The sequence below is a fragment of the Chiloscyllium plagiosum genome, unplaced genomic scaffold (assembly GCF_037043375.1).
Source record: "Chiloscyllium plagiosum isolate Xiang-an unplaced genomic scaffold, Cpla_swu_hap1 HiC_scaffold_11, whole genome shotgun sequence".
Classification (NCBI taxonomy): Eukaryota; Metazoa; Chordata; class Chondrichthyes; order Orectolobiformes; family Hemiscylliidae; genus Chiloscyllium; species Chiloscyllium plagiosum.
This window is the reverse complement of record NW_028270149.1, coordinates 81,806,137-81,950,315: the sequence shown is the minus strand read 5'-3', so window position 1 is coordinate 81,950,315 and position 144,179 is coordinate 81,806,137. Positions and strand designations below refer to the sequence as shown.

Here is a 144,179-nt window from a genome sequence, read left to right as displayed (position 1 = left end):
GTGGGATAGGTTGCAGGTTTGGTGGCGGGGGGAGGGGGGGGGCAACAACCCCACAGCCCTGTGGCCGACCAGTTCAACTCCTCCTCCCACTCTGCCAAGGACATGCAAGTCCTGGTCCTCCTCCACTGCCAAATCCTAGCCACCTGACACCTGGAGGGGGTGTCATCTTCCACCTTGAGACCCTGCAACCCCATGGCATCAACGTCGATTTCACCAGTTTCCTCATCTTCCCTTGCCCCACTTACCTTTACTCCCTCTTGATCAGTCTCATTGGTCCTCCTTTGCTGAATTCTAAAGTGTTCCCGGACCTCAGACTTGCAATGTTTTCAACTAACATTATATGAGTTCCCAATTTGTTTTGTTTTTGTAAATCATGGTTGGGCCAATTTTCCAACCATATTTCTCTTGACTGAAATGAATGTTGTTGCAAGTTATACATTCTTGCATTTGTCCCTTAAATATTAACCATTGCTGATCCATGGTCATGGTTTTTTAATTAAGTTACCCAGTTGGTCATGACCAACACGCCCCCTGATGCCTTCACAGTTGCCTTTGCTCAGATTTGGACCCTAGTTTTCCACATGGACAAAATTGTGAGACTGACCAGAATGAAACACAAGGAGGTGAAGAAAGAAATAAGGCTAAAGGCCAATTCAACAAAGGCGAAGAAAGGGAAGAAGCAAAAGGCATAGAACAAGATAGGCGACAATGGTTATTATCTGAAATTGTTGAGCTCAATATTTCGCCCAAATGACTTTGGAGAAGATTTGTAGCTCAGGTTGTAAATTTGCTCACTGAGCTGTTAGATTTGATGTCAGACATTTCATCACCATACAGGTAACATCATCAGTGAGACTCCGGTGAAGCGTTGGTGTTAGATCCAGCTTGCTAGTTATCTCTCTTGAGTTGATGTTGTAGGTGATATCACTTCTATTTCTGAGAGGTTGGTAAATGGGGTCCACATCTATATGTTTGTTGATGGTGTTCCGGTTTGAATACCAGGCCTCTAGGAATTTCCGCGCGTGTCTTTGTTTAGCCTGTCCCAGCACAGATGTATTGTCCCAGTCGAAGGTGTCCCTCTTCGTCTGTGTGTATGGATACCAGTGATAGTTGGTCATGTCTTTTGGTGGCTACTTGGTGCTCATGTATCCTGGTGGCTAGCTTTCAGTCTGCCTGTCCAATGTAATGTTTGTTGCAGTCCTTGCAGGGAGTTTTGTATATGATATTTGTTCTTCTGGTTGTTGGTATGGGGTCCTTTATATTCATCAAGAGCTGTTTCAGTGTGGTGGTAGGTTTGTGGGCTACCATGATGCCTAGGGGTGGGAGTAGTCTGGTCATCATCACTGAGATGTATGGCAGGGTAGCTAGAGTATTTAGGCGTGTTGTGCCTTCTTGCTTATGTCTGTTGTGCTGGAATTGGTGAACTGAGCTTATCGAGTACCCGTGGTTCCTGAATATGTTATAAAAATGTTTTTCCTCGGCTTCTCATAGTTCATGTGTGCTGCAGTGTGTTGTGGCTCATTTACACAATGTCCTGATGCAGCTCTGTTTGTGGGTGTTGGGATGATTGCTCCTGTAGTTGAGGATCTGATCAGTGTATGTGGCTTTCCTGCAGACGCTGGTCTGCAGCTCTCCATTGGCTTTTTGTTCCACTGTGACATCTAAGAAGGGGAGTCTGTTGTTGTTCTCCTCATCTTTTGTGAACTTCATACCAATAAGGATGTTGTTTATGTGTTTGTGGATTTCTTCTAATTTGTTGCGTTTCATGATGACAAAGGTGTCATCCACATAGTGGGCCCAAAGTTTGGGCTGAATCGTGGGGAGGGCTGTTCGTTTTAACCTCTGCATAACTGCTTCTGCTAAGAGTCCTGATATTGGTGATCCCATAGGTTTCCCGTTGATTTGTTTGTAGATTGGTCGTTGAAGGTGAAGTGGGTTGTGAGGCACAGGTCTACCAGTTTGAGGATGCTGTCCTTGCTGAAGGGGTTGGTGCTGTCAGGTGTTTGTGTCCTTGGTTCGTCTAGCAGTGAGGCCAATGTTTCTTTGGTTAGGGTGATGCTAATTGATGTGAATAAGGCCATCATGTCGAAGGAAACCATCCTGAACAAAACATAATACTGTACATTGAAAAAGCAAACACACTACTCACAAATACCGATACCTACCAACAGGTGGCGATGGACCTGACTCCACAGCTAGAAAACCGCATTACGACATACCCTGAGGAAACTACACAAGACAGTTGAAATTAACAAGACAGCCCTCCAAAGAATGAAACCTGAAGGATCCAACACACCCCGTTTCTATGGATTGCCAAAGGTATATATACAAGGGGACCCTCTCAGACCCATAGTCTCAGATACACCGACACACAGAGTAGCAAAGGAATGGCAACGCAAACTGAAACCCTAGTAGAAGACTCAACCCACTCCATCCACTCCACCCAGAAATTCCTTAACATCATCAAAGACACCAAGATAGAGGATGACGAGGTTATAGTTTCCTTTGACGTGAGTATAGACTGGAACAAACATTACATTGGACAAACAGGCAGGAAACTAGCCATCAAGATACATGAGCACCAACTAGCCACTAAAAGTCATGACCAAATTTCACTGGTATCCATACACACAGACGAGAGGGACACTAGTTCGACTGAGACAATACATCCATCCTGGGATAAACAAAGATACAGGAATTCCTATAGGCCTGGCATTCAAATCAGAACTCCACGAACAAACATATAGATATGAAACCCATTTACCAACCTCTCAGAAACAGAAACGGAAATAATATCACCTACAATAACAAACGGAGACAGATAACTAGCAAGCAGGGCTGAACACCAACATTTCACCAGAGTCTAACTGATGATGTTACCTAGCATGGTGATGAGATGTCTGAGAACAAATCTACCACCTCAGCGAGCAAATCTACAATCTGATTGTGCCCAAAAGTCTGTGAGTGCCAAGTCAAGACGAGGTATTGTTCTCTGAGCTTATTTTGAGCTTACTTTGATAGGTCATGGATAGAAAGGGCTGCATTAGAAGAAAAATTCAAATGGAAACCAATTGGGGCCATGCTTATGAATGGTATAAGGGTGTTCCCAATGTGGGTATCCAGTCAACATTCATCACACACAGTGAATACAGATACCATTTTTTGTCTGCATTCAGGGGACGTGGGCATTGCTGGCTAGGCCAGTATTTATTGCCCATCCCTCATTCAGACTGAGAGTCATCACATTGCTTTTGGTCTGGAATCACATATAGGCCAGACCATATAAGGGCAGCAGATTCCTTCCCTAAAGGACATTAATGAACTAGGTGGGTTTTTCCAACAATCGGCAATGGATTCATGATTATCATTAGACCCAGAATTCCATATTTTTAATTGAATTTAAATTCCATCATTTGCCATGGTGGGATTCAAGCCCTGGTCCCCAGAACATTAGCTGGGTCTCTGGATTAACAATCCAGCGATAACACTACTAGGGCATCACCTCCCCTTAAATTGAAAGAAGTATACACAAGTTACTGGAAGCTGAAGACAAACATTTTTATTTCAAATTGCTAATTTGAGTTTTGAACTACAGTGATTATTATTCACAGTACAATAGTTTCACTTGATGTTACCTGTGTGAATAGATTTGCAGTTTGAGCTGTGGGACAGGTATATTTAGTAGTTAATGTTAAGTGTTAATAGAATTTCCAAATATGGCCAGTCATACATCAATACATGTTCGCAATTTTAGAAAACTGGGACTTGACATTTTCTGAAGGAAAATCAATTTTCTAATTAACACAACTGTTACACACAAAATAAATCTCCTTGACAAAATTTGCACATTTGTTATTCCTCTCACGATAATCAGCATTTCGTGAAGGGAGGTTGTCCCAATAAATCAAAACCCAAAATATTATTTTTGAATTGAATTGATCTGCATGTGCAAGACAAATCTTAAAGTAATGAATTAATATTTCTCTCTGTGCCATAATTAATGCATCTTCACTATCATGTGGTTTGTACTTAAAACTCTTATTTGTGGAAAGGTTTGAATCACCTGCCTGTGTCTTACAAGGTTACAATGTTCAATTACATGCTTTATTTTGTGATAAATCATTGTATCTTCTCCCTCAAAGTACAGTGTTGCTACACCATTCATTTTTGGTACAGGCTTTCCATAACTAATGGCTTGAGATGTCCATAACAATTTTAATTTAGATGCAAACGTCTGTGACATGAAATATGAGTCAGTAAGGATGGCTTGTCATTATACAAAGCAGAACATATTAGATTTTCACGCAAAGTTTGGGCCCTTACAGATGACTTTGAGACAAACGTATATGAACACATGAATGAACATGAGTTTGGAGAAAGAGTAGGCCACTTAGCTTCTTGAGCTTGCTCTGGTATTTGGTACAATCATTGCTGAACAGGTAATTACTCCACATTCCCAATAACCTTTCACCCTTTTACTCATTGAGAATCTGTTAAACTATTGAAATAATCTGCTGCTATTGTCTTTTGTAGAGGAAGGTTCCAAACACTCAAGAACCTCCATGAGTGAAGATTATTCTTTCCCTCTGCCGTAAACAGGCAGCCTCTGATTTAGAAACTATGACTCCTAATTCTAGATTCTCTCACAAGAGAAAGCATCCTTTCCACATGAATCTTGTCAAGCCCCCTTAGAATCTTATATGTTTCAGTCGATTCACCTCTTTTAAATTCCAAGAGACACAAGCCCAGTCGGTTCAACCTTTCCTTATTACACACCCTGCCCATTGTAAGCATTAGTTGAGTAAATCTTCTCAGAACTGCTTCCAAAGCATTTACAGAGGAACCTTGATTATCCGAACGCCTTGGGCAGGGAGTATTTCATTCGGATTATCAAATGTTCAATTAATCAAATGCCGGATAACACAGTTTAGCCAAGCATCAGGACCTTACGATCTTGTCTGGAAATTCCGAAATTTGGATAATCGAATGCCGGATAATCAAGGTTCCTCTGTATACCCTTCCATAAACAAGGTGATCAGTACTGTACATCATACTGCTGATTTGGTCTCATTATGTCCTTTATGACTGAAGCATAAATCCCCTAGTTTTGTATTCAGTTCTCCTTACGATACACAATAACATTCTATCATCTTTCCTAATTACTCCCAGTAACATCTCTGATTCATTGACTATGACACTCAGATCTCTCTGCACCTCAGAGTTCTGCAATCTCTCACCATTTACATAATATGCGTATTTATTATTATTCCTCCTGCTGAAATGGACAATTGCACTTTTTCTCACATTGTACTTAATTTGCCAGCTCTTATATATACATATAGCTAATCTATGCTCATTTGTAGCTTCCCTATGTCCATTTGTCAATTTACTTTCATACCCATCTTTGTGTCATCAGCAAATTCAATGACCACACATTCATCTATGTCATTTCCATAAATTGTAGAAAGGTGAGGCCTCATCCAAGATCCCTGTGCCACATCACTCATGACACCTTGCCAACCAGAAATGGACTTATTTAGTCCTACTCAGCAAACAAAAGGAAGATGAGGGCTGTTGTGGTGCAATGGTAGTGCCCTGCCCCCTGGGCCAGAAGATCTGTATTCAAATCCCACTTATCCTAAACCTGTTTGAAATGTTGGGTTAAAAACATTCCGTGATAATATTCAGAATGATGCTCAAAATGTCCTCCTTCCAAGTATTAGGGCTAACACAATAATTATGTTCAAGTCTTGCAGCTTTTTTGAATTGTCTGGGAGCTGGGTGAACCTATAGTTTCCTGTTTCTTGTTGTTTTCTTATAGCAGCATCTCATCTACTCAGAGTCGATTTGTAATTGAGTTGGAACCCTGTCATGTAAATTGATGTGATTGCTTGACGTGTGGCATTATGGCATTGGCCCTCATGAGTGAGTGCAAGACAACAAGCTTCAGCCAGTTATGGCTACTTAAAGTAACTCACTTATGATAGCCTACATCCCAGATACTGAGAAAGGTTAGTGAAGACACAGTGAAATTTCCTCCCAAGAAAAGGAGAAAGAATGTCAGATTTTTAAAAAAAAATCCCTTTAACCTCTTATCATTGTTTCTATCCATGTATGTACAAAGAAGTTTGATCTTAAACAGTCCAGTTGCTGACTTGCATGAGGAATATTAGGAAGGATGAAAAATCTGATCATCCTTTCTTGTTGAATAATGATATTCAGATGTATAAATGTCAAAAGTGATTGAAATAAAAGCCAGCACTTTCTCCATATTTGTATCAAAGGATTGCAACCAGCTCCGAAGATAATATTGAGATAATATTGACAGGTGGACTTGTTCTTTTTCATATCATTGTTTTGCATTCATTTTGCAAAAGGAAGATTTGCAGTGTGCAATTACTGACCTCGGACTGTTCCAGGTCACTTTATAACGAATGAAGTCTTATATGAAGTATAGTCACAGGTTTAAGAAATGATAGTAATCATTTCCACTTTATCTTCATGCCTTAAGATTGTTCAGTTGTCTGCTGCATTGTCTTTCCCTTGGCCATTGTCAGTACCCCAGATCAAAATCAGCTCAGAGGATTTCTTCTGGAGAATTGTGTACACTTTTGGTCCCCTTATCTAGGAAGGATATATTTGCATGAGAGCACGTGCAGTAGAGGATCACCAAATTGATCTCTGAAATGGTGGCTACTATCAGTTCTGAAGAGTCACTGGATCCAAAACATTAACTCTGATTTCTCTCCACAGATGCTGCCAGACCTGCTGAGTTTTTCCAGCAATTTCTGTTTGTGTTTCTGGAATGGTGGGACTGTCCAGTGAGGAGACAATGGGGAAACTGGGCCAATATTCTCTAGAGATTAGAAGAATGAGATATGATCTCATTTCAGACTGAGATGAGGAGGAATTTCTTTACTCGTGAATCTTCAGAGTTCTCTATCCCAGAGAGAGCTGTAGATGTTCAGTATTTGAATACATTCGTCACAGCTGATTAACAGATTGCCAGCTATTAAATGATAGCGAGGGATGTGGGGATGGATAATTCGAGGAAGTGGCACTTTGGTAGATGATCTGCCATGATCTAAAATGGTGAAGGTGACTCGAGGAGCTGATTGAGCTACTTCTGCTCCAAATTTGTATTTTCTACTTCTGCAAGAGATTCCCAACCAATATAATTTGTGCTCAATTCTCTATGAAGTACTTATTAAACATTTATAGCACTGTAGCTACGTAAGTATGTTTTGTGTGATATCAGTGTACAGAGCCTCTTGAAAATGTTTTAACTCTAGAAGAGAGACATTTGTCACTAACATTCTGTCTCTGACATCAACCTCAATTTAATGCAACACTTCTCTGCAGCAGTCGCCACTTCCTGTCATGTGACATTATCACAGACCCAAAAATAACTGTCCCAAAGGCAGATAGTATCAATTCGATAATTTTTTCTGGTAAAATTATCACAAAGGGCATTGCAAAAGGGAACTGAAACTGCATTTAAAAGTAAGCCATATTAAAGGAGAGGTTTTATTGTAGAATGTTTAAACAATGTCTATGACTGGATTTTGAATTCAGAATTTTCTTGATTTGCTGGATCCTCTAGCTCTCATAACCCTCATCCACCTCTCAAGTACTTCCTTCAGCCCCTCATACCCTTCTTCCATGTCAGCTCAAGGCCAAACTTTCTACCTATCTACTTCTACAGCTCTTGATACTCTTCATACCAACACAATGCCAAATCCCATGCTCCCACTCCACATGGCACCTCTGACCCTCCATTCCATTCAGAACATAGAACACAGAACATACAACAGTACAAAACAGTACAGGCCCTTCGGCCCTCGATGTTGTGCTAACTTTTTATCCTACCTGAAGATCAAACTAACCTACATACCCTTCATTTTGCTATCATCCACATGCCTATCTAAGAATCATTTAAATGTCCCGAATGCATCTGACTCTACAACCACCGCTGGCAGTGCATTCCATGCATCACCACTCTCTGTGTAAAGAACATTCCTCTGACACCTCCGCTAAACTTTCCTCCAATCACCTTAAAATTTTGCCCCCTCATGATAGTCATTCCAGTCCTGGGATAAAGTCTCTGGCTAACCATTCTATCTATGCCTTTCATCATCTTGTACACTTTATCAAGTCAACTCTAATCCTTCTTCACTCTAATGAGAAAGGCCTAGCTCTCTCAACCTTTCTTCATAAGGCATACCCTCCAGTCCAAGCAGCATCCTGGTAAATCTCCTCTGTAACCTCCCTAAAGCTCCCATATTCTTCCTACAATGGGGTGACCAGAACTGAACACCACATTCCAACTGTGGCCTAACTAGGGCTTTATAGAGCTGCAACATAACCTTGCAGCTCTTAAACTCAATCCCCCTGCTGATGAAAGTCAACCCCCAATCCGCCTACTTAACAACACTATTGACTTGGTGGAAACTTTGAGGGATCTATGGACGTGGACCCCAAGATCCCTTTGTTCCTCCACATTGCCAAGAACCCTGCCTTTAACCCTGTATTCTGCATTCAAATTTGACCTTCCAAAATGAATCACTTCACACTTTTCCAGGTTGAATTGCACCTGCCGCTGATCAGCCCAGTTCTGCATCCTGTCAATGTCTCATTTCAACCTACACAATGTGTTTTGTCACATCCTCAAAGAATTCAGTAAGGCTTGTGAGGCATGACCTCCCCCTTGCAAATCCATGCTGACTATCTCTAATCAAGCTGTGCTTTTCCAATAGTCATAAATCCTGTCTCTCAGAATCCTCTCCAATACTTTGCCCACCACCGATGATCAATCTGTAATTCCCATGGTTATCTCTATTCCCTTTCTTGAACAAGAGAATAACATTTGCCACCCTCCAATCATCTGGTACCATGCCAGTGGACAGTGAGCATACAAAGATCATCGCCAAAGGTGCAGAAATCTCTTCCCTTGTTTCCTATAGCAATCCTGTCTGGTCCAGGTGTCTTATCTATCCTCATGTTTTTCAAGATTTCTAGCACATCCTCCTTCTTAACACCAATCTGTTCGAGCATATCAGCCTGTTTCATGCTGTCCTCACAAAACAACAAGGTCCATCTCACTAGTGAATACTGAAGCAAAGTATTCACTAAGGACCTCCCCTACCTCTTCCGACTCCAGGCACAAGTTCCCTCCAGTATCCCTGATCAGCCCTACCCTCACTCTGGTCATCCGCTTGTTCCTCACATAAGTGTAGAAAGCCTTGGAGTTTTCCTTAATCTTACCCACCAAGGCCCTTTCATCCCTTCTTCTAGTTCTCCTAAGTCCATTGTTCAGTTCCTTCCTGGCTACCTTGTAACCCTCTAGAGCCCTGTCTGATCCTTGCGTCTTCAACCTTAAGTAAGCTTCCTTCTTCCTCTTGACTAGATGTTCCACATGTTCTGGATTAGTGGTGCTGGAAGAGCACAGCAGTTCAGGCAGCATCCAAGGAGCTTCGAAATCAACGTTTCGGGCAAAAGCCCTTCATCAGGAATAAAGGTAGTGAGCCTGGAGCGTGGAGAGAAAAGCTAGAGGAGGGTGGGGGTGGGGAGAAAGTAGCATAGAGTACAATGGGTGAGTGGGGGAGGGGATGAAGGTGATAGGTCAGGGAGGAGAGGGTGGAGTGGATAGGTGGAAAAGGAGATAGGCAGGTAGGACAAGTCCGGACAAGTCATGGGGACAGTGCTGAGCTGCAAGTTTAGAACTAGGGTGAAGTGGGGGAAGGGGAAATGAGGAAACTGTTGAAGTCCACAATGATGCCCTGGGGTTGAAGTGTTCCGAGATGGAAGATGAGGCGTTCTTCCTCCAGGAGTCTGGTGGTGAGGGAGTGACGGTGAAGGAGGCCCAGGACCTTCATGTCCTCGGCAGAGTGGGAGGGGGAGTTGAAATGTTGGGCCACGGGGCAGTGTGGTTGATTGGTGCGGGCGTCTCGGAGATGTTCCCTAAAGCGCTCTGCTAGGAGGCGCCCCGGGTTCCTTCACCCTACTATTCCTTCCTTCCCTCAGTGGGACAAATGTATCCAGCACTCGCAGCAAGTGCTGCCAAAACAACCTCCACATTTTTATCGTGCATTTCCCTGTGAAAATCTGCTCACAATTTATGCTCTACAGTTCCTGCCTAATGGCATTGTAATTTCCCTTCCCCCAATTAAATACTTTCCCATACTGTCTACTCCTATCCCTCTCCATGACTACAGTAAAGGTCAGGGAGTTGTGATTGCTATCACCGAAATGCTCTCCAATTGAGATCTCTGACACCTGACCTGGTTCATTGCCAAGCACTAAATTCAATATGGCCTCCTCATTCAATGGCAACTTAGAACCTTCCCATGACTCCTTATATCCAGTTACACAATTGTTCGACAGGGTTTAGATTAGATTACATTACATTACAGTGTAGAAACAGGCCCTTCGGCCCAACATGTCCACACCAACCCGCCGAAGCGCAACCCACCCGTACCCCTACATTTACCCCTTACCTAACACTACGGGCAATTTAGCATGGCCAATTCACCTACATCTTTGGACTGTGGGAGGAAACCGGAGCACCCGGAGGAAACCCACGCAGACACGGGGAGAACGTGCAAACTCCACACACGGAATTGAACCCGGGTCTCTGGCGCTGTGAGGCAGCAGTGCCACCGTGCCACCTTTAAGACAACAGACAATATCATAACGTGTGATGCCCCAGTAGAAAAGATCACCCTCTTATTATCAAAAACCGAAAGAAGTGCAGATGCTGTAAATCAGAAACAAAACAGAAGTTGCTGGAAAAACTCACTAGGTCTGGCAGCATCCGTGAAGAGAAATCAAAGTTAACGTTTTGGGCCAGTGAACCTTCCTCAGAACTGATGGTAGTGAGGAAAATGTTGGTTTATATGGAGGAGATAGTTTTTGGAGGGGGGGGGTGGAATGGTGGTAAGCAGTAAATGATAGTTGGGATAGAGTCAAAAGAGAGAGAAGAACAGTTGGACAGACAAAGGAGTAGACAAAGGAGGCTGGAGGGGTAAGTAGCTGTTAATGGAGACTGTAAGTGGATAACAATAGGTCGTGTATAATGGCAGACCATGTGGTAACAAGGCCTGGTGTGTGTGGTAGGGGGCGAGGACATGGAGGAATTCAGGCCCCAAAATGATTGAACTTGATATTGAGTTCACAGATCTGGAATTGGAAAGGTTCATCAATTTCGCTTCCAATTTCCATTTCACACTTACTTTCACCTGGTCTGTCTCTGACCCCTCCATCTCTGTTTCCATTTCTGGGGATAGACTGGTGCCTAGTATTCACTATAAACCAATTGACTCCCACAGCTACCTCAACTAAACATCCTCACACCCTGTAAAGTCTCCATTCCATTCTCCCAGCTTCTCCATCACCATTATATATATTCCAATGAGGCCAACTTCGACAATGGAGCCTCAGAAATGTTCACCTTCTTCCTCAGCTGAGGATTCCCCAGCATTATTGTTGACAGGGCCCTCAATCGGATCTGACTAATCTCCTGCACTTTCACCCTCATACCTTCTTTTCCATCCTGAAACTGTGATAGGTTTCTTTTGTCCTTACCTACCATGCCACAAGCATCCACATCCAGAAGATCATCAGCCGCCATTTCCGCCACCTCCAGCGAGATGCCACCACCCGACACATATTCTCCTCACCTCCCTTGTCTGCCACCCAGGGACTGTTCCCTCTGGGACACCCTGGTCCACTTCTCCTTCACTCCCAACACCTTGCAGGAAAGGTGTAACAACTGCCCATCTACCTCCTCCCACCTCAGTGTCCAAGGGCCCAAACATAACTTCCAGGTGAAGCAGCACTTTACCCATATCTCTCACAATCTAGTTTACTGCATTCGCTGCTCACAATGTGGTCTCCTCTACACTGGGGAAATCAAGCATAGACTGGGTGACCGCTTCACAGAATATCTATGTTCTGCCCACAGAAATCACCCTGAGCTTTCAGTTGCCTGCCACTTTAACACACCAAACTCTTCCCTGACGAACATCTCTGTCTCAGCCTTGCTGCAGTGCTCCAGTGAAGCTCAGTGCAAGCTGGAAGAACAACACCTCATTTTCTGTTTGGGGATCCTTCAGTCCTCCAGGCGCAATATCGAATTCCATAACTTTAGGCCTGAACTCCCCTATATCCTAGCCCTTACCACACACACCAGGCCTTGTAACCACATAGTCTACCATTACACACTATGTCTTGTTCCACTAACAGTCTCTATTAACAGCTATTCACTCTCCCAGCGCAAATCATTATCAACTTCTTTGTCTGTCCAACTGTTCTTGTCTCTCTTTGGGCTCTATCCTCACCTATTGTTTACCCCTAACCACCTCCCCGTCCTCTATCTTCAGCTTATAAACCAGCATTTTCCTCGCTACCATTAGTTCGGAGGAAGAGTCACCAGACCTGAAACGTTAACTCTGATTTCTCTCCACATTTGCTGCCAGACCTGCTGAGCTTTTCCAGCAACTTCTGTTTTTGACTCTCTTATTATCTGTTCAGTTCGTAACCTGTTTGGCAGGCAGATACTTTAATAATCACTTTGTCAGTTTATGTATATAATTGAACACTAACCAAGTAACATATAATCTAGATGGTACGTTTCAGTCTGAGATATCATAGGTGTGCATATCTGGCTCAATAGGAATCCAGCCCTCAGTGTTACATGGGTTACAAGATAGAAAATCATGAAGGTCATTTGTGTTTGCTGTAGCAGCAGTAATTAGGTACTCGAAGACAGTGATAGTAAGTGTGTAATAGAAACTGGTACTAAAAGGTGATACGGTGATAGCAGTTGTGCGACATTCCTTTTCAGTCACCAGTATCCAAGTTCAGAGCTGAGGTTCACATTAATATCACAAAATTAACAACAGAAGCAGGAAACAGCAGTGAGGACCCTCTCAGTGTCTCTCTTTAAACTAAAACAGAAGGCCACAGCTAATCTGATTTAGTACACAAGTTTTCATCTTACTCTGTGAGGGTCCTCTGGTACAGTGGTGGTGTCATTAGCTCTGGGCAGGAGGGTTCAAGATCTGCTTGTCCCAGTGGTGTATTATGTCTGAGCAGTTTGATGAGAAAGATAAACCACACTACTGTGTGTTTAATGGGATGGATAAACAATTTGCTATCCAGTCTTTTTATCAGCTAGTCAACAATGTGTCATCTCTGAGTTTAGCTATGATGTCTTCATACTGCTCGCCCAAAGCATTGATGTAAATTCCAAACTTCTATCTAATCCAGGAGAAAGCAGATCCATTTATACCTACATTTGCAACCAGCCAGCCAATCTTCCATCCAGGCTAACATTTTCTTCCCTCTACTGTGAGGTGGAGGTCCCTTTTTTTGGCTGCTTTACCTCACCTTCTTCCAGAAAAGTTGTCATAATGTGAGGAGCTAAAGGATTTAGCCATCTCCAGAGAAATAGAACTGTTCCTCTCATTCTGGTCCACACCTCCTGCTGTCAACTCCAAAGTATTCATCAGCCTTTTCCCCCACAGTCTTCAGACTCAACTGCCATATAGTACTCATTTGATTTGCTTCCAACCTCTGACCATGCAGTTATCCATCCTCATTCCCATACTTCCCAACACTCCCTTTCCATCAAGACACCCTTGGCTCCCCAAAAAGGTCCTTATGAATTGCCACCTCATGGCCAAGCTTTCTCTAATATTCTAACATCAGGTGAACAAAAATGTCTCTTTTTTTCTCTTTCTCTAGTCTCCCTCATGCAGGATGTCATGATACAGTCAGCCTACTCATCATTGAGTTATAGAGTCCTACAGCATGGAGATGGGCCCTTTGGCCCAAACTGGTCCATGCCAATCAAATGTCCATCAATACTAACCCCATTTCCCTGAACTGGGCCCAGAAACTTCTTAACCTTTCCTCTCCATTTATTTTCCAAAGTGCCTTGTAAATGCCGTTATTGTACCGGCCTCAACCATTTCTGCTGGCAGCTCATTCCATATGCGTACCACCCCCTCTGTAAAAACGTTGCCCCTCAGCTTCCCTTTTATTCTTTCCCCTCTCACCTTAAACTGATGCCCTTTAGTCCTCAATTCCCCAACCCTGGGAAAAAGACTGAGTGCATTCACCCTATCCTCTCATGATCTTATACACTTCTGTAAGATTCCCCCCTCAGTCTCCTACACTCTAAAGAAAAAGGTCCTAGCTTGTCCAACCTCACTCTATAGCTCAGACCATTGAGTCCTGGCAACATCCTTGTAAATTTCTTCTGCACTCTGTCCAGTTTAATAATGTCCTTCCTGTAGCAAGATGACCAAAACTGAACACAATAATCCAAGTGCGACCTCACCAATGTCCTGTACAACTGCAACATAACTTCCCAACTTCTATACTCAACGATGAAGGCCAGTGTGCCAAAAGCCTTCTTCACTGCCCTGTCTACCTGTGCTCCACTGTCAGAGAATCGTGAAACTGAACTTCAAGATCCTTCTGTTCCACAGCACTTCTTAAGGCCCTACCATTCACCATGAAACTCCTACCTTGATTTGACTTTCCAAAATGTAAGACCTCACACTTATCTATATTAAACTCCATTTGCCATTTCTCCGCCCACTTCTCCAGCTGATCATGATCCTGTTGCAATTTCTGATAACCTTCCTCACTTTCCACAATACCTCCTGTTTTTGTGTCATCTGCAAACTTACCAATCATTGTATATTCTCATCCAAATCATTGATAGAGATAACAAACAGCAAAGGACCCAGCACTGACCCCTGAGGCACTCTACTAGTCACAGGTCTCCAGTCCAACAAGCATCCTTCAACTAATACCCTCTGCTTCCTACTATCAAGCCAATTTTGTGTCCAATTTGCCAACTCACCCTGGATTCCATGTGACCTAATCTTCCAGAGCAGCCTACCATGACGAAGCTTATCAAAGATCTTATCATGTTGCCTCATATTTGATTATACATGAAATTAAAAATGTCTGACAGATGAAATTGTTTGTTTAAATGTTGTCGTATGCTGCTCAGCAGATTGGAAGAAGAACTTGTTGAGTGTGATTTCAGATTAGTGCATTAGCACACAGAAAATTACTTTTACTGATGCCTAATTGACTCCTTCTTGAAGTTCAAAAAATAAATGACATTATAACCCATAAAACCTCTTGTGGTCTCTGCTGCTTTAAGTCCTGTTACCAGAACTATATACCAGGTTCCAATAGAGTCAGACTAAATAGTCTCAGATAACTTATCCCCCAGAGGTTCCAAAGGGTAAATTGAATAGACTCTGAAACCAGGCATCAAAATTATGATTAACCCAAATCCAATTCTGGCAATGCAGACAGCTTGCAAACATTATGATGTGTGCTGTTTAAATGATTTCAGCATGCAACCAATATGAACCATTCTGTTAACTGGCTAGATACCTGAGCAAAAGCCCAATATCACAAAACAGTTTGCACAAGTTAAAACTAGCCCGCACCACTTAAAAAAGGAGATACATTGTTTATATAGCAGTCCTGTGTGAATAGAATCTGTTCGGAGAAAGACTGGAGATTACCACAATATGGGAGGCCATGCACTCCCAAGTTTTCAGATGCTGCACTCTGGTGGAGGAGGTAGTGAAAAGGAGTGATGTGCTGGGAACATAGGACAAAGGTTCAGACAAAGGCCATTTAGCCTCTCAAGTCTGTTTCCCAATCAATGAGACCATGGCTAATTTTCAACCTATCTCCATAAGTCCACTTTTTCCCAATATCTTCTCATAACTTTGGTTCACACAAATTGGTCATTTCAAGTTTAAAATTAACAACGGATTCAGCATAAATTAACATTTGCAAAAGTGTTCCAAACTGTTATTACCATTTGCACTAAGAAGTGTTTCCTAATGGCCTGAAAGATATATTTTTTTAAAAAATGGCCCCTAACCTACATCACTGCCACAGTTACCAACCTCCCCACAACCCCACTCCAAATCCCTTTGGATCTCTATTGTTTCCAGTATTTACCCATTTATAAAACACCCTGTTCTATTCTTTTCATGTTCAAGGTTGATGACTTCACATTTTCCTTCAATGGATTGATTTTTCACAATTTTACACATTCACCTTTTGTATTATTATCTCTTTCTAATTTTCAGACCATTGACATTGTTTTTAATATCCTTGTTAATGTCAAAAGCAAATCTGAGAATGTGGCTTTCTATCCCAGCATCTGAGACATTAATAAATACAGGGAATAGTTAGGGACATAGGTACAGGAGTAGGCCATTCAGCCCATTCTTCCATACTTTGCCCAATCACTAAGCTAATCCGAATACTTCTGAAAATATTTTACATACTCATACGAAACCTCCTCAGAACACACATTCCTGCTTTGCTTTGTATCATTTGCAAATTTGGAAATATTACATTTACTCCCAAATTATTGATAGATATTGTGAAACATTTGCACCCTCCAAGTACTAATCCTTGTGGCACCCACAAATCACAGCCTGCCAACCCGAGAACAGCTTTGTGTTTTCTTATCATTAGCAAATCCATGCCACTTCATTGCATCCTATCGCATATGCTTTAATTTTGCTAACCAATCTCACCTTTTTCGAAAGCCTTCTGAAAACCCAAATTTACTGCATCTATTAACTCTCCTTTATTAATTTTGCTAGTGACATAGAGTCATAGAGTCACAGAGATGTACAGCATGGAAACAGACCCCTCCTTCGGTCCAACCTGTCCATACCGACCAGATATCCCAACCCAATCTAGTCCCACCAGCCAGCACCCGGCCCATATCCCTCCAAACCCTTCCTATTCATATACCCATCCAAATGCCTCTTAAATGTTTCCATTGTACTAGCCTCCACCACATCCTTTGGCAGCTCACTCCATACACGTACCACCCTCTGCGTGAAAAGCTTGCCCCTTAGGTCTCTTTTATATCTTTACCCTCTCAACCTAAACCTATGCCCTCTAGTTCTGGACTCTCCGACCCCAGGGAAAAGACTTTGTCTATTTATCCTATCCATGCCCCTCATAATTTTGTACACCTCTATAAGGACACCCCCCAGCCTCCAACCCTCCAGGGAAAACAGCTCCAGCCTGTTCAGCCTCTCCCTGTAGCTCAAATCCTCCAACCCAGGCAACATCCTTGTAAACCTTTTCTGAACCATTTCAAGTTTTACAACATCCTTCCAATAGAAAGGAGATCAGAATTGCGCGCAATATTCCAACAGTGGCCAAACCAATGTCCTGTACAGCCGCAACATGACCTCCCAACTCCTGTACTCTACACTCTGACCAATAAAGGAAAGCATACCAAATGCCTTCTTCACCTCTCCAATGTATGCCATTTCCCATTTTTTCCCCCTACAGTGCTGGAAACATTTTTCTTCAGGTATAAGTCTAATTTGTAGAGAAGCTTTGAGGAAATTTGCCTTCATGTTTGCTTTGGATGCTAAAACACACAACAGAGTAAATACTGTGAACAATTGAATGAATGGTGAGATGAAGCCAGCTTTGTCTGGATCTTGAACTGGAACAAAATGAGAAAATTCTTTTCCAGCTCTGAATTATTTGCATTCCACTTAGAGATGGAATTTTTTTTATGATGGCAGCTGCTGATCTGCCATCTGATACTGAATACAGAGCAAGCTGTGATGGCTTAGGTACATCATTAATTCTCTCTCTCCCCTGTTTATCATGACAGTGTAAATTCAACATGCCATGGTTGATGTGGGTGACGTAGAGTTCACTGAGAAGCAAAGCACTCATGATACTGCGCAAATTGAATGAAATCAAACCTAAAGGGTTGGCGGTCTGACATGTTAAAGACATGCAACACTTGGACACTGAAATTGTGTCAGTGTTGTGACTAAATACCTTGATATTTAAGAAATATCATCATGCCCTCCAAGATGAGGAACACATACATGAAGCAGATTAGATTAGATTAGATTACATTACAGTGTGGAAACAGGCCCTTTGGCCCAACAAGTCCACACCGACCCGCCGAAGCGCAACCCACCCATACCCCTATATTTACCCATTGCCTAACACTACGGGCAATTTAACATGGTCAATTCACCTGACCTGCACATCTTTGGATTGTGGGAGGAAACCGGAGCACCCGGAGGAAGAAATCTGTCAAAGATAAATCTGTCAGGAACAAATGAATTTCTTTCACTAATGTAAGGTTTGATGTGTATTTATGAAAGTATGTTAGATTGTCAAATTAAGAGCCTGATCATATGATGTGATGAAAATGTCATTAGCCATCTTGGAAGGAAACAATTCAGTCTAACTTGCAGACTTGGAATGTGAAGATTAGATTAGATTACAGTGTGGAAACAGGCCCTTCGGCCTAACAAGCCCACACCGACCCGCCGAAGCGCAACCCCTGCATTTACCCCTTACCTAACACTACGGCAATTTAGCATGGCCAATTCACCTGAAATGCACATCTTTGGACAGTGGGAGGAAACCGGAGTACCCGGAGGAAACCCACGCAGACACAGGGAGAACGTGCAAACTCCACACAGTCAGTCGCCTGAGGCGGGAACTGAACCCGGGTCTCAGACACTGTGAGGCAGCAGTGCTAACCACTGTGTCACCGTGCCACCCACAAAGGTTCTCCTTAATGAAGTTCTCCTTAATGAAAACTCTTGTTGTTTTAAACATTGCATCCCCTATTCCTCCTTGAAATGTAACACGGATCATGTCAGAAATGTTACTGCAAGGACAAGTCGGATCCCAGAATATAATCCTGCCTGATAGATTTGTTTTTCTCCTTTAATGTGATGGTTGCTGAATCATTAGTACACCAGGCTGTAGATTGGGTTAAACAATAAAAGAGTTTATTATAAAAACAAACCATTATAACATATAACCCAGTTTATTTTAAAACACACAGCAAACTAAAATTCTATCAATTGCCCCACATCATCACTTTCTAGTTACTCAAAAATCCAGGGAAACTGCTCTCCATTTTAATTTTTTTTCCAGTTCTGGACCTGTGAGCTAAGTGGCCTTTTCTGTTGACCACTCACACAACTAAGAGGTTAGACTTTCTCAGTCTCCTAATAATCTGTGGAGATCCAACTAAATACTCCTGCTCTGAAATTAAAATATTTTTTCTCTCTCCACAAGTATTATCAGATGTTCTGAGTTTCTCTTGCATTTTCTATTATTATTTCAGAGTTTTAAAGACCGCAGTATCTTGATTAAGTAGGGAGGTCTTGCTGCAACTGTTCAAGGCCTGAGTGAGGTTGCACCATGTGTACTGTGTATATTTTGGCTTTCTTGGTGAAGGAGAGATATACTTGCATAGGAGCCAGTTCAGAGAAGATTGTCCAGATTGATTCCTGAAATGAAGTGGTTACCTTCTAAGGATAAATCGAGCCTCTACATATTGCTGTTCAGAGGAATGAGAGGCGATTTTATTGAAATATTTAAGATTCGAATGGGGAAGCTGCTGAGAAGATGTTTCCTCTTATGGGGGCATCGGGCATGAGAAAACACGTTTTACTGTTAATAGATTGGCCACTTGAGGGTCTCAGCTTGTCCATTGTTAATTGGGCGGCTCCCTTCACGACTTGTAAAGCACAGCGTGTGTAGCTGGTGAGCACTGCACTACTGCCATTTTAACCTCCACCCCCAACATCATACTGTACCCAGGGGCTGGAGTGAGATATAAAATTCCAGCCATTGATTCTGCAGACTATCCATGGGCAGAATTCCTGACATGTCTTCATCACCTGATCCCGTAATTCTTGCCAGATTTTCAATTTGCTTTCTCTGGCTGCTTTGCTGAAACCATGACCTGAGAGTCAACTGTGAAACTCAACAGTTATCTATTTGAACAATTAGTGTGTTTTTAAAGTGGCTATGCAAGCTGGTTAGCATTTTTCCAGGATTTCACACTCATTACCCCTCCACAGCCAAACCCGTACACTCACCGATGTCAAAACTTCACACCAACCCCCTGCACTACCACTATTGGCTGCCCCATGGTAGCTCCTCCTAGGTGAATTATGCACTCATTAAACTTGTTCAATTACAGGCATGATGTAAGTTTGCACTGAGGAAAACTGCTTCTAGGACAGCAATTTAAATTAATCCGTGTTAATAAAACTCTCCTGAGGCAGAAAGCGCTAAGTATTTACAAAAAAATGATGTTTGAGCACAAGACATAAAAGTTATCTGCCCTTTAATTTATACCAGTAACAAAGTCACTGAATGAATTGCCTTCTATTGCATTTCATTATGTTAATACTGCTCCACATATTTTTCTATCAACTTGCTCTGTATTTATGAGATAGCTTCAGTATTCTGTACTTTGGCACAATTTGCAGTGCAGCATTTTTGCAGTCAGCTCTCACATCCAATATATAAAGAGCTGCAGAAAACACAGTCCTTTCACAGAGTAGATGACCAGACTGAAGTCCACTGATGAACTTGTGCCATTTCACTGCAGAATGTGTCACAATCAAAAGCACTAGGGTCCTGGGGCAAGAGGCAGACCCTTTTTCAGTCAAAAATTTGAAAGAATGAGAAACGAATCAGAACTCAGGATTAGTGACATAGAATATGCAAAAATTGTCAATGGCATCAACCGAGGTTTCGTTAAGAAGAGACTGGGTCAGGAACAATTTTAAACAGAGTTCTCACCCCTATCCCACCTAATTATCTCACTACTTGTCACTTAGATACCAGCTGTGGTTTATTGGTAGACATCTCGTCCATAAAAATTGTAATTTTAAGCCCCATTTGAGGACTTCAGCATGAAGTCCAATTCATTCTCCAAAATCAGCTTTGACATGCAGCTATGTTGTTGGCTGTGTTGTCTTTCAGAACAAATATTAAGCTTGTCCCCTCTGTACATTGTGGTGGATGTAAAATAACTCATTGTGGGTGACCAAGGAGGACTCTCACATTCTTCAAATAGGCCTGGGGATCTCGAACATCCTCCTGAGATTATACATGAAGCATCAGTTCAATGTCCCATCCAAAAGAGAACAACTCCACTAGTGCAACACTATAGGAATGAAGTATTGGCCTGGATTGTATGCTCAAGTGATGAGAGTACTAGCACTGCGCTATGTACGCTGTACAGACCCTACTCTGCATACCGCTGAAAAATGAATTAGGATTAACGTAGAGAATCATAGATGCATTGAGTCATATAGCATGGAAACAGACCCTTCGGACCAACTCATCCATGCCAACCAGGTCTCCTAAACTAGTCCCATTTGAGGAGCTAATCAGAGACCCAATATTTATTGGTTTTTTTTCTTTAACAGGAGAAATGACCCCAATGACTCACCTATTGGCATTTTTCCTGAAGTTCTTTAAAGGACACCTGTATTTCAGCTGCACTGCTCGAAATACTTCATGACTACCATAGCCGCTGGACTCTGCTAGCCTGGTCTGAGATTGTTATCCAGATCAGTGCCACCTCTCTCCTTTGTTTAATGCCTAGCAAAGCACAAAGATGTTCAATGACCTTTTTCATTCTGCTAAGGTAAGTAGCACCACTTTCTGCTACCTCATACACATCCCACCAAGGTTTGTGCTCTATAAGGCTCTCAGTGTTGTCTGCCACATCTTTCCTCACCTTTTCGTACTTACACAATTCCCCTCAAACCACAAACTCTGCATGTTTTCTGTGCGGCCTACTCACTCATTCAGACCACCTTTCCCTCACCTGAATCAGCACGAACAGCTGTGCCAGCTCCATTCATCTCACACAATCCCTCCCTTTCTCTCATTCCAGGAGGAAAAAAAAACAGAGGAGCACAGCAAAAGCCAAGACGGGAGGTAGGTGCCTGACATTCGCCTCCTCCCCTACAATGAGATGATCCTGACAATGATAGCCCTGAATAGCTGACTTACCAAGCCCAAGCCCCTGGACACATATCGGAGGCTGCCTTTAACTGGCTGTGCTGGGACTCCCTGACTGACGAATGGATCCCTTGACCTGACTTTGAGATACAGCCACTTCTCTCTCAAAAGTTCAAGAGAGTCAAGGGAACAGAGATGAGTATGGTGGCCATCACCAAGGTGAATGTGCTAGAAAAACTGAAAGGTCTGAAAGTGGATAAGTCACCCTGAACCAGATGGACTACACCCTAGAGTTCTGAAGGAGATTGCTGAAGAGACAGTGGAGGTTTTAGGAGGGATCTTTCAGGTATCACTGGAGTCAGGGAGGGTCTCAGAGGACTGAAGAATTGCAAATGTAACCTCGCTAATGTTTAAACAGGGAGTAAGGCAAAAGACAGGAAATTATAGGCTGATTAGCCTGACCTCAGTCATTGGTAAGATTTTGCTGTCCATTTTGAAGGATTAGATTTCTGAATATTTGGAAGTGCATGGCAAAATAAGACAAAGCATGGTTTCATCAAGGTGAGGGCATGCCTGACAAATCTGTTAGAATTCTTTGAGTCATTAATAAGCAGTTTAGACCAAGGAGAGCCTAAAAAAATACATGAATTCAAACAGCAAAGGCAGAAACTGTGCAGGTTCTCTCTCTCTCTCCTGCACTGACCTCACCATGTGCTTCCTTTGTCTGCTCTTCTCCCTTTTAGTACTGCTGTTGTTTTGACTTTTTTTCCCCAAAGTTCCAAAACAATGCAACAGCATAAAGAACAGCAATTGTTGTTCCTGGAATTCGAGGGATATCACCTCCAGCACCTAAAATACCTCAAAAAAGGAACAGGTGTTACAGCCAGAAATTTTTCCCGTCCTCCATCTTGGATTACCCAGAATCCTTATAGAGGTTTACAAAATCATGAGGGACATGGATAGGGTAAATAGGCAAAGTATTTTCCCTGGGGTCGGGGAGTCCAGAACTAGAGAGCATAGGTTTAGGATGAGAGAGGAAAGATATAAAAGAGACCTATGGGGCAACTTTTTCACGCAGAGAATGGTACGTGTATGGAATGAGCTGCCAGAGGAAATGGTGGAGGCTGGTACAATTGCAACATTTAAGAGGCATTTCGATGGGTATATGAATAGGAAGCGTTTGGAGGGATATGGGCCGGGTGCTGACAGGTGGGACTAATTGGGTTGGGATATCTGGTCGGCATGGATGGGTTAGACTGAAGGGTCTGTTTCCATGCTGTACATCTCTATGATTCTATGAGAGCCAATGGATGTTATCTATCTGGACTTTCGGAACACTTTTGACAAAGTGCCACACAGGAGGCTGAGGGATAGGATTTATGACTATTTGGAGAAGCATAGCATGATTAAAGGCAGTTAGCATGGCTTTGTGAGGGGCAGGTCATGCCTAACCAATGTTATTGAGTTCTTTGAGGACGTGACAAGACAAGTCGACGAAGGTCGAGCAGTGGATGTGGTGTATATAGATTTCAGCAAGGCATTTGATAATGTTCCCTATGGTAGGCTCATTCATAAAGTCAGGAGGTATGGGATACAGGGAGATTTGGCTATCTGGATTCAGAATTTGTTGGCTGACAGAAGGCAGAGAGTGGTTATAGATGGAAAGTATTCTGCTTGGAGGTCAATGTTTAGTGGGGTCCCCCAGGGCTCTGTTCTTGGGTCTCTGCTCTTTGCAGTTTTTATAAATGACTCGGATGAGGAGGTTGAGGGGTGAGTTAGTAAATTTGAAGATAACACAAAGTTTGGTGGTGCCGTGGATAGTATTGAGGGTTATTGCAGGCTGCAGTGCGACATAGAAAGGATGCAGAACTGGGCTGAGAAATGGCAGATGGAATTCAATCTGGATGCATTTTGGAAGATCAAACTTGAATGCTGAATATAGGATTAAAGACAGGATTCTTGGCAGTGTGGAGGAACAGAGGGATCTTGGTGTGCAAGTTCATAGATCCCTCAAAGTTGCCACCCAAGTGGATAGGGTTGTTAAGAAAGTATATGGTGTTTTGGCTTTCATTAACAGGGGATCAAGTTTAAGAGCCGTGAGGTTTTGCTGCAGCTCTACAAGTCCCTGGTTGAGACCACACTTGGAATATTGTGTCCAGTTCTGGTCACCCTACTATAGGAAAGATACAGAGGCTTTGGAGAGGGTGCAAAGAAGGTTTACCAGAATGCTGCCTGGACTGGAGCGTTTGTCTTATGAAGAGAGGTTGACTAAGCTCGGACTTTTCTCTCTGGAGAGAGATGATCTGATCAAGGTATACAAGGTAATGAGAAGCATGGATAGAGTCAATAGCCAGAGACTTTTCCCCAGGGCAGGATTGACTGGCATGAGGGGTCATATTTTAAGATATTAGAAAGAAGGTATCGAGGAAACGTCAGAAGTAGGTTCTTTACACAGAGAGTTGTCAATGTATGGAATGCATTGCCAGAGGTGATGGTGGAAGCAGAGTCATTGGGGATACTTAAGTGACTGCTGGACATGCACAGGGACAGCAGTGAATTGAGGGGTGCGCAGGTTAGGTTATTTTACTTTACATTAGGATTAATCCCAGCACAACATCGTGGGCCGAAGGGCCGAGTCTGTGCTGTACTTTTCTATGTTCTATGTTCTATGAATCTACTACTGTTGCAGGCAGGCCATTCCATGCCTCTACTATTCTCTGAGTGAAAAAACTACGCCAAATATCTGTCCTAAATCTATCACCCCTCAATTTAAAGCTATGTCCCCTCATGTTGACCTTCACCATCCGAGAAAAAAGGTTCTCACTGTCCGCCCTATCTAACCCTCTGATTATCTTATATTAATCTTATCTCGATTAAGTCACCTCTTAACCATCTTCTCTCCAATGAAAACAGCCTCAGTTCCCTCAGCCTTTCCTCATAAGACCTTTCTTCTATACCAGGCAACATCCTCGTAAATCTCCTCTGAACCCTTTCCAAAGCTTCCACATCCTTTCTGTAATGGGGTGACCAGAACTGTATGCAATACTCCAGGTGCTGCCACACCAGTGTCTTGTACAGCTGAAGCATGATCCTTACCATTAAATGCCAACACACCATATGCCTTCTTAATAACACTATCAACTTGGGTGGCAACATTCAGGGATTTATGCACCAGGACACCGAGATCTCTCTGTTCATCTACACTGTCAAGAATTTTACCATTAGCCATGTACTCTGCATTCGTGTTACTTCTAAAGTGAACTACCTCACACTTTTCCACATTAAAGTACATTTGCCACTTCTCATCCCAGCTCTGCCTCTTATCTATGTCCCTCTGTAACCCACAACATCCTTCAGCACTATCCACAACTCTGCCTACCTTAGTGTCATCCACAAATTTACTAACTCATCCTTCTATACCCACATTTATAAAAATGACAAACAGCAGTGGCCCAAAACAGATCCTTGTGGCACACCACTGGTAACTGAGCCCCAGAATGAACATTTCCAAACAACCACCACCCTCTATCTTCTTTCAGCTGGCCAATTTCTGATCGAAACTGCTAAATCACCTTCAATCCCAAACTCCGTAGTTTGTGTAATAACCTAACATGTGAAACCTTATCAAACGCCTTACTGAAGTCCATATGCACCACATCAACTACTTTACCTTCATCCACCTGTTTGGTCACCTTCTCAAAGAAGGGGCGGCATGGCAGCACAGTGGTTAGCACTGCTGCCTCACAGCGCCAGAGACCCGGGTTCAATTCCAGCCTCGGACAACTGTCTGTGTGGAGTTTGCACGTTCTCCCTGTGTCTGCGTGGGTTTCCTCCGTGTGCTCCGGTTTCCTCCCACAGTCCAAAGATGTGCAGGTCAGGTGAATTGGCTAAGCTAAATTGCCCGTAGTGTTAGGTGAAGGGGTAAATGTAGGGGAATGGATCTGGGTGGGTTGCTCTTCAGAGGGTCGGTGTAGACTTGTTGGGCCGAAGGGCCTGTTTCCACACTGTAAGTAATCTAATCTGAACTCAATAAGGTTTGTGAGGCATGACCTACCCTTCACAAAATCATGTTAACTATCCCTAACCAAATGATTCCTTTCCAGATGATTATAAATCCTATTTCTTATAACCTTTTCCAACACCTTACCTGTAACCGAAGTAAGGCTCACTGCCCTATAATTACCAGGAAGTCCCCACTCCCCTTCTTAAACAAGGGAACATCATTTGCAATCCTCCTGCCTTCTGGCACTCCTTCTGTTGACAATGATGAGATAAAGATTGAAACCAAAGTCTCTGTAATCTCCTCCCTGACTTCCCAGAGAATCGAGGATAAATCCCATCCGGCCCAGGGGTCTTATTTATTTTCAGATCTTCAAAAATTGCTAAAACCTCCTCATTGTCAACATCAATCCCATCCAATCTTGGAGCTTGTATCTCCGTGTTCTCATTAGCATTGCCCTTTTCCAATGTGAATACTGATGAAAAGTATTCATTAAGCACTTCCCCTATTTCCCCAGATTCCACACACAACTTTCCACTACTATCTTTGATTGGCCCTAATCTTACTCTTAGTCATCCTTTTATTCCTGACATACCTATAGAAGGCCTTAGGGTTTTCCTTGATCCTATCCACCACCAACTTCTCATGTCCCCTCCTGGCTCTTCTTAGCCCTCTCTTTAAATCTTTTCTGGCTAATGTATAACTCTCAAGCCCCCTAACTGAGCCTTCATGCCTCATCCTGACATAAGCCTTCTTCTTCCTCTTGAAAAGACCTTCAACTTCTTTAGTAAACCATGCCTCCCTATCTCGACAGCTACCTCCCTGCCTGACAGGTACATACCTATCAAGGACACGCAGTAGCTGTTCCTTGAATAAGCTGCACATTTCAAGTGTGTCCATCCCCTGCAGTTTCCTTCCCCATCCTATGCATCCTAAAACTTGCCTAATCACATCATAATTGCCATTCCCCAATAATGCCTCTTTCCCTTCGGTATATACCTATCCCTGCCCATTGCTACTGTAAACGTAACTGAATTATGGTCACTATCGCTAAAGTGCTCACCCCCCTCCAAATCTAACACCTGGCCGGGTTCATTTCCCAGTACCAAATCCAATATAGCCCCACCCCTTTTTGGCCTGTCTACCTACTGTCAGAAAACCCTTCTGCACACATTGAACAAAAACTGACCCATCTAAACTACTTGACCTATAGTATTCCGAGTCAATATTGGGGAAGTTAAAATCCCTCATAATAACTACCCTGTTACTCTCGCTCCTTTCGAGAATCATCTTTGCTATTCTTTCCTCTACATCTCTGGAACTATTCAGAGGCCTATAGAAAACTTCCAACAGGGTGACCTCTCCTTTCCTTTTTCTAACCTCAGCCCAAACTACCTCAGTGGATGAATCCTCACACGTTATGTGATCTGCTGTAATATTACCTTTGAGTAACAATGCCCCCCCCCCACCTTTTAACCATCTTCTCTGTTCTTTCTGAAACATGTAAATCCTGGAACCTGCAACAACCATTCCTGTCCCACCTCTAGCCATGTCTCTGGAATGGCCACAACATTGAAATCCCAGGTACTAACCCATGCTGCAAGTTCACCCACCCTATTCTGGATGCTCCTGGCACTGAAGTACACACATTTCAAACCATCTTCCTGATTGCCGGTGCCCTCTTGTGACCTTGTAAACCTATCCCTGACCTCATTACCCTCAACCTCCTGTACACTGGAACTACAATTCAGGTTCCCAGCCACCTGCTGCATTAGTTTAAGCCACCCAGCCAAAGAGCATTAGCAAATTTCCCCTCCAGGATATTGGTACCCCTCTGGTTCAGGTGAAGACCATCCTATTTGTAGAGGTCCCACCTTCCCCAGAAAAAACTCCAATTATCCAAGAATCTAAAACCCTCCTGTCTGCACCATCCTTGCAGCCACGTGTTCAGCTCCACTCTCTCCCTGTTCCTTGCTTCACTAGCATGTGACACAGGTAACAAACCAGAGATAACAACTCTGTTTGTTCTAACTCTAAGCTTCCACCCTAGCTTTCCCGCCTTTCTTCCTACCAATGTCGTTGGTGCCTATGTGGACTATGACTTGGGGATGCTCTCCCTCCCCCTCAATTTTCTGAAAACATGATCAGAGACATCATGAACCCTGGCACCTGGTAGGCGACACACCAACCGTAAGTCTCTCTCTCGTTCCCACAGAGCCTCCTTCCTGTGCCCAATGACTAAAGCTTTGCTTCTCATCCCCTTTCCCTTCTGAGCAACAGGGACAGATTCTGCACCACAGACCTGTGCCCCATTGCTTACCCCTGTTAAGTTGTCCCCCCTAACAGTATTCAGAATGGTATACTTGTTGTTGAGGGAACCACCACAGGAGATCCCTGCATTGCCTGCCAGTTCCCTTTTCTACCCTGACAGTAGTTGAAAAGTGTGGTGCTGGAAAAGCGCAGCAGGCCAGGCAGCATCCGAGAAACATCGATTCTCCTGCTCTTCGGATGCTGCCTGGCCTGCTGCGCTTTTCCAGCACCACACTTTTCAACTCTGATCTCCAGCATCTGCAGTCCTCACTTTCTACCCTGACAGTAACCTATCTAACATCTTCACAGAGCTGTGGATTAACCACATCCCTGTAACTCCTCTCAATAACCTCCTCCACTTCCCGAATGATCCAAAGTTCATCCAGCTCCAGCTCCACTTCCCTAACACAGTTCTTGAGGAGCTGGAGTTGGGTGCACTTCCCACAAATTAAGTCAGCAGGGACACTAGAGGTGACCCTTACCTCCCACATACTGCAGGAGGGACATTCAACTGCCCTAACGTCCATTCCCACTATTCTAAATTCCAAAATAGACTGCTAGAAAAAAAATGAAACATGAAAAAATACTCCTGTCACCTTACTAACCGACGCACAGAACTTGTATTTGGTCAGAGGAGTAGGATGGGTGGAAACACTACCTGAGCAGTGTTTTTGGTAAAGCAACCACCCAAATATGTAACCTCGTGACCTCTCCGACAGCCTCCTGCTCGACACTCCTGCACATCCTGCTGCTGGAACAACAACAACGGGCCAGTGTTGTTCCCTGGAGCTCATGATCCAGGAATGTTATGAATTTAATTTGCATTCTGGGAATCTAAGATGATTTTAAAAGAAAAAGGCATTTTGTAGGACGAATGGTACTGGACATGTTAGCTGAGTGAGTTTACCTCATGACCTTTTCCACATAATTTACACTAGTCTCTCATTATGATGTACTAGCCAAAACAATTGACCATTTGGGCCTGGCTTGATCAAGGTTTCCCATGTTGATGTGCATGTAGCTTAATTAGTCAAGGCATACACAGACCTGTCAATGAGTTTCTTGATCATTTTATTGCTGCTTATCCGATTAAGGACGTGTGGTATTTTTGTAATTTTAATACCAAATTCTGTATAAAGACAGCTTGTTTGTAGCAATAAGGGTCTTAGAGCTCTTCGGGGTAAGAGCTGGCATTGCTACTCTGCCAGTGGTTTTAGAATCTTAGCTAAAACCTGGCTTGTAGATATCTAATCTTATCATGTAACATTGATGCTATTGGTAAATAAAGGTAATAATTTAAACTAAACTGTCTGTAAGAGTTTTATATTCCAGACTACCACAGAGTACAATCTCCGAGATGAACCAAGAGAGACTTACAGGTCGAGTCCCTGAGCCATCTCGAACAGGTACTTTAACAGTTATATTTACACCAGCATTACCACAACTGAATCATCCATCAACATCCAGTTAGATATCATTGACAGAAAATAGATTAAACATAGACATACTGGCTACAGGATCAAGTCAGACACTTGGAGTTCTGCAGTGCTAACTAACCCTGTAACTCCCCAAGGCACAATTCGGGGTATAATAGAATATTCCCCAATTGCAATTGCAACCCATAACCAAACACTCTAACTTTGAACAGTCACTCTCTTCACCACCAGCTCACAGTGGGACCAGTCTGAATTGTTTTCCAGAGGCATTGTAGCAGCTTCCCAAAATTCCTTTGACAGTGCCTTCCAAATCCTGGATCTCTACTACCTAGAAGAACACCACCACATGCAAGTTCCTTTCCAATCTACGCACAGAATATTGACTTCATAATGCTTCCTGCCTTCACTGTTGTTGGTTCAAAAGCCTGTAACTCCCAAACAGCACCGTGATGATTCCTGCACCACGAGAACAGTAGCAGCATGAGAGGATCCCTCAAAATTACTTCCTCAAGAAAAATTAGGAATGTGTAGCAAGTGCCAGTGACTTCACATTCCATGAATGAGAATTAAAAAATAACAGCCACTTTTGAATTAATTATTTTATGTCTGACCATGAGACTTTAATGATATTTGTATCTGGACCCCCAAGTCTCTTTTTAACTTCATAGTTTCTAAGTTTTCACTGTTTCGAAAGGTTCCTCCTTAGGTTAAAATGGATGACCTCACATTTGCCTCTAACAAAATTCATTTGCCCCAGCTTTCTCATTCACCCAATTCATTAAAGTTACTTTGTAATTTCAAGCTTCTAACTACACTGTGGGTTCCTTCAACCCCAAAATGATTGAGTGAGGATCAGGATATCTGGTCTAATGAGACATGGCTCATGGTGTAAACAGTATGAGGCCTATTGCATGAGTACAGTTATTTAGAGACTACCTGCAACAGCGTATTGAATCCAACAGACTCTATTTCAACTAAATATTTTGTACAAACATTGAATTCATGGTTACATAGGTAGCGAAGCTGACATTAAGCTATTAAGTTGCACATCATTCCAGTACCATGCCTCAAGTAATCCAAGGTCGGATGGAGTATGAAATCTTTATAGCCTTAAGTCACATACTATGACATGTGGGCATGTCTCTTAAAAGCACACTAAAAAAACTGATTGTGTGACATAACAAAACAAATATGACTTACATTTCTACAGAAAATGTTAGGAGCTCATTATCCCTAGAACTGCCTTTCAACAAAATTCTTCTTTATTCTGACTGGGTGATGCTTACTGAATTTAATCAAGTGTTAACCCTTTCACATCCATATCCAATAACATGAATATGTGGCTTTCTATCCTGTCATCTAAATCATTAGTGAATATAATGATTTGTTGAGATCCTAATATAATACCTTGTGAGGTATCACTAGGGTCATACTGCCACTTACAGTCCCTGACCATTATCTCTACTTTTTAACCTCCTTCTGTTCCCAGCAAGTAAATAACTGACCTTCAACTCCACAAGTGTAAACTAGAGCCAACAGTCACTCATAGGATTTTATGATAGCCTTCCTGGAAGTCTATATAGAGAATATTCACAATGAAGGAAGTTATGGATAGAATTAAATTAAAAGAATAGCTATATAAGATTGTCATGAAGAGTAATAACCCTGAGCATTGGCAAATTTTGAGGTGACAGCAATAATGACCAATAAATTGAGGTAAAAAGTGGATGAGAATAAATTAGAGAAACATGAAAACAGGTTCCAAAAGTTGTTGCAAGTATACAAAAGGAGTTGTGAAAATAAGCTTGGTTCCTTAGAGGCTGAGGCATTCAAATTTATAATGAAAAAGCAGGAAATGGGAGAGAATTGAAGAAATATTTTGCATCTGTCTTCACAGCGGGTAACACAAGACGCATACCAGAAATAGGAACAAACCAACAAGGTCATGAGAATGAGGAACCTAAAGTAACTGATGTTAGTAAAGAAAAGGTGATGGAGAAATGAATGAGCCTGGATGCCAGCAAAGCTCTCGGACCTGATAGCTGTCACTCTTAGGTTTTAAAGAACCAGCTACATACAGAATGCTGTGGATTTAAAGGCAGCAAACGTAATGCTGCCATTTCAGAAAGGAAGGAGAGAAAAAAAACTAAGAACTACACACTAGTTAGTGTGACAACAGTTGTAGGAAAACAGAATCCAATTTAGTAAGTGATAATAGAGCATTTTTGAATGTCACTACCATTATACAGAAGCTGTATCATTTTCAACTTTTGTTTGATTCTTTTGAGCATGAAATCAGTCATGCAGAAAAAGAGGAACTAGATAATATGGTAAACTGTTTTTTTAAAAGTCACTCAATGGTGCTTTACAGGAAATGTTGTGATTCAAGATAAGGGTTCATGGTTGAAGGGTAATACATTTAACGTTGATCGAAAACAGACCAGGAAAAAGCAAGCTATTTTCAGATTGGCAGCATGTTAGTATTGGGGTGTTGTGAGGATCAATGCCTTGACCTCAAAATTAATAACTTAGATGAAATCACCAGCTCACCAAGTTTGATAATGATACAAATGGATTTAGGAAAGTTGTAGTGAGAACATAAAGATGTTGTAACGGGATGTGGATAGTTTAAGAGATTGGACAAGAAAACAAAAGAGTTTAATTTGGGGAAATTGGCAGTTGTACACTTCAGCAGAAAAGGGAAATAGAATTTTTTTTAAATGGTGAGAAATATTGGTGTTCTTAAGCAAGAAACACAAAGTTAACATGCAGGTATGGCAATACTGCAATACACCAATGTACAGAGTAGGGAAGCCTTGTTGCAATTATACAGAGCTTCAGGAGACTGCATTTAGAGTGTTGTGCATCATTTTGCTCTTCAACAAGCAGAAGAAATTGCAAGGTAACAAGGTAAAGCAAAAGTGCACTTCAACAAGTGAACAGATACAGGGAAATCACAATCTGAAGTTGGAAATTTGGGGTCTCATTCAATGGCCAAACCATGGCCACAAGCTTGCTTATCTCTACCAGGACCAAAGCTGATCAAATGGTTGCTCCAACATAATACGAAGTGAAATAGGAGTCACTTGCTATTGAGCATACCAGCATATTTCAGGAATAGTGATTGAGGATGCATTTTATGTTTTGCTTAGTAACTGATGTTGATCATCTTCCTCATCAATGTGATCATGTGGAATAACAACCTCAAGTTCATAGATTATTGCACCATCAACAATACCTCAAAGATTATTTCTGTGCTTTGAAAGATGGACATTCTGAACTCTAAGAAATAATGATTTGGAGATGCCGGTGCTGGACTGGGGTGTACGAAGTTAAAAATCACACAACACCAGGGTTTGAGTCCAACAGATTTATTTGGAAGCATGAACTTTTGGAGCGCTGCTCCTTCATCACGTAATGATGAACCTGATGAAGGAGCGGCACTCCAAAAGCTAGTGCTCCCAAATAAACCGTTTGGACCATAAACTGGTGTTGTGTGATTTTTTATCTAAGAAATAACTCAGTGTACATTTGTGGTTGAGGTTGGCACAGTGGCTACCTCACAGTGCCAGGGACCCGGGTTTGATTCCAGCCTCGGGCAAGTGTCTGCGTGGAGTTTGAATAAGAAGGGTTTAGATAGACATGGGCAAAATGCTGGTAAATAGGACTAGATTAATTGAGGATATCTGGTCAGCATGGACAAGTTGAACCAAAGCGTCGATCATCTCTATGACTCTAAGTCTGTTTGTAGGGATTTAAGTGTATAGTTTTAATCGCAAAGTAATAAACTTAATAATTCCATTTTTGCCATTTGATAAAGAATGGATTTCACAGAAAATTAACTCTGTTTATGGTAATGATGAAACCTGGAATGAATTACTATTGTAGGGAAAGGACCAAAACGCCCTCAACACCACTCGACCCGAAACGTTAACTCAGATTCCTCTCCACAGATGCTGCCAAACCTGCTGAGCTTTTTCAGCTATTTCCGTTTCTGTTTATGAATTACTGTTGTTTTCAACAACAGTTAGTCAGGCAAATTGATCATCCTGGTGGTTTAATTGGGTATTTACCAATTTATTTGAGGTAGCGTGTGGAGTAGTGAGGCTCATTTACTGATGGACTCTTCCCAATTGAGTTGTAACACCTTCCATTGACTTTATCAGCACGTTAAAATCAAACAATGCCTAAAAACAAATCACACTCAAAAACATTCCATTCCCACCTGTTGAGTTAGGTTACATGTAGGCACTCTCCATTCTGCACAATTGCATTGCTGAGACTATCTATCCTTCTTTCGGGTTTACCTCATTTTTCTCTCTATACTCCCTGTGCTTTCGCTAGTCCTGATGACACATTTCTGTCCGACAGGAGATGGGAAACTAACCAAACAATTTCTCTTCAATTATATTTTTGCTAAGCACATCTGACAATATAATTCAACATGAAATCATAAACTGGGTTCACATTCCCAACATCAAACTTCAATTCTTTTTCTGTTATCTACAATATAAATATTCTGAAATATTGGAAAACAAGATGCCTTGCACAGAGCTTTTTCAAGATAGACAGAAGCATAAGATGGTTATTGTCTAACAGTGGTCTGCATGGACATAATTCATTTGGAAAAACTGATTAAAAGATGAGTCAACGGATATGACCACAGCCCAACAGCTTAATTATGAATTAACTATTGTCTGCTGTATTTGAAATGGAATGAGTTATTTATTGTTCTGTCTGACTAGTAACTGGTGCTGAAAGAGCACGAGCACACTGCCTGGCAGAATTTTTACACCAGCAGGTCTCCCATCATGCTGCTCTGAGTATATCAAGATTCTGTTTTCTAACAATAGCTGTATTATCATCAAGGTGTGACAGAATGTATGACAGGAAATTACCATCACACAGAAAATGTGTACTAAGAAAAGCCTTTAATATATTACCAATCAATCTCTTGTCGCCTCTAAGACAAAGCACAAAACCATTGTCACCTAACTGGGATTTCATTGTGGCACACCAGGGTCTGGACTAAATGCCCTCTTTCGGACAGTTGTGATTAAACGGCAGGGGGATAATTGGACCAAGTACCCAGACTAATCCAGTTCATGTCTTAAACCCATATTTTATGCCCTATTGTTATATCTCCATTGTTAAATCTGATCTCTACATTCATAATTTATAAAATACTACCTATTAACCTGCCGTACTGCAAATTACTTTCTTCTCGTGTATTCATGCCTCCACTGGAAGGAGAATGTAATTGCAGTGTGACAAGTTTCCAGGCTCTTTGGAGGAAGTTGATATGAAATGCACACAGTGTCAGAGTATTCATACATTATGAAAGCATTGCAATGATGTAATGTGAGATAATGGACAGCATGTCTTGGCAGCATGAATGGTAGAGATTGGAAGAGAAAAGACAAAACTATGCTTCTGTGTTTGCATAACTAGTATGTTAGGCTATGGTTAACATTATTACTTAATTTTTCTTTGTATTTTCCCCTCAATGTAACAATTTTTTTCACAGCAACTGCTTCAGCCAAGATGATTTTCATTTTGTCGTGGAGGTTAAAAATAAGGAAGTCTTATGATAACTGCATAGTGTGTGGTAAGGCTGCATCTAGAGAACTGAGCACAGTTTTAGTCCCCGTATTTCAAAAAAAAGGTCATATTGGCTTGGGAAACTGCTCAAAAGAGATTGACCAGACTGATTCCTGAGGTAATCAAAATGGCTTAACTGCTTAGGCCTTTATTCATTAGGGTTTACAAGAATGTGAGGTAACCTGATTGAAACATGCAAGATTCTGAGGGCGCTTGACAAGGTTGATGTTGAAAAGTTGTTTCTACTCGTGGGCAAGTCTTGAAGTAGACACACAGGACAAGGGCACACTAATTTAAAACTGATGTGAAGGAATTTCTTCTCCCAGAGTGTAGTGAATATCTGGTCTGTCTCAAAGCAATGTGGAGCTCAATTGCTGAAGTTATTGTAGAGGAAGGAGATAAATGTTTGGAATATTGCTATGAAGAGTTGATATAGAAGAGGAGTTAACACCTGAGGCAGATCAGCTGTGATCTTACAGAATGGTGCAGGAAGCTTTAGGGTCTGAATGTTGTTCAGTTATCCGCAGTTTTCTTTGGCCTTTTGACTTTCCCTTTCCAAGAAATCACATGAAAAACCTTCTTCATCCCAGAATATCCAATGTGGTTTCATATTCTATTGACAGAAATTGAAGATGTGGAGCATACAAGTCATAGAAAATGGCAATATCTAACTACTCAAGCTCCTACCAAGAAAGAAGTGTTTTCCTTTAGCAGAGACAAGGTCCTTCATGAAAGATATATAATAGACAAAAGAGCCTCTGGTTTAGAAGAGAGCCTCGGACCATTAGTAAGACAGTACAAGATAACTACCTTCTATCCAATAAACCAACATTTTACCAAGTTCAAAGAAAACATATTCAGGTATAATAGTGAAAGCAGAAACAAAAACAGAAATTGCTGAAAAAGCTCAGCAGGTCTGGTAGCATCTGTGGAGAGAAATCAGTATTAATGTTTCGGAACTGAGGGAGGGTCACAGAGGAATGGTCTGAGAAATGGTCACTGGACCCGCAACATTAACTGTGATGTCTTTCTACTGATGCTGCCAGACCTGCTGAGTGTTTCTAACAACGTCTGATTTTGTTTCTGATTTCCAGCATCTGCAGTTCTTACGGTTTTTATAAAGTGAAAGCTCTGGATTATCTGAATTTATAAAATCAAAGGCTTGGTGGAGGTGGCAAATGTAACATGAACGTATGTGTAACAGTGATAGTTATCAGAAGAAAAAAAGTTTGGGAAAGACGAATATGGGTCTGTGAGAGTTCATATTTGATTGAGCGCAAGAACTTATGCCTCCCCACCATCATTGTGATAAGGTCAAGAAGACGGTGGGAGAGTGAAGGATCTTGTGGGAGACAGACCTAAGGCTAGATCCTCTCAACAGTCTTTGCAGGAATATAGAGCTTAGTCTGATGACCTGTGAATAGTTGCAGAGAAGGAATCAGCTCTACCTTATTTACTCTATTAAAATGCTTCTCGCTATATCAGAAGCTGGCTAGCCTCACACACACTGGACCACATAAGCTTCCAAACAACCCACACATTTAGAAAATTAAAAAAATGATAGCAAACACAAGAAGATCTGCGACGATTTGGCATCCATGTTTAAGGTATAAAGCAAATTACTAACTGGCTGGCATGTTCCTGGGAGTTAACGATCCAAGCCTAACACCACAGCAGCATCTTGAAAAAAGTGAATCTGAAATCTCTTTCTAATCTAAAAAAAATCACATTTCAAGACAATAAGTTTTCACCATGTGGGCAGTAAAAAAGGGACACATTCTTTGGGTACTATGCAGCTTATTTCTCCCGTCAGAAACCTTGTGGGTGCAGGGGAAGAGAGCAGGATACTTTCCTCATGCTTATCATTTTAAGCTTTGAAATACCCTTCAAATGACACTTCTATCTCCAGTAAAGCTTTGATATCTTTTTTTCTGCAACATACATTCATTGTGACTCCTAATTAGGGCCATTATTCTTTTTGAAACATAATTCTCAGGGAAGTGATCGATCAATATGGCTCACGTGGCAAGTTTGCGTTCAAAGTTCTTTTCCCAAGACTTTGCTGAGCTGCTTTATTGATATTCTCGGTATCTAACACCCTGTATAAATCCAAACCATCTTGTTCAGGCTCTCTAAACCATCTAACTGTACATGTCTGAAGGTCAGAACTCATCACGGATTGATTTTTCTCTGACTCTCTGCAGCTGTTATATATAACTAGGAGAAGCATTATGTTTGAAATAAATACTGACTGGATCATGTTGCAATTTTACAAGCGAATCAATATTCTTAGGAGCCAGATAATGGGACGTTGAAAAAATTGTAGTGGGTAATCTGCAAGCATTCAGCGGGGCTAGGTAGACAACAGGAGAAACCCTTTTGTTAGACATTCTTCATCAGTATCCCACTACTCACAATCAGCACTATGATAATGTTCTCATTATATTTTTGCTGTTTTAGGACCTTGCTATTGTTATGGACCAGACAAGATCCACTTCCTCTCCCCACCATTAAGAAGGCGTAAACCCTAACTTTTTTCTTATTTTAAAGCAAATGTTACAGATGGAACTTAACTGGTCAAATTACTCAACATGAAGCAAAACACTATTTATTCAAAAGATGTCGTTAAAATACAACAAAAGAAAGAAGAACTTAGAATAATGTAACTTTATAAGAAAACTAAACAGAAAAATTGATACAGTAGCTATTGGTAATTAACTGTTCCAATACAGTAACACCCCATAAACACGTTCCTTGATAGAAAGAAAATTGAGAAATCAGATTTTGTCACATGCAACACCCGCAGGAGGAAAAGAAGCCCCAGGTTCTAGCTGTCATTGATAGAGGGGAAAAAGTAGCTTCTACTTCTTCAAACTCCAGCAGCTTCTGCTTAATCTAAAAGCTAAAAGAAAAACTGAAACTCTGGTCTGTGAGAGCTGGCCACACATATCCAGGCTGCTTCTACTGTTCCAACATTAAAAAACAGACCCAAGGCCTCACAAGTTCTTTACATTAACACAAACCACTCTACACCTCTTATTCAATTTCCCTATTAAAAGAAACCAGGACAAAATACACCTCTTAAAGCCACAGCATTGTCACACTATGCATAATTTGGTTGCTGCATTTCCTACTTTACCACATGCTTGGATGATGTTACAAGGAGGAATTAAACCTTGGGCTATGTGTGTGTGTTAGGTGGAACGGTAACTTCAGGGGTAAAGGGATGTGGGTGGGAACAGCATCTGGAGATTCCATGGTTAATACAGGAATTGAGGGCTGGAGCCCCAATCAGAGTGAGATTTTAAAAATGGATGGCAGATCAACTGTGTCAAGGGCGGAGGTAGTTCCTGAAGGTTGACAGATTTCAGGTGGACAAGCAGATTTGTGAAATAGGTAGGTTCGTGGCAACTGAAACTTAATTGTGCAGTGATACATTTTGGTAGGAAGGATGAAGTAAGGCAATATATATTGAATTGTACAGAGTTTCAGGAGTGTATCTTAACACATCTTTGAATATGAAATGGCAATGTGTGAAAGTTCTTAAAAATCATTCTAGATTTTTGATTTTAATGAATTGAGCCATTGAGTACAACATCAAAGAAATTGTGTTCTTTTTCTCCAGGTAGCAACCTTGATTATTAAAAAGTTGTCAAGTCACGGTTTATGCCATAATTTTACTATGGCACAGGGCAAAGTGCTTGCTCCAAAATCTAACTCAGTTAGAACATGGATTGGCATTATTCTGAACTATACATTAGCTCTCTCGCTGAATGAATTAACTTGAATCTAAAGCCACGTTCAGCCTTACTGGTTTACTTAACCAGTACCAGTTAGGTCTCTGTTTAGCATATTGTGGCCAATTCTAGGCTTCATAAATTAGGAAGAAAATAAAGGTTTCGAAAAGGATGCAAATGAAGTTTACTAGATTGGTATCCAGAAATAGTCAAAACGTTAGGCACTGGAAAAGCACCGCCGGCCAGGCAGCATCCGAGGAGCTGGAGAGTTAACGTTTCAAGCATAAGCTCTTCATCAGGACAGTGTGCTTACACTCGAAATGTTGATTCTCCTGCTTCTCGGATGCTGCTTGACTGGCTGTGCTTTTCCAATGACACACTTTTTGACTCTGATCTCCAGCATCTGCAGTCCTCACTATCTCCTGGTATCCAGAAGTAATTGTTTTGTTATTCACAACTGAATGACAATAGAGTAAAAGCAGTAAGTTAATTTCATGGAGACAATGAAATAATTGAAGATTTGTACATAGGTAGTTACCTCATATTATTGGGGATTCACTTGTATCCTTATAAAAGAGGGACAGACTGAAAATACATGTGCTGTATATGTGTTGGATGAGGTACATTGAAATGTGAATCTCTGTAAATAAATACTTAAAAGAGTAAGGATTGGCTTCAATTATATCCATCAGCATCTGGCTTTCTGGACTGACGTGTGAGCAGAATAGTTCGTAAAAATAATGGTTAGAAACGTAAAAAATATCCAAAAAGGAAACTAAATCCTAGTGGCTATTGCGTAAAGAAAAAGTATCAAAATCAAATGTAAATTGATAAGACATCATCACAATCCAATGTATTTAGAACCTGTGGAAGAATGAATTAGTTCCTATGTCCCCACCAAAGCAAAAACAAGTTATATTCTTAGTGTTATCACTCTGTACAAGGAGTAGAATCAGAAATACAGGTATTTTATGAGATTGATTTCTTGTAAATAGATTTGATGGATGTTTTTGATTTCTGTTAGAGCTCATGGATGAAATCCACAAGGATGATAATCAATTAAATACACATGAGGCTTGATCAACCATCACGTCACAGAGTTTTTATAGCATGGAAAGAGGCCCTTCAGCTCATGTCTGCACCGACCAACAAGCCTCCATCTATTCTAATCCCATTTGCCAGCACTTGGCTTTTAGGGGAAAGTGAGGACTGCAGATGCTGAAGATCAGAGTCAAGAGTGTGGTGTTGGAAAAACACATCAAGGTTATGAAGGACTTATGCCCGAAACATTGATCCTCCTGCTCCTCGGATATTGCCTGACCTGCTGTGCTTTTCCAGCACCAAACTCTTGAGCACTTGGCCTGTAGCCTTGTAGATTAGAGTGGTGCTGGAAAAGCACAGCAGTTCAGGCAGCATCCGAGGAGCAGGAAAATCGATGTTTCGGGCAAAAGCCCATTCCTGATGAAGCCCATTCTAGAATCTGGTTTCCAGCATCTGCAGCCCTTGTTTTTACCTATAGCCTTGTACACTATGGCATTTCAGGTATTAATCTAAATAGTTCTTAAATGTCTTGAGGGTTCCTGCCTCTACCACTCTTTTAGGAAATGAGTTCCAGATACCTACACCCCTCAGGGAAGAAAAATATTTTCCTCAAATCCCCTTGAACCCTCCTGCTCCCTATCTTAAAACTGTTTCCTGGTTATCGACCCCTCTACTAAGGGGAAAAGTTTCTTCTTGTGTATCATGTTGATGCCCCTCAGAATTTCACACACTCAGTCAAATTCCTCCTTTGTCTTCGCTGTTCTAAGGAAAACAACTCCAGCTATAGATGAATCGCTCTAGCCCAGGTGACATCCTGGTAAATCTCTTTTGCACTTTCTCCAGTGCAATCATGGCCTTTCTATTGTGAAGTGACCAAAACTGTACGCAGCCCTCCAGCTTAACAAACATTATATACGGCTCCACCATAGCTTCCTTGTTCTTGTATTCAATGTCTTGGCTAATAAAAAGTATTCCAAATACCTTCTTAATCACCTATCTACCTGCCATGCTGCCTTCAAGGATCTATGGACATATCCAACAATGTCCCTCTGATCCTTTATATTTCTTAGGGTCCTACGATAAAGTACTCTCTTGCCTTGTTAGCCGTTAAAAATCACATCACCTCATATTTTTCAGGATTAAATTTAAGTTGCTGTTGTTCAGCCCATTAGGCAGGCTCATTTGGATTCTTGCCTCTTTGTTATTTAGAACACCAATTTTCATGTCATCTGCGTAATTACTGATCTTACCTGATACATTCATGTCTAGATCATTAACATACACAACAAGCATCAAGGGATCTGGCAGCAAACCCTGTGGTATGCCAGTAGATGCAGGCTTCGGAATGCAGTTACAAAAGTACTCTGTCACCAACACTTTCCACTTGCTGCATCCAAACCAATTTGGATTCAATTTGCCAATTTGCTCTGGATCCCATAGATTCTTAGCTTCTTAACAGTTTGCCATATAAAGAAAGTACCATTGCGCTGTTGTCTTATTAAAGAATGACTGATGGTGAGTTTAACCTAAAGGTCACCAAACGTCCAGGCAAGATAAAGATTAAGAAGGTGGGATCTTCATGGTAACATAATTTTTCTGCCATGGAAGACCTTGTGAAAAGCCTTACTGAAGTCTATGTATACTTCATCAACTGCATACTTAATCACCTCCTCAAAAAATTTCAATTAAATTTGTTAGACATGATCTTCCCTTTACAAAGCCATGATGACTATCCTTGATTAATCCTTCCCTCTCCAAGTGGAGATTAAGTTTGTCCATCTGAATTTTCGCAATACTTTCCCTGTCACTAATGTTAGACTCACCTACCATTCTTCTTGAATAATGATACCATGTCTTCTGTCACTTGTCCTGTGGCCTGACAGGAATGAAATTAAGATCAGTAACCCTGCAAGCTCTTTCTTTACCTTTCACAACAGCTTGGGATACATCTCGCCTGGGCCTGCAAAAACCACTACCACGTCTTCCCTCTCAGTACAAGTGTATCACAGTCTCCTCCCTGATTTCTACACTTTCATTATCCTTCTTTACAATAAATGCAGACACAAAGTACACATTTAAAACCAAAGCTATGTCTTCCTTCTCCACATGCAGATTTCCAATTTGATCTCAAATGTGCCCTAACTTTTCCCAGGTCATTCTTTTGTCTCTAGCATACTTACAAAATACTTGTCAATTTTCCTTAATTTTACCTGTTTCTTCTCTTAATTTATTTTTCAGACAAACTTCCTGTACTTTCAATGATCCTTAAAGGCATCCACTGTTTTGAGTCATATTTACCATAAGCTTCCTTTGCTTTCCTTATCTAATCCTGTACCACCCTTGACATCCAGATTTCTCTGGACATGTTGGTCCCACCCTTTACCTTTACACAAACATGTTGGCCCTGTACTTCATTATTGCCCTTTGAGACCATAAGACCAAAAAACATAGGAGCAAAAATTAGGCCATTTGACCCATCAGGTCTGCTCTGTCATTTAACCATGGCAGATATGTTTCTCAACTCCATTGTCCCACTTTCTTCCCATAACTCTTGATCCCCTTGACAATCAAGAACCTATTTATCTCTGTCTTAAATATACTCAATGATCTGGCCTCCACAGCCTTCTCTAGCAATTAATTCCATAGGTTCACCACTCTCTGGCTGAAGAGTTTTCTCCTTGTCCCCATTCTAAAGGGTTTTCCCTTTACTCGAAGGCTGTGCCATTGGGTCCAAGTCTGTCTGACTAATCAAAGCAGCTTCCACTCTGTTGAGGCCTTTCAGTGTTCTGTAAGTTTCAATTAGTTCCCTACTCATCCTTCTAAACTCCATCGAGTATAGTCCCCGAGTCCACAAACATTTCTCATATGTTAAACCTTTTATTCCTGGGATCATTTTCATGAACCTCCTCTGGACCCAGTCTAGGGCCAGTACATCCTTCCTGAGATATGGGGACCAAAATTGCACACAATACTCCAAATGTGGTCTGACCAAAGCTTTATAAAGTGTCAGAACTACAACCCACTTTTATATTCTAATCCTATCGAAATAAATGCCAACATTGTAGTTGCCTTCCTAACTATGGATTCAACCTGCAAGTTTACTTTCAGAGAATCCTGGACTAGAACTCTCTGCACTTCAGATTTCAGAATTTTCTCCCCATTTAGAAAATAGTCCATGCCTCTACTCTTCCTACCAAAGTGCATAACTTCACACTTTCCCATGTTATACTCCATCTGCCACTTCCTTGCCCACTCTCCTAACCTGTCCAAATCCTTCTGCAGCCTCCCTGCCTCCACAGTGCTACCTATCCCTCTACCTATCTTTGTATCATCTGCAAACTTATCCAGAAAGCCCTCAGTTCCTTCATCTAGATCATTAATGCATACAATGAAAAACTGTGGTCCCAACATTTACCCTTGGGGAACACCACTAGTCACTGGCTGCCACCCTGAGAAGGACCCTTTTATCCCCACTCTCTGCTTCCTGCCAGACAGCTAATCTTCTATCTATGCTAACATCTTGCCTCTAACACCATGGGCCCTTATCTTACTCAGCAGCCTCCTGTGCGGAAGCTTGTTAAAGGCCTTCTGGATGTCCAAGTAGATAACATCCTTTGGCTCTCCTTGGTCTAACCTGCTTGTTACTTCCACAAAGAATTCTACCTGATTTGTCAGGCATAACCTCCCCTTGATGGAACCATGCATTTCCAAGCATTCAGAAATCTCATCCTTCATAATGGACTCCAAAATCTTAGCAACGATGGAGGTCAGGCCATTCAGCCTGTAATTCTCCATCTTTTACCTTACTCCCTTACTAAACAGGTGGATACATTAGCAATTTCTAGTCTTCTGGGACCCTCCTAACTCCAGTGATTACTGAAAGATCACCACTAACCCCTTCACTATCTCTTCAGTTATCTCCTTCAGAACTCTGGGGTGCAGTCCATTTGGTCCAGGTGATTTATCCACCTTCCCGATCTTTCAGTTTTTCTAGCACCTTCTCCTTGGTGATGGCCACCAGCTCTGCCCCCTCACTCTCTTGAATTTTTGGGATATTACTCAAGTCTTTCACTGTGAAGACTGATGCAAAGAATGTTTCACACTGCACTGATTTGGATTTTCTTAAGTAGCTACTCTAAGTCCTGCCTTATCTTTTTTTTTAAATCAGCCTTGGCCAAATCAGAATCTTTATTCCTGGTCCATTTATGTTCTTATCCATAATTTCATTCAATCTTACTGAATTATAGTCATATCACTGAAATGCTTCCCTGCTGCCACATCAACCAGTTGCCTGATGTTGTTCCCTAAAATTAGGTGCAGTGCCATCCCTTTCTTAAAGGATTTTCTACACACCAACTTAAAAAGTGCTCCAGCACAAATTTTAAGAATTCTGCACCTCCCACCCACTAAACCTTTCACTTTGTCTATCCCAGTTCATTTGGGAAAGTTGAAATCCCCTATCATTATACTATTGTCTTTACACTTCTCTGAGATTTGCTGACATATTAACATTTTATCACCTCCTGACTGTATGGAGATGTATAGCATACCTGAATTGTCACACAATACCAGTTGGCTTATTTTTTCATTTTCCAATGATAACTATACCATCCTCCGGCATTGTTCCTCTGGAGAGAGAAGCATCCTTGCTGTCAGTTTCTAAGGAAACCAGTTGCTAAAACTACTTGTGAAGGATTTGTCATTGTGGCTTCCTTACAGATTGAGCATAACATTATGTTAATTTCCAGTTTGGGAAGTATACTTTCATTAAAATGAGATTTCTTTTTAACTGATCCTTTGACTTAGCACAAATCAGTTATATCCAAACCAGGGTTGTGAGGAAGAGCCATACCAGACTTGAAACATTTACTCTCTCCATAGATGCTGCCAGATCTGCTGAGTTTCTCCAGCATTATCTGTTCAGTTCAGATTTCCAGCATCCTTAGAATTTTGCTATATTCAATTTCTCATGATTTCAGTTCTAACTTTCCTTCCACAATCTATAACTTGATCTGACAACAAAGTCACTGTCTGGTTCATTTTTGATTTATGTATACTTAATTTATTCATTACAAGACTGATCATCAAACATTACTTCTGGCTCACTGAAGTAAACAATTGAATTGCTAGAGTGTGCTCAACATATGTTCAACAAGCCACGAAAAGTACAATGCCTGTGGGCAACAAGTAATAACCTACACAGTTTCAAAGTTACAAATAGTTATCATCAGCTGGTTCAATTGAACCTTTTTTATGTTGTAATTTGAAAGATATTATTTGTTTCCCACAGTGCAGTTTTAGTCCTTTATGAAATTCAGAGCTTTTGTTCATTCTTACGACTAAATTCAAACTTAGCCAGAGCTCACAAATAGGGATTGATATTGATAATCTAAGTGTGTGGGTAGGTCCAGATGTAAATTTTAAAAATGTATTGTTCCTTTCAAATAGATACTGGCAAGATCAAAGCCATTCCCTTCGATTCCCACCGCAAACTTAATTCGTCAACCAATAGCTCCATCTTCCATTTGGCCACAGACTGGAACAAAGTGTCTTGCACTCTCCACAAAATGACACTCATCCAAAACTCTGCTGTTTGGTTCCTATTGTAGTAATTTTAATGAGGTCAGCCAGGTTATCAGCCCCAATCAGGAAGTTCTGGCTGACAGAACCAGGACTGTCACAGGTTCTGTTCACTCCAGGAACCAGCCCTGAGCTAGTTGGCTCTAGCTTACCTCTCCACGCTTCAGTCTCTCTGCCTTTATTCCTGATGAAGGGCTTTTGCCCGAAACATCGATTTTGCTGCTCCTCGGATGCTGCCTGAACTGCTGTGCTCTTCCAGCACCACTAATCCAAAAAATAGTTGGGTCAGTGTCACATGCTACTAACATTAAAGAAAGGGTGACTTGGTGATGGGATACTGGCCTTCGTGGAGTTATTTCATCTATCTCTCCAAGCCTACTCACCTATCAGTTCGGTACTAAGTGATCTACACTCTTGATTTTAAAAGTCTCAACCTTGCTTTCAAACTATCTAGACATTCATCCTTCCCCTTTCTGTAATATCCACCAGGCCTGGGGAATCTCTGCTCTCCTCCAACTTTAACCTCTTAAGCATCTCCAATTTTAATCGATTCATCACTGGTAAACTTGCTTTCAGCTTCACAACTCTAGAATTCCCTCCTTAAACCTCTCGGGCTCTTTACCATGCTGTCCTCCTTCATCGTTATAATAATTATAGGATTTTATTCAAGGAACGTTTTCACAGCCCGAAGGCTAAACAGCAGTGTGAATTACATCAAAAACTCACATTTAGTCTAAATAATCAGATTTAGAAGTATGCAAACCTATAGAAACATACAAAAAAAAATCTTCCAGCTAACACAGAATTGGTGGATGGGATGTGTAAGAAATTAATTTTGACTGAAATTTACATTAGAATTACAAATTGTTATTTAATTTCTATGCTACAGGCATTGACATGCCCAAAAAATCCCCAATAATTTAAGTATGTTATTGAGAATGCAAACCATTAAAACAATGGAGCTACTTCAGAACATTTTCCCCCTGTATCTTATTAGGCTGAATTTAGGCCAACTGCTGAATTGCCCTAATTGTTCGGTTCATTGTCTGTTCTGAAATTATATAAACTGCAAAAAGATCTTGTTGAACTTAGTACTAGTCCTAATAAAAACCTTTGTCTTGTTCTCTGTCCTAATATCTGTTATGTGGCTGAGAGGTTTTAACCTTTGTTTGATAATGCTTCCGTGCCTTCGGCTGTTTCGCTTTATTAAAGACACTATATAAATATTTTTGTTGCTGACGAGGGGCTGTTCACTTCATCAGTACAAAGTGTCAATTTTATTTATTACTTCAGCAGGTCTGTTCTAACCAACTGCAAAGACAACTTGTTTTCCTATCATGGGATCCAACTATGTGTAAATAATTCCAAGGTACTCATCTCTATTATCCTTCCCTGAAAGCAATCTCATACACACTCACTCCAAGTCAGCACCTCACAGGATCTGGAACACACTGCCAGAGATTGTGGTAGAAGCAGATTCATTTGTTGCTTTCACAAGGGAGTTGGAATGTTATCTGAAGATTCTACACAGCTGCAGGAGAAAGGCATGTGTGTGGCATTAACGGAATTGCTCTTGCCGAGAGACAGTAGAGTGGTGATGGGCTAACTGGTCTTCTATGATATTTTATGACATCAATCCCAAATTTATCTTCCGGTCTGAACCCATGTCTTCTTTTTTGCCTTCAGAGTTTAATTGAAGCAGTATTCTTGACCTATCATGTGCAATTTTGACTTTACGGTGGTCTAAAACTGGAAATAATCAATGGTATAATAAAACAAAAAACTGTAGATGCTGGAAATTGGAAAGAAAAACAAGAATTGTTGGAGAAACGCAGCAGGTCTGGCAGCATCTGTACAGAGAAAAAACAGTTTTGAGTCCGGTATGACCTTTCTTCATGAGTATGAGTAGCTTTTTATTTGTCATTTCTACAATATACAACTGATACAGTAAAAATGAGACAGCGTTCCTCCAGGACTGAGGGTGCTATATGGACAGCACAAACTATACAATCGTACATAGGGCAGCAGAAAGTGCATAAGAAGTGCAAAACAGGCAAGTTACAGTGAAGTAGAAGAATGATAAATAATAGACATTTTTCTAGCGGCAATTCGAAGTTGTGCAAAGAATTTCAGATGGGAAAGAATCCAATCATACTGTGTTAAGGAGCCTGGTGGCTTGGGGGAGGAAACTGTTGCATAGTCTGACCGTGAGAGACCGAATGCTTTGGTATCTTCTGCCAGATAGCAGGAGGGAGGAAAGTTTGATTGAGGGTTGTGTGGGGTCTTCCATAATGCTTTTAGCTTTCAGATGCAGTGCGTGGTGTAAATGTCTGTAATAAAGGGGAGACCCTGAGGATCTTCTCAGGTGTCCTCACTATCTGGTGTAGGATCTTACGATCCAAGACAGTGCAATTCCCGAGCCAGGCAGTGATGCACCAGCTCAGAGTACTCTCAATGACCCCTTTGTAGAATGTGGTGAGGATGGGAGATGGTCTTTCCTCAGCCTGCGCAGAAAGCAAAGGCACTATTGGGCTTTTTTGGCTATGCAGCTGGTGTTAAAGGTCCAGGTGAGATTGTCCGCCAGGTGTATGCCAAGAAATTTGGTGGTCTTTATGAGCTCCATGGTGGAGCCGTCGATGTCCAGCAGAGTGTGGTTACTTCATGCCCTCCTGAAGTCAACAACCATCTCTTTCATCTTGTCAATGTTCAGAAACAGGTTGTTGGCTCTGCACCAGTCCATTAGCCTCTGCACCTCCTCTCTGTATGCTGACTCATTGTTCGTGCTGATGAAACCCACTACAGTCGTACCATCAGTGAACTTGATGACGTGATTCAACCTGTGCATCACTGCATAGTCGTGCATCAACAGGGGGAGCAGCGGTGGAATGAGTTCACAGCCCTGAGGGCCCCCGTGCTCAGTGTGATGGTGTTGGAGATGCTGTTCCCAATCCGGACTGACTGGAGTCTGCCAGTCAGGAAGTCCAGGATCCAGTTACAGAGGGAGATATTTAGGCCCAGCAGACTCAGTTTTCCAATCAGGTGCTCAGGAATGATAGTGTTAAATGCAGAGCTGAAGTCTATGAACAGTAGAGTGGCGTGGGTGTCCTTCTTCTCTAGGTGGGTGAGGGCCAGACGGAGGGTGGTAGAAATGGCATCATCTGTTGAGACTTCTTCAGCTCGGGGACAATGGTCGCAGCCTTGAAGCACATTGAAACTATTTGTAGCTCAGAGAGATGTTAAAGATGTTCGTGAGAACATCTGCCAGTATGTCAGAGTATCCTCTGAGCATTCTGCCAGGGATGTTATCTGGTCCAGCAGCCTTACGTGGATTGACTCTGCATAGGGGTTTCCCAGTCATTTTGGGAAGGGGGGGAGGAGTGGACTTCCTCACTGCTACGTCATTTCATGCCTCAAACCGTGCATAGAAGTTGTTCAACACATCCGTGAGGGAGGCATTACCAGCACAAGCAGGCAATCCTGTTCTATTAGATTAGATTACATTAGATTAGATTAGATTAGATTACATTACAGTGTGGAAACAGGCCCTTCGGCCCAACAAGTCCACACCGACCCGCCGAAGCGAAACCCACCCATACCCCTACATTTACCCCTTACCTAACACTACGGGCAATTTAGTATGGCCAATTCACCTGACCCTGCACATCTTTTGGACTGTGGGAGGAAACCGGAGCACCCGGAGGAAACCCACGCAGACACGGGGAGAACGTGCAAACTCCACACAGTCAGTCGCCTGAGGCGGGAATTGAACCCGGGTCTCAGGCGCTGTGAGGCAGCAGTGCTAACCACTGTGCCACCGTGCCGCCCACCAACTTCTGTGGTTGGTGATGGCCTGAATGCCCTTCCACATGCTCTGCGTATCGCCGCTGTCCTGAAAGTGGCTGTGTATTCCCTGATGTATGCACGCTTTGCCACCAAACACATTGAGAAACTTTATTGGCAATTTCCAGTGTTAAAGTTGAGGGATTAGAGGGAATTGCACAATCCCCTAAACAATTCATGTGGCCAACCCCACACAGGTGCTCAGATGTGCACCTTGCAACAGGTGCCTTATACTCTGGAGAATTGTCATCACTGATATCCCTCGCAAGATCCCCCAAGCAACAAAGACAGTGTCCTCTCACAAGCTAACTCGCCCAACACTGAAACAAGATCACACAAAACCAGTTCTACTGGATAGATAGTTTGTTTGTATTTCTAATAGTCAACTCCTGAAGCAGGTGCTCTACTAAGAACTCAATGACAGCAAGATAGTCCCAGCTGGAGAAATATTTACTGAATTAAATCACAGGTGATCCTGACTTGTAAGTGACCAAAATGGAGATGGTACATTCAGGAAGGCACCAAACACATTGAGAAACTTTATTGGGAATTTGCAGTGTTAAAGTTGAGGGATTAGAGGGAATCAAACAAACCCTTAAACAATGCATGTGCCCAACCCCACACAGAATACCTGCCTCGCATGTGGGAGAGCCAGCAAATTGCTCACTGGACTTATCAGTCACCTCATCATCTATTAAACCAGACGGGAAGCAAGCCATTCTATTATCTGAAGGACCACCTAAGAGAAAGATGGCTGCCCATTTTATATCTTCCTCCATTTTCATTTACAGCATCATCAAAATAGAAGATACTTCCAAACTGATGGAGCACAAATTTCAGCTCAATGTCATTTAAGGCAGAGGCATTAGAACACAGTGGGGAGGGGGGAATTGCTGTTAAGAAAGAGGAGGAAGATCCTGGAATAATTTAGAAACAGTCAGAAATGGAGATGGGGAGACAGTAGCTTTTGAAAGCAATCTGTATAGATAGCCTCAGATGGTTCAGGCAAAGCCATGAAGAATGTTTACATTTTGTATAGATTAACAGCTTCTCATTTTAAGTACCAAAGTCGTATTGTTATGGTTTATGTATTCAAATTTTCCCCATCTTCTTTGAAATGATATGCTCCCTTACATATCCCTGCGAGTTCCCTTCTCATCCACACCATTTTGATGATCAGTAAGCTACATTTCAATAGTCCTTTTCTGACTATACAATCCTCTTTCACCAGGGACCTCCTCCTTCACTCTTCTCTGAAAAATCACACAATTAATATTTCATTCCCTGATACTCAAGTACATTAAAGGCTGGCCTGGTCAAAGTCCTTTTTTGACTTATATTCTCTTTCCAGGCTGTAAAGATCCAGTATTTTGATTTACTGATTGTGTATCCATACACTCAAAGGGAAACAATAATGTCAAATAAAAGACCTGCAAATTCCCATGAGACAGAAGGTTGTCTCAATTGCCTTAACATGGGAGAAATAAAGTTTGTACGTGAGTTCAGTCCACATTTCTATGTCCACATCACACTTGAATCTAATAATGGAGGTAAAGGTTACCACCTGTCTCTCAAAACAGATTTGGACTAGTTCCCATTTGATTTCAATAAACAGAATGAATGTCGAGTGCTAGATTCAAGCCAAGTGTTATTTAGTTGACAAACCTTAGCTGAGAAATGAAATAAATTACAACACCATCACCATCCTCCTCCACCCTGCGTACTGAAGATTTCAAGATTCTTTTTTGTTCTCTTAATCTCTTCTATCAAAGATGTTTTTGAATGTCATGTTGATAACATCGAGTGCCTGTTAGAACAAAAACCTGCACATTTTTATAGAAGTTTAAATATCGACACCATCAGTCAACATGTTTTGCCAAGAAATTGTGACATCATGCAAAATATGTGTGTATTTCATTTTTTTTAAATTCTGAAGGGTTTTGACAGGGAAGTACAATTTTGTTTGATCTAGCCAGTGATGAGGGTCCATCATTTTATAGCTGTAGATAAGAGCAAGGAATTTCTTTTATCAAATGGTTTATTGGAATATGGCACGTTTGGGGACTGGCTGAGGTACTGATCATTTCACCTGTCAGGAAGGAGTTGACTAAGTATTTAATACTACGGAAAATACAGGGCTATAAGTCAAACACAAGGCAAGAGAATTACTATGAACGTTTGCTTGCACGAAGTTGGCAGAGATGAGATGGGCTGTGTAGTAAACCTTTATAGTTCTGTATATAAATTTTCTGTACTTAATAGACTCCTTTTTTTTTAAACATGCCAGGCAATAACAATTTTAAAAACACAACAGGCTGTAAGTTATGACCAGAGATGTTATTTTATGAATGCTTAATGTGTTTGTATCAAATTCCTTTGCTCAATATGCTAGGAGAAGTGCTAATCCATTAATTTTAAATAGATTGATGACTGAATTAAAAATGGAAGGCGGCATTTGTTACAGACATATTATGCCGTCATGCTGCAGTGCTCACAGTAATTTTCATGCTAATGTTTCAAACTCATTAGTAGAATTTCTAATGAGCCTTAGCTCCTCTTTTGAAAGACTGTTCTACTTCGGTTTTCAAATACATTGCTGTTCTCTTTAAATAGCTTATTTATTTAACAAGAAAAAACCCAAGGGTGCATTTCCAAATCTGTGTTATACTTTTATGTAAATGTTTATTGAATTAACTTCTGCCTAGATTACCTTTATAAGGGATTAACCAATTTAATATGAATAGCATATAGAAATTAAATTTGGAAAGAAACCACTTCTAATAGAGCAAACAACACCGAGGTGCTTCACAGAGGCATTATTAGAAACAAAATAGGCACTGAGTAAAAGGAAAAAATGAGGATGAGTGATCAGAAACTTGGTCAAGGAGTTAGGTATTTGAAGATACATTGCAACATCAGGCTGAGAATAAGTTTATAACAGCTGGAAATAAGATAAAGCCATCTGAATTAAAAATGCAGGAGAAACATGAGCAACATTTGGCACTGCAGGTAGAAACAGGGCTCAATTAATAATGAAATATAGGGTCAGAATGCTTTGACAGAGAGTGGAACAGCTGAATGCAGTGCTGACTCAATCAAGCTACGAGCAAGGATACTGGAACACAATTTAACATTTTAAGTGACGAAGAATGCACTATTGCTAGAAAGAAATGAGACAAAGCTCAACTCAATAAGTAGATAAAAAGCAAAAAGAAATGCTATAAAAATTGGAAATGTATTAAAACATTCTTGGCTGAATATTAAAAGTTGTGTTAAACTGAAAGCATAAAAAAAAGGTAATATTAGTGGTTAGCATTGTTGCTTCACAGCCAAGGACCCAGATTCGATTCCAGCCTTGAGGCAATATGTGGAGTTTGCATGTTCTGCCCGTGTATGAGTGGGTTTCCTGCGGGTGCTCTGGTGTCCTCCCACAGTTCATAAATGTGCAGATTAAGTGGATTGGCCATGGGAAATGCAGGGTTACAGAGGTATGGGAGTGAGTTTTGGTGGAATGCTCTTCAGAGGTTTAGTGTGGACTAAATGGGCTGAATGGCCTGCTTCCACACTGTCGGGATTCCATGAATCCAGCATCTCCTGGAAAAGAACAACAGAGAATTCCATCATAAAAACTGAAAGATAAAGGAGTTTAAACAGGATGAGATACATTCTAATGTAATGAACGATAATTCAAATGTTCAACTGGTTCAGACTTTCTTCATAGATATAAGCATGAGAACCTGCAAACCTGGAAGAAAATGGAGGAGTTAAAAACTGAACAGAGTGCTTTAGAAATAAAAACAAAGCATTGCAGAAACTTGGCAGGTCTAGTTGCATCTGTACAGACAGAAATAAAGATAACATTTTGAGTCTGATATAATTTCTTCAGAGCTGAAGGGACTGGAAAGGGGAGGGTCATAAAGGTACTATAGAGTGAAAGGAAGGAGTGTGCTAATAGTAGTAAAAAGGAACTACAATAGGTGTTAGTAGTAGAAACTAGGTCAATTCCACTGACAGAAACCCTTGTTGCCTCTGCCTCGAAGAATAATTCCCAATGCCTCTTCCACATCCAACATGGCACTTCTGCATGTAATCACAGAAGGTGTAACATTTGTGCCATTATCTCCTTCCTCCTTACTTTTCAAGAGTCCAAGCAGACCTTCCAAGTGAAACTGTAATATACTTCTACTTGTACTTATTTCAAAGTGGTCTGCTGTATTCGTTGCTCACAATGTGGTCTCCTTTACACTGACGGGACCAAACACAGACTGTGGCAACTTTCTAGAACACAAGAGTGTGGTGGCAAAGCACAGCAGGTCAGGCAGCATCAGAGGAGCAGGAGAATCGATGTTTCGGGCAAAAGCCCTTCATCATAAATCCTGATGAAAGGCTTTTGCCCGAAACATTAATTCTTCTGCTCCTCGGATGCTGCCTGACCTGCAGTGCTTTTCCAGCACCACACTCTGGACTCTAATCTCCAGCATCTGCAGTCGTCACTTTCGCCTACTTTCTGGAGCACCTTCATTCTGTATGTAAGGATCACTTTAACTTTGCAGTTGCTTGCCATTTCAATACACTAGCTTGTTTTCATATCAAACTTTCTATTCAAACCTGCTGCAAGTATTCCTGTGTTGTGCAAGCTGAAGGAATAGAACCTTATATTTTAGCTTAGGTACTTTACAGCCTTCAGGATTCAAAATTGAGGTCAACAATTTCAAATTACGGGCTTTGTTCTCCATTTTGATTACCTCTCATTCCCAACCCTGTATCAACCCCACCCCCAACATGTCTCATTTGTATGGGTTTGCTCTCAGAAGAGCTGACCTATTTTCTGAAAACCATTGATACTAATTGTTTTCCATATCACTTCTTTATAACCAAGACCACTACCTTTGTGCTTTTTTGCTGTGAGGCATCTTCACTATCAATTCCACTTGCTTCCCCTTCCCCTCTTTACTTCAGCAGAAAACTCTTCAATTTTCCAGTCCCTTTCAGTTTCAAAGAAGTGGTAGAGTGTTTCAAAGTTGGTTTTCTAAAGTGAAAAGCTGATGACAATTTACTGTCTGGCTTTTGAGGAGGACAAAGAAAATTGTTGAACCCACAGAGTGAGAAATGATATGTAATGATATTCCTCTCTTGATGCCAATTCTCAATACCAGAAGCCACATGATTTGGCAGCAATCAACAGTAATGTTCCTGACAAAGATAATTACACCAAGCAAATTATGAAATCTTTGGAAACAAAAACAAAAATTGCTGGAAAAGCTGAGCAGGTCTGGCAGCATCTGTGGAGAGAAAACAGAGTTAATGTTTCAGGTCCAGTGACCCGTCTGCACAACAATGAAATCTTTGGGCCCATCAAGGATATTGTCTCAGGCCCCAGCCTGTGTGAAATCCACAAAGAGTTTTTGAAAGGGATGCGATGGCACAGTGCAATGTTTTAGCCAAGGACATGGAAGATCCATGCAACAAAACAAAGGAAATCTTTTCCCATGATTGAAAGAGTACGAATCGGCCAGTTGCAAAAGAAACACCAATCTGCAAGACAGTTGGGAGTTTTTAAATGAAAGGACCATTACTACTACAATGCTTTTTTATATATTTTGATATTATAACTGATTTATAAAGTCTACCATTTATGTTTAAAATGACTCTTTCCAACTTAAGATGAATCAGAACAATCTGGACAGGGGGACATGAGATTACACTGACACTTAGGGACAGAGCAAAATGATCTGGTTGCTATGAAGAAAGCAACTCAAATAAAAACTTCTTGAAATATTGAATGGCAGTCTTCATACTTGTGAGTTTAGATTAGATTCCCTACAGTGTGGAAACAGGTCCTTTGGCCTAACAAGTCCACGCCGACCCTCATTCCCCAACATTTACCCATGACTAATCCACCTAACACTATGGACAATTTAGTATGGCCAATGCACCTGACCTGCACATCTTTGGACTGTGGGATGAAACCGGAGCACCCGGAGGAAACTCACGCAGACAAGGGGAGAATGTGCAAACTCCACACAGACAGTTGCCCGAGCTGGGAATCGAACCTGGGTCCCTAGCGTTGTGAGGCAGCAGTGCTAACCACTGAGCCATTTCTGCTATTTTAGATTGTCAGAGAAACATGAAGGAGCGGGAGAAGCTTAGCAGATACTGTGTCCATGGGAGGTGAGGACAGTTTTATGTTCACCTAGCAGGATCTTTGTGAAGATTGGGTGAGCTGTTTGAAATGATGGAACTGACCAGAGAACTGGAAATTGAGGGAACAATAAGTTGTCAAGGTGGGCCTTGCTAGTGAAAGTCAGTTCTGGAAGATTCAGGTGAGTGGAATTGTCTATTGAAGTGAGGCAGGGAAGAGTGAATCTGCTGGAGAGCCAAGAGTTAAGTCGCTCAACCCTCAGAGAAAATACAATAAGGCTCTCACCTGCACCCTTCACCAGCTCAGAGACATGTAGCTGAATAGCTGCTCTGTCCAGATTAGCCTCAGGAGCTTAACATAGAACAGTACAGCACAGTACAGGCTCTTTGGCCCTCAATGTTGTACTGACCTTTTATCCTACTCTAAGATCAAACTAACTTATATATCCTACATTTTACTCATGATTTGGAGGTGCTGGTGTTGGACTGGGGTGTACAAAGTTAAAAATCACACAACACCACGTTACAGTTCAACAGGTGTATTTGGAAACACAAGCTTTTGGAGTGCTGCTCCTTCATCAGGTGGTTGTGAAGTACATTTTACTATCATCCATGTGCCTGTTCAAGAGTCACTTAAATATCCCTAATGTATCTGACTATACTACCACTGCTTACAGTGCATTCCACACACCCACCACACACTGTGTAAAAACACCAACCTCTGACATCTCTCCGAAACCATCTTCACATCACCCTAAAATTATGTCCCCTTGTGACAGCCATTTCTGCGTTGGGAAAATGTCTCTGACTATTCACTCTCTCTATGCCTCTCATCATTTTGTACATCTCTACCAAGTCAACTCTCGTCCTTCTTTGGCAAAAGTGAGGACTGCAGATACTGGAAATTCGAGTCTAGATTAGAGTGGTGCTGGAAAAGCACAGCAGGTCAGGCAGCATCCGAGGAGAAGGAAAATCGACGTTTTGGGCAAAAACCGGCTTTTGCCCGAAATATTGATTTTCCTACTCCTCGGATGCTACCTAACCTGCTGTGCTTTTCCAGCACCACTCTAATTTAGACTCTCATCCTTCTTTGCTCTAATGAGAAAAGTCCTAGCTCCCTCAATCTTTCTTCATAAACCATGTCCTCTAGTCCAGGCAACATTCTAGTAAATCTCCTCTGCACCCCCTTTAAAGCTTCCACATCCTTCCTATATTGAGGCGGATATAAGTGAACACAATATTCCAAACGTGGGCTCTCTAGAGCATAACCTCCCGGCTCTTAAACTCAGTCCCCCTGAGAATGAAAGCCAAAACACCATACGCCATCTTAACAACCCCATCAACTTGGGTGGCAACTTTGAGGAATCTATGTACGTGGACCCCAAGATCCCTCTGTTCCTCCACTCTGTCAAGAATCCTGCCTTTAACCCGATATTCTGTATTCAAATTCGACCTTCCAAACTGAATCACTTCACACTTTTCCAGGTTGAAGTCCATCTGCCACTGATCAGCCCAGTTCTGCATCCTGTCAATGTCCCGTTGCAACCTACAACAGCCCTCCACACTCTCCATCACCCCACCAACCTTTGTGTCATCGGCACACTTACTAACCCACTTGCTAACTTTGCATCCAGGCAGTCAAATGTCCCCGTATACCAGGCCTCCTTACTTTCTGAATGAGGCTACCACGGGGAAACTTATCAAACACCTTGCTAAAATCCATGCACATCACATCCCCTGCTTTACCTTCAATACGATTTGTCACATCTTCAAAGAATTCAATAAGGCTTGTGTCACATGGCCTGCCCTCACAAAGCCATGCTGACTATCTCTAATCATACTATGATTTTCCAAATAATTATGAATCCTGTCTCTCAGAATCCTCTCCAATAATTTGCTCACCTGACTGGTCTGTAATTCCTAAGATTATACCTTTCTTGAACAAGGGAATAACATTTTCCACCCTCCAACCATCTGGCACTATTCCAGTGGACAGTAAAGATGCAAAGGAGCAGCAATCTCTTCCCTCGCTTCCTAAGTAACATTGGATATATCCCGTCTGGCCCAGGGGACTTGTCTATCCTTTCGTTTTTTTCAAAATTTTCAGCATCAACCTGTTTGAATATATCAGCCTGATTCATGCTGTTCTCACAAATGTCAAGGTCCCTTTCAGTAGTGGTGAGCATATCACAGACATGTTTCTGCAGCTGATCAAACAAGCAACAGCCCAGCTCTCTGACACAGAAAAGACTGCGGAAGGCCAGGAATCTACTCAGCCCCAGCCAGAATATGGTCACATGGACTTGGATATTAGTGACTTTATCAAACATAGAAAACATGAGCAGGAGTAGACCATTTCACTCTGAGTCTGCTCCATCTGATCATGGCTGATTATTTAAGTCAATTCCCTGTTCCACCTTTCTCTCTATATTCTTTGATCTCTTTGGTCCTAAGAATTATATCTATGTTTTTTCTTGAAAGTTTTCAATGTTTTGGCCTGAACAGTTTCTTCCGGTGGGGAAGCACTGCAACAACTTGCAGATTTGCCAGTTGCAGTCAATAAATTGGATCATAAGATGGTACTTAGAGGGAACATTAATTGGGTCTCTCTCGCCTTGGCAGATATGTAGATTAGGTGCATTAGTCAGAGGTAGATGTAGAGTGATAGGGGAACAGGTCTGCATGGGATACTCTTCCGACGGTTGGTGTGGACTTGCTGGACTGAAGGGCCTGTTTCCACACAGTAGGGATTCTATGATAACACTGCTGGTGACAGTGATGGAGTGTACATCCAAGTATTTACCCAGCAGACACAGAGTGCTGCACCTTGGTGTCTATGGTGGTAGCCAACTTGCTCATGGAAGCAGCCAGATACATTAACGCCAGAGCCATCACTGTACTTATAATATTGGTGAACTCCTCATTCCAGTTTACTGACTGCAACTGACAAACCTACAAGATTAGTTTTTGAATTTAAGTATAATCCAAAACTACACCTCAGAAAATATAGAACTATTTGTTGTGTGATATAAATACAAAAACTAAGTATTATAATTTTGTCCTCCATTCACCAAGTGTCAGTGTGACACCCATGACTGCACATTATATGCCAGTGCCTTGAAGTCTGAAACAAAAACAGAAATTACTGGAAAATCTCAGCAAGTCTGGCAGCATCTGTGGACAGAAAGCAGAGTTAACATTTCCAGTCCAGTGATCCTTCTTCAGAACTGATGGCAGTTAAGAAAAGGTTGGTAGTTATTCAGAAGATGAGGTGGGGGGAGTTTAGCTTCTAATTACCTGCCACTTCAACACACTACAGTATTACCATGCGACCATCTCTATCTTGGGTTTACTGCAATGTTCCAATGAAGGTCAATGCAATCTGGAAGAATAGCACCTCATATTCCAATCGGGTACTCTGCAGCCTTCTGGATTCAATATTTTGTTCAACAATTTTAGGGCTTGAGCAATTTCTCCCATGTCCTTACCCCAACCTCCACATACCAGAACTTGGCATTATATTGGCTGCTTTTGCCCGAAACATTGATTTTCCTACTCCTCGGATGCTACCTGACCTGCTGTGCTTTTCCAGCACCACTCTAATTTAGACTGATTTCCAGCATCTGCTGTCCTCACTTTTGCCTATTATATAGGCTGCTACCACACTCAACTCATTGTCAGCTAGTAATAGCCTCTATTAGCAAATATTCATTTTCCTAGTTTAACCTTTACCTACTACTTTGCCTGTCCAACTGTGTTTATCTCTCTGAGTCCCACCTCCACCTAACCTTTACTCCTCTCCCTTTTCCCACCACATATGACATAAATACCAACTTTTTCCTAGCTACCATCAGATACTGCCAGACCTGCTGAGATTTTCTAGCAATTTCCAGCAACAATTACTTTAGTTTCTGATTTTCAGCATCCACAGTTCTTTCAGTTCCTTGAACTCTGAGTTGGAAGACTGCTACTCTTTTATAGTCTGCTAAGTGGGGATCTGTGAGATGGATGTGAGACAAACTTGATTACCTTAATTAAGGAGAATGCTGTCTCACAGAGGTATATGGAGCCAAAGTAAGTTTTCACTTTAAAAAAATGATAAAGTGTGCTCTTTCTTTACTCTCCATTTACAAGTCCCCAAAAGCCAATGTCTCTTGATTTGACTTTTAGCTCAATATCATTTACTATAGTTGTTACCTCCACTTCAACTCAACCACTTTGTAAACCAACACTTGATGGAATTTTATTTCTTACCCATTCACTTGTCCTTGATGGAATGGATTTGAAAGACACATGATGATTTCTTCCATCACATCTAATTCCTGAAATCACTGGCTGAATTCCACTGCTAACTTCCTCAGACATTAGCGAGGAGGAACCAGTTTTTACCCAAAGACACCTGGCTAAGTTCAAAGTAATTGGGCAAAGTCAAGATATTTTTGTCAAAGGGAAGTCATGTTTAATTAATCTAGTGGAGTTCTTTGAAGAAGCAATTTGTGCTGTAGATAAAAGGGAACCAGTAGATGTATTGTGCGTTGATTTATGGATAAGTTGCCACATTAAAAGCTATTGCAGAAAATAAAACCTTGTGGTTTTTAGGGGTAAACAGTTTGGCAGGGACTAAAGATTAGCATGCTAATAGGAAGCAAAGAATAGAAAAGCATGGGTCATTTTTAGATAGGATATGGCAAAGCCTGAACTCTTTGCAATTTACATAAATGACTTGGATGAAAGGAACAAAGATATGACAGCTAAAGATATGCAGCTAAATTTGTTGATGACACAAAGGTAGGTGGAAAAGTTTGTTGTGAGAAGGACATAAGGAGATTACAAAGGGATATAGATGGGTTATGTGAGTGGGCAGAAATCTGGAAGAATACAGTGGGGAAAGTTTGAAATTGTCCAATTTGGCAGGAAAAAAAAGCATACTGTGCTCTGAGATGCACAGAGATATAGGTGTCCCTATGCACGAACACCAGAAGGTTAGTGCGCAGGTACAGCAAGTAATCAGGAAAGCTAACAGTTTGTTATGAGGGGAACTGAATGCAAGAGTAGGGAGTTGTTATAAAGGGCATTCACGAGACATCTGGAATACTGTACAGTACAGGTCAACATATAGACAAGTTAATTGGACTCAGTTCAGAGAAAGTTTACTAGGCTAATAGAAAAAAATGAATGGATTGCCTTATGAGGAAAGGTTAGAGTTTAGAAGAATCATAGGTGCTTTAATTGAAAGAGATAAATTCTGAGGGGATTTGACCAGGTGGATTGTGAAAGGATGTTTCCTCTTACAGGACAAGTGGAAGTCATTTCAAATAAGGGGTCACCTTTTTAAAACAGTAATGAGGAAACTTTTGTTTCTCTCAAAGAGTTATGGAGTTTTTGAATTTCCCTTCCTCAAACGGCAGAAGATGCAGAATCTATAAATATTTTAAGTCAGAGTAAGATAGATTCTTGATTACCAAGGGAATGAAAGATTACTAGGGATGTGTAGGAATGTAGAGTTAAGGGTAAAATCATTTCAGTTACAATCTTATTGAATGGCAGAGCAGGTTCGAAGGGCTGAGTGGTCTATCCTTGTTCCTTGTTTCTATGCTATACTGTTCCTCCCATAGTTTGCTATAACTTGCTGTTTCTTAGCTCCACTCTGATTCCACACTGTTTTAAAATTCCTTTAAGGCAATGTGGGTGTGGGTGCGATTGGCGAGGCCAATATTTATTGCCCATTCCTAATTGCCATGGAGATGGTGGCGATGGCGGCGAGCTGCCTTCTTGAACTTGTAGGAACACCTACACTGCTGTCAGGAGGGGTGTACCAGGTGCCTGGTGACCTTTCTCGTTTCATTCTTTTGTTTAGACTGAGTAGCAATTTTGTGCAATTTCTGATTTAAGATTCTTGTTAATTTAAAGGGATTAGTTTAAGGCATTCTCTCTCATTAATGTTCTGATTCCATCTCTTATTAACAGCATCACCCCACCTCCTTTTCCTTTTTGCTTGTCCCTCCTAAATGTCAAATATGTTTTGAGTATTCAGTTCCCAGTTTGGTCACTGTTCAGCCAGGTCTCTGGATTGGCAACTGGATCACACCTACCTTCTGCCTGAGGAAAGAGCGGGTGCTCTGAAAGCTTGCAGTTTCAAATATACCTATATCGGTGGCACCAATTCATCTACCTTGTTGCAGATTTTGTGTGGCACTCAAAGAATGTCTGTTATTTGTGTATGCTGTGGTAAAGAAATGCAATTACACTACACAATGCCTCAATTGATAATCTGGCAGAGATTTCTAGCCCATTCTGTCTGGAATCATGGGTACAAGTTCTTGTGCTGTCATACTTTTGTGAAGGACTAGATTATTTAGCTTCTTGTTACCCGCTCAATTAACAGGCACATTTTTACATTACATAACTGTACACAAATGCTTCTGAATACAGAGGAAATCAACAGCAGCCAACAATTTTATTTAGTGGTCAACATTGTGTCTTGACCCTTCATTACGAAAATGCCACAAATCCTGTGTCACTTTATAGTTGCTAGCTTTGCACCACAAAATAGCTCTGTGTCTAGTTATTGTCATATATTTCCCCCTGTGCAGAAAGCATTCTTCATGTGATGAAATTTAGTTTTGAAAGAGGCATTATTTTTCAGACAAAGTGTATTGTTTGGAGTAGCCATAACAAAGTACTCTACTCAAATGCCAGAGTATACTCACTGCAATATTGAATAGTAAATAGTGACGTAAATCACTGTATGTTTAATTGCACTCTTATGGTCCTGATACATGTTGAAATTTTATTCCAGAATTAACACCATTATTAGGTGATGAAACAGCTTTTATGAGTTAAGACCAATATATGGCCTAATAGAACTTACAAAGTCCAAATAAGTTACAGAAAATCATTAACATCACAATGATCTCATTGTTAACATAATACAGTGCCTGAAAAGATAATGAAGGAGGATTCAATCATGGTTTACAAAAGGAATTGGATATCTACTTGTAAAGGAAACATTTGCAGTGCTTTCAGGCAAAAGGAGGGGAGAGATATTACTTGGTTTGTGCTTTCAAAAAGCCAGCACAGGCATGATGATCAGAATGCTTATCTATGCTATCTGGCTCAGTGAATTCACATAGGGGAAAAAAAAACTTGTTAAGTGTTAGATACATAAAAGAAAATCAGAAAGTACTCAGCTAGCTCTGTGCAAAATGTTAACATTTTGGATCAATCCCCTTTTCAGAATGCACAAGTAAAATTAATAACAGTTTTCTAAAAGTTTCGAAACAAATGCAATTGAGAAAATCATAAGAGTTTGCAGATAACACCAAGGTAAACAATTAAAGTCACAATGTTCAGAGACAGGCTTTCAGGCAAATTCAAAGTATGCCTTAGAAATAACTAATTAATTTAAATATTGGCAAACACAAAATAACGAGCTTGGGAAAGAAGCAAAAGACAGACGTAAAATTACAGGGAATACAGTAGTAAGTTTGTGCAATCTCTCCTCGTTACTGAACTCTTGGAATTCAGGCATCATTTTAGTAAATTGTCACTGCGCAACCTGAAAAGTTAGTAAGGGGTCGTGCCCAGAATAGCTCCCAACGACTCCAAGGGTGGGCCAACCAGCACTTTGTACAGTTGAAACCCAATTTTAATTCTTGTACCTTCTAGTTCACAAGTAATCCATTTGCCTTTTAGATTATTTTCATATTCATTCATAACATATTAATGACCAATTTAAGATGGACCCTCAAATCATTAGGGACAACCACGATGTCTTGTTTTTCACTGTTTTGAAAGTAGCTCTGTTTATCCTTTATTGGTCCAAAAATGGACGATGTCATATTTGTCTATATTGAAATCCATCTGTCACAATTTTGCCCATTAACATAAGCTATCTTTTTTTTGTATGTTTCTATCTAGAATGCTTACAATGCCACTTACCTTAGTTTCATTGAGAAATTTTGATTTTTTTTAATCCAATCATCTAAGTAACAAATGTGGTGAACATTTGCAGTTCCAGTGGAGATCCTCACACATCATCATTAGTCATATTCTGCCAGTTAAAATACTCCTCTGGTGTCTCTCTCCCCACTATCACCCTTCTCTGCCAACCTGTTTCCTTCTGCTCAGCCATGGTAATTCTGGAAAAATAGGAACCTGAAGTACACCAAAAATCCACAGGTGCTGATTTTTAAAAAAATAAGATAAAGAACACAAATTTTAAAGTTGAATGTCACTGAAGAAAACCAGAGAAAATAATTACCTCAATTTTAAGAGTGACAATAAATGAGGTAAAATCCGTAAGACCATAAGACATGAGTAGAAGTAAGGCCATTCGGCCCATCGAGTTCACTCCGCCATTTAATCTTGGCTGATGGACATTTCAACTCCACTTACTCACACTCTCCCCGGAGCCCTTAATTCCTTGCAAAATTAAGAATTTATCAATCACTGCCTTGAAGACATTTAATGTTGCACCTCCACTGCCCTCCGTGGCAATGAATTCCACAGGCTCACCAATCTCTGGCTGAAGAAATGTCTCCTCATTTCCATTCTAAATTGACCCCCTCCAAATTCCCAGCATCTGCCCTTTGTAAGCCATGCATTATCTTGTAAGTTTCTTTTGGATCTCTCCTCAACCTTCTAAACTCTAATGAATACAATCCCAGGATCTTCAGCCGTTCATTGTATGTTAGGTCTACCATGCCAGGGATCATCCATGCGAATCTCTGCTGGACATGCTCCAGTGCCAGTATGTCCTTCCAGAGGTGTGGAGCCCAAAATTGGACACTGTATTCTAAATGGGGCCTAACCAGAACTTTATAAAGTCTCAGAAGCACATCTCTGCTTTTATATTCCAACCCTCCTGAGATAAATGACAACATTACATTTGTTTCCTTAATCACATACTCAAACTGTAAGTCAACCTTTAGAGAATCCAGGACGAGCACTCCCAGATCCCTTTGTACTTTGGCTTCATGAATTTTCTCACTGTTTAGAAAATAGTCCATGCCTGTATTCTTTTTTCCAAAATGAAAGACCTTGCATTTGCTCACGTTGAATTTCATCAGCCATTTCCTGGACTACTCTGCTAAACTGATCCCAGCTGATGTTAATTCTGGATATGTTAATACTATCTCGCAACATACTAATTCAAAGGATCATTAGCTACCACTTCTGTCACCTTCAATGGTATGCTACCACCAGACAACTTTCCCCTTCCCTCCTCTGTCAGCCTTCAACTGGGATTGTGCACACTCGAATGGTAATCTTTCCTTCCAATTGCAGAAGGTGTAACACCAGCCAATTTATTTCCTCTCTCCTTGCTATCCAAGGCCCGAGACACACTTTCCAGGTGAAGCAGTGGTTTACCTGCACCTCACTCCATCTACTCTATTCTTGGGATGTCATACTGCAGTTGTACAGGACTTTGGTAAGGTCACTTTTGGAATACTGTGTACAGTTCTGGTTGCCCTGCTCTATGAAGGATATTATTAAATTGGAGAGTGTGCAATGAGATGTACAAGGATGTCACCAGTACTAGACGTTTTGAGTTATAAGGTGAGGCTGGATAGTGTGGGGCATAATAGGTAGAGGGGTTACCTTGTAGAGGTTTATAAAATCATGAGGGGCATAGATAAGTTGTATAGCAAAAGTCTTATCCCTAGGGTAGGAGAATTCAAAACTAGAGAGCATAATTTTAAGGTGAGAAGAGAAAGTGGCCACTTTCTCACAAAGTATGTGGAATGAACTGCCAGAGGAAGTGATAGATACGGATACAGTTACAACATTTAAAAAACATTTGGACAGGTACACGAATAGGAAAGTTTTGGAGGAATGAGCCAAATGTAAGCAAATGGGACTAGTTTAATTTGGTCAACATGGATGAAAGGTCTGTTTCCGGATATAAGATGTATGACTGCATATCAGATCCCCAAAATCAAACCGTCAACTTACTATAGCTGAAAGGGTTAACTAACATCACAAGATAAACTCCACCCAACATGATATAAAGGAGTGCTACTGGGAGGACCTAACACATTCTGAGTGTCCAGTTCCACAGTAGCTAACAGCAATGTGTACTTACTGTTATGAAACACACATACAGTGTAAATAGCTATTACGTACCAGGTAATAAAATCACTCTACTCAATAAGACCAATTCTCTCTCCTGCCAAAGATATGGGCATTCTTCCTGAAGCTCATACGGATCAGTTAACTTTCCACTCTGGATTGCCCTTTGATTAACAGTAAGCAATTGGAAACCAACTGTATGAGTGTTATTTTGGAAAAAGAGCTCTACTCACACAACCCAGTCTGGACAAGAGTACACCATTCCCACAGCCTTACCTGATCAACAGCATCCACCACCCACTCCCACAGCCCAGCCTAATCAACTGCAACCTCCATCAGCTCCCACAGCCCAGCATGGTCAACATCATCCTCCACCGGCTCCCACAGCCCAACATGGTCAACAGCACCCTCCACCAGCTCCCACAGCCCGGCCTAGTCAACTGCACCCTCCACCAGCTCCCACAGCCCAACATGGTCAACAGCACCCTCCACCAGCTCCCACAGCCCAGCATGGTCAACTGCACCTTCCACCAGCTCCCACAGCCCAGCATGGTCAACTGCACCCTCCACCAGCTCCCACAGCCCAAAATGGTCAACAGCACCCTCCACCAGCTTCCACAGCACAGCCTAATCAACTGCACCCTCCACCAGCTCCAACAGGCCAGCATGGTCAACATCACCCTCCACCAGCTCCCACAGCCCAGCATGGTCAACAGCACCCTCCACCAGCTCCCACAGCTCAGCATGGTCAACATCACCCTCCACCAGCTCCCACAGCCCAACATGGTCAACAGCACCCTCCACCAGCTCCCACAGCCCAGCATGGTCAACATCACCCTCCACCATCTCCAACAGCTCAGCATGGTCAACATCACCCTCAACCAGCTCCCACAGCCCAACATGGTCAACAGCACCCTCCACCAGCTCCCACAGCCCAGCATGGTCAACAACGTCCCCCACCCGGTCTTTCAGCCCAGCATGGTCACAACCTCCAAAATCCCAACAAGCTAAGCGCATGCCCACCCTCGGGAGCAAGTTCTGCGCATGCTCCCTCCCCGCCACGGCCGCGAGTCCTGCGTATGCTGGGGGCTGGCAGCAGTGGTGGGTAGTGCGCATGCTCCGGGCCTCGCCTGTCTCCGACTCGGGTCTCGCTCCGTCCTGTTGTCCCGAGCCAGCGGCTCGAGCACCGGGCCGGTTGGACAAAACTGCTCTGTCTCATGTAAATGGCGTCCGATACCAGTGACGCTGAAGAGTTTTACGATGCGGCGGAAGACGTCCAGTCGGTGCCATCTCCGGCCGCGTAAGTAGCAAGTGTTAGAGCCTGAGGGAGGGGAGGCCCAGCCCCAGCCCCAGCCCCAGCCCCAGCCCCAGCCCCAGCCCGACCCGGGACAGCTCCCGGTCCCACAGGGCGTCTCACCCCAGCCTGAGGAACCGCCTCTACCGACTCGCTGTCATCTCTGATACTCACCAGCCATAAACGTCGTCTCCTGTCCCACTGTCCGCAAACACAACCTCCCCCTCACCCCCACAAACACACCCCAACCCCATACACCACACCCCCCACCCCTGCACCCCCCACCCCACCTTCACATCCCCACCCCTACACCCCCCCACTCCTACACCCCCCCACTCCTACACCCCCCCACCCCTACACCCCCCTCCCCACCCCTACACCCCCCCACTCCTACACCCCCCACCCCTACACCCCCCTCCCCACCCCTACACCCCCCCACCCCTACACCCCCCTCCCCACCCCTACACCCCCCCACCCACCCCTACACCCCCCCACCCCTACACCCCCCCACCCCTACAACCCCTCCCCACCCCTACACCCCCCTCCCCGCCCCTACACCCCCTCCCCGCCCTACACCCCCCCTCCCCGCCCCTACACCCCCCTCCCCGCCCCTACACCCCCCTCCCCGCCCCTACACCCCCCCCCGCCCCTACACCCCCACCCCCACACACCCCACCCCCACACACCCCACCCCCACACACCCCACCCCCACACACCCCACCCCCACACACCCCACCCCCACACACCCCACCCCCACACACCCCACCCCCACCACCCCACCCCCACACACCCCACCCCCCCCACACCCCACCCCCCCCCACACCCCACCCCCCCCACACCCCACCCCACCCCCCACCCCACCCCCCACCCCACCCCCCCCACCCCACCCCCACACCCCCCACCCCCACACCCCCCACCCCCACACCCCCCACCCCCACACCCCCCACCCCCACACCCCCCACCCCCACACCCCCCACCCCCACACCCCCCACCCCCCACACCCCCCACCCCAACCCCATACACCACACCCCCACCCCACCCCCCACCCCACCCCCACACACCCGAACCCCATTCACCACACCCCCCACCCCACCCCCACACCCCCACCCCCACACACCCCACCCCCCACACACCCCACCCCCCCCACACCCCACCCCCCCCCACACCCCACCCCCCCCACACCCCCCCACACCCCACCCCCCCCCACACCCCACCCCCCACCCCCACACACCCCACCCCCCACCCCACCCCCACACCCCCCACACCCCACACCCCAACCCCATACACCACACCCCCCACCCCACCCCCACACACCCGAACCCCATTCACCACACCCCCCACCCCACCCCCACACCCCCACCCCCCACACCCCCACCCCCACACCCCCACACCCCCCACCCTCATACACCCCACACCCCCCACCCCACCCCCACTCCCCCCACTCCCCCCCACTCCCCCCACTCCCCCCCACCCCCACTCCCCCCACCCCACCACCCCCACCCCCACTCCACCACCCCACCCCCAACCCCACACACACCGACCCCCCGACCCGCCTTCTCCCCCCCTCTTCCCCCCTCTTCCCCCCTCTTCCCCCCCCTCCCCCCCCTCTTCTCCCCCCCCTTCCCCCCCCTCCCCCCCCCTCTTCTCCCCCCTTCTCCCCCCCCCCCTTCTCCCCCCCCCCTTCTCCCCCCCCCCCTTCTCCCCCCCCCCCTTCTCCCCCCCCTTCTCCCCCCCCCTCTTCTCCCCCCCCTCTTCTCCCCCCCCCTCTTCTCCCCCCCCTCTTCTCCCCCCCCCCTCTTCTCCCCCCCCCTCTTCTCCCCCCCCCCTCTTCTCCCCCCCCCTCTTCTCCCCCCCCCCTCTTCTCCCCCCCCCTCTTCTCCCCCCCCCTCTTCTCCCCCCCCTCTTCTCCCCCCCCTCTTCTCCCCCCCCTCTTCCCCCCCCCTCTTCCCCCCCCCCCTCTTCCCCCCCCTCTTCCCCCCCCCCCCTCTTCCCCCCCCCCCCCTTCTCCCCCCCCCCCTCTTCCCCCCCCTCCCTCTTCCCCCCCCCCCCCCTCCCCCCCCCCCCTCCCCCCCCCCCCCCCTTCCCCCCCCCCCCCTCTCCCCCCCCCCTCCCCCCCCCCCCCCCCTTCCCCCCCCCCCTCTTCCCCCCCCCTCCCCCCCCCCCCCCTTCCCCCCCCCCCCTCTTCCCCCCCCCCCCCCCCCTCCCCCCCCCCCCCCCCTCTCCCCCCCCCCCCTTCCCCCCCCCCCTCTTCCCCCCCCCCCCTCTCTCCCCCCCCCTCTTCTCCCCCCCCTCTCTCCCCCCCCCTCTTCCCCCCCCCCCTCTTCCCCCCCCCCTCTTCCCCCCCCCCCCCCCCCCTCTTCCCCCCCCCCCCCTCTTCCCCCCCCCCCCCTCTTCCCCCCCCCCCCCTCTTCCCCCCCCCTCCTCTTCCCCCCCCCCTCTTCCCCCCCCTCTTCCCCCCCCCTCTTCCCCCCCCCTCTTCCCCCCCCCCCTCTTCCCCCCCCCCTCTTCCCCCCCCCCCTCTTCCCCCCCCCCCCTCTTCCCCCCCCCCTCTTCCCCCCCCCCTCTTCCCCCCCCCCCCCTCTTCCCCCCCCCCTCTTCCCCCCCCCCCTCTTCCCCCCCCCCCCTCTTCCCCCCCCCTCTTCCCCCCCCCCTCTTCCCCCCCCCCCTCTTCCCCCCCCCCCTCTCCCCCCCCTCTTCCCCCCCCCCCTCTTCCCCACCCCCCCTCTCCCCCCCCCTCTTCTTCCCCCCCCCTCTCCTCTCCCCCCCCCCCCCTCTCTCCTCCCCCCCCTCTCTCCCCCCCCCCCCTCTCCCCCCCCCCCTCTCTCCCCCCCCCCTCTCTCCCCCCCCTCTCTCCCCCCCCCCCTCTCCCCCCCCCCTCTCTCCCCCCCCCCCTCTCTCTCCCCCCCCCCCTCTCCCCCCCCCCCTCTCCCCCCCCCTCTCTCCCCCCCCCCTCTCTCCCCCCCCCTCTCCCCCCCCCTCTCCCCCCCCCTCTCTCCCCCCCCCCTCTCCCCCCCCTCTCTCCCCCCCCCCTCTCTCCCCCCCCCCTCTCTCCCCCCCCCCCCTCTCTCCCCCCCCTCTCTCCCCCCTCTCTCTCCCCCCCTCTCTCTCCCCCCCTCTCTCTCCCCCCCTCTCTCCCCCCCCCTCTCTCCTCCCCCCTCTCCCCCCTCTCCTCCCCCCCCCCCTCCCTCCCCCCCCTCCCCCCCCCTCCCCCCCCCCTCCCCCCCCTCCCCCCCCTCCTCCCCCCCCTCCCTCTCCCCCCCCCTCTCTCCCCCCCCCCCTCTCCCCCCCCCCCCTCTCCCCCCCCCCCCTCTCCCCCCCCTCTCCCCCCCCTCTCCCCCCCCCCTCTCCCCCCCCCCCTCTCCCCCCCCCTCTCCCCCCCCCCCCCCCCCCCCCCCCTCTCCCCCCCCCCCTCCCCCCCCCCTCTCCCCCCCCCCCCTCTCCCCCCCCTCTCCCCCCCCCCCCCCCTCCCCCCCCCCCCTCTCCCCCCCCCCCCTCTCCCCCCCCCCCCTCTCCCCCCCCCCCCTCTCCCCCCCTCCCCTCTCCCCCCCCCCCCTCTCCCCCCCCCCCCTCTCCCCCTCCCCCTCTCCCCCCCCCCCTCTCCCCCCCCCCTCTTCCCCCCCCCCCCCTCTCCCCCCCCCCTCTCCCCCCCCCCCTCTCCCCCCCCCCCTCTCCCCCCCCCCCCTCTCCCCCCCCCCCTCTCCCCCCCCCCCCCCCCTCTCCCCCCCCCCTCTCCCCCCCCCTCTCCCCCCCCCCTCCTCCCCCCTCTCCCCCCTCTCCCCCCTCTCCCCCCTCTCCCCCCTCTCCCCCCTCCCTCCCCTCTCTCTCCTCCCTCCCCCCCCCTCTCCTCCCTCCCCCCCCTCTCCTCCTCCCCCCCCTCTCCTCCTCCCCCCCCTCTCCTCCTCCCCCCCCTCTCCTCCTCCCCCCCCCTCTCCTCCTCCCCCCCCCTCTCCTCCTCCCCCCCCTCTCCTCCTCCTCCCCCCCCTCTCCTCCTCCCCCCCCTCTCCTCCACCCCACCCCCCCCCTCTCCTCCACCCCCCCCCTCTCCTCCACCCCCCCCTCTCCTCCACCCCCCCCCTCTCCTCCACCCCCCCCCCTCTCCTCCACCCCCCCCCTCTCCTCCACCCCCCCCCTCTCCTCCACCCCCCCCCTCTCCTCCACCCCCCCCCTCTCCTCCACCCCCCCCCCTCTCCTCCACCCCCCCCCTCTCCTCCACCCCCCCCCCCTCTCCTCCACCCCCCCCCCCCTCTCCTCCACCCCCCCCCGCCCACTCCACCCCCCCCTTGTTTTGATTTCAAGTGCTGTGGTGTCCCAATAGAATTTAGTATTTTCCTCTCTAATTTCAAATTTACTGGATAAAAGTTGCCTGTTTTTTTTAACCTTGCTTTCTTGAATACTGAGGCTACATTTACTAACTTCCATTCTAAATAAACTAGTCTAGAATCTAAACAGTTCTGGAAGTTTAAAACCAATGTATTCACTACTTCTGAAGTTGTCTTTTATAAAACCTGAGGATGTGGGTAGCATTAATAACATACAGTAAATTCTTTATCTGCAAAATCATAAATTCAGCTGCACACATCACAAATTAAATCACAAAAATAAATATATATGATTTTAATCTTTTTTACCGAGCTCTACGGTAATGAAATTCATCATTTGCAGGGATTCCCAGGAGTGGGAATAACTGAATCATTTAGAAATGGCCTAATGAAGAAACTACAGTGGTCTTCACTGAAACTTGTGATGAAAGAAAGCACTCAGCAGGTTAACTTGGAAGAATTTGGAAAACAAATGTATCCACAGTCAAGAGGCAGTAAATTCAAGTCTTATTTCTTAGAATTCGAATCAAGGCAAATTAAATAGTTACCAGAGGACGATGGCATTCTTTTGAGTGCCCTCCAGAAGTGAATCACATGCAGAATATCAGAAGAATGAGGGAGTTCTTGGGGTTAGTGAGGAACAAAGCTGAGTATGAAGTTAAAAAACATATTGTTAAGCTAATAGTATGTTTAGTCTCTTTATCTGTACGGATCAACAACATTTTGAAATTAATTCCAAGAAAAAAGACTTCGTACAAAGTGGAAAACTACAAGTTCAGGCTTACTATCAGGGTTTGGCGAACACTAAATCCTAAGAATAACTTTTTCAGAACAACAGTCATGGCAAAATGGAATTTTTTTTTAAAATAACTGACTTGAGCACAATGATAGAAACGATAGTCTTCATAAAGCACAAACACTTTCTCCTCATGTTAGGTTTCTGAAGTATATCACTTTCTTTGTGAAGACTTTTGACAAAAATATCTGTTGTAAGGAATCACTGATGACCTGTCAGCTGACAACATGTGACTTGCATACCTTCTTAACTGGATCCGAACTGAAGCACAATTTGAATCTATGCATTCGTGTGTGTCCTTACTTAGCTAATCCTGAAATCATTTTGAGAGTTCTCATTTGTAAGCTTTCAATGATTCAGTTGCTTTGCAATTTGTGAAATTAATGTTATTTGCAAACCATTCGCATCAATTTCAAGTTCCAGTTTTGTTTGATGTGATTCCTACTGCTGTAGCTCTTCCAATGTACATGTCTGTGTAACGTTAGAAATATTTCTAATACAGAAGTATTCTTTCTGTTTTGTAGAGTCAAAGTAATATGTGCTAGCCATTGCTACCATTAATACTATAGCTAGTCTTAAAATGTCTCTTGATAGCCTAACAGAATAACATCTCTCTCTTCTTTTTCCTCCATTCTAGGTCACCCAAAAAGGTCATTACCTCTGCTAAGGTGGGTATTGTACATCAGCAAAATATGATGGGAGGATCATGATGGGAAGATTAGCATTCAGTACCTGCCTCTGTTACACAATTTAAGGAGTTTAGGAGTGAAGGAAAAAGTACATCTTTACTCATTGAGTTAATCTGTGGTTCCGCATTCCAGTCTAATTGAACTTTAGTTCTAAGTACAGTTGCTGTTGTTGAACTGTGGAGAGATTTGTGGTGTTACAATGGCAGTTATAATTTGGACATGTCAACTTGGTAATGAAGATGATGATCTACAGGAAACCCAGTCTTGGATTCTTAGTGTACTTCTATTGAAGTAGTGGCTTATTTAGTAGGAGCCTGTTCATGCTATAGAGTGGGAGCTGAGCATGTAATTGTGGGTAACAGTTCAATGCAATAGGAAGCGTGTCCTGCATTGTTGTTAGTACAATCCTTGATGTAGGCTGTTTGATTGTACTGTCTTCCTGTTCATGTTAAAGATCCTATTACATTGTTAAAACAGTCAATAGTTTTATAGATGCCCTGACCAACTTTCATCCTTCAACTACTACCAAAATCATTATTGCATTTTTATGTTGTTGCTGCAAACTAACTATCACATCTGCCAACATAAATCTTGCATTCAAAACAGCAGTTCATTCTCTGAGGCACTTGAAGATTTCTTTAGCTTTGCTTTGTAATTTCAAACTTACTGTTTGTGTTGTGGAATGTTTTTACAATGTGATGCTGGATGCTCTGAAGTGACAAACCTAGCAGTGCTAGGTATTACTGAAGCTGTAGCGATCTAAATCTTGTGTTTTAGATAAAAATAAAAAGATCATAGATGACTGGCTCCTAATTCCTTAAGCTAGTTTTCAATTTATAAGATGAAACTATGAAATTAATTATTTGAGATTGCTTTATTCAAGAAATTTTATTTGTCAAACTGTGGCTTTCGTGGAAATATTTATTATGAATAGTTCATTTTTAAAAGAAGAAAGTAAAATGCATGTGTTGAAATGAACACAAAATTAATGGTGATGGACTTTACTATAGGAGAAAACTTGGCATTTCATCTGCCCTGCAAAAAGTTATGATTGCGCTGTTAATGTTCAAGCCATTAGAATGGTTCTAGACTAGCAGTTTAAAATATCTAGCTATTTAAGCCCACTTTCGACAGATTCCTCATAGCTTTACACGTCTTTCTATGCAAATATTTGTTATTTTAAAAGCAATGAATCTGTCTCAGGTGTCATAGTTCTGAGCACAACTTTATGAAGTGAAAATTGGCTATGACGAGCATTGAGAAATCCAAGAATAGATTCAGCAGTAAGTGCTATAACTTTTCACAGTATGGTCTTTGACTTCAAGCTGAATGGTTGTGTAAATTGGCTCATTTAAATATATTCTGCTCCAAAAGGAGAGCTTTTGTTTCAAATGATGGTAAATCATAACTTGTTATAATGTCAAGTAATTTCACTTATCACCAATGTTGAATTGTGGTGCAAATCTGCAGTTAGTACCTGAACTGGTTTGAAAGCAAAGTTCATTGCGAATTCTCAGAGTCTCTCTGCTGAAATTTTAGTGTAAAGCAGAATCATTTCACGCCATGTTCAATTTAGGTACACTAATGTGTTGTATTTCACATGGTTAAAAGCTAAGAAACCTTGGGGTTGTCGGGGTAGCTATTAAGGAAGGCAGTAGTAATTAAGTTTTGCTACTGTTAAGCAGCTAGGATTTGTTTGAATCTGTATTTAACCTGACAATATATCAGCATTACCATTTCCCTCATTTTAAAATGTTTTTGAAATGTTTTTAAAATGTTTTGTGACTGGAAAACGTCTAAAAATATATAATTAATGTTTAACCAAATAATTGCAGAGTTTTGATAAATAGTATTACAAGCATCATGCTGGATATGTATTTATTGACCATAAACCACAATTTAATCTCTTTGTTATGATCACATATATAAACAGAAGGAAAAGAAAGGGTTCTTGCTTTAGGGAGAAGACAGAAGGTGTCCGGGTCACTAAAAATAAAGTCATGCAAGATAAAAGTGATACAAAAATTAGATTCCCTACAGTATGGAAATAGGCCATTTGGCCCAATAAGTTCACACCGACCCTCCAAGAGTAACCCACCCAGACCCATTCCCCTACCCTATGTTTACCCCTGATTAATGCACCAAACACGATGGGCAATTTAGCATGGCCAATTCACTTGACCTGCATACCTTTGTGTTGTGAGAGGAAACCGTAGCACCTGGAGGAAACCCAGGGGACATAGGGAGAATGTGCAAACTCCTCACAGACAGTTGCCTGAGGCAGGAATTGAACCTGGGTCCCTGGCGGTGAGAGCCAGCAGTGCTAACCACTGAGTCACCATGCCACAAATATATTGTATGATAGGGCATATACTGACACATTTTTACAAATTTATCTCTCAGCTGATGATTCATTACTCCATGTTGAGCAACAATTGGATGAAGGACTGAGGTTGGCAAGGGCACAAAATACACTCCTCCAAGAGTGGTTCAACAGTAAGACGACTGATTGAGCTGGTCAGGTTCAAAAGAGCATAGCTCCTCAACTGGGTCTGCAGCAGATGGTGAAGGGACCAGCAAGAGTGAAAATTATAGTTAATCTAATCCTCGCCAGTCTGCTTGCTGCAGATGCATCTGTCCTTGACTGTTTTGGTAAGTGTGACCACTGCACAGTCCTTATGGAGATGAAGTCTCATCTTCACATTGAGAATATCTTTCCATGTATTGTGTATGGCACTATCACCATACTAAATTGGACAGACCTCAGATCCAGCAACTCAGGACTGGACATCTGTGAGGCACCGTAGGCCATCACCAGCAGGACATTCATACACCACAGTCTGCAACTTTGTGACCTGCATATCCTCCACTCCAACATGATCAAGCCTGGCTCAATGGAAAGTGCAGGAGGGCATGCCAGGAGCATCACCAGGTATACCTAAAAATGAGGTATCATCAAGTCAGAGTCATAGTTGTACAGATGGAAACAGACTCTTTGGTGTAACTCGTCTGTGCTGACTAGGTATCCTAAATTGATTTCGTCCCATTTGCTAGCATTTAGTCCATATCCCCCATAACCCTTCCTATTCATATACCCATCCAGATGCCTTTTAAATGTTGTATTTGTACCTGCCTCCTCCACTTCCCAAGGCAGCTCATTCCATACACACGCCACCCTCTGCATGAAAAGTTGCCCCTTAGATCCTTTTTGTCTTTCTCCTCTCACGTTAAACCTGTGCCCTCTGGTTTTGACTACCCTGGGCAAAAGACCTTGGCCCTTCACCTTATCCATGGCCCTCATGATTTTATAAACCTCTGAGGTCCCCCCTCAGCCTCCAATACTCCAGGGAAAATAGCTCTAGTTTATTCAGCCACTCCCAATAGCTCAAACCCTGGCAATGTCTTGTAAATCTTTTCTAAATCCTTTCAAATTTAACAGCATCTTTCCTATAGCAGGGAGACCAGAATTGAATACAGTATTCCAAAAGTGACCTGACGAATGTCTTGTGCAGTTGCAACATAATGCCCCAACTCTGATACTCAATGCACTAGGGCAGTAAATGCTTGACGGCCAGCGATGCCCTCATCCAGTGAATGAATGAATTAAAAAAAGGGCATCTGGCACATAGCACGGTGGTTGTGATTGTTGGAGGTCAGGCATCTCTACTCCATCTTTGCAGGTGTTCATCAGAGCAGTGTCCTCGTCCCAGCCATCATTAGCTGCTTCGTCAATGACCTTCCCTCTATCACAAGGTCAGAGGTGGGGATGTTTGCTGATGCTTGCACAATGTTCAAATGCAGCAAGATGGAGAGAGTATCCAGGTTTAGGCTGGCAAATGGCAAATAATATTTGCATCACTTAATGACCATCTCCAGTAAGAGACTATCTAACCACCTGATGAAGGGCTTATGCCCAAAACATCGATTCTCCTGCTCCTCAGATGCTGTATGACTGGCTGTGCTTTTCCAGCACCACACTCTCGACTCTGATCCCCAGCATCTGCAGTCATCATTTTCTCTTAATCTAACCACCAATCTGACACTCGGTGGTGTTACAATGACTAAATTCCCCATGGTCAGAGGCTAGGAACACAGCAGCAGGTATCCCACTTCCTGACTCCCCAAAGTCTGACCACCATCTACGATGTACAAGTCAGGAATTTGATGGAATAATTCCCCACTTGCCTGGGTGAGTGCAGCTCCAATAACATTCAAGCATCCACACACTCCACCACCGATGCTCAATAGTAGTAGGTGTGTACTATGTCCAAGATGCACTGCAGAAATTCACCCAAGATCCTTGGACAACACCTTACAAATCCAAGACCACAAATCTAGGAGGACAGTGCAGCAAATAGATGGGAGTACCACCACTTGCACACTTCCCTCCAAGCACTTTCCATCCTGACTTGGAAATATATTGCCATTCTTTCAATGTTGCTGGGTCAACATCCTAGAACTCCCCTATCCAATGGAATTGTAGATCTGCCTATAGCACATGGACTGCAGCAGTTCAAGAAGATAGCTGATCATTTTGTTCTCAAGGGCGACTGGGGTGGGCAATAAATGCTGGCCGACCATTGACACGCATGTCCCACGAGAGAATTAAAAAAGTGTTATACTATTGACATTAGTTGGAACACCAAAGGACTAGATGAAGTGTTGGCAATAGTATAATTGCAAAGCATTCTCTCAGAACCAACTAGAATAGTGGATATAGCTCAGCATAGCTGAGGCAGTTCTTTAGATATTGAAGAATTAAGTTAGATTTTCAGAGTTATGTCTGCAAGGGGGAGAAAATGAACAGAATAAATAAATTACTATTTTGAGCTACTGGGATCGTGGCTGATCAGATTTGCTTTCCAAATCGTTAGATGAAAGAAAAGGTAAATAGGGACATTATTGGGATGTTCCTTTGCGTATCTTTAATTCACAAAGAAACTTTAATGTGGGAAAACTTTCTCATTTACCTTTACAATGTGTAGATTTTAGTTAATGATTTAAATGTCTTAAAATTTTTGAGAGTTTCAGGAGTGCCAGTTGAGGTGTGAGGAACTGAGATTTTGCAAGAGGAGTATTCTGGATTGTTTCTAGATTATGTGGAGACTTGAGTCAATGCTGAGCATTAGCAGTTTGAGTCCAGTGATGCAAACCTGTCCAGACTAAGGAAGGCCGAGTCCAGATCTTTAAGTTAAGAGGTGATTGCAATTATTTCTGTTATTGGAAAATGATATTGATGGGTGGTCCCCATCCAGTCATGTGTGCATAGGTGCTGCAGATATGCACCAGGTAAGAAGACCATGCCTCTGAGACTCTGGCACATTGTGTGTTGCTATCAGCTGAGGATTAGGCTACATTCTAGAAGAATCAAAACTAACATTTTTTAAGAAGAAGGTGGAGTTTGAAAGACTGTGTAACTGAGTGTGACCATCTAAATCTGAGTGTACTGCTGAGCCAGTTTGTAAGATACCAGCTTTGGTGTGTCTGTCATTTATTGTGTATTAAACCACAATTTGCTCATCAGGCATTGTTGAACTCCTATTAATTTTGGATTCTCATAGAGGCCGAGGTAGAATGATAGATTTATTTTTTGATCTGTTTTCCCAATAGAATAAAATGGACAATGGAACACAGAAATTTGTTCAAGACTTGCCATTTGATCACAGTAATGAAAATAAAGATGAGGTTTGTTTTTGTGCTTGTAAGCCACTATAGTAGTTTTCTGATTTTCTTTTACTTCTGAGTTCAACCTAATATGTTTTTGAACTTTTAAGCTAAGTCCATAAATACTTTACCACACTGATGGACTTACCATTTGCGCTGCAAGACTTCTTCTGAGGAGTTATTAGCTTTGAGTGTTGCTGGCTGATTTTTTTGTTTTTGCTAAGTTTTTTTATCTTTGTCATGATCTATAATGGACGATCCTCTGTCATACTAGTACCCAGAAGTGGCATCATTTAGAAAACGAGGATTCCCTCATGGCTTTGTGTGGGTGTGAAGCTTTTTAAAAGATAAAAATAACGTGTTTTCATTTTGCTTTTAACTATTTAACATACTGGGGAGAGGTCTTGCAACTCATTTAACTATGCACTGCAGTTCTGGCAGACATGCCATTAGAGGAACAAATCCTAAGTTATTCCCAGCTCTACTACAGGCTAATTGCTTCATAACTTAATAGCTCAGAACTTCAGCATTCCGTTGAAAGTAGTTACAATAATCCTGTCTCTTCCTTGTCTGATGCTACCAGCAAGGTCCACTTCGGCAACTCCTTAAATCCCCAAAGCGCCTATTGGTACTGTTCCCTTTTCAGACAGAAAACAACTTTAGCATGCATCCTTCTCCAGACATTAGCTGCTTGTTTCTCCATAGCAGAATCTGAATTTTTTATCTCTTTCTTGTGTCAAAGAAGTTGACTCCTTTCTGTGGCTGACAGCAGACGTGTGAAAGCTATCACTTGATTTCACGAGGTTTCTCTTTAAGTTTCATCCCATGTTAACCAGACTACATTGGCCAAACTCTAAGTTGGGGTGCTTATAAATTCCCAATTTTACCTTAAAGTATACACTATCCATGGTACTGATTTGGGTTTGGGGACTAAATGTAATACTCCCAAGTTTTCTGATGACACAAAACTAGGTGGAAATGTGGATTGAGAGGCAGGTGCAAGGAGGCTTCCAGGGGCTCTCGACATGCTTAGTGGGTAGACAAGAGCACGGCAGATGGAATATATGTGGAGGAGGAATTTCTTCACTGAGGGTGGTAACTCTTTGGAGTTTCCTACATGAGAGGACTGAGAAAGATTAGCCATTTAGTATATCTAAGACAGATAATTGATTTCTAGAAATTAAAGATATTGAGGGGTATGGGGATAGTGTGGGAAAAGGTGGTGTGATATAAAATCAGCCATGATCTAGTTGAATAGCTGAGCAGACTCAATTTACCCTGATCCTATATCTTATGTTCCGAAGTGAAGGGTGACATTTTAATCATCATTGGCTTGTCAAGTTCAGTATTCATAATGCTTAAGTCATTATTAATCAACAAAACACAAATAATTGACATTATTTCAGGAGCAGAGACCAGTTTTTGCTGCTGAACGTTCTTCTGACCTGGCAGCTGATTATGCCTTGTTTTTGTTCTCAGGTCCTGGAGGAGCCAGAAGAAGAATACCCACCGAAGAGTCAGCTAACAGCTGAACCTTCAGACACTAGTGAAGAGGAAAACATTTTTAAAAAAGACCAGGTTGTAGTTTGTGCATCAGCTGAAGCTGATCTGCTCAGCAACATATCTGGGCTATTAACCATTGATCAGCCATTGTGTAAAAAGCCAAAGGACTTAACAGAGCAAAGCAGTTCAAATGTACAGACTGAGCAGACAAACCTGTCAGATACTCTGCCATTTTCAGAAACTGTCACAGCAGTGTCATTGAGTGATGGGAATGAAACACCATCAGAGTTTGAGAGTAGTTTGTGTTTGGATAAGTGCAGTGAAGAGTCTTTTATGTCATCGCAACAAGAAGTGGATAAAGCTGAGGACGTCAAAGAGATCAAGAAAGCAGACATCTTGGAACACGTTTCTGCAGATTGTTTCCCTCTCCATGATGTTATGTCCTCTGAGGAGCTGCAGCCTTCGGAATTACCGCAGCAGATGAATGTAGAACCCGACATAGTAGCTAGCACAAAGAAACCCACACCAATGCGCCCACCTCCACCAGCTTCAAGTGTCCCTCCTCCGAGGCCTCCACCACCTGCACGGCCTGCTCCTCCTCCTCGAAAGAAGAAAAGTGAAACTGCCTTGGATGTGCATGGTTCTTTAGGTCTAGAAGGTTAGTGGAACAGCTGTTGCCTTTTGTAAGTTGACAATTGAATCTGTGATTTCCAAAAATTGAAGATGTTCTCAGAAAAATGTCAATGTTAGTAAAAACTGCCAAAATAATAATGCAGAAAATAATCCAGCCAATTAATTCAAATCACTTTTATAGTTGATTGTTCTAATTTTGGCTGAGACATCCAGATTGTTATTCATGAGCTTATACTTGGATGTTTTGTTGTGTTGTAATGTAAACTCCTGTGTTCTTCTGGGAGAGAATTTTGGAAAATTTCACACAGCATATCCAAGTAACACCCATCTTGTATTTGCTGAAGGACTGAGGTTACATGTATGCTTCCATATTTTTCCAACTGCATTGTGAGATGCAAATGATGCTGATGTTGCTGCAGGGTTTGTGTTATCAGAACAAATAGTCTTCTATTTTTATTATCCTTGCATTCTTAATCCTCTCGACATGAATGTTTAAATTATCTTCTCGAAGAGTGCAATTTTTGAAGTAGCTAGTATTGAGTTGCATGTAATACCAGATCTTCCAATCACAAACCTATTTCCGATCCTGATCAGAGGAAAGAAATGGACACTTGCCTTTCAGGGAGATCTCTCTGTGAATTTCTGTGCCAGAAGGGCAGCATAGTGGCTCAGTGGTTACACTGCTGCCTCACAGCATCAGGGTCCCATGTTCGATTCCAGCCTCAGGCGACTGCCTGTGTGGAGTTTGCACTTTCTCCCTGTGTCTGCATGGGTTTCCTCCAGGTGCTCCGGTTTCCTCCCACAATCCAAAGATGTGCAGGTGAGGTGAATTGGCCATATTAAATTGCCCATAGTGTTAGGTGCGTTAGTCAGAGGGAAAAGGGTCTGGGTGCGTTGCTGTTTGTAGGGTCAGTGTGGACTGGTTGGGCCGAAGGGCCTGTTTCCGCAAAGTAGGGAATCTAATCAGGAACCTTCTCATTTGCACCTGTCCAGCATAATCCAGGATTCCATGAAACCAGCAGTGCAGTGAATCAATGTTGAAGGCACACCCCCTTTTCACAGCAATCCTGCAGTATTCCAACATTTGATAGTCCTGTAACCACTTACATAGCTACTGAGAGATCTTAAATGTTTTAAGTACACTAAGAAACAGGATGCCAAGGTGGGGTGGAGGGAAGAGGGTACGTACTGAGTGGGTGAAGGTTTTGTGGTGGTGGGGGATAAAGGCGTTGGTGCAATAGGTAAGTGGGTCAGTACTTGGTGTATTAGTCTGTGGGGCATTTGCGGATGGTGTGTTCTTGTCAGGAGTGGTTCAGATCTCGGTGTGGGTAGACTCATCACAGTTGGGTCATGCTGGGAGGTTCCCATCCAGCAAGTCACTGGGTATTGGAAGGGTTTGTTGGATCTGGTCTGGTGTCTGGGCGGTCAGTGTGCAGTGAGTTGAATAGTTACCTAGTAGTTGGTTTTCAATTTCTCTAACTTTTCCTAGGTAACTATACCTAGGTAGCTATTCTGCTCAGTCAGAATCTTTTAAGATCTCCAACTTTAACTCAAGAGTTGGGGAATTTTTTTCAGAGGGCTCCAGACACCAGTGTCCATTGGATTTTTACCTTTACTGGGGAATTCACACAGTCAGGTGCATTGGAATTTCTACATGTTCCCAACACACAATCTAGTTCATGCTTTTACAATGTCTATCTCCACATTGGAAGATCTGAGCCAAAATGTGTGTCCAGCAAGTTTAAGTAAGTTCATACTTTCTAATAGCAATATTCTCTGCCAATATTTAATTATAATCTGAAGTTTCTCAGTCTGTCCCGTTCTCAAATTCATATATTTATCATGTATGCATCATTACAATGCTGATTTCACCTTGTAATTCCCATGCTCCAAGTGCTTGATTGGTGACATTTGTTTTTTGTAAAATGAAAGCATAATATCGTAATTGACTGTATTCCGAAAAGATCAGTCAGTATAATTTAGCTATATTGGATATTTTTCAATCACCGTCTCAGACATTAATGCCGGTTAAATATGTCTGGAGTTCTGAAGTTACATTAACGTTCCCAAAGCTTTGTTTGTCACACTTGAATTAATTTTGCAGATGGTTTTCTCCCTAACAACAGAAAAGCAGACTTGAGCACTTTGCAAAGCTGAAGTCTGTATTGGTTTGGAACTTTAGACAGCAGAACTATCTTATGTTTATGGAGTTAGCTCATTAAACATCCCTTTGCTTCTAATTTCAATGGAGTTTGTTTAGAAAAGTTAGCATAGGATTTTACTCAAATTTGCTTTAAAAATGTTTCTTATTCCTGTACATAATCTGGCCTTTGCAATTACTGTGACTTTGGTTAGCGCTCTCAAAGCAGTTGCGTATCTATGAGCACCAAACAAACCTTGCTGCATACTAAAACTGAGTAATTGGCCTGAATGTAAAGATAATTAAAATGGCCACTTGCAAATGTAAAAATGGACTTGGTGACAGACATCCCTCAGCTAAAATGCATATGTGCGTGCGGGGTCGATGTTACTGCATTTCATGCCAATAATGTCACCATCTCTATCTGTGGCCTTGTTGAGGATGGTTTTCTGAAGAGTCTGAGACTGAGAGCCCAGGGAGTGGGGCAAAGACCAGGAAGGGAGCAAGGGACAGTCAGGTAGTGCAAGGCCATTGAGCAGTGCGGCCAGGCTACCCACGTGTCATGATGTGGCTGCGAAGCGGGCCCTTCACAGACCATTGTTCCAAATATGTGAAGTTTAATTGGAAGTTTTGTCAGGATTTACGTCTCCAACCAAACAGTTCCTGCATGTTTGCTGCTGTTAGGTTTACATATCAACTAAAATCAAAGGAAAGAAATGGCCTCTAGTGGGAAGAGCAAGGACTTATACAAGCATTCAGTCTGAGGCCTGTGCATCAGGTGCTGGTCAGTCTGCTGGACTAGTGTGAGGGAGAGACTGCTGTAAATGGGATGTCAGCAAGGTGAGTGTGTTGGGAGGGGATTTGTATGTGTGTGAGGTGGCAAAGGTGGAGAGCATGAGAGAGGGAGAGCTAGGCTTGTGTGGGAGTTGGTGATTTGAAGGAGGAATGGGCACATTAGTTGGGATGGTGATGAGGGAGGGAGGGAGGGAGGGACAATGTGTGTTGGGGAAAGATAGAGGATTGGAGGATGTGTGTGTTGGGACGAGGGAGGGTGGGTCAGTGTACGAAAGAAAGTGAGGAACAGGTATGTATGTTGGGAGCATGTAAGGGATGGTGCTGGAGTGGGGGTGAGGTGTTTGTGAGAGAGGGAGACGTGGAGCAGGAATGTGTCACTTTCAGGGATGGAGGATTCAAAGTGACAAGGGTGACTGAGTGAGAACCGGCGTTGCGTCCTTTTCTTCCCTTCTGAACCATCTTCCTCTGAAGCAAGCTGGGCGAAGAGAAAATATCAACCCCCAAGGCAACTCTTTCCTGACCTACCCTTTTGTCTGGTTTCCACTACATGTCTGGTGAACTGTCAGAGGTTTAGCAAACGTGGATCTTGTGTTTTCCCAACACCTTGGCTGTGCTGCTATCCCCATGCCTTTTTTCTAATTGTGAATCTGGGGCCTTGAGACTTTTTCCAGCTGTGCTTCGTAACTGCAAGGACAAACCAATTAGTTAGCTTTTGGTAATCATTTTATTAATTATTTAGTTATCGGTTCATAATTTTTATTTTGTTAAAGCCTATGTTTCTGAAATTTGCTCACTGAGAGAGAAAAATTGAAATACGCTACCAGCCTCCATGTGAAAAACATTCAACAACCATGATTGGAATCATTTGAAGACTTATCAAACCTCATCTCAGAAGTAAACTAGATAATTTGTCTGCTCAACTGCTGTGCCCCCCCTCCCTCCTCGCTCTCCCTCTCCCCCCCCACCCCCTTCCTACATTTATCAACCTTTTCCGGGCTGTAATCATTTAACAAGGGGTATTTGACCCAAAACATTAATTCTGATTTCTCTCCACAGGTTCTGCCAGATCTGCTGAGTTTTTCCAACACTTTGTTATTGAAACTAGATTATTTGTTTGGTTACCAAATGGGTGTAACAAATGGCAAGTTGGATCCAAAATTACTTTAGTAGTAGGCGACAGAGTGGTGGGAGAAGGCTGTTGTCTGTCTGGAGTTGAGCATCCAGTGGCGTATCAAAGGGATTGGTGCTGGATCCCTTATTTTTCATGAGATACATATGATGTAGATGAGAGTGGTGGGAGTGTTGTATGATGAGTTTACAGATGACACAAAGATAGGCTGGGTGATTGACTATGTGGAAGGAGGTCTTAGATTTCAGGAGGCTACAGACAAGTTGGTCAAATGGACAAATCAGTGGCAGGTGGAATTTAACTTGAGGTGATGCTCTTAGAAGGAGCAATGCAGGTGGTGACTGTATCAATGGCAGGACACTAGAAAGCTTAGAAGAATCCTGGGTTGCTTGTCTGCAGAATCCTGAAGGTCGCAAGGCAGATTAATTCGGTAGTTCAGGCTACAGAATGCTTGTCTTTATCAGTTGTGGCATAGATTATAAGATCAGGAAGGTTACATTGGAGCAAGGCAGGACTTTGGTTAGGGCACAGCTGGAATGCTGTGTGCAGTTCTAGTCTCCTGACTAAAAGAAGGATGTGATTGCACTGGATAGGTTGCAGGGAAATTCACCAGGATGTTTCCTGGAATTGAGTACTTCAGTGATGGAGAGGCTGGATAAGCTTGAGTTGTTTTCTTTGGAACAGAGATGGTTGCAGGTGCACCTGGTAGAGGTGCATTGGATGATAAAGATACAGAAAGCAGCTGTTCCTCTTTGTTTGAAAGGTAAGTAACAAGAGGGCATACTTTCAAGATGAAAGTCTAGAGGTTTAGAGGCAGTAAAGGTGTTTTCACTGAGGTTGATGGGAGTCTGGAATGCAATGCCTGGAGGTAGCCTGTCAATGTTTCAAAAGTAATTGGACGAGTGCTTAAAGTATCATAACGTTCAAGGCTATGGGCCGAGTACTGGAAAGAGAGAGTAGTGTAGATTTAGTGTAGCTTGAAGGGCCAAAGAGCCTCTTCTGTACTTTGAATCGAGGATGCTGTCAGTATACCACCGTGCCAGTGATGGCTCAACCAATCAGGACCCTCATGTTATATGCATTCATGTCTTGTTTGTCACGTCTGCTTCTTGCATCTTAGTCCTAATGACTGCAAGTTGAAAAGCTTTGACTGCTGCCTCTACGTAGCAGTTTTCAAGCAACAGATGTATAGTTAGGCCCGTTTGTAGCCAAACTTTATATTTCTTCCTCTACCAATTAAAAGCTGATTAAGTAAAATTGAGAGAGTGCATTAATTTATGTTTTGGGCAGGAATCCTAAATTTAAGCAGATGTCAGCTAGACATGAGCTCACCAAATATAGGCTGGTCAATGCCTTCACTTAAGGGATAGGCCTGGTAATTTTACTTAATGCCTGATTCTGACAATTTATCATCAGTTGAATTGGAAAGGCACAGATAACAAGGTGGATGTAAAATCAACAGATTGGGCAGGATATAGAGAAGCTGCAAGGATATAGAGAAGCTGCAAGGATATAGAGAAGCTGCAGAGCTGGGCAGAAAGGTGGCAAATGGAATTCAATGTAGCTAAATGTGAGGTGATTCACTTTGGGAAGAATAACAAAAAGATGGGGTACTGGGCTAATGGTCGGATACTTGGTAGTGTGGATGAGCAGAGGGATCTTGGTGTCCATGTACACAGATCTCTGAAAGTTGCCACCCAGGTAAATAGTGCGGTGAGGAAGGCATATGGCGTACTGGCTTTTATTGGTAGAGGAATTGAGTTCCGGAGTCCTGAGGTCATGATGCAGTTGTATAAAACTCTGGTGCGGCCGCATCTGGAATATTGTGTGCAGTTTTGGTCGCCATACTATAGGAAGGATGTGGAGGCACTGGAACGGGTGCAGAGGAGGTTTACCAGGATGTTGCCTGGTATGGAAGGAAGATCGTATGAGGATAGACTGAGACACTTGGGGCTGTTTTCATTAGAGAAAAGAAGGTTTAGGGGTGACTTGATTGAGGTGTACAAGATGATTAGGGGGTTAGATAGGGTTGACAGTGTGAACCTTTTCCCGCGTATGGAGTCGGGTATTACAAGGGGGCATAGCTTTAAATTAAGGGGGGGTAGATATAGGACTGAAGTTAGGGGTAGGTTCTTCACTCAGCGAGTCGTAAGTTCATGGAATGCCCTGCCAGCAGCAGTGGTGGACTCTCCCTCTTTATGGGCATTTAAGCGGGCATTGGATAGGTATATGGAGGATAGTGGGTTAGTATAGGTTAGGTGGGCTTGGATCGGCGCAACATCGAGGGCCAAAGGGCCTGTACTGCGCTGTATTCTTCTATGTTCTATGTTCTATGTTATGACAAAAAATATGTTCTTAAAATAAATTGGTTCCAAGTTCTTTTGAAGATGTGTATTTCACATTGTTACTTGTGGAATATCACAATGCAAATCTTCATGGAACAATGAAAGATTGGAGTCAGGAATTATTAACTCTTGTTTATTTCTACCTTGAAAGGTTGATACAGAGTGCATGCTCATTGATGTTTTGACTTCCATTAACAATCTTGAATATCTCAACTGTGTTCAAAATACCTTATGAATGCTTTGAATGCATCGCATTCATATACCATGTACGGTTAGATAATTAATTTGTCTAAGGCTAGACTCCATATTAGACATTGCATAAAATTTTGGATCCCTGACAAACAACTGTTGATCAAGTTAAAATCCAAAATGTTGCCGCCTTTGTGTTCTTCTGTCCTTATTTTGCATCTCTCCATAAATTTGCTTGTTTGTAAATCTTGCTAAAAAGTTATCCTTAATTGTAATATTTTGGATAACATAAATTCAAAGAGGGGTTGAATTTATTTACAGGTGCATAATTATTACGCTCTGCTCCAAACATTTTGTCAGTTTGAATGAAAACTTTCAGTTGAGAATTGGTATTTTGTTTCTATGCAGTTCCCGCAGATTATGTTGCATCCAGTGGATTAGTGAGTCCCAATACTGCTGTAGAGAATCTAGCTAAAGAACTGCAGCACTCATTAGATCTTGCAAGTGCAACCAGTGGAGACAAAGTTGTTACTGCACAGGTATGTAGAAAATAATCATATTCATTTGCTGGAACTATTTAATAAATGAAATCTGCTTTTGAAGTGCCAAGCTATTTAATAAATGAAGTCTGTTTTTGAAGTGCCAGTATTTTAGACTTTGTGCTCCAATCATGGATTCTGTCTCTGATCAGAAGAGCTGGAGAGACAGAATCTGTGGTTGGAGGAGCAGCTCCTTACAGATTCAGTTTCCCACACTTACTACTCCACCAATCAAACCCTGCATGCTTTCCAGCCCTAAACAATCTACTGTTACTCGGGCCTGGACCTTGAAGGAACCGTAATGTTGACTGATGTTAGTGGAAGGCTAGCCCACCTTTCCTGATTTTTCACCTTGTCTTTGAATTTGTTTTGGGCTACTTGTAACATTTCTTGAGCAGATTTGCCCAACACCCCTGTATATTTGAACCCTGCTTAGAAAGGGGGAAAGAAAAATTATGTTCATCTCTTGGAAGAGACCCTGTATGTTTCAGCTCTTAATCATAATCTTAATCAGAGCAGTATTTTTGAGAATTTTTTTAGCTCAAGTTAGCTCACTGAGCTTGAAGGTTTGTTTTCAGACATTTCGTCACCATACTAGGTAACATTATCAGAGGGGGTCTCTGGTGAAGTGCTGGTGGTATGCCCCGCCTCTCTTTATAGGTCTTGGTTTCTTAAGTTGGATGATGTCATTTCCAGTTCTTTTTTCCAAAGGAAGGTAGATAGGGTTCTGAATAGAAAGCCAAGTCTCTAAGAATTCCCATGCATGTATTTGTTTCGCCTGTCCTAGGATGTGGCTGTGCGAGACGTACCCCCGGCACCTCACCAGAGATTCTCACTGATGTTACCTAGCATGGTGACAAAATGTCTGAAAGCAAACGTTCAAGCTCAGCAAGCTAACTTACTTACAGAACAGTATTTCTCCCAACAATGTTAGTTGGTAGAAACCTGGTTTAATCCTTCTCCCAACACAAACTCTGTCAATGTATATTTATTTGAAGCCAGTTCAGGGAGGTGGTGATACTTCTAAATACTTGTAATCTTAACCAGAAAATTGAGTTTATTTGCCATGTCCAGACTGTTTTCTAAGTCTTGCAGATGCAGGACAGGAGTTTTCTATCTTAGTAATATCAAATTCATAAAGTCCTCTCATGTCAGTTTCATTGTTTTGTAGCATGAACACCTTAGAGACAATCTATTGTAACTCTGGGTCATATACTCAAACATTGGCTTTTTATTCTGAAGTGTTGTTAGGGAGTTGTGGGTTTTAACAACTTGCTCAAATGATTGCTAACCAATCATCAGAGGGGTTCATCAGGAGCCCTGGAATGGGATTATTTAAGAGTTGCAACTGCGCATATACTTTGCATCAAAAGTGGTGTCACTGGTGATCAGAAAGTAAGTTCTCCATTGATTGGAGTTGTACCAAGCACAAAGGAAGATGGCTGTGATTACTTGGGGGTCAATCATCTCAGTCACAGGTAATCACTATTGGAGTTGCTCAAGATAGTGTCCAATTATCTTCAGCTGCTTCATGGTGCCACTCAAATACCATCTCCAACAACAGGGAATCTAATCACTGCCCTTTGACATTCAATGGTTCTACTATCATTGAATCTCCCGCTATCAACATTCTGAAGGTTACTATTGAGCTGAAAATGAACTTGATCAGTCATGTAACCACTCGGGCTGCAAAAAGAGGTCAAAGGCTATGAATTCTGTGGCAGGCAACTCACTTTCTCTGTCCCCGATGGTTGTTTATGATTTCTCAAGACACCAGTCGGTATAACGGAGCATTTTCCACTTGCTTGAATGATTCAAGCAACACTCAAAAAGCTCAACACCATTCAGGGCAAAGAATTATGAATGATTGGAGTCTGAAATGGTTAACTGTTATTTCTGATTTGTCAATGAAATATTAATCTTTGTAATCTATTAAATAGGTGAAAGCCATTGGGATCTAACACAAGGTTCTTAACTTTTCCAATTTCAGAAGGAAGATAGCTTGTCATATTGAATGTCCTTTCTACTTTAGGCAAAAATCAGTTTTGTTTGAAGTTTGAGAGTGAGATTATGATGCAGAATTTGAGTGGAAAGAATATGTAAATTCCAAAACTGCAGCATTTCTGATAATTTTATTTTCAGAAGAGGCAGGCAGTAATGGTGAAGCAGAGCAGTTTCTCTTCTAGATTTAGAAAGTTAATTGTCAACTCTACAGGATAAGAAATAACTTCAGTGTTGTAATTGACTACAGAGGATTCTACCACCATTGTAAGGGTTTCAGGCTTTGACACTTAAACATTGTTTCATAGTTTCTTTCCGATTCCACAGACCTTGTTGCTACTGATTGAAGACATGTTGAAAAAGAAATCAAAATAACCAGCTTGAGTTTTGTACTGATGATTATAGAGAAGAGTGATAGGGTTACCAGGAATCATGGACTTCCTATTGTCTAACAAGACTTAGGGAGAAGTCATTAAAATCTGTAATGAAGGATAAAGAGAGATAGCTCTTAAAAAAAAAACCTGAGCAGATTGGAGAAAGTAAATGTGATTTTGTAAAAAGCTTTGCGTGATGAATCCAATTGATTTCTTTAGGAAGTAATTGAAGCAGTTGACAGGGAGAAGTCTGTGGATGTGGTTTTATTCCACTGTACAAAGCCCTGGTTGGGCCACGTCTGGAGGCCTGAGTAGAATTCAGAATACTGCACCTTATGAAATCTTGGCCTTGGAAGAAGTACAGTGTGGATTCAGCAGACTATTACTGAAGTTCAAAGGTTAGATCAATGATGATCTCTTTGGCAGAATAAACTTCCTTAAGATTTAATCTTATATTTTTAGCAGTGGTGGGACATTGAATACAATCATTTGATTTTGTGCTTGTAACATCTAAATTCTGTTTTGGGAAATGTGCAGAATCTTCCCTTCAAAAATGAAGGAATTGGCAGAGCTCCAGTTCATACTCGAACAAATGAGAAATTGGATCTTGTGCATTAGAGAGCATTGACACAATCACCTCTCAGACCTTCTAAATTATTTAGTGTTCATTAAGTAAGAGCAAATCATAATAACCCAAACTGATAAAATGGCTGATATTTGTTTTAAGATTCAATTTACCAGGTTACTCATGTTTTGTTTAACTGAGCTTTTAAAATCTAACTTACAGGAAAATGGGAAAGGTGCTGGAGAATCAACATCTGGCATTCCTGAAACTGAGATAATAGGACCGCAAAGACCAAGATCAAACTCTGGAAGAGAACTCACTGATGAGGTGAAGAATAGTAGTCGTCCGTCAGGCAGAAATAAGTCGGAAGTGCTGAGTTTTCCATCTTGTGGATTATTTTCCTGATTGTTCTGAATGTAAAAGTTAATCTTAATTTTAGTCAATTTCAAAACTGTTACAATCCTCATTCAAAGATGAGAATTTCCCAAATTATTTAATAGTTGTTTTATTTCTCAGAATTTCAGAATGTAAAAATGTTGTGATCCCACTTAGGTGTGTAAAATATACAGAACAAATGTATTTAGTGGCTTTCTGTAAACATTGAAACCTGTGGCCATTGGTGCAGCCACAAATTGTGGTATCCAATGTCTTATTTACAATAGCCCTGATCATCCAAACAGGGCAATAATATTGAAATTGCCACCAAGTTGCACAATTCTCTCGACTTGACAATTCTATGCATATCTTCTGAGGCTTCCAACCTGCTGTCAGAGTAATGTGCAATGCAACATCCCTCAGGAAAATCTGTTGGAGTAGAGATGGGTAGAGTCAGAACACAAGTACACGTGTTCCTCAGCATAAGCTGCAGTATGGTTGGTTTAAAGTTTTAATCTGAATGTTTGTCATTGGGTGAGGTAGCTGAGAAGGAGAGGGTGATCAGGTGGATGGCTAAATTATGTGGAGTTCCATAGATGTTAATCTGACAAATGTTTAATAGGTAACTACCCAAGTAAGTTCTGTGGAACTGTCCAAAATTTCGAACTCTGGCACAGAGTCAGAGATATTTGTAGAGAACCAGGGAGCAGGGGAAATGCCCATTCCAAATTTAAACTTTCTGGCAATTCCCATGTATGTCAGTATGATGAGACTTCCACAGGGTACTATTGTGCATTTTCACTTGTATGTTTGGTCTCCAATAATTAAGAGACCAGAAGATTAAGGCCAAGAAGGAAACCGTGTACTGAAGGTGAATGGTTACAAGAATTCAGTTAACAGCACGTTATCTTTGTCTAATATACAGATTTTTTTAAAAAGTTTTTCTTAAGTCTTAACGGTGATTATCTTTGAGGTGTTCAACCGTGAAAAGTGTTACACCAGAGTCTAGTGCTTCTTAACTTGACATCCTAAAATGTGCCGTCCCTCAGTAGTTTTCCTGAGTTTAGAGATACTGAGGCTACTTGTAGCACACCGGTTATGTAGAAATCGAACTTTCATTTTCACCTTTGCTCCTACAAAGGGTATCTCCAATATATTGAACTGTTTTTTGAATGAATTCATTGATTTATTTAAATGGAACTATTCTAGAATGAACCCCAGAAATTTCGCAGTAAGAAAAAAGCCACCCAACCAAGTCCCACAATCCAGGATTTGGTCCATAACCCTACACATGGCAACATATGTGCACATCTAGACACTTCTTAAATGTATTGTTTGTTTCTCCCTGTAGCACCCATTCAGACAATGAGTTCCAGACCTGTCGTGCACTCTGCGTGAAATTGCTTCTGTTCCTCACCTTACTAATCTTGCCACCAATCACTTTAAATCTGTGCTTGTTCATCATTGACCACTCTGCTAAGGCCTCTCCTATCCACTTTTACTAAGCCTCCTCACATTCTCTTTTCAACGAGAACTATCTTTTCTCATCACTTAGCTTTTTTCAGTCATGGAAACATCCTTTAAATTGCCGCTGTAATCTCTCTAGTACAATTGCATCCTTACTATAATGAGGTGATTGGATCTGCACGCACTGCTCAAGTTGTGGCATAACAAATGATTTACACAGTTATAGCATAACCTGACTGCTCTCTGTTTATACCTTGACTAATAAGTTGAAGAATTCCATATGCCTTCATAATAGCCAAAAGTACATTTTGACATACTTCTGATTAATTGTGTATTCCTTTGACTTCCTAAAATTCATGGCCTCGCACATAGATTCAGAGAGGTGGACAGCATGGAACAGACCCTTTGGTCCAACCTGTCCATGCCGACCAAATATCCCAACCCAATCTAGTCCCACCTGCCAGCACCCGGCCCATATCCCTCCAAACCCTTCCCGTTCATATACCCATCCAAATGCCTTTTAAATGTTCCAATTGTACCAGCCTCCACCACTGCATCTGGCAGCTCATTCCATACACGTACCACCCTCTGTGGAAAAAGTTGCCTCTTGGATCTGTTTTATATCTTTCCCCTCTCACACTAAACCTATGCCCTCTAGTTCTGGACTCTCCGACCCCAGGGAAAAGACTTTGTCTATTTATCCTATCCATGCCCCTCATAATTTTGTAAACCTCTAAGATTGCCCCTCAACATCCGACGGTCCAGGGAAAACAGCCCCAACCTGTTTAGCTTCTCCCTATAGGTCAAATCCTCCAACCCTGACAACATCCTTGGAAATCCTTTCTGAACCCTTTCAAGTTTCACAACATCTTTCAGATAGGAAGGAGACTAAAATTGTACGCAGTATTCCAGCAGTGACCAAACCAATGTCCTGTATAGCCACAACATGACCTCCCAACTCCTGTACTCTACACTCTGACCAATAAAAGAAAGCATACCAAACGCCGCCTTCACTATCCTATCTACCTGCGACTCCACTTTCAAGGAGCTATGAACCTGCACTCCAAGGTCTCTTTGTTCAGCAACACTCCCTCGGACCTTACCATTAAGTGTATAAGTCCTGCTAAGATTTGCTTTCCCAAAATGCGGCACCTCGCATTTATCCGAATTAAACTCCATCTGCCACTTCTCAGCCCATTGGCCCATCTGGTCAAGATCTTGTTGTAATCTGAGGTAACCTTCTTCACTATCCATTGCACCTCCAATTTTGGTGTCATCTGCAAACTTGGTAACTGTACCTCTTATGCTCGCATCAAAATCATTTATATAAGTGACAAAAAGTGAGGACCCAGCACCGATCCTTGTGGCACTCCACTGGTCACAGGCCTCCAGCCTGAAAAGCAACCCTCCATTACCACCCTCTGTCTTCTATCTTTGAGCCAGTTCTATATCCAAATGGCTAGTTCTCCCTGTATTCAGTGAAATCTAACCTTGCTAACTAGTCTCCCATGGGGAACCTTGTCGAACGCCTTATTGAAGTCCATGTAGATCACATCTACTACTCTGCCCTCATCAGTCCAATTTGTTACTTCAAAAAACTTAAGTTTTTGAGACATGATTCCGCACGCACAAAGCCATGTTGACTATCCCGAATCAGTCCTTGCCTTTCCAAATTCATGTCCGTTAGGATTCCCTCCAACAACTTACCCACCACCGACATCAGGCTCACTGGCTTGTCCTTACAACCCTCTTAAACAGTGGCACCATGTGTGCCAACCTCAAGTCTTCCGGCACCTCACCGGAAGGTGACTATCGATGATCCAAATATCTTAGCAAGGGGCCCAGCAGTGAGAGTTCTAGGGTACACCTGATCAGGTCCTGGGGATTTATCCACTTTGATGCGTTTCAAGACATCCAACACTTCCTCCTTTGTAATCTGGACATTTTGCAAGATGTCACCATCTATTTCCCTACATTGTATATCTTCCATATCCTTTTCCACAGTAAACCCTGATGCAAAATACTTGTTTAGTATCTCCCCCATTTTCTGAGGCTCCACACAAAGACCGCCTTGTTGATTTTTGAGGGATCCTATTCTCTCCCTAGTTACCCTTTTGTCTTTAATATATTTGTAAAAACCCTTTGGATTCTCCTTAATTCTATTTGTCAAAGCTATCTCGTATCCCCTTTTTGCCCTCTTGATTTCCCTCTTAAGTATACTCCTACTGCCTTTATACTCTTCTAAGGATTCACTCGACCTTACATATGCTTCCTTCTTTTTCTTAACCGAACCCTCAATTTCTTTAGTCATCCAGCATTCCCTATACCTACCAGCCTTCCCTTTCACCCTGACAGGAATATACTTTCTCTGGATTCTCGTTATCTCATTCCTGAAGGCTTCCCATTTTCCAGCTGTCCTTTTACCTGCAAAAATCTGCCCCCAATCAGCTTTTGAAAGTTCTTGCCTAATACTGTCAAAATTGGCCTTTCTCCAATTTAGAACTTCAATTTTTAGATCTGGTCTATCCTTTTCCACAACTATTTTAAATCTAATGGAATTATGGTGGCTGGCCACAAAGTGGCCTCAGTCACCTGCCCTGCCTTATTTCCCAAGATTAGGTCAGGTTTTGCACTTTTTCTGGTAGGTGCATCCACATACTGAATCAGAAAAATTTCTCTTACACACTTAACAAATTCCTCTCCATCTAAACCCTTAACACTATGGCAGTCCCAGTCTATGTTTGGAAGTTAAAATCTACCATAATCACCCTATTATTCTTACAGATAGCTGAGATCTCCTTACAAGTTTGTTTCTCAATTTTCCTCTGACTATTAGGGGGTCTATAATACAATCCCAATAAGGTGATCATCCTTTTCTTATTTCTCCGTTTCACCCAAATAACTTCCCTGGATGTATTTCCAGGAATATCCTTCCTCAGCACAGCTGTAATGCTATCCCTTATCAAAAATGCCACTCCCCCTCCTCTCTTGCATCCCTTCCTGTAGCATTTGTACCCTGGAACATTAAGCTGCCAGTCCTGCCCACCTCTGAGCCAAGTTTCTGTAATTGCTATGATATCCCAGTCCCACGTTCCTAACTATGCCCTGAGTTCATCTGCCTTCCCCGTTAGGCCCCATGCATTGAAATAAATGCAGTTTAATTTATTAGTCCTACCTTGTCCCTGCCTGCCCTGACTGTTTGACTCACTTCTGTTCTCAGCTGTGCCAGTCTCAAATTGATCTCTTTCCTCACTATCTCCCTGGGTTCCCCCCCCCCCCCCACCTTACTAGTTTAAATCCTCCCGAGCAGCTCTAGCAAATCTCCCTGCCAGTATATTAGTCCTCTTCCAATTTAGGTGCAATCTGTCCTCCTCGTACAGGTCAATTCTACCCCAAAAGAGATTCCAATGGTCCAGAAATGTGATTCGTTGTCCCATACACCAGATCCTCAGCCATGCATTCATCTGCTCTATCCTCCTATTCCTGCCCTCACTAGCTTGTAGCACCGGGAGTATTCCAGATATTACTACTCTTGAGGACCCCCTTTTTAAATTCCTCCCTAAGACTCTAATCACCCTTCAGAATCTCAACCTTTTCCCTTCCAAATGTTGTTGGTTCCAATGTGGACAATGACCTCTTGCTGCCCCCCCGCCGAGAACATTCAGCACCTTCTCTGAGACATCCTCGATCCTGGCACCAGGGAAGCAACACACCATTCTGATTTTTCACTGCTGGCCACAGAAATGTCTATCTGTACCTCAGACTAGAGAATCCCCTAACACAATTGCTCTCTTGGAACCCGACGTATCCCTCATTGCATTAGAGCCAGTCTCAATACCAGAGACTTGGCTATTCGTGCTACGTTCCCCTGAGAATCCATCACTCTCTACATTTTCCAAAACACATACTTGTTTGAATGGATATAGCCACAGAACACACCTGCACTAGGTTGCCTACCTCTCTTATCTTTCCTGGAGTTAACCCATCTGACTGTATCTGAGACTTCCCCCTTCCTGTAACTATTCCTGAAGAAGGGCTTATGCCCGAAACGTCGATTCTCCTGCTCCTCAGATGCTGCCTGGCTTGCTGTGTTTTTCCAGCACCACATTTTTCAGCTCTCGTCTCCAGCATTTGCAGTCCTCACTTTTTCCCTTCCTATAACTGCCATCCATCACACACTGTTGCTGTTGCAAATTCCTCATTGCTTCTAACTGACTGTCCGACCGATCCATTTGATCTGATGAGATTCACAACTGAGCATTTATTGCAGATATAATCCGCAGTAACCCTTGAACTCTCTTTAAACTCCCATATCTGACAAGAAGCATATATCACTCTACTGAAGGCCATTTTTGCTCTCTCTCAATCTACAGATCCAGAAACTAACGCCGTTTTATTCCTCTACAAAACACCGCCCCAGGTTGGATTAATAGTTACGGATTATATTTTAAGTTTAATCAAGAGACATGTCTCAAAAATCATATAATCAATAAAGAACCCACTCTCTTCCCTACTGCAGCCTTTCTGTAGGCCACCTAAAACAATTAACTTATCTGATTCTGTGCTGTGAACTTCACCCAAACAGTTCCTCCAAGATCAGTTGTGAATTTCACTGTTTGTTAATTTTCCCAGACACTCCGATGTCCAGCGATACATGAATTCAAATAGCAAAAGCAGAAACTGTGCAGGTTCACTCTGGTGTCAGTTTCTTTCTCTCTCTCCTTCACTGATCTCACCATGTGCTTCCTTTGTCTGTGCTTCTCCATTTCGAAACATGTTGTTTTGACTTTTCTCCAAAATTCCAAAACAATGCAACAGCATATAAAACAGTAATTGCTACTCCTGGAATTTGAGGAAATCACCTCCAGCACCTAAAATACCTCAAAAAAGGAGCAGCTGTTACAGCCAGAAATTTTTCCTATTCTCCATCTTGGATTACCCAGAATCATCTTTGAATTCACTTTGGATCCTGTCCCATCTGACCCATGCACGTGCCCTAATTTGAAAATGTTGTTTACAGGGTTACAGTGAATTGAATAATACTTACAGTCATAGAGATGTACAACACGGAAATGGACCCTTTCATCCAACTCGTCCATGCTGACCAGATATCCTAACCTAATCTCGTCTCATTTGCCAGCACTTGGCTCATCTCACTCTAAACCCTTCTTATTCATTGGGATAACTATTAAATGCTGTAGTTGTACCGGCCTCCACCGCTTCCTCTGGCAACTCATTTAAGTCATGCACCATCTTCAGTGTGAAAATATGGTCCCTTTTATATCTTTCCCCCTTACACTAAACCTATGTTCTCTAGTTCTGGACTCCCCCACCCCAGGGAAAAGGCCTTACCTATTTACCCTATCCATGCCCCTCATGAATTTACAAACCTCTATAAGGTCGCCTCTCAGCATCTGACACTCCAGGGAAAACAGCCCCAGCCTAGTCAGCCTCTCCCTGTAGCTCAAATCTTCCAAACCTGGAAGTCTCCTTGTAAATCTTTTCTGAACCCTTTCAATTTTCACAAAATCCTTCTGATAGGAAGGAGACCAGAATTGCATGCAGTATTCCAAAAGTGGCCTAACCAATGTCCTGTACAACAGCAACATGATCTCCCAAGTCTACTCCATGCTCTGACCAATAAAGGAAAGCATACCAAATGCCACCTTCACTATCCAATCTCCCTGCAACTGTACTTTCAAGGAACTATGAACCTGCACTCCAAGGTCTATTTGTTCAACAATGCTCCCCAGGACCTTACCATTAAGCGTATAAGTCCTCCTCTGATTTGCTTTTCCAAAAAAACAGTACCTTGCATTAATCTAAATTATCTATCTGTCATTCCTCAGCTCATTGGCCCATCTGATTAAAATCCCATTGTACTCTGAGTTAATCTTTTTCGCTATCCACTCACCTCCAGTTTTGGTGTCATCTGCAAACTCACTGATTATACCTCCTATGTTCATATCCAAATCATTTATATAAAAAAATGAAAAGCAGTGGACCCAGCACCGATCCTTGTGGCACACAACTGGTCACTGACCTCCAATCTGCAAAGTAACCCTCCACCACCACTCTGTCTTCTACCTTTGAGCCAGCTCTGCATCCAAGTGGCTAGTTCTCACTTTATTTCATGAGATCTAACCTTGCTCACCAGTCTCCCTTGAGGAACCTTGTTGAATGCTTTACAGAAATCCATATAGATCATGTGTACTGCTCTGTCCTCATCAATCCTCTTTGTTACTTCATCAAAAAAACTCAATGCAAAGCCATGCTGACTATCCCTAGTCAGTCCTTGCCTTTCCAAATACATCTAAATCCTCTCGCTCTGGATTCCCTCCAACAGCTTGCCCACCACCAATGTCCGGTTCACTGGTCTCTAGTTCCCTGGCTTTTCCTTACCACCTTTCTTAAATAGTGGCACCACAATAGCCAGTCTTCTGGCACCTCATCTGTGACTATCAATGATCCAACTATCTTAGCAAGGGGCTCAGCAGTCAGAGTTCGAGGGTACACCTGATCAGGTCGTGGGGATTTATCCACTTTTCTGTATTTCAAGACATCCAACACCACTATCTCTGTAATATGGACATTTTTCAAAATGTCACCATCTATTTTCCCACATTCTATATCTTCCATGTCCCTCTCCACAGTCAACACCGATGCAAAATACTCTTTAATATCTCCCCCATCTTCTGCGGCTCCACATGTAGGCCACCTTGCTGATCTTTGAGGGGCCGAAATCTCTCCATAGTTATCCTTTTATCCTTAATGTATTTATAAAATCCCTTTGGATTCTCCTTAACCCTATTTGCCCTCTTTTTGCCCTCCGATTTCCCACTTAAGTATACTCCTAATGTCTTGATACTCTTCTAAGGATTCATTCAATCTATCCTGTCAATTTCTCTCCAGCTTTCCCTATCCCTACCAGCCTTTCCTTTCACCCTAACAGGAATATACTATCCCTGGACTTACATTATCTCATTTCTGAAGGGTTCACATTTTCCAGCCTTCCTTTTACCTGCGAACATCTGCCCCCAATCAGCTTTTGAAAGTTCTTGCCTAATACCGTGAAAATTAGCCTTCCTCCAATTTAGAACTTCAACTTTTCCATCACTATTTTTAAACTAATAGAATTATGGTGGCTGGCCCCAAAGTGCTCTCTTACTGAGACCTCAATCAGCTGCCCTGCCTTATTTCCCAAAGGTAGGTCAGGTTTTGCATCTTCTGTAGTAGGTACATCCACATACTGAATCAGGAAATTTTCTTATACACAATTAACAAATTCCTCTCATCTAAACCCTTAACACTATGGCAGACCCAGTCTCTGTTTGGAAAGTTAAAATCACCTACCATAACCACCCTATTATTTTGTAGACAATGACAATTAATTTAGCATTATTGCAGAATTAATGAAATAGATTTCTCTATTGGTAGACAAATTGTGTCCAGTGTATTGATTCCCTCTTTGCTTTATAAATTATAAAACAGAATAATAGAACACAGGAACAGGCCCTTCGGCAAACCATGTCTCTGGTGACCACTCTAAACTAATCCCGTCTGCCTGCAGTGGTCCATATCCCTCTGTTCCCTACCTATTTAAGTGTCTATATAAATGCCTCTCAAATGTTACTATCGTACTTGCTTCTACCATTCCCCCAGGCAGTGCATTCCAGGTAACAACCACACTCTATAAAAAGAACTTGCCTCACACATCTTTCAACTTTCCCCTTTTCACCTTAAATCTATGGCCCCTAGTATTTAATATTTCCACCCTGGGAAAATGATTCTGACTATCCACCCTGTCCATGCCCCTCAATTTTATACTTCTCTATCACGTCTCCCCTCAATCTCTGACACTTTGATGAAAGCAATCCAAGTTTGCCCAACCTCTCCTTACACTATAACACTCCAATCCAGACAACATCCTGGGAAACCTTTATTGCATTGTCTTGAAAACCTCCATTTCCTTCCTGGAGACCAGAAATGTGCACACTACTCCAAATGTGACCTAACTAAAGTTTTATACAGTTGCAAAATGATGTAGCAACTATTATACTCAGTTCTCTGACCGATGAGGGTAAATATGCTGTACGCCTTCTTTACTACCTTATGTACTTGTGTGGCCACTTTGAGTGTGTTCTGGACTTTCACCCCAAGATCCCTCTGTGGATTAGTGCACCTCAGAGTCTTGTCTTTTGCTGTATACTTTCCTCTTGCATTTGATCTCCCAAAATTCTTCACGTCACACTTTTGTGAATTAAACTCCAGCTGCCGATTCTCCAGCCAGTTTTTCAACTGATCTATTACTTGCTGCATCATTTGGCAACTTTCCTCACTATCCACAACTCAACCAGTTTTCATGTTGGCACAAGCTTACTAATCAGATCATCAGTGTTTTCATCCAAATCATTTACATAAATTACAAACAGCAGAGGTCCCCCTGCACTGATCGTGATCCTTGTGGAACACCACTGGTCACAGATCTGCCGGTCAGAAAAGTACACCTCCACAACTACCCTCTGTCTTGTGTGACAATTCAATTGCGAGTTCAACTTATCAACATGCTGTAGATTCCATGTTGCTTAATCTTCAGGACCAGCCTATCATGAGGAATACTTTAGTAAAGTCCATATAGACAACATCCACTGTCCTACCCTCGCCAATCACCTTCATCACTTTCTTGAAAAGCTCAATCAAATTTGTGAGACAAGACCTCCCCAGCACAGACATGCTGACTCTCCCTAATTCAACTTGTTTCCAACCTTGAGTCAATCCCGTCCTTAAGAGTTTTGAATTATTTACCTACCAATGTTGGCCTATAATTTTCTGGATTATCCCTGTTGTGCCCATTTTAAACAAATGAACAGTATTGGCTAATCTCCAGTCTTCTGAGACATCGCCTGTGACTAAAAAATATGCAAAAATCCCTGTCAAGGCCATGTACTCTCCTGCTTCCCTCAGTGTCATGGGTTGTATCCTACCAGGCCCTGGGGATCGACCTACTTTAATGTTTTTCAAGAAGCCTAACACCACCAACTTAATATCAGCACGTCTTAGAATATCAACATACCCTTCCTTCATCTCTGTCCTTCTCCTTGGTGAATACTGATGCAAGGTACTAATTTTGGATCTCACACCTCCTCTGACTTCACACGCAACTTCCCTCTTTTATCCTTCTCCAAAAAGCTCAATCAAATTTAAGAGACAGAACCATACCTGCACAAAACCATGCTGACTCTCCCTAACAAGTCTGCTGGAATGAACCTAGCCTTTGCCTAACTACCCTCTTGCTCCTCATGTTTGAGCAAGATGCCTTGGGATTCTCTTTAATCCTACTTGCCAAGGACATTTCATGGCCCCTTGCAGCCCTCCTTGTTTAAGTTCTTTCCTGTTTTCTTTATATTTCTTAAGAGCCTTGTCCAATTTCTGTTTCATAAACCTAATATATGCTTTGTTGTTCTTTTTGATTTAACATTCAACATCTCTTTTCATCCAGAGTTCCTAAATCCTGCTGTTCTTCTGTTTCATTGGAGTTTGCACGATCTCCCAGTGTCTGTGTGGGTTTTCTCTGGGTGCTCTGGTTTCCTCCCACAGTCCAAAGATGTGCAGGTCAGGTGAATTGGCCATGCTAAATTGCCTGTAGTGTCAGGTAAGGGGTAAATGTAGGGGTATGGGTGGGTTGCGCATCGGCGGGTTGGTGTGGACTTGTTGGGCCAAAGGGCCTGTTTCCACACTGTAATGTAATCTAATCTAATCCTCAAAGGAACATGCTGGTCCTGAACTCTGATCAACTGGCCTTTGAACTAAAACTCCCAAGTTTCAGATGTTGATTTACCCTCAAACAGCCACTTTCAATCTAATTTCTTCAATTTCTGTCTAATACTGTTGTAATTAGCCTTCCCCCACTTTAGCACTTTGACCAGAGGACCAGTCTTATTCTTATCCATAGGTATCTTAAAACTTGTGGAGTTATGATCACTGTTCCCAAAATTCTCCCTACTGAAACTTCAATCACTGGTCAGGCTCATTCCCAATATAAGGTCTAGTAGGGCCCCTTCTTGAGTTGGGCTATTTATATATTGTTTCAAGAAATATTCGTGGATACACCTAGGAAGTCTTACCTCATCTAACTCATGGCAAATTGTCTTCAAATTGTTTGTAGAATGTTGGTGCAATGCACTCTTACATTTTCCTGTTCCCCTATTATCATCTTATGTCCATTAAAGAATGAAATTGCCAGGACAAATCGTTTTGTACATTGCAACAGATTTGTTCTTGCTGCACATTGTCTGCTTTTGTGCTTTCATATCAAAAATCTGATTATGTGCACTTAACTGGTAGATTTATCTGGCTTGCTTTAGGAGTGTTACATAATTTGTTTCTTTCTTTACAAAAGGAAATTCTTGCAAGCGTGATGGTGAAGAACCTAGATACTGGAGAAGAGATCCCTTTGAATATGGCTGAGGAAAAGCTTCCTAAAGGCCTGAACCCACTGACATTGCACATCATGCGCCGAACAAAGGAATACGTAAGGTATGTGGGGTGCTGACACCTGCCTCTGCTACTTTACTGAGGGTTGCACCTTTTGTCCATTTAGTCATGAAATTTATTTTATACTAAGTTTCATTCCACATTAAGTGGCGAATTCAGGTGTTAGTCGTCATTGTAGCTAAGATTTTTTCAGCTGTCCAATCATAAACAACTCCATACATACAATAAAGTAACTGGCAGAAATATGAGGCACTACACGTAACATGATACTGGTGACATTTTCTTCTTGTTACAAATCAGGAGTTAAATCTTCCCAGAATTAAAATGACAGGATTGATTCCTTACTGAATTTACTAAGAAGCACATTTTTTTCCCTAGTCACCAAGCAGACTACCTTGGTTTTACTTGGATATTTGAACAGTCTCTTTTGTTATTGTTAACAAAATGAGCAAAAAACAATCATAGTTCTGTCAAAAGATGTTCAATGTCTATTCAGATGTATTTGCCTGGGTTGCTTGTTCATATTCATCAGTAGAGCAACTTCAGTTTGTAACTGATGTTCAACATCAACTGAAATAATCAGGAAAAGTGCTTGGCATACAATGAATCAGCTGGTGCTTTATTTTTAAATGGTGTATTTGAGGAATTTAAACTGAGAACTCCGTATAAACTTTATAAGTTAACAAGATGGCATGATTTAATCAAAATGCTTTTTCCCATTCTAGCAATGATGCTGCACAGTCAGATGATGAAGAAAAGATTCATTCAGCTCAATCTGAGCAAGATGGCCATAAAATCAAACAGAAAACGTAAGGTTTTTTTACTCTATAAACTAGCTTTGTGTTTCAAATAGACTTGTTGAAAAGGAAACATTTGGCAACACTGAGCCATATTATTTCTTACACTTAATTTGTATTCTGCCATTGGAACACGTTTTTATGTTACACAGGCTTACATAGGATTTTGAGGACAGAAATAAAGTATTCAGTGCAATTGGTCATTGATGTTTATATTTCAAATGGACTGCTCCATCCCCCCCATCTTTCCTGATCATAATCCACAATCTATTCATTTTCTCTTCAAATGCCCGTTCAGCTTCCCCTTAAATGCTATACTATTAAGTTCAACCAATCTTCGTGCTTGAGTGTTTTCCGTTTCGCACCTCTCTTTGGGTGCAAAAAGATGTTGTCAATTCCCTTAGATATTTCGGTGACTATCTTGTTCCAAGTTATGTTCTTAAGCACAAGAGAGAACCTTCTCTCTGCGTCCACGCAATCAAAATCTTCACAGGTTTAAAGATCTCCATTAGGTCACTCCTCAGCCTTCTCCTTTTAGAGAAAACAGACCCAACGTGTCAAATCTTTTTCTCTTTAATATTTCTACTTTCAACTCTAAATCTTCTCCACACCCTCACTAGTACATCAATATTCTTGTTGTTTTTTCATATGCTGGCAAATTAGGAAGCACAATGAATAAGTATGGCTGGGTTTCTCCAACCTGGGGAATCCTTCTTTCAGGCACCAATCAAAGTTGCCTAAATACCACCCTGTTCTTGAATGATTGATACTACCAGCTGGATTGATGAACCTGGTATACATCATGACCCAGGCATGAGGAATGCTCCCTAGGTGGGAAGACTGAGAGGAGTAATGAATGTTTTACTTCAGGGACAGTTAATCGAGCCCTGTGACAAACAGACACATGCACCCAGGGAGACCAGCCATAATTTAATGGAGTTTTCTCCCAAGCCGATAAGCCAGGTAACATTCCAGTTGAAGGGTAGATAGACTCAGGAATTGGACCTGACATTGCTTTCTGTGCAAAATAGTAATTGCATTCAAGTACTTCAATGGGGAGCTTTACTTACACATGAGAAAGCAAGGAACAGAGAATATCGTGCCATGAAGAGATGAGTATACATTTAGGTGATTCATGTGGAGGCAGATACTGGCTTGAACTGGGTAGGTCAAACACTCCGTTTTTGTTGTGTATAACGTATGTAATACATTCAGAGAGCTCTTTTGGAGCTCCGTGTTATATGATGTGATGTGTGCTTCGTTCAAAACCTGGTTCTGTTTGCACCTGAAACCAAGAGCTATTACACTCCAGTGCAGAGCAACTTTGTGACATTCTTGGAGTGGAAGCAGATTAACATTTCGAGTCCAGTGATCCATCTGCAGAACTTATTGTAGCTAGGAAGAGATTGGAATATATGTTGACGATAGGGTGGTGGGAGGAATAACTGATAGGTGGAGATGGAACGCAGAGATAAAGAACAGCAGTCGGGCAAGGAAATGGATCATGTTCACTCTTCAACTCCCAAAATCTCCCAATATCCCCATGGCGTCTTCCCATGCGATTGCAGGTATAGTACCTGCCCAATTATTTATTCCCTCCTCGCTATCCAAGGCCCCAGACACATCTTCAAGGTGAAATAATGATTTATCTGCACTTAAATGTAGTTCACTATATTCACTGCTCACAATGTGGTCTGATGTACGTTGCAAAGACAAAACGTAGACTGGGTGACTGCTTTACAGAGCACCTCCAGTGAAGCACAGCACAAGCTGGAAGATCAGTAACTCATATTCTTCTTGAGGACTCAATATCAATAATTTTAGGGCCTGAGCATTCTCTTCCAAGTCTTCTGCAGTCCCTACAGAGCAGGTCTTGTAATCACATGGGCTCTTTGTGCAGCTATTGATTCTCTGAGGCTGACTTTTACCTAACTTTGTCTGCCCAATTGCTGTTCTGTCCCCATGCTGCATGTCCACCTACCATTTACTCCTGCCTCCTTCCAACCTCATTTCTATATATACCAATCTTATCCTTGCCACAATCACTTCTGAAGGTCACTGGACCCAAAACATTCATTCTGTTTTCTTTCTACGGATGCTGCCAGACATGCTGAGTTTCTTCAGCAATTTCTGTTTTTGTTTTGGACTTCTGGCATTTTCAATTCTTTGTTTTTGTAACATTCCCGGTTTACTTATTTTGTTGCATGTTTGCTGTCAGACTAAATGAAATTCATGCAGTTGTTTACAAGTCTTGCACTGTTTTAATCCTCCGCAGTCTTTTCCTAAAGGTGGTTCATCTTGATTCGAGGGATTGCAGTTTTCCTGCTAAAATGAGACATCATTTCCTCAGCACTCACGTTTCTGAAGCATTTTGTTCACTTGTTTATACAAGTGGCCATGAGAATTCTTCTGGAGAGAAAATGATTTGAAATTGATAAACCAATAAATGCAAGGAAAAGTCATTTCTTTACTTATTTCCTGTTTGTCTTATGCTAAAGAGCCAACCCCTACCTTGAGAAGCCATCAGACTTCAGATGGTTTATCCTGTGACATTCTCTGAAAACATGTTACGTCCTTAAATTGCATATTCCCCCAAAGAAGCGTCTATCTCAAACGCTTTGTAACCATGGATTATCTTGACCTTCAGTTATGTTTATTCAAGAACAATATTAAAACCGCTTTTGTTGCTTTAACTGCTGGTTACTTTCTGGACCCCATAATCCTGTGGCAAGATACGGAAAGCATATTTTCATCCTGATAAATGTCATTTTATTTTCCTAGAAATCAATTTAAGAAATTTTTGGGTAAATCAGTGAAGAGAGCCAAGCATCTTGCTGAAGAGTATGGTGAAAAAGCTGTAAATAAAGTTAAGAGTGTCCGAGATGAAGGTAAGTTTCTCAAATTAATAGCTTAATTTAGAAAAAAAAACTTCTCAATAATTTAATACAATGCTTAATGAGCATACGTTGCTTCAGCAATCAGTTTGAATCATTCACCATATAAAGGATAGAAAGTTTAGGTATGAAAGAAGCCTGTAATGAGACATGGAACAGGCAAGTGAGTCCAACATGCTATTTAAATATGTCCAATGCTCAATTAGCCTCCAAGAAATAGGAATGCTCTACTTTTGCAGTTTTGAACTATGTAATATCATTTCTGCTGTAAAATTTTGTTGTTGCTGTCCTTAGTTTTCCATATGGATCAAGATGATGCTTCTTCTAGTGATGATGAAGGGATGCCTTACACAAGACCTGTCAAGTTTAAAGCAGCCCATGGCTTCAAGGGACCTTATGACTTTGATCAGATTAAAGTAGTTCAGGATCTAAGCGGAGAGCATATGGTGAGTTCTTTAATTTTTGGAAGCATCCTAATGCCGAGGACATTAGTACTTGGTCAGCTTCTATTCCTGAGTGACCCTAGCTCTTGTGTTTTAATGCTTTCTATTTCGCTTTAGGTGTCATTCTGCAACCAACTAGGCTGATAGTCAGGAACCTCTCAGGCTTGTGTAAGTTCTGTTTAGCTTCCAAGACCTGGAATTAAATGAGCACAGGACACAAGATTTACTTTTGTTTTCTATATACACACCGCTTAAAATCTAGGCCAAAGTAGGAGTGCAATGTGAGAAAGGTTTGCCATTTTACTGTAACTTAGTAAATTAAAAAAGGCTCGTGCCAGGTTGCCTGCATAATTTAGCTGTCTGCGTGTCGGATAGCAATACAAATTTCTCAATGATGGCCAATTATTGTGCAAGATGTGCTCAGTCACCTTCACAAAACTTAACCTTAAAATTTAGTCTGAAATGCTAGATACAGGCTCAAAGTTTGAGAGAAGATTTGTAGCTCAGGTGCTCGTTGTTGTGGTTCTGTTCGCTGAGCTGGGAATTTGTGTTGCAGACGTTATGTCCCTTGTCTAGGTGACATCCTCAGTGCTTGGGAGCCTCCTGTGAAGCGCTTCTGTGATCTTTCCTCCGCCATTTGTAGTGGTTTGAATCTGCCGCTTCCGGTTGTCAGTTCCACTGTCCGCTGCAGTGGTCGGTATGTTGGGTCCAGGTCGATGTGCTTATTGATTGAATCTGTGGATGAGTGCCATGCCTCTAAGAATTCCCTGGCTGTTCTCTGTTTGGCTTCTCCTATATTAGTAGTGTTGTCCCAGTCGAATTCATGTTGCTTGTCATCTGCGTGTGTGGCTACTAAGGATAGCTGGTCGTGTCGTTTCGTGGCTAGTTGGTGTTCATGGATGCGGATCGTTAGCTGTCTTCCTGTTTGTCCTGTGTAGTGTTTTGTGCAGTCCTTGCATGGGATTTTGTACACTACATTGGTTTTGCTCATGCTGGGTATCGGGTCCTTCGTTCTGGTGAGTTGTTGTCTGAGAGTGGCTGTTGGTTTGTGTGCTGTTATGAGTCCTAGTGGTCGCAGTAGTCTGGCTGTCAGTTCGGAACTGCTCTTGATGTATGGTAGTGTGGCTAGTCCTTTGGGTTGCGGCATGTCCTCATTCCGTTGTCTTTCCCTTAGGCATCTGTTGATGAAATTGTGCGGGTATCCGTTTTTGGCGAATACATTGTAAAGGTGTTCTTTTTCCTCTTTTTGCAGTTCTGGTGTACTGCAGTGTATTGTGGCCCTTTTGAATAGTGTCTTGATGCAACTTCTTTTGTGTGTGTTGGGGTGATTGCTTTTGTAGTTCAGGACTTGGTCTGTGTGTGTGGCTTTCCTGTATACCTTTGTGGTGAATTCTCCGTTCGGTGTTCTCTGTACCATCACGTCTAGGAATGGGAGTTGGTTGTCCTTTTCTTCCTCTCTAGTGAATCGGATTCCTGTGAATGTGGCGTTGATGATCCAGTGTGTGTTCTCTATTTCTGTGTCTTTAATGATTACAAAGGTGTCATCCACATATCTGACCCAGAGTTTGGTTTGAATTTGCAGTAAGACTGTTTGTTCTAATCTTTGCATTACCACTTCTGCTATGAGTCCAGAGATGGGTGAGCCCATGGGTGTGCCGTTGATTTGTTCATATATTTGGTTGTTGAATGTGAAGTGTGTTGTGAGGCACAGGTACAGTAGTTTGAGTATGCCGTCTTTGTTGATAGGTTCAACGTCCTGTTGTCTGTTCTGTATGTCCAGCAGGTTGGCTATTGTTTCTCTGGCTAGATACAGGCTGCAAAATCAGTTGTTAAACATTGATCAAAACCTTGGGCTAAATTTGTATTATAATTTTGGCCTTTGGAGGTCAATGTTGTGAAAAATATTTTTCAAATTTGAACCTATTCTCTACTCTTTTCCAAGATTTTTACCAAGTTTTATTTGCAAGTTATCAGGTAGTCAGAGTACTTTGTCCATTTTTCCTTTATTCTGGAGAGTTATTGTCTTGCTGTGGGAATCTGTTTCGCTCAGTTGGCTGGATCGTTGGTTTGCAGTGTAGTATGAAGCTAACAGCATGGATTCCATTCCCATCACCGGTTTGAGGTTACCATGAAGGACTTTCTTTCTCAACCTATTCCCTCGCCTGAGGTCTGGTGGTCCTCTGGTTAAATCACCGCCAGCAGCGTCTCTCTAATAAGAGAGTAGCCCCTATGGTCTGGTAAGACTATGGCGGCACAACATAACATTGACTTGGTGTGCTTTCCATTGTTTTTTCTCCATATATCTGTTCTCTCTAGGCCTGTTGACTTTAAGTAATATAGAATGTAGTTAATGTATTTGGCCAGTGGTGCATATGTTAGTGTTCTACATCCCTTGCTTCAATAGCACTTTGGTGATTTAGCAGAGTGAACTTAAGGCATGGAAATATTTGAACTGAGACACAGTCATGGCTTGAACATGCAGGTAATGGGGAACTGTCTTGGTACTTTGTTGGGTCAGAATTTGTAGACCTTCTAACCCATTTCAAATTCCTGAAAATTTTAGTTTATAACAATGCCACAACAAGATGAAATAGTTAACAGAATAAAGTGTCTCATTGTGAGAAATGCAATATATTGATTCTATCCAAGTCCACATCGAAGGTTCTTAATGCCTCAAGATGTTCGTTCTTTTTGGTGTGTCATTTGTTCTAAAATATTGCAACTGATGTTGTCACCCTTGTCTAATTTAACAAAGGCAGTGTCAGAATGTTAATAGCCATTTTAGCCCTTTGAAGTTATAAAGTGGTGTTGAGTTTTCCTGTGTTTGTATTTAAGAAATAAATGCTACAGCATTACTCATAAATTAATTGTCAGATTTTTGCAAAGATTTATTTCAAAACCTTCAGCTGAGTTCTTTCCTAGTTTGATATTTTGCATTTTGAAAACGTTTTTACCCTTGACACTTTTTTTTTTCCCTTTTTCTTCTAACTGGTTTCTGAACCTGGAGTTCTGCTTCCCCGGTGAACAGTGATAGTCCTTTGTGACCTTACTGTTTTCTATAGACAAGTCAAAATGATGTTAACAGATTCTTCAGTTCAGGAGGTTTTCACAGCTGAGCTTGTCCTTTTCAATCTGCAAATGGTCACAGTATCCTGCAGGGATTTCTAGCTAATACTTGGGATCAGAAGTTAATTGGCATAAGATGAATGTGTGAGAATGAAAATTTTATATGACAAATGCAATGCTTGATCATGTGACTAGAACAAATTCAATAATAATTTGCAAAATTTAATTGGTTATACACTTGAAAAACAAAAATAAAGTGCTGTGCAGAGGAGCAGAAGAGTGAGATAAATTGAATTGTTCTTTCATTGACTTGGCACAAACATGTTGTATGAATGACCTTGTGTTGTGATTCTTTTGCTGAATTGTCTGATCTTAGAGTGAGACTTCTGTGTTTTCAATACAATCACGATCATTATTACAACGTGCACATCTGAACTAATCAAAACATCAACAGTTTGTCCAAAAGGAGATTAAGTTTCCAAAGTATGATAGGCATCACTCCAGGAGCTGTTTTCTGATCTGCTAAATTGCAGGCATGTTTTCATTGATGATATGTTTGATCTTTTAATTGGCTTTTTAGGACCTATTGCACATGCTAGGCACTTGCTGTTTCTCCACAGACCCACATCAATCATATCGTACAATTTTAAAAAATCTTGTGTTTTCAACTCAGCCTTAATAATAGAAAATTAATTGCACGGTTTGTGAAGGTTTGTGGCTCAGGTTGAGGTTTAGGGTGTAGGTTTGCTCGCTAAGCTGTAGGTTTGATATCCAGACGTTTCATTACCTGGCTAGGTAACATCATCAGTGGCGACCTCCGAGTGAAGCAAAGCTGTTGTCTCCTGCTTTCTATTTATATGTTTGTCCTGGATGGGGTTCCTAGGGTTTGTGGTGATGTCGTTTCCTGTTGGTTTTCTCAGGGGTTGATAGATGGTATCTAGATCTATGTGTTTGTTTATGGCGTTGTGGTTGGAGTGCCAGGCCTCTAGGAATTCTCTGGCATGTCTTTGCTTAGCCTGTCCCAGGATAGATATGTTGTCCCAGTCGAAATGTTGGTTTTTTCATCCGTGTGTAGGGCTACGAGGGAGAGAGGGTCATGTCTTTTTGTGGCTAGCTGGTGTTCATGTATCCTGGTGGCTAACTTTCTTCCTGTTTGTCCTACGTAGTGTTTGTGGCAGTCCTTGCATGGAATTTTGTAGATGACGTTGGTTTTTTCCAGGGGTTGTACTGGGTCTTTTAAGCTTGTTAGTTTTTCAGAAACTTCAGAAGTTTCAGAAATAACACCCAGACTACTAAGACCCCTCGGAATCCTAGTAGCACACAAACCCACCAACATTCTCAAATAAAAACTAACAAACTTAAAAGACCCAGTACAACCCCTGGAAAAAAAACAACATCATCTACAAAATTCCATGCAAGGACTGCCACAAACACTACGTAGGACAAACAGGAAGAAAGTTAGCCACCAGGATACACGAACACCAGCTCGCCACAAAAGACACGACCCTCTTTCCCTACACACGGATGAAAAAAAAACACCATTTCGACTGGGACAACACATCTATCCTGGTTCAGGCTAAGCAAAGACATGCCAGAGAATTCCTAGAGGTCTGGCACTCCAACCACAATGCCATAAACAAACACATAGATCTAGATACCATCTATCAACCCCTTAGAAAACGAACAGGAAATGACATCACCACGAACCCCATCCAGGACAAACATAGAAAGCAAGAGACAACAGCTTCACTTCACTTGGAGGTCGCCACTGATGATGTTACCTAGCCAGGTAATGAAACGTCTGGATACCAAACCTACAGCTCAGCGAGCAAACCTACACCCCAGAAACTTAATTGTTTGGATACAAGATATGCTGGTGGCCTGATGGATGAAGCCTACAGTTTTGCTCGCAGAGCTGCTGTATGAACAAGTCAAATCTGCACATTTCAAAAGATTCAGCTTTCAGGGGAAAAAGCTAAGAACACAGTCACAGATTTCTGTCTATTGTCTAATTGGGTTTCAGTTTTGTGGTTGTTTGTACATATGAAAATCTTGCTATAAAATTGCTGTACAAGTCACCCCATTGAAATGTATAGGAGTATCCCCAAGCCTGTGATATGTGCACTAATTTGAAACTATTTTGCCGGTCAACTTTTGCAAGTGTGTAATGAGTAATTGTGGAATGTAATTTTTAGAGCTAAAATTTTGTAATGTTATATATTTGCTAACTATTTAATTGCTGGCTGTGTTGTAATAATGCTTGAGCAGATTATTCCTTATTCATTGTGTTGTAGAAGTTAAGAACAGTAGTTTTTATTTGATATTTTAATGAATGAAATTTGAAGTAATGGACTTTTGCTTTTAGGGTGCTGTATGGACAATGAAATTTTCACACTGTGGCCGTTTACTTGCAACAGCTGGTCAAGACAATGTTGTACGAATATGGGTTTTAAAAAATGCTTGGGACTACTTCAATAACATGAGAATGAAATACAACACTGAAGGTAGGTTTTCCTGAAATGTGGTCGCTCGTACAATATGTTTGCACTTGCACCCTTTCAACAAGGGGGTGAAGGAGTGTCTCTCTCTGTTCCACAATCGGTCAATAAACACAAGCAATTCAGTCTGGTTCTGTAAGATTTCCCACTTTATTCAATCTCAGTCAGGCACACTTGGTCCAGGAACACAGGTTAAACACTTTAGTGTTCCTCGGAAAAACTGCGCAGGTGGCTTAAAACAAAGACATTTTTATACCTTTTTTGCCAGAAGTACAGGCCATCATTATAGAGCACATTCAAATAATTACCAATCAACTTTAATGAAATGACTTTATTGACAGCAATTTAGCCCAATGATATTTCCTGGGAACCAACGTTGTTTTCCAACATCCAAGTACTCCTATCTTGGGAACCTAGTCTCTGCGCCTGCACTTGCAAGGTCTTTTAGGATGACTAGTAATGTCTTATCTAGTTTAGTTATTTCTATGCTGTAAAGGAAGCATTGTCTGCTAATCTTTCTTAAGACAGCCTGTGGATAGTTCAGTCTTTAGCAGGGTTAAAAGCCATTTTATGGAGCTTTAAGCAGAATTGTCAATTTGCAGCCTAGAAGCCATTTTGTCATATTATTTGCATTAAAAAGCCATTGTATTGCTGCCTATGTTAGTAAAACCATCTATTAAATAGTTGTTCCTGACTACAACAATTACTTCAGCCTGTATTCAGATTTCAGATCCTCAGGTGGTGGGGTGGTAAGTGAGGTCCAGGGTCCCTATGTTATTGTGAGAGGGAAGAAAAGTGGTGAGGGTGGAAGTGAAGCAGATTGGCTGAACACAGCCAAGGCCCCTGTCCACCAGGGTAATGAAGAATCCTTGGCTGAGGAAAAAGGTGGATAATTCTGAAGCCAGAATGTGGAAGGTGGCATCTTGAGAACAGATGCCATGAAGATGGAGAAGCTGGGAGAATGGAATGGAGTTCTTATAGGAAGCAGGTGTGAGGATGTATAGTCAAGGTAACTGGATATTGGTGGCCAGCCTATTCCAAGAAATGGAAATAGATGTCGAAGAAGGGAGGATTCAAAGATGGACCAGATAGAGGTGAGAAAAGAGTGAAAATTGGAAGTAAAATTGATAAAGCTTCTCAATTTTGGACAAGAGAGGGAAGCAGCACCAATGATGTCATTGTACTAGAGAAGATCTTGTAGGGAGGGCCCTAAGTATGTGTGGAACAGTGTTCCATGCATTCCTCAAAGAAACAGACTTAACTGGGTCTTTTTGGGTACCCATAGCCACACCTATGACCTGAAGAAAATGAGAGGGGTGAAAGGAGAAAGTGGACCGACACTTTTTGTGTCCGTCCCCATCAGGATGATCTCGGGGCTTTCCACTTTTGCCTGTAAAGAAGGTCTGAACCAATCCCATCCACCACCATCTTCCTCTGCCTGGCTGAACTCATCTTCACTTCGAACAACTTCTCATGAGTGTTCTATATGCAATAAAATTCTCTAATCTGTGTGTCCATAGCCCTTCAAAATCTCTGATATTAACAACAAAGCAATAAGAATTAAAGGAACAATGAGGATTTAATGGTGAAAGTGGCAAACAGTTTAAATGTAAAGAATTGCATTGGACGATTTGCACAATAAGATTTCACAGCAGAAATAAATAAGATTCCAAGTTGGCAAAGTCTGTTCTTGTCCTGAACCTGTTAGCTGTATAAGATAATTTTCGTAGATAAGTTGCTTTACTATCTTCATGAAGTCAACATTTTGATTTGGAAAATAATGTTGAATTTTCTGTTCCATCAATTGTCTGTGGCTGCTGAGGAAGATACCTTTTGAAAGCTCCCAACACAGACTGTATGTGCTGTTCATTTTTACAGTAAATTCTATGTATCAAAGAAAGCAGAAAGGAAGCTTCTAGTGTGCAAGTTAGCTAGGAAATTCGGTCAGGTTAGAACCAAAGTTTTAGTAATCGATTTGGAATAAAATATCAGAGTCTTTTCAATCAGTACTCAAGCCAAGTCACTTTTCTCTTTTATGTTGAGATGGATGGATCATAGTCATTGTGACAGTCATGTGCATTAAGTAAATTATAGCTGTTGCAAGTTAAGAGTTGAAAATTTGCATCAGGGTAGGAGGGAAGGGAAAATCATGATGTTGTATGGTTTGCTAGTTTTATTTAATACTGCGGGAGTGATAAACCTGACATTGTATTCTTTCGTTACTGTTGGTAACAGTATTCTAACTTTGTTAAGGTCGTGTGTCACCATCTCCATCACAAGAAAGCCTGAATTCTTCAAAGTCTGACACTGACACGGTATGTGAACAGATAAAAATTGTACTTATTAAATACAGAATATATATGGGGATAAAATTGGGCTTTGGCAAAAGTAGAAAAAAGCCAGAAGAAATATGTCTACTGCATCCTGAGGGATTTTCTTTTTCAATTGACTTCTGTCAAAAAAAAAAGGGAATTTAGTTGAAAGTTTAACTGACTGCTATTTTTCTATCATCCATTTTACACAATCACAATAGATTAATTTCCCCTCTATTTGTGATAAGAGCACATTGACAATAGTTTTGTAATAGTTTTGAACATCCTGGAAGTGAATAAGCTTATCATAAACAGCAAATTAAACAAAAGTCTCTTAGAATATTACTGATGGAAAGGCTACGGCTATATGATTGTAAGCAGCAGCAGGCCATTCATTATTTGGATCAGTACCATCAACATTCCCGCCTAGTCTCATTATTACATCTGATCATTCTAACTTGATATTAGAGAATTAATTTCTTATAAAAAGCCTGCATCAATTTATTCATTCCAAAGTGAATTGTTTCATTTTTGGAACAGTCTATCTTTCTTTATAGGTAATTCTGATATTAAAGTAATGTAAATTTGTAAATGATACTACAATTTTATACATATGCATATAACTAAATGTTGACGTTACGTCAATAAAATATGAGTGAATTTTGTAAAGCTTGTTTTCTAAGAATCCAAATGAGTTTGTATTTTCTTTGTTGTGGATTCTCAGGCATGTAGCGGAACAGAAGAGTCTGATCCTGAAGACAAAAATGCACCATTTCGGCAGCACCCATTTTGTAAATACAAGGGACATACTGCTGATCTTTTAGACCTCTCATGGTCAAAGGTAGAAGAATAGATCACATCTACAATATTCATGTACATTTAAAAGTAATGCATGTAACAAAGTCTTCATATGTCAGTGAATTGTTGGTGTAAGATTCCATCTGAGGGCCAAATCTAATAAGTTTATATTATAACAATTTGAATTTAACTTAGTAAACAATATTCCAAAGGTTTTGAAAGGGAGCAAGAAAAATTGATTCCCAAAGTCAGAAAGAATTTTAGAGGAGTAACCTTGTGCATGGCTGAAGTTTTGGATCTTGAGTAAGTTTTCAAGGTGGGGAGAGAGATGAGAGGGAATAATGGAAAGAAATTCTCACTGTTTGAAAATATCACTACTTATAATGAAGCAAGCAAAGAGAATCATGTACAAAGGCTGCTGTTAGACAGGCAATGTCTGTGTAGGCTTAGGGGACGTTCTAAAAGATGAATAAAGAAAGCATGAAGGAATTAAATGTGAAAGAGAATTTTAATTTGGAGGCCTTTGAGAGGACAGGAAACTGAAAGCAAAGGTGTAGCTTAGCATCCAGATAGCAACTGACCAGGGTACTGGTCAGCTAAAAGATAGAAATAAGAACAGTTGAACCTTGAAGCAAGTAAAGAAATGGGTGAGTGTTTCAGCAGCAAATAGTTTGATGCTGAGGAGGCAGCTGAACATGTGTTCTCTGCCATGTTGTCAAATGAGATAAACATCTTATGTCTGATCAAAGTTAGGAAGAGAGCTGGGAAAGGAAAGATGGGGAGGATTATTTATGAAGATGGTTGCTTCATTTTCTGATCTCTTAAATTTATATTCATTTGTTAAATGTAAACTGGGAGAAATAACCACTAATAAAAGCCAGCAAACTCTACATGAAAATTTGCTTGGAATCTTTGGTATGATATACTATGCTTGGAGAATTGAAATGTTTTAAAGGATAAGAAAGACTATAGCAAAACCAAAAAACAGAACTTCTGTAAAGTATTCTCAAAAAGACCAGGTGATTACCCTTTTAAGCGCTGCAATTGTTTTTGTCTTCTCTTGCTACCCTTGCCTTTGTACCTGACAACATTTAATGCTTTTTGAAAAGAAATCTAAAATAAAGCAAATCAGCTTTGTTGCTGTAGGTGATAGATGGTCTTTTTGAGAATTTTTATTGCGTGTCAGGTTACTCCTCACGTTTTACCATTTTCCCCCTCGTTTTATCGTCAACATGGAAATATTCTCAACATCTTCATGTTTTAACCCTACAGAACTACTTTTTGCTGTCATCTTCAATGGACAAAACTGTGCGATTGTGGCATATTTCGAGGAGGGAATGTCTGTGCTGCTTTCAACATATAGACTTTGTCACAGCAATAGCTTTTCACCCAAGAGTAAGTAACAAATATATATTTAACTACAGGTAGAAGAGTCTTTATCTGAAATGCTCACGACCAGCTGTTTTTCGGATTTAGAATTTTTCGGTTTTCAGAATGAGAGCATTTAAAGGTGAAAGTTTAACAAATCTAAACAGAAAAGCAGACTTCTAACTATGAACGTGCCTGACCACGCACCCCCGTTGCATCCGAGTGATACGCATCGAGTAGGTGTCGACTTGGGTTAATGAGAACCTTGTTAATGAGAAAAAACTTCACAAAAAAATCCTTTTGGATTTCAGAGCTTTTCGGTTTTTGGATGTTCAGATAAAGAATCTTCTACATGCATTTGCTTTTATTAATAATAGATTTTCTAAACCACAGCAATCTGCAGAGAGTGCTGCTTTGGTTATTGAGAGTATTAGACAGGAATTTGGAGAATACGAGTGAGGAAGAGTTACTCCTTTATTATTCTACTGTTTTCAGCCTCCTGCAGTTTGCTTCTACCTCAGTACAACCAAGAAGCATATTTGTGGATACTGGTATGCCTCAAATTATTCTAGTAGTAATAAATAGTATTTAAAGTTATGGGATGGCAGATCAGCTTAGCAATGTAGAGTGTACATCTTGCATGTGAAGTCTTGAGCATGCCAAGTGTCCTAGAGAAATGCACTGTAGGAAATGTTGCTCGCCGCGCACACTTGAGCTCTGTGTTTCAGAACTTGAGCAGCAGCTTCTGTCACTGCTCTGTATCTGAAAGGCAAAGTACTACACTTCATGTTTAGGGACATGGTCACATCATCACGTAATGGATTGGATCAACAGTCTGAAGATCATCAAGTGCAAATTCAGAACCAGCTGCAAAATTCTATCAGTTAAACTGCAAGAATTAAGCACTGCTATCAAACCAGTTATCTCCTGGATAATTTGATGCAACTTACACTTTCCGGTTCATAAAACTACTTTGTTTGAAGAAGATATCACACAGGATGTTTGTACAAGATTTAGTATTTTAGTTAGAAAGTTTGATGTGTGCAGGAAACAAGAGAATGGATGACTACCAGACAGGCATAAGAGCAAGGCAGGCAGTGAAGAGGTCCTTTGAGACTACCTTGCTTGCAAATTAGTTTTTAGTCTGGATTACTGGTGGGGCTGATGCTTCATCAGGTGAGTGCAGCCAGTGTCAGGTAGGTAGCAGCACAGGTGTGTCAGCTATGCAAAGGGAAAGCAGAAGAATGGCTGTGCAATAATGAAAGCAATTTCCATTGTCAGGATCAGGTAGGCATTTGTTCACGTTGGCATGACTCTGGATGATATGTTGCTGATCTTGTGCCAAATTAAAGTATGTTATGGAGAGGCTGCAGGACCTGGCTGAAGGTGATCAACTAGAGGTTCTGGTCCACATTAATGGCAATGAATTGAGTAGGATTAAGGATGAGGTCCTGAAAGATGATTTCAGGGAGTGAGTAGGAGATTGAAAGATAGGATCTCTAAAGCAGTACACTCAAGATTACTGTCAAAAGGTGTGGCACAGGATAAGCACACTAGGCTAGGAGGCATCCAAAGATCAGGCGAGTTGATTCAGAGATAAGCCTTTCTTCAGGAATGTGAAGGGGGAAGGAGGCTGGGAGATAAATAAAGTGGTGGGTGTGGGGTTAGGGGAGCGTAGGTGGGAAGGTGGATGCAGAGGGGATGTAATTGTGATTGGGTGGTGTAATTGTGATTGGGTGGTGGGGAGGGAAGAGGATAGGTGGGAAGGAAGATGGTCAGGTCAAGAGGGTGGTGCTGAGTTGGAGGGTTGGATCTAGAATGAGATGGGGGGGGGGGGGGGGGTGGGAGGAGGAGTGATTTGGAAACTAGTAAAGTTGATGTTGATGCCGTGTGATTGTATGGTCCTGAGACGGAAGATGAGGCATTTTTCTAACCAAAACTTTACACGGTACTCCAGATTGATCTTACCAAAGCTCTGTATAATTGTAACGAGATCATCTTACAATCTGACACGGGTACAGAATAAGATTAGGATGAGTATAACCTTGTTCCTCTGAGCATTCCTAATTGAAACCATCATGACTTTTTAAAAAGTTCCACAAGGATCAGGATCAGTGCTGGGAGACCTCTGGTGTTTGTAATTTATGCAAATGATTTGGATGAAAATGTTGGTGGACTGATTAGTAAGTTTGGCAATAACATGAAAATTGGTTGAGTTGTGGATAGTGAAGAAAGTTGCAGCAGGATATAGATCAGTTGGAAAGCTGGCTTGTGAAATGGCACTGGAGTTTAATTCAGACAAGTGTGACGTGATGAATTTTGGGAGATCAAATGCAAGAGGAATGTGTACAGCAAAAGACAAGACCCTGAGATTCACTAATCTATGGAGGGATCTTGGGGTGCAAGTCCAGAACACACTCAAAGTGGCCACACAAGTACATAAGGTAGTAAAGAAGGCGTACAGCATATTTACCCTCACCTGAATACGAAAGTTGGTAAGTCATTTTGCAGCTGTATAAAACTTTAGTTAGGTCACATTTGGAATAGTGTATGCAGTTCTGGCCCCAAGGAAGAATGTGATGATTTTGGAGACGGTGCAAGAAGAGGTTTCCCAGGATGTTTCCTGGATTGGAGTGTTATAGTGTAAGGAGAGGTTGGACAAACTTGGATTGCTTTCATCAAAGTGTCAGAGATTGAGGGGCAACTTGATAGAGAAGTATAAAATTGAGGGGCATGGACAGGGTGGATAGTCAGAATCATTTCCCCGGGTGGAAATATTAAATACTATGGGTCATAGATTTAAGGTGAAAAGGGGAAAGTTTAAACAGATGTGAGGCAAGTTTTTTTTAATGCAGACTGTGGTTGTTTCCTGGAATGCACTGCCTGGGGAGATGGTAGGAGCAAGCATGATAGCAACGTTTTAAGAGGCATTTAAACAGACACACAAATCAGTAGGGAACAGAGGGATATGGACCAGTGTGGGCGGGGTTAGTTTAGACATAGCTTGCCCTTGTTCTACTAATCTATGTTCTAGAATTTATAAAGCAAACAGGGAATCAATACTCTGGACTCAAATTTGTCTACCGATAGTGAAATCTATTTCATTAATTCTGTAACCGTGCTAAGATCATTGTGTACAAGCATACCAGCAAATTGTGAACATTATTCAATTCACTGTAACCCTGTAAATAACATTTTCAAATAAATATTGATTTTTCTAATCCACATTAAAATAGACAAACTCATGTCCTCTGCATTTTATTCTAACCTAATAGCTTGTTACTGACTTTTTTGGGGTCTTTATCTCTGCAGTCTGTCTTTTACTTCCTGATTAACATGTTAGCTTAACCTTACTTACACCTGTTGAGTCTGTTACTGTGAACAGCTATGCCAATGGACATTATTTGACAGGGTGAATGGTAACTTCTACAGGAGGAGAGTAATTTCATCTGTGCTATGAGTTTCATATTTTTCCTTCAAACCACTGCTAATTGGAGTAAACATTCAATCTTTGTATATGCTACGACAGAGATTTAAAATTTTTAAAAACTTATTTTTGAAGAAAGCCCTTTTGTCAATATAGCATTTATGAAATCTCAAAACATCTGAAAGCATTTTCACATAAAATTTGTTCTTAAAATTAGTGATTTTTGCTATGTGCCAATTTGACAAACTTTGCAAAGGGCAAGATCTTTCTCACATCAGTTGGAAGAATGTCATGTTAACTAATTACAGAGTTCTAATTGTTACATGCTTTAGGAATGGAGAATTCCTGCTGCTGTTCAGTAATGTTGGGGTGAACAGGCAAGTTTTAAAATTAATGTCATTTTGTTGGTTAATATGCCCTTTACTACTTTGGCATTTCAGTTTGTATTATGTAATTAAGTCCTGTAGTTAGTGCAACTTGATTCCACAAGTACACTTAATGTGTAAAAATGCTGAAGCCAGAAATGTAGTTTCCCTTCCTGGAAGAGGTTCCTTCCAGATTCACTGTTGTCCAAATACGAATGACAATAACTCTGAAATTTGTTCTTTTATGTTTGCTGGATTAGTGCTAAAAGCAGGCCAGCATGTTATAGGTGACTTGTTTCTCTGACTTGCTTTTTCTGACCTGCTGAGTTTGCTTTATATTTCTGCAACCACAGGGGAGCAGAACCTGAAGCCTAGTAAACTCAAGCCTTACATTTACAATAAGATTACTTTTTTCTAACTATTTATGATTTTTTTTTTACTCCTCAGGATGATAGGTACTTCTTAAGTGGATCACTTGATGGTAAACTCCGTTTGTGGAATATACCTGACAAGAAGGTAGCATTGTGGAATGAAATTGATGGCCAAACAAAACTAATAACAGCAGCAAACTTCTGCCAAAATGGCAAATACGCAGTGATTGGAACCTACGATGGCAGATGCATCTTCTATGATACAGAGGTAATGCGAGTTCATTGGACAAGTTGGATTTCGTTTTAGTCTTTGAATTGACTTCCATCCACAGCTGTATTACTGCCATGTGAGGGAAACTTGACAGCTTTATTTTGTATGCGAAACAGTTTAAAGGCTAATCTTGCTGCATAAATTCATAGTCAATTTCTGTTTTCATAATGTTATTTAAAAGCTGTAAGTAATGTATTGCTTCCTTTCCCCAGCATTTGAAGTACCACACACAGATACATGTGCGCTCGACCAGGGGGAGAAACCGAGTTGGGAGAAAAATCACAGGCATTGAACCATTACCTGGTGAGAATAAGGTGGGTATATCTATTGGGGAGCAGGGTGCAACAACTTTTGTTTCTATAATAGTGTACATCTTAACATTTTGAACTCTTAAATTTAGATCCTTGTGACCTCCAATGATTCAAGAATTCGCCTGTATGACCTTAGAGATTTGTCCATTTCAATGAAATATAAAGGCTATGTCAATAGCAGTAGCCAAATCAAAGCAAGTTTTAGGTGAGTATGTGGACTTCTTCATCGGTTAGCATCACAGTTCTAGTTTCTGCTGCATCTCTGGGCAAGACAGTCCAGTTGTTTTGTGGTTAACCATGCTGCTTTCTCAAAGTTAGTGTAAGCTTAATGTTAATTATTAGTAAAACAAATTCCTATGGTCCTACTTGAATTGTTTATCTTTATGTAATGCTTGTTCATGTTGCATAATACTATCCAAATGCAGTATGTATTCTGTGGGACATTTATGCAGATTTGGGGTCGATTTTCTTACTGGTCTTGGAAAACATTAGCTTGAAAACGAGAGGAATAACCACTTGTATCTGAGTATGTATGCTCCTCTCCCAAAGTGAATGCTTTCTCCAATTGTATTACACTTGTGTGGATTGATGATGAGTTACTTGATATATTGCATCACTGGGAGTGATGGCAGCTGTGCCTTTTTACATGTGGTATTCTGGAATAAAATATGTACATGTATTTAAAATCCAGGAATCTCAACTTGTTCAGTTGTGCAATAAAATGTCTAGTTCCACCAACAACTACTACTACTTTGAATTGGTCTGCTTCTGCTGATGCCTCAGCCATGTACTGAAACGTTCCTTCATATATTAGTTTCCTCTGATCTCAATTGCTTCAATGATCATCTTATCAACTAGATATCTTCACTGTCCAGAAATTTAACCATGCTCAAAACGCCTAGCCTCAGCTGCCTCAAATCCAAAAGTAGAACATTGCATATTCTGGACATCGGAAATAGAAACAGCACGGTGGCACAGTGGTTAGCACTGCTGCCTCACAGCACCAGAGACCCGGGTTCAATTCCCGCCTCAGGCGACTGACTGTATGGAGTTTGCACATTCTCCCTGTGTTTGTGTGGGTTTCCTCCGGGTGCTCCGGTTTCCTCCCACAGTCCAAAGATGTGCAGGTCAGGTGAATTGGCCATACTAAATTGCCCGTAGTGTTAGGTGAAGGGGTGAATGTAGGGGTATGGGTGGGTTGTGCTATGGTGGGTCGGTGTGGACTTGTTGGGCTGAAGGGCCTGTTTCCACACTGCAAGTAATCTAATCTAGAAATGCTGGAAATTTTCAATAAACCAAACAATATCTGCAGACAGAGAAGCATACTATTTCAATTCCATTTTTTTTTACTCCAAGCACACCAGATCTTGCCTATCATGCTCATTCTCATTGATAGGGGCTCCCAGTTTCTTAGCATCTCCAATTTTAAATTCTTATTGCTGTCAAGTTTCATAACTGCCTTCACCTCACATCATGCCACATGCAATTGTACATTACCCACCAAATATGGACTCTCCATTCCTCTAGTCATAGTCATACAGCACAGCAACCGAGCCATCGGTCCAACTCCTCCATGCTGACCAGACATCCTAGTATGGCCTAGTCCCATTTGCCAGTATTCGACCCATATCCCTCAAAACCATTCCTATTCTGATGTCCTATGCATTCCTCTTCTTTTAGATGCCCATGTCTCTCTTTCTGAAATTTTCTATTGAAAGCACCTCACTTCTTGTTCTAGAGTACCCAGCTATTGTGACCAAGATTTTAGTAACTGCTATCTATCTTCCCTTTATCTTAACATTAGTTTTGTTCATGCCTGTCTGAAGTGGTTTGGGATGCCTTTCATTTAAGGGCTTTAGTGTAAGTAAAACTTAGGACTCAAAACAGAGAATAACTAGTTTGGACATGAGGTACATTTCCACTGAAACTGTTGACAACATCGTGAAGCTTTCACTCTGGAAGTTATTGTATTAATGGAGAGATGGGAAAAGGGATAAAATATTATTGTGAAAACTGAAGTTTATTAAATAATCTTTGCTACTTTACTCAATGCCATGGATAGCTTGTATTTAGAAAATATTCTTGTTCAGAAGCTTGCTTTGGACTTGAATGACCAATTGTTCCTTTTGCGTTTCATAGTCTCTGCAGAATAGAGCAACATTGCAGTTTAAGGTTTCCTAGTAGATTACATTCATAGTTGCAATTTTCAAAGGATGCCAAGAAGTTTTCCACTGATCAGATCTCTGCCCATTTCACTCCATTTGTAGGAGCAGCCAACTTATTGTGCAATCATTTTTCTGGCACCTTTTTAGCTGATAGTGGGCCTTTTATGTTCTATTTTACCAAGTGATGTTGACTTCCACCTGGGAGAGACATTATAGCACTGATTGCATCTGACCTGCAATGGGGGAAGGAAGGATTTCCTTACACATTTGCTGCTCCACTGAGCCTTCTCATTTTAGTCCAGTTATTTGTGGGCTTATACAGCCAGGAAATTGCAAGGAACCCAGCTGATAGATGGGGACCTCAGAGTTCTGAGTAGCACAAATGTAAGTGAAATTCTTTTTCAGATTAGTATTCTTTGAATTTCCTCCAATAGTTTACCTTGTTGGAACTGTGCTGATTAAACTAAGGTTAATGGAAATTATCTTTGCTAACCCGATTCTCATGTTTCACAGTCTTATTAAATGCTACATTCGTAACATAATTTTAGATTATTCTTTCAGTAATTTCTCCTCTAACCATAGATATTTGAGACTTTTTACATGCTTTGCAATCTTATTCTTTTAGTCATGATTACACGTATATAATAAGTGGATCTGAAGATCGATATTTATACATTTGGAGCACTTACCATGATGTCAGCAAGTTTACTTCAGTGCGAAGAGATCGCAATGATTTTTGGGAAGGGATTAAAGGTAACTCATCCGTTAAATTGATAATCCCATCATACTAAACAGTTTTGAATTTCTCCATTTAAAACTAAGAGTGGTTCATTCTCGAAAGAAATCAATGCTTTTTAAAATAATTTTTAAAGAGAATCATTTTCAAAAATTATCTTGGGCCCAATAATTAAAACTTCTGCTTTAAATAATCAGCTCCAACTTTCAAAACCAAGAGATTTACAAAGGATTATGGTTGTCTTTTGGATCAAATTTTAAAATTGTTCCTTTTAAACAATAATTGGCAATGACATTAAGCGACCTGGCTGAAGTATTATTAATGAGCAAAGTCATTAATTCAGTTCTGATGAAGAGTCATCCTGGACTCAGTGGTAACTCTGCCTTTCCACAGATGCTACCAGATGTACTGAGGTTCTCCAGCAATTTTTGATTCAGATCTCCAGTTCTTTATTTTGCATGAATTCAGGGCTGCTATTCAGTTTAGAATATTACAAAGCTCTTTTGTTCCAAGACAGGTTCAGCATACCTTTCAAATCGCTGTTTTGATATAAGCACCCTTCATACATTAAAGCAGTAAAGCAAGCTAAATAAGCAGATACTGACCATCGATTGAGTTGGTATAAATGAAAAAGATGAAACTGAGTTAGAAACAATGTATGTAATTTTGTTTCTTTAAAGGATTAAGCTTGTGCAGATTATTTGTAGGTTGTTTCAGCAACATGTACAGAGGAACTTTGATTATCCGAAAGCCAGTTATCCGAACAAGTTCGCAAGGTCCTAAATGATGTTATCCAAAAATTCGATTATCTGAATAAGATACTCCCTGCCCATGCTGTTCGCATAGTCGAGGTTCCACTATATTTATGAAAATATTTGCCAGCTTTAGTTCTCTAGATTTTTGTGAATTTAGCCTGCTTCCTTTGGAACAATATTTGTGATATAACTGGGCTTCCTTGCTATTGAGTCTATATCATTTATCGAGGTTAACAGATCAGTAGAAGATTCTTCTTGGACAACCATGTAGAAGCTGCATTCTGAAACTTGACCAAACAACTGCAGACAGTGGAATTGAGCTCAGTGACTATGGAACTGTCTGGTTCTGCTTAAAATAAACCCAGAAAATCCTGTCCTGTAGCAATATCCTTCATTCCATTGCGGATGTCTTTAGTAGATTGTGTCTACCTATTGGAAATCAGAAAGAAGTCTTGTTCATCTCATGGGTTGATTTTATGCTTTAATTTGTACAGGTAGATCCCATCAATAATGGTTTGACCTTCATGTACACAATCTAGATAGGTCAAGTACATGAAAAAAATGGAATCCCTGCTTTGAGGATCATTAGCTCTCAATGCAACTAATGGTATTCGAGGCTTTAACGGTTCTTCCTTTGGCTTGGTGTTTCTTGCGATAATATTTGTCTATTTATAGTTTTATTCAGAGAAAGTGATTCTAATTTCAGGAAGTTGGAAGTGGCGTAAATATTGAATTGCTGAAAAGCAGAATGAAGCTATTTTACTTGTATTCAAACACACCTTTCATGTCTCTGCTCAGTATTCAAACTTTTTCAATTCTACACCTATTTAGTACCAGAGCTATTACAGCAACAACAAGGTCATTCTGTGTGCTATCTGTCTCTGAAGCAATTAAATCTGTCTTATCCTCTCACTCTGTGGATGTAGCCCTGCCCCTGGTGTCTCTATCTGTGCTCAATTTCACATAGTAACAGCATCCCTGTATCACTTATTGTACTTGGTCACACGTTCATCTCCCTCTGAGGTCGCTGAGTGCCTGTTGAAAACAATCCCAATGCAACAACAATTCTTATTAACCTCAGTTGATATCAAGCTGCTGTAGTTGCTTAACTATACCTAGGCTAATACCATTAATGCTACAGTTAATTCTAATCCGCTTTTTCTCTTGTGTAGCACATAATGCAGTTGTCACTTCAGCAATATTTGCATCAAATCCAAGTCTGATGCTGTCTGATGCTCCACAGTCAGAAAAAACAGAGGGCAATAGTATGAGCATCGATACAGATCCTATACCTTCTGGTAAGTTATCTACTTGTTTATATATTGTAAACTGTAGAGTGTTACAGATTAAATAATGCAGTCTTGCTTTGTAAGTATCATTGCCTAATTGGTGAATTTTGTAATGATATCACATGACACTGGAGAAAATAGGACCATCTGAGTAATAATTACACCTGCAGGACAAATTCATAGGGATTTGATTTCTGTTCTGAAGTAGGAGTCTAGTTCTTCATTCTCAGCTGGCTTCCTGTTCTGTTGAGATGAGTTCTGTTGGCATTTGGGCAGAATTGTGTGTTTTGTCCCATTTCTTAAAAATAGGTATGTGTATTTGCAGAGTAGGAGGAAGTCATGCCAATGGGTTCAGCTCCACTAAATCAACTAATTTAACAGATTTAAAGGCATCCACAAAAGAGAGAGCTTCAAAGAGTTTACTTTAAAAAGGGTATTTAAGGTAGAATGCAGTCATAGACTGTCCTTGGTCCGAGGTAGAGTAGGGGTTGGAAGGTATGGAAGCTGTAAGGAAATCTCATTCTATTTTAAGGAACAACTTTTCCAGTTGTGCAATGGATGAGTAGCAGCTGGGGCATTATGTGAAGATTTGCACATACGAAATACTGTACACTATCTCTCACTAATCTCTCTTTCATATTAGGTGCATTGAAATCAGATATCACCGAAGTACTCTTGTCTGCTGATTTCACTGGAGCGATCAAAGTTTTCGTCTGTAAAAAGAAGAACTAATTGCTTTATAACAACGTGTTGGAACCCAATTTGAATGTTTTACCTTATCTGTTGAAAGCACTTGGGTTTTTAATTACCATTGGATTGAAGCAGGAATCAAAGTATTCTAATGGCCAACAATGTTGTTCACTTTATGAACCTCAGTATTTAACATGGAATTGGATGTTGGAGAATTGTTTTGGTAGCAAGCCATATGGTTGTTAATGGTGGAAACTGCAGAAATAATTGTAAATATCCTTATATTTGGGAGTTAAAGGAGAAAACTAGTCTATTAAGTTCCTCTTTGTCCAAGTACAGTATTGTAATGTTTATGCATTGAAGTTGTAGGTGTGTACAGGTTCTGGTCTGGGAATCTGTTATTAGGTTTCCTGCTTCAAAGAATGTAAATTTATTCCATAGCTCATAGTGTGTCTTGTAAGAGCTGATTAAAAATGATTCTGACAACCCTACTGATGGCACATACTAATATTGAATGCTGTAGAAGGCCACTCTGTTCCTTGGGGCTGAACTGGTTGAAAATAAAATATATGCATTCATATAACTAGAACTGGGGAGTTCCATTTTAGAAACTGTTGCCAAGTCAAACTAATCATTTGGAAGTACAACTTTAATCTATTTGTCCACTAATGGAAATGGGCACTTGACTTAGGGGTGGGAGGGTGGGGAGAAGTTTGGACAAGCTGTTGCAAAACTTAAATTGCATTCTTTTCAGAGTGCAGAGACACCGATAATCTGGCTGTATTCTGTCCTTCATTTTGTATGTTCAATTATTGCAGTTTCCCTTTTTTTAAATTTCATGTTCCACTTTACAGGTGTCAAATTTACTTTTGTTTTTGCCAAATGTTGTTTTACCAGAACTGGGCGGAATTAAGCTTTGACTGATCTTTTACTATATTGCGTTGTATTTTGATCATTTGATGTTAAACTAGTGTGTATATTGAAGTCTTGAGTTGGAATTTTTGTGGTAAATATTGTAGAGAAAATGTGTACTATTGCAACACAAGGCTGTCAAATAGGAAAGTGTGTAAATAAGACAATTCTATACCAATGAAATAACATTTCTGGATCTATGGTGCTAGAAAATGTTGTTGATGGTTTTAAAGGTCTGAAATAAGCAAAATGTATGAATAAAGGTTGCTCCAAAAAATTGTGTTCTTTAAATGTTTTAGTAATCTCCAGTCACGATGAGGCCTAGGGTCAGAATGCATTTGGGTTACTTCCTTAAACTCCTGTGCCACGTGCATGTATATATGAAACTAAATTATGATGATGTAGAAGAAACTGGAAGATGAAGACCATGTTAAAAATTTGTTTCTGGTTTTTCAGATCCTTACTGAGAAAGGATTGGTACATGATGTATGACAGAATAAATCATACATTCTAGGAGCAGAAACCCATCGAGTCTGCTCCACCATTCAATCATGGCTGATATGTTTCTCACCCTCATTCTCCTGCCTTCTTCCTGTAACCCATGAATCTCTTAATAATCAAGAACTAATTTTTCTCTGTCTTAAATATATTTAATGACTTGGCTTCCACATAATCTCTGTGGCAATGAGTTCCACAGCCCTTTGGCTGAAGAAATTCCACGTCATCTGAGTTATAAAGGCTTGTCCCTTCGTTCTGAGGCTTTCTCTTCCAGTCCTAATCTCTCCTAGTGGAAAAAGCATCTCCGCATCCACGTTATTCGAGCCTCTCTATCTTTTAAGGTTCAATCAGATCCCACCTCATCCATCTAAACTCCATTGAGTACAGACCCAGAGTCCTCATGTGATGAACATTTAATCTCTAGGATCACTCTTATAAAATTCTGCAGCTCCTCCAAACCAGAGCATTCTTCCTTAGGGGCCCAAAACTGGTCTCAACATTCCTAATGCGTCTGAGCAGAGCCTGATACAATCTCAGCAGTACATATCTGTTCTTGTATTCATCCCTCTTGAAATGTATGCTAACATTTCATTTACTTTCTGAACTACCAACTGAATGTGCATGCTAACCTTCAGAGAAATCTGAACTAGGACTTCCCAAATCCCTTTGTGCTTCAGATTTTCAAAGCCTTTCCCCATTTAGAAAATAGTCTGTGCCTGTATTCTTCAGAATAAAGTATATAACCTCACATTTGGCCACCCTGTATTCCATCTGCTGCTACTTAGTCCACTTGCTACCATGTCTAGGTCATAGGCAGCCTCTCTGCTTCCTCTAAGCTACTGCCCCACCACCTATCTTTGTGTTATATGCGAACTTAGCAACAATGTCCTCGGTTCCCTCATCCAGGTGGTTAATGTGAATAGTCATGGTTCCAACGCTGACCCCTGCAGAACTACACTTGTCACAGGTTGCCATCCAGAAAAAGACCCCTTTATCTCTACACTGCCTTTGCCAGTCAGCCAGTCATCTATTTGTGATAGAGCCTTGCCACTAAGGCCATAGGCTCATCTTATTTAGCTGCTGCCTGTGTGGCACCTTGTCAAAGGCCTTCTGGAAATCCAAAAAGATCACTTCCACTAGCTTTCCTTTGTCTAACTTGCTCAGTCTCTCCTCAAAACATTCTAACATTTGTCAGATATGACCACTCCTTCATAAAGTAATGATGATTCAGTGCTATTTAACTCCGCAATCTCATCCTTAATAATGGAATCTAAAATCTTACCATTGACTGAGATCAGGTAAATGGCTTATCTTCTGCCTCCTGCCTTTCTTAAACAAGAGCATTACATCAGCCATTTTTGAGACATCTGGACCTTCCCAGACTCCAGTGATTTCCTGAAAGACCACCATCAATGCCTTTACAATCTCCTCAGCGATCTCCTTCAGATCTCTAGTGTACCCATCCAGTTTTGGGTGACTTATTAGCCTTAAGACTTTTCAACTTCTCCAGCACCTTCTCCTTAGTGATGGCCTCTATGCTCACATCAACCCCTTGACTCTCTTGAAGTACTGATATGTTTCCAGTTTCTTCCACTGAAAACTGATGCAAAGTATTCAGTCCCTCTGCCATTTCTGTTTTCACCATTACTATTTCTCTAGCTTCATTTTCCAGCAGGCCATTGTCCAATTTTACCTCTCTTCTAGATATCTTTTTTAAAAAAAACGTTTGCAATCGTCTTTTATATTAGAAGTTTGCTTACTCTTAGTAGGGTGGTACTGGATTCAATTCTACCATTGGGTGACTCTTGAACTCCACACAGATATTCTCCGTGTCTGGGTGGGTTTCCTCCCACAGTCCAAAGGTGTACAGGTTAGGTGGATTGGCCATGCTAAATTGCCTGTAGTTTCCAGGAATGTGCAGGCTAGGTAGATTAGCTAAGTAAAATGCAGGACTACTGGGATTGGATGTAGGTGTCACTCTGGATTGGATGCTATTCAGAGAGGTAGTGTCGACTCCATGGACCAAATACCCTACTTTAAAATTGTAGGGATTCTGTGATTCTCATTTTATCTTCTCTCCCCTTTATTACTTTTTTAACGTCTTTTTTTTTATAGGCTTCCTAATCTTCTGGTTTCCCACTAATCTTCGTCACATTGTATGCTTCTGCTTTTAAACTATTCTTAACTTCCCTTGTCAGCCATGCTTGCCTCATCCTCCCCTTAACGTTTCTTCTTCTTTCGGATAAATTTCTGCTGTGCCTCCTGAATTATCCCCAGAAACCCTTGCCATTGTTGCTCGACCATCTTCCCTGATAGACACCACTTGCAATTAACTCTGGCCAGCTCCTCCCTCTTATCTTTGTCACTTCTATTCAATTGTAATACTGTTGTATCTGATTCAATTTTCTCCCTCTAAACTGCGGGTTGAATTCTATCATATTGTGGTCACTGCCCTGTAGTGGGGGATCCTTCATCTTCAGCTCACTAATCAAGTCTGTCCTAATGGACATCACCAAATCCAGAATTGCCTAGTCCTCAGTTCTTCCTGTACCAGAAGTTGCTCCAAAAAAATCATCATGCAGACATTCCACAAATTCATTATCTTGAGATCCACTATCAACCTGATTTTCCCAGTCCACTGAACGTTGAAGTTCCCCGTGATTATTCCCCATAATAGTGCCTGTGTTACATTCCTTTTCCATCTCCTGATTCATTTTGTTTCCCACATGTTAACTACTACATGGAAGCCTGTACATAACTCCTATGATGGTGTTATTCCTTTAAAGATCCTCAACTGTACCCACACAGCCTTCTGATTCTATTAGTACTTGCTATCCATTTCATTCACAACAAGGCAACCTGTGCCTTTTCCCCACCATTTCGATTGGTCGTGTATCCTTGGATACTTAGTTCTCAGCCCTTATTTCCTTGCAGCTGTGTTGTGATACCCACAACATCATACCTGCCAACTTCAATTTTCACTACAAGCTTATTTACCTTGTTTTGGTTCCTAGATGCATTTCAGTGCAAAACCCTCAGTCCTGTGTTTTCTGCCCGCCTTCTCATAGTTGACCTCTTATCAGCTGTGCGTGAAGTCAGATTGTGATTGAACCTTTCCATACTCCCTGTCATAGAGTTAGAAAGCATGGAAACAAACCCTTTGGTTCAACACATCCATGCCGACCAGATATCCTAAATTAATCTAGTCCCATTTGCCAGCATTTGGCCCATATCCCTATAAACCTTTCCTATCTGTCAACCCATTCAAATGTCTTTTAAATGTAATTGTACCAGCCTCCAACACTTTAGCAGGCACCTTTTTCCATACAAGTACCATCCTCTGTGAGAAAATGTTGCCCCTTTAAATCTTTCCCTTTCAACTTAAGCCCAGTAGTTTTAGACTCCCCTACCCTGGGGGGAAAAAGATCTTGCCAAATTACCTATCAATGCCCCTCATGATTTTATAAACCTCAATAAGGTCATCCCTCAGCTTCTGACACTCCCAGGGAAAAAAGCCTGATAACATCCTTGTAAATCTTTTCTGTACCCTTTCAAGTTCTAAAACAACTTTCCATTAGCAGGGGACCAGAATTGAATATAGTATTCCAAAAGTGGCCTAATCAATGTGTTCAGCTGCAATGTGATATCTCAACCTGTGTGGTCAATGCACTGAACAATAAAGGTAAGCATACCGAATGCCACGTTCACTACCCTGTTTACCTGAGACTCCACTGAGTACACCTGAAACTGTACCCCAAATTGCAACACCTCATATTCATCTAAATTAAACTCCATCTGCTACTCCTCGACCCATCTGATGACGATCATATTGTAAATGAAATACCCTACTTCGTTGACAGCTACACCATCAATTTTGCTGTGATCTGCAAACTTACCATATGTCATACATTCACATCCACATCATTTATATAAATGACAAAAAGCAATGGCCCCAGCACCGATCCTTACAGCACACTGCTCGTTCTAGCCTCCAATTTGGAATAACAAACCTTCCACCACACACACTTTCTCCTATCTTCAATTTTGTATCCATATGGCTAGCTCTCCCTGGATTCCATGTGATCTAATCTTGTAACCAGTCTACCACACACAAATTTGTCAAACGCTTTGCTAAAGTCCACATAGACAACATCCACCACTCTGCATTCATCAATTTTTGTCACCTCAAAAAACTAAATCAAGTTCATGAGATACAGTGCTGATTATCCCTAATCTGTCTTACCTTTCCAAATACATGTAAATACTGTCCCTCAGAATGCCTTCTGGCAGCTCACCCATTGCTATTAATGATACAAGTATCTCAGCAAGGGTCCAGCGATCACTTCCCTAGTTTGCCTCAAAGTTCTAGGGTACACCTAATCTGGTCCTGGGATTTATCCATCTTTATGCCTTTTAAGATGTCCAGCGCCACCTGCTCTCTGATCTGGACACTTTTAATGCTGTCAGTATTTATTTCTCCAAATGCTCTTGCTTCTATATTCTTCTCCACACTAAATACTGACACTAAATACTCATTTAGTATTTCACCCATTTCCTGCAGTCCTACACATAGATAGCCATATTGATCTCAAAGGGGCCCTTTTCTCTCCCAAATTACTCTTTTGCCCTTAATATATTTGTAGAAAGTCTTTGGATTCTCCTTAACCCTATTTGCCAAAGCTATCTCTGTCCCCTTCCTGATTTCCTTTTTTATTCATTTTTGTGGGATGTGGGTGTAGCTAGCTGGCCAGCACTTATTGCACATCTTTAGTTGACCTTGAGAAGGTGGTGATGAGCTGCCTTCTTGATCTGCTGCAGTCCACCTGTTATGGGGTGATCTACACTGCCATTAGGGAGGGAATTCCTGGATTTTGACCCAATGACAGTGAAGAAATATTTCCAAGTCAGGATGGTGAGTGACTTGGAGGGGAGTTTGAAAGTGGTGGTGTTCTCATATTATCTGCTGCCCTTGTCCTTCTAGATGGAAGTGGTCATGGGTTTAGAAAGTGCTGTTTGAGCATCTTTGGTGAATTTCTGCAATGCATCTTGCAGACAGTGCACGTTGCTGTGACTGAGCATCAGTGGTGGTGGGAGTGGATGTGCCAATAAAGCTGGCTGCTTTGTCCTGGATGGTGTCAAGCTTCATGAGTGCTTTTGGGGCTGCACTCATCCAGGCAAGTGGGGTGTATTCCATCACACCCCTGACTTGTGTCTTATAGATGGTGGACAGGCTTTCAGGAGTCAGGTGGTGAGTTACTCACCGCAGTATTCCTAGCCTCTAACCTGCTTTTTACGTGGTGAATCCATTTGAGTTTCTGGTCAATGGCAACATCATCAAATGCCAAGGACCAGTGGTTAGATTGTCTCTTATTGGTGATGGTCATAGCCTGGCATTTTTGTGGTTTGACTGTTAGTTGTCACCCCAAGCCTGGATATTTTCTAGATCTTATTGCATTTGAACATGGACTGCTTCAGTATCTGAATAATCTGTGCAATCATCAGTGAACATCCCCACTTCTGACCTTACGATGGAGGGAAGGTCATTGATGAAGCAGCTGAAGATAGTTGGGTCAAGGGCACTACCTTGAGGAACTCCTGCTGAGATGACTGACCTCTAACAACCACGACCATTTTCCTACATATCAAGTATGACTCCAATGACCAGAGAGTTTGCCCCCGATACCCATTGATTCTAGTTTTGCTAGGGCTCCTTGATGTCACACTTGGTCGAATACAGCCTTGATGTGAAGGGCTGCCACTCTCACCTCACCTCTGAAATTCAGCTCTTTTGTCCATGTTTGAACCAAGGGCATAATGAGGTCAGGAGCTGAGTGATCCTGGCTGAATCAAACTGGGCGCCACTGAGCAAGTGCTGCTTGATAGCACTGTCGATAGCACCTTTCATCACTTTTCTGATCATCGAGAGGAGACGATCGGGTGATAATTGGTCGGGTTGGATTTGTCCTGCTTTTTATGTACAGGGCATACCTGGGCAGTTTTCCACATTGACGGGTAGATACCAGTATTGTAACTGTACAGGAACAGCTTGGCTAGGGGAACCTAATGAAAAGACTTTCTGAAATCCATATAGACTATGTTTACCGCCCTGGCCTCGTCAACCTTCCTGGTTACTTCAATAAAGAATGCTAACAAATTTGTGAGGCATGATCTCTCACATACAAAGCCATGCTGACTATTCCTAATCAAACCCTATCTTTTCAAGAGCATGTATATTTTATCTCTCAGTATCTTTTCAAGTAGCTTACCCACCAAAAATGTTAGGCTGACTGGTTTTTACTGGTCTTTTTACAGGTTTTTCTTTGCAGCCCTTCTTGAATAAGGACACAGTATTCGCTACCTTCCAGTTTTCGGGGACCTCACCTGCGGCTAACGATGATGCAAAAATATCAGCCAGGGCCCCCGCAATTTCTTCTCTAGCCTCTTGCAGTGTTTTTGTCTGGTCAGGATTAGGAGATTTATTAACCTTCATACATTCTAATACATGCAACAGCTCTTTGAGACTTCATAGCAATTGGTACAACTGAATGGCTTGGTAGGTCATTTCAAAGGGCAATTGAGAGTCAACCACATTGCTGTGGGTTTGGAGTCACACATAGACCAGACCAGGTGAAGATGGCAGATTTCCTTCCCTGAAGGACATTAGTAAACCAGATGGGTTTTTCTGACAATCGATTATGATTTCATGGTGATCAGTAGATTCTTAATTCCAGATTGTTTTTTATTGAATTCAAATTTCACCATCTGCTGTGGCAGGATGCGAGTCCAGGTCCCCAGAACATTAGCTGAATTTCTGGATTAATAATCTAACCATAATACCATAAGGCCATCTTGAGTATACTCCTGCTGCCCTCACACTCTTCGAGGAGTTCTCTCGATCCCAACTATCTGTTCCTGCCATATGCTTCCTTTTTTTGACCAGAACGTGAATTTCTCTAGTCATCCAGTATTCCATACATCTAACAGCCTTGTCCTTCACACCAACAGGAACATACTGTCTCTAGACTCTCATCTCATTTTTGAAGGCCTCCACTTCCTTTACTTATGAATAGCCTCTCCCAATCAACTTTTGTAACTTTTGCCTAATACCATCAAAATTGACCTTACTCCAATTTAGAAATTTAATCACTGGCTTCAAGGTGCTCCTCCACTGACACCTCAGTCACTTGCCCTGCCTTATTTCCTAAGAGAAGGTGTTTGATGTTTTGATCTTTATGTGGTATGTACATCCACATACTGGATAAGAACATTTTCCTGTACATACTTAACAAATTCCTCTCCATCCAAGTCTTCCTAAGGCATTCCCAACCTATGTTTGGAAAGTTAAAATCCCCTACCATCTTAAACCCTGTCTTTCTTAGAGATATCTGAGATCACCTTGAACAGTTGCTTCTCAATGTCCGACTGACTATTGGGGGGGGTTAGCTTATAGCACAAAACCAATAAGGTGATCATCCCTTTCTTATTTCTGAGTTCCACCCAAATACCTTCACTGGATGTACTCCTAGGAATAACCTCCCTAAGTACAGCTGTAATATTATCCCTAACCAAAACACCACTTCCCTTTCTCTCTTCTCCCGCCCTGTTCCTCTCCTTCCTGTACCATCTATACCCTGGAACATTAAGCTGCTAGTTCTGTCCATCCTTGAGGCTGAGATATCCCAGTCCCACCTTCCCAACCATACATGAGTTCATCTGTCTTACCTGTCAGGCCACTTGCATTGAAATAAATGCAGTTTAATTTATCAGTCTTACCTTGTTTTCTGCCCGCCTTGACTGTTTGACTTGCTCCTTTTCTCAGCTGTACAGCCTCAGACTGATCTCTTTTCTCTCTTTGGGAACCCCCACCATCCAAATTGTTTGAAGTCTCCCGAGGCGCAATAACAAATCTCCCCACCAGGATATTGGTCCCCTTCAAATTCAGGGGCAACCCGTCCTTCTTGTACAGGTCACTTCTACCCCAGAAGAGATTCCAATGATTCAAAAATGCAAATCTCTGCCCCCTGCAATAGCTCCTCAAACATGCATTCATCTGCTCTATCCTCCTATTCCTACTCTCACTAGCATACAACACCGGGAGTAATCCAGATATTACTACCCTCGAGGACCTAGTTTTTAACCTCCTGCCTAATTTCCTATATTCTCTCTTAGTCTGTTTCTCTTCCTATGTTGTTGGTACAAACATTTACAATGACCACCTGCTGTTCACTTTCCCCTTTGAGAATATTCTGCACCCTTGCCAAGACATCCTTTACCTTGACACCAGGGAGGCAACATTCAATTCTGATGGCTGCAGAAATGTCAATCTGTGCCCGTTTCTAGTGCCCCCTGTCACCATCGATCGCTTGGAACCTGACCCTACCCCTCACTACAGCAGAGCCAGTCTCGGTACCAGAAACTTGGCTGTCAATGTTCCATTCTGAAAGTTCATCACCCTCCATATTTTCCAAAACAACATACTTGTTGAGGTGAGGATAGCCAAAGGAGATTTCTGCCTAGCTCTCCTGCCTTTCTGAGAGGTAACCCACCTACATGACTCCTATTACTTGTTCTCGAAACTTTAATTTTTGCTGAGCCCAATCTCCCCATCCTCCCTTCATTTAAATCTTTCCATAACTTTCCATGCAACTAAATTCAGCCCCAGCCGACTATTTAATTTAAAGCCCTATTCACACTCCTAGCTTTGCAAATCACAAAGAATCTAGTCCCAGCAACAGTAAAGGTGAGTGCTTTCAAGCTAACAGAAACCTTCATCTGAAGAAGGAACAGAGCTCCAAAAGCTTGTGATTTCAAATAAATCTGGTGGACTATAATCTGGTGTCCTGTGAGTTCTGACTTTGTTCATTCAAGTCCAACACCAGCACCTCCACATCAAACAGAAACCCAGCATCTTTACTGAGACATCTGCCAAAACAGTGATTGCTCTGTTTCTTTTTTTTGGATGAATTTGTTTCATGCTGTTGTAAGACATTTACAACATGCTGGAGTCCTTCTGCTTTATCCAGATGGCTGTTATTCATCCGTATTGTAAGTGATGTCAATTGGCTGATTGACCATAAGGAGTATGAAAGCTGCTGCTTGCCCTGTCCTAGCTCCATGCTCTCATTCACACACTGCCTGAGGCTTTCTACTGATCCCTCTTTCCCCTTCCTTATAGTTTCCCCCCCTCGCCTTGTCATTCTCTGTTAAAACTAGGGGATTGGTTGAGTTGGCTAGGGATTCTGATACTACAGCTATAACAGCTGAAGCCCAGCTTCCTCTCAACAACAGCTTGCATGTATGTAGTATCTTCAATGTATTAAAATGTGCAAAGCTGTTTTGCAGGACCATTATTAAATACCATTAAATAAGTCATTTGAGAACTAGGAACAGCTGACTAAAAGCTTCGTCAAAGTGGTAGGATTTCAAAAACATCTTGAAAGTAGAAAAAGAGGTGGAGAGGCTTTAGGCAATTCCACAGCTTTCAAACCAGGTTTGCTGCCAATGTTAGAACAGTAATATTTGGGGTTCCTAAGATGGCCCGAATTTGAGTTTTGGGATCTCCAATGGGTTTTAGAGCTGAAGGAAATTTAAGATAGGGAGGAATGAGATGAAACATAAATTTGAACACATGGATGACAACATCAAATGTCTAAAATCCAATGTTGGCCAGTGAGTCTGGCTGTTGAGCCAATGGAGCTGTCAATTTGGAATTGGGCAATATTTTGGCTGAGTTCAGGTTTATGAAGTTTAAGCTGGGGAGCTACCAAGGAGAACACTGGAATGGCCAAAACTAGAGCTAACATGGGTTAAATATGGCAAAACTAGAGCTAACATTTTTTAGCAAAATGTTAAATTTAGAAATTTTAACAGAAGTAGATGTTAAATGATGATGTTAAATTTTGATTAAGATCTTATCATGATGAAGGAAGAAGGTAAGATTCTGAGCTGTCCATTTCAAACCATGATGGAGATGGAGCTGTGTTTGATCAGACAATTGCGTTTGTGGCAGGGACTGAGAAAATAAACAGTCTTATAAATATTTAGAGAAACCTTGCTCCTTCGGAGCTGGGACCAATTGGTCTGTGGAGAGGTGGAGCTAGATGTTAACAGATGGAACCTGAAGTGTTTTTGGTTGATTTTGCTGAGGAGCACACTATAAATGGAAGATAACAGGGATAGATCCTTAAAGAAAAAGAAGTCATTAGGAATGTACATCACTTCATAGCCTGTCAAGCCAGCTCCACCATTCAAATAAATTGTAGATGATCAACCAATCAATGCCACTTCCCCCCACACACTCTATATTAGTCATTAGCTTCCAGAAATCAATCAATTTTTGTCTTCAACATATTCACTCATGGCACTTCCATTTTGGAGTAGAGAATACCGAAGATCCACCACCCTCTGTTCCTCCTAAGCTCAGTCTTAAATGACTTTCCTCTTATCCTGAGATTGTGTTCACTGGTTTTAGCCTCACCACCTGGAGGAAATATTGACATCCACCTGTCATTCACTGGAAGAATTTTGTACATTTCAATGAGTCATGCTTTGTTCTTTGAGATTCAATGGAATAGATCCAGAATCCTTGAAAGGAATTCCAATATCCCAAGGATTAGTCTCATGTTGCACTCCTTCTCTGGCAAGTCTATATGTCCTTGGATAAGGGGACCACAATTGTATACAATATTCCAGATTAGGTCTCACTAAAGCTCTCTACAGTGGGAGCAACTCATTTTACTCCTGTACTCTTACTCCCTTTCAATGGAGGTCAATATCTTCTTTGGCTTCTATCTTGCTTTCTACACCTGCATGCTGGTTTTGGTGCTCATGAACAAAAACAGCCAACTCTTCTGGATACCTTCAATTCCCAATTTCTCATCATTCAAGAGAAAAAAAAAATCTGGATGTCTGATTTTTGTACCAAAAGTGAATAAATTCACACTTACTTCATGTTCCATCTGCTAGGTCCAAGGCCATTCACCTGGCCTGTCCAATTCTTTTTGAAACCACTTTGTGTACTCTTCTAAACTTGGTTTGCTATAATCAGCAAATTGGAAATAATGGAATTTGTCCCCACATCCAAATCATTTATACAGATTGTGAAGAGCTGTGTTGGTTTCAGCGTTAATCCTTGTTATCATGCTACTAACTGCCTGCCATCCTGAAAAGAATCCATTTCAAAGTTTGTGAGAAGATTTGTACCCGCGCAATTTCATCAACAGATGCCTAAGGGAAAGACAACGGAATGAGGACATGCCGCAACCCAAAGGACTAGCCACACTACCATACATCAAGAGCATTTCCGAACTGACAGCCAGACTACTGCGACCACTAGGACTCATAACAGCACACAAACCAACAGCCACTCTCAGACAACTCACCAGAATGAAGGACCCTATACCCAGCATGAGCAAAACCAATGTAGTGTACAAAATCCCATGCAAGGACTGCACAAAACACTATATAGGACAAACAGGAAGACAGCTAATGATCTGCATCCATGAACACCAACTAGCCATGAAACGACACGACCAGCTATCCTTAGTAGCCACACACGCAGATGACAAGCAACATGAATTCGACTGGGACAACACTACTATTATAGGACAAGCCAAACAGAGAACAGCCAGGGAATTCCTAGAGGCATGGCATTCATCCACAGATTCAATCAAAAAGCACATCGACCTGGACCCAATATACCGGCCACTGCAACGGACAGCTGGAACTGACAACCGGAAGCTGCAGATTCAAACCACTACAAATGCCGGAGGAAAGATCACAGAAGCGCTTCAGAGAAGGCTCCCAAGCACTGAGAGTGTCACCTAGACAGGGGACGAAACGTCTGCAACACAAATTCCCAGCTCGGCGAACAGAACCACAACAAGAATCCATTTATTTCTTCTCTCTGCTTTCTGTCTGTTAACCAATACTAGCATTGTTTGATGGAGAATATGATGTTAGGGTAAGTAAATGCAGTTTTGATTCAGGTAATCCATTACTTAATTAATTCAAGATGTAGGGTTGAGGGATTGAATGGGATACTCATGTTTGTAGATTACATTACATTACAGTGTGGAAACAGGCCCTTCTGCCCAACAAGTCCACACCAATCTGACGAAGCGCAACCCACCCATACATTTACCCCTTACCTAACACTACGGGCAATTTAGCATGGCCAATTCACCTGACCTGCACATCTTTGGACTGTGGGAGGAAACCGGAGCACCCGGAGGAAACCCACGCAGACACGGGGAGAACGTGCAAAGTCCACACAGGCAGTCGCCTGAGGCGGGAATTGAACCGTGCCGCCCACAGACTCCCTGTAAGGTTCTCCAATTTGTTACAGTTCCAGACATGATACTGTCATTACCTGAGTGAGAAGGGATTGACTATCTCCCGTTCTTTATTACTATAAGTGCAGCCCCTTAGTTTGTTGCACTAACGTTAATTTAAAAACTGATCCCTCCCCTTGTGGATACCTCTCTCCCAGACACAAATGAAATTATATTTTAAAGGAGAAAATTTAACCAGACCTTCTGGAGTTTAAAAAGTGTGAGAAAATTAGTTACTAAGTATGAGAATAATTAATAGCACAACACATACATACAGATTAGAAACTAGAGGTAAGTCCAAAAAATACAAGTTTAAAAAATGCATTGATGGATCAGAATTGCAGATTCAATCATGAAGTGCAGGTAGTTGAATGTTATGGCTGCTATTAAAGTGGAAGAAAGTATAGTCAGTGTTAACTTCAACCCAGAAGAGAGGGAAACCGATCCGAATTCGGGGGCAGAAAGATAAATAAAAAAAGGTAAGTAGTTGTGAGTGATTTTAGCGGAATGCGCTTTAAGTGAGAGTTGACGAGAGTTTTGATGAATTTCCAGCGACTTTCGGATGTGGTTTGATGGTCGGAATACCGAGTTCCCATTACAATATTCTTTCTGAAAAAAAACGTATTTTAAATATTTTCGATATTTTAACGCAGTTATAGTTTTATCTTTCTGCCGAAATGTCGAGGAGTTCCTTGGCTGAAAATAACGTGCTCAATGTCTGTGTAGATGGGGGAGAGTTTACCCAGAAGGCCGTGCGCGTTAGATAGTCCTCTATGAACTGAGCGAGCAGATCAATCCCAGGTAGTGGGACGCGCCTGCGCAGCTGGTCCGCTGTCAGTGTATTGTCGGCAATGGAGGTGCAGCGTGAATGAATTAGTGAATAAATGAAGGGAGGAGGGGGAGGGGGAAGGACTATTTTGTCTGGTGCTGTATTTCTGCCCTACCCTGCCTGACACAGACCCACATCCATATGGAGGAAGTTGTGACTTCTTTTACTCACAATTGGGATATGTGCACTGTTGGCTAAGCCACTATTTATTGCCCATTCCTAGCTGATGGCGAGCTGCCTTCTTGATCTGGTACAGTCCATGTGCTGTAAGTAGACCCACAATGCCATTAAGGAGGGGATTCCACAATTTTGACCCAGTGACAGGGAAGGAACAATGATATATTTCCAAGTCAGGATGGTGAATGGCTTAGAGGGAAACTTAACAGGTGGTGGTTTTCCCATGTATCTGTTGTCCTTCTCCTCAGACAGTAATGGTCGTGGGTTTAAATTTGGGACCAGAACAAAAGTATGAAGTTGTGAATACTTAAGGTGACAGGTCTCTAATACTAATGCTACTTTTAGGCTGTCTAACCTATACAATTATTGTTAATCTTCCACTTTACTTTCAAAACACTGACCGAATTCAATTCACAAATGCGTCCCCACCTCAGTCACCTCCTGTAGCCCACAGCTTCCAAGATATCGTCCTGTCATACTCCTGATCTTTTGAGCATCCCCCATTTCCTTCAGTTGACCAGTTGCAGCCATGCATTTAGCTGTCCAGGCCCGTTCACCTAATACGGTTCTCGTTCATCCAAAATTAGCAACAAATATCTTGCTGAGTACCTCAAGTTCATTCAATAACAAACTGTACCAAACTCAGGAATTTGATTTTGAAACTTTTCTATCACTTCCTACTTTCAACATCTATCTGTTTGTCCAAGCCTTTCCTCTCTTGGATTTTAATGTTTTATTCATTGCCTCAGTTTCAGTTCTTGATGATTTATTTTTTGTGAAACGTCCTGGGGCATTGATAAATATACTACATCAATGGAAATTGTTAAGACAGATAGCTGTGTTAATGGGAGCCATTGGTTGTAAACACCAAACCATGTAACGTGCTGTTAAATTATGCAATGTTTTATATCAGATGAAAAATTAAATAAATTATTGTTTGGTAATTTCTAGTGTAGCTTAATCCGGCAAGATGGTGACAGAGTGTGCTCCATCTGTTATTTTTCTTCCTTTTTTTCTTTCTTTGTAGCAGTCCAGATGCAGCGCGAGGGGTAATGAGTCCAGATGCAGCGCGAGGGGTAATGAGTCCAGCTGCAGCGCGAGGGGTAATGAGTCCAGATGCAGCGCGAGGGGTAATGAGTCCAGGTGCAGCGCGAGGGGAAATGAGTCCCGGTGCAGTGTGAGGGGAAACAAGTCTGGGTACAGCACAACTTACCTTGGTGCAGCTGAGTGCCCTATGGAGCAGACTGGAGGCTTGGACTGGAGTGGGACCATTGTTGGATTGGGGCCTGGTGTGGTAGCTCCTGCTATTTGAAATTCTTTACTGGACTGTAATGTAATTTGTGTAACTGTGTTATAACTTTCTTGTTTCTAACATTTCTTTTAAGACACTGTAAGTAATGCTACTACTTTTCCTTTTAGAACAAATAACAAAACAGGCTCTCCAAGCCTGTGCTGATCCAGATCCTCTATCTAAACCTGTCGCCTGTTATCTAAGGATCTGTCTTCCTCTGCACCCTGCCCATTCATGTACCAGTCTACATACATCTTAAATGACACTACCGTGCCGGCCTCTACCACCTCAGCTGGCAACGTGTTCCAAGTACCCACCACCCTCTGCGTAAAGAACTTTCCACACATATCTCCCCTAAACTTTTCCTCTCTTACCTTGAACTCATGATCCCTAGAAATTGAGTTCCTCACTCTGGGGAAAAAGCTTCTTACTTATCCAACCTGTCTATACCTCTCATGATTTTATAGACCTCAATCAGGCCCCTCAACCTCCATCTAAGTAATGAAAATAATCCTAATCTACTCAACTCTCTTCATAGCTAGCACCCTCCATACCAGGCAACACCCTGGTGAACCACCTCTGCACTGTCTCCAAAGCATCCACATCATTTTGATAATGTGGCGACCAGAACTGTACGCAGTATTCCACACGTGGCCGAACCAAAGTCTTAAGCAACCAT

General features: G+C 42.1%; 1 protein-coding gene and 1 long non-coding RNA gene across 4 annotated transcripts; one reads left to right on the top strand and one right to left on the bottom strand.

Moving 5' to 3' along the window:
• Positions 1-47,429: 47,429 nt before the first annotated feature.
• On the bottom strand, positions 47,430-63,539 carry LOC148148856 (uncharacterized). The gene is made up of 3 exons (XR_015758594.1): positions 63,462-63,539; positions 51,045-52,973; positions 47,430-49,021 (listed from the first exon to the last, which is right to left on the bottom strand). It is a non-coding gene; the product is annotated as an uncharacterized LOC148148856 (long non-coding RNA).
• A 3,176-nt stretch (positions 63,540-66,715) lies between these two features.
• On the top strand, positions 66,716-128,671 carry wdr44 (WD repeat domain 44). Of its 3 annotated transcripts, XM_043704365.2 has the most exons (20): positions 66,716-66,894; positions 72,641-72,671; positions 78,303-78,377; positions 79,836-80,517; positions 87,499-87,629; positions 90,792-90,896; positions 102,811-102,947; positions 103,631-103,714; positions 106,484-106,590; positions 106,891-107,042; positions 112,471-112,609; positions 114,857-114,918; positions 115,640-115,756; positions 116,986-117,108; positions 121,321-121,512; positions 121,728-121,829; positions 121,916-122,031; positions 124,617-124,744; positions 126,655-126,780; positions 127,415-128,671. In XM_043704365.2, exons 1-20 carry the CDS (start codon positions 66,818-66,820, stop codon positions 127,501-127,503), a joined length of 2,775 nt encoding a protein of 924 aa, XP_043560300.2. In that variant the 5' UTR covers positions 66,716-66,817; the 3' UTR covers positions 127,504-128,671. The 3 variants fall into 3 exon arrangements, with proteins under 3 accessions (XP_043560300.2, XP_043560302.2, XP_043560303.2); XM_043704367.2 differs by lacking the exon at positions 78,303-78,377 and having other exon boundaries at positions 127,415-128,670; XM_043704368.2 differs by lacking the exons at positions 66,716-66,894; positions 72,641-72,671 and adding an exon at positions 75,306-75,344.
• Positions 128,672-144,179: the final 15,508 nt, after the last annotated feature.

Excerpts from the sequence above, each read along its gene's own strand:
- wdr44 (XM_043704365.2), top strand. The coding sequence starts at position 66,818 with ATGGCGTCCGATACCAGTGACGCTGAAGAGTTTTACGATGCGGCGGAA. Across the intron at positions 87,630-90,791 it reads ACAAAGTTGTTACTGCACAG|GAAAATGGGAAAGGTGCTGG; the intron begins GTATGTAGAAAA and ends TCTAACTTACAG. Across the intron at positions 122,032-124,616 it reads CAAATCAAAGCAAGTTTTAG|TCATGATTACACGTATATAA; the intron begins GTGAGTATGTGG and ends TTATTCTTTTAG.